The 144179-nt window shown below is 41.5% G+C and overlaps 2 pseudogenes across 5 annotated transcripts; one reads left to right on the forward strand and one right to left on the reverse strand.

Annotated features, from left to right (window-relative positions):
- The first annotated feature begins 2158 nt into the window (after positions 1 to 2158).
- On the forward strand, positions 2159 to 109062 carry LOC311524477 (heparan sulfate glucosamine 3-O-sulfotransferase 1 pseudogene; annotated as a pseudogene). Of its 4 annotated transcripts, none has more exons than XR_014714704.1 (2): positions 2159 to 3303; positions 107095 to 109062. The product of XR_014714704.1 is annotated as a heparan sulfate glucosamine 3-O-sulfotransferase 1 pseudogene (transcript). The 4 variants fall into 4 exon arrangements; XR_014714705.1 differs by having other exon boundaries at positions 2160 to 3294; positions 107095 to 109061; XR_014714706.1 differs by lacking the exon at positions 2159 to 3303 and adding an exon at positions 61948 to 62115.
- LOC311523314 (cyclin-I pseudogene) lies at positions 53976 to 55107 on the reverse strand (annotated as a pseudogene). Its single transcript has one exon. The product of its transcript is annotated as a cyclin-I pseudogene (transcript).
- Positions 109063 to 144179: the final 35117 nt, after the last annotated feature.

A 144179-nucleotide genomic window follows, 5' to 3' on the forward strand; every position in this document is an offset into this window, starting at 1 on the left:
TTATACTACTGTGAAGAAAGTTTCTTAGGTAAGTGATGAAACCTTGGGTCAATGGTCACAATAGTGTCAAAACACTTTCAACTTATTAAAAAATTATTATACACACACACACACACACAACATAACGTTTATATAAATATAACAATTAACATTTTGATATAACAAGAGTCAAAGGAAATGAATAAAAAAGAATGCAACAAATGAATCAAAAAGAATGTGTTGAAATTGACACATTCCCATGAAATATTTCAATTTTGATGAAATTGCATTTTTAGATGTGAAATTTCTCTCAAAAAAAATTTCCACCAACTCTTCTTTGAAGGCTAGGGGCATGGGCAGAGCACTACTGGTCGGTCAGGTTTAGAACTGGTCAGAAAGTTACATGAAAAATGAAATGTATGTGAAAAAGAGAACCTACAATTTCAAACAAATTATTTTCATGTTTCCTTAAAATGTTAGGTTTCAGAGTAGCATCCGTGTTAGTCTGTATTCACAAAAAGAAAAGGAGTACTTGTGGCACCTTAGAGACTAACAAATTTATTTAATTTAATTTAATAGCGCTCCTGCTGGTAATAAGCAGCAGAGGCAGCCATAAGCTGGGAAGCGAACAGTCACATCCTCACATTCCAAACTAGTCACATTGAAATAAGGTGCTATTGGGCTGTTAGGAATACAATCCTGTCCTGATAGTGCCTATCGCCTCCAGAGAAAGGGAAGTGCCTAGAAAATGTAAAAGGAAACTTAGTTTGATAGCATCCTGTCTGGCAAGAACTCACTTATCAATAGCTGGGACGTGAAATCCTCACTTCTGTATTGTCTTGTCATTATAGTTCCCACTTTGCTATTGTTTGTCTGTATAATCTCTGTCTGGTTCTGTGATTGTTCCTGTCTGCTGTATAATTAATTTTGCTGGGTGTAAACTAATTAAGGTGGTGGGATATAATTGGTTACATAATCATGTTACAATATGTTAGGATTGGTTAGTTAAATTTCAGAAAAATGATTGGTCAAGGTATAGCAAAGCAGAACTCAAGTTTTACTATATAGCCTGCAGTCAATCAGGAAGTGTGTGGGTGGCTGTGTGTGGGGAAAATGGGAACAGGGAATGTGGGTAAGGAAATTGGAATCATGTTTTGTTAAAGGGGGAAATGGGAACAGGGAATGGGGGTAAGGAAATTGGAATCATGTTTGGCTAAGGACAGGAATGGGAACAAGGACACAGGTGTAAGGCGCTGTGGTGTCAGAGCTGGGAAGGGGGACACTAAGGAAGGAAACTGGAATCATGCTTGCTGGAAGTTCACCCCAATAAACATTGAATTGTTTGCACCCTTGGACTTCGGGTATTGTTGCTCTCTGTTCATGCGAGAAGGACCAGGGAAGGAAGCGGGTGAAGGAATAAGCTCCCTAGCAGCAGGAGAGTGGGGTGGGGGAGACAAAACCTTTTGTAGTGGTAAACACCCATTTTTTCATGGTTTGTATGTATAAGAACATCTTCTGTATTTTCCACAGTATGCATCCGATGAAGTGAGCTGTAGCTCACGAAAGCTTATGCTCAAATAAATTAGTCTCTAAGGTGCCACAAGTACTCCTTTTCTTAAAATGTTAGGGAGCCAGGCTGGCAGTTTCTGAAGGCAGAAACAGAAGTAGCCCTCCATTTGAATCATCTTGGTCAAACTGAATGTTTTCCATGTAACTTTCTGACCAGTTCTAAACCTGACCCACCAGTAGTGCTCTGCCCATACCCCTGGCCTTCAAAGAAGAGTTGGTGGAAATTTTTTTGTGACAAATAATGGAATAATTGTGCGTGCTTAAAAGTTCAGAACTGGCTTTTGCCTGAGCTTATTGGAAGATTAGGGGTTAGAATTACAGCAATCCCAAACGTGAGGAAAATGGTAACATTTCAGAAAGGGAGAATTTGAAAATCTTTCTTCTGCAAAAATTAATATAAAACAAAGAAAAGGCAATTGTCCTCTGAAGTATTACGGTGCCAAACTTGTAGACTAAATTCATTCAGTCAAGTGTGAAACACCACCAGCTGCTTTAAGCACATCCAATCTCAGCTGTGGAAGAACTAGTGCTTATTCCTTTGAATGTAGCCAACACCTAAAAATCTACAGCAGAAAAAGAAAACACAAAACAACACTGTGCCATATAAATTCCCTTTTCCTCCTCTTTTGTTCTCTTTCTTCAGACTTTGTCCTCATTTGGCATGATGTGGGCTATATTCTCGTCAGTTACCAGTGTAACCCTGTTGCTCCCCAGCCACTTGATGTAACCAAGGGGCAACTTGTCTTTAGGGTCTGATTCCGCACATCCTGGGGAGACCCCTGCACCCACCTGGAGCCCCATTGCTGTCGTTGCAGGATTAGGACCCTCGTTTGTAAGTTTCTTGGAACAAGGGGCCTGTCTGTTTATTCGGCAGCAAGCAAGGCACCCTGAGTGGCAGAGGACTAACCATGGGTGGTGCCATTGAAGTCAGTGGGGTTTTCCCAGAGGCTTTGGCCGCGAGACACGATTGGCTCCAGGCTTTCCTGCGGGTTTGGTCCAACAGCTCCAAACCTCACCATTCAAACGAGCAAGCTGCTGGAACCGGCTCAGGCGGCCCCTCTGCAGCGCCCTGCCCACCGGATCCCTCTCCACGGGCGAGCCCGAACTACGGCCCCGCGGTCTAGCCCGGCTTTGCAGGAGCAGGGGCTCAGGTACTGCGCTGGATGCCCCAGCGCTACCGCCTCCCTGCCCGGGGGCTGAGCGCTCCCAGCGCCTCGGCAGTCCCCGCAGCCGGCTCCCCGCGAACGAGCGGGCAGGGCAGCGCCAGCAGCCCGCCGGAGCCCAGCCCGGAGCGGGAGCGGTACCTCCCGAGGCAGGGGAAGGAGGAGCCGGCTCGCTCCGACAGTGGGCGCCTAGTCACCTGCCCAGGCTCCTCCCCTCTCTCGGAGCCGGCGGGGAGCCAGCTCCGCGCTGAGCGCCGCCCCCCCGCTTGGTGCCTGGCTGGCCGGGAACCCATGCGTCCCTTCAGCAACTTCGGAGTGACCGTGCGAGCCGCCTGCCCAGCCCCTGCTCCGCTCCGCTCCGGTCACCCGCGCTGATAAATTAATCATGAGGGGGCTGCTGCTGGTCCTGCATTTATCCGGAGCGGACGGGGCCACCGGCTCCAGCCGCAGCACTGTGGGGTGAAGAGCGCGGGCGCCTGCCCCCTGCTCCCTCCAGCACCCGCTCCGGCTCCGAGCCTGCTCTGCTGCCAGCCTGGCAAACCCGGACGCCGAGGAAGCGTCGCTCTCTATGGCTCCGGAGGAGGTAACGAGAGTAAGGACTCGCCGTAGAAGCCAGGGACCGGCTTACTCCCTGTTTCCAGCAGCAGCCAGGAAACAGGGCTGGGTTTGGGGGGAGGGCGGCGTAAGGTTGTGCATGAGTAACAGCTGCTTTTATTGTTAGCTGTCCCTTGGTAGCCCAGGAAGAGTAGTAAACAGACAGGCAAGTAGCCTAATGTCCTTAATCCTTTCAATAGTTAAGAATCGGCACCTCCTGCATAACTGTGCATGATTCAGTCCTACTTTTACAGCTACTGATGCTATCAAAAACATTGTGACTTAAACCTCCGGACTTCCAGGTCACTTGAAAAGATATGAAATATTAAACACAGCCAGTATATTCATAATGCCCTGGTTACACCAGAGTAATGAAGACTTGCTAATTTACATACAGTACTAGGAAATTATCTTGTGGGGGGGAACCACATCCCATTGCACCTGCTCCATCGAGATTTGTCATTTGAATCTAGAGAACAACTATAACTCATGTAAAGCGGTTGCCTTAGATTATGTGTTTGAGATCTGTGGAATTATGAATCCAAGTGCTGCATTTAAATTTTCCACTAGGAAAAGACAGGGACCATTTAGAGTCAGGTCAGATCCAAAGTACCTCATTTCATTTAAAGCTAAACTGCAGTTATTTATTGTAATTCTGAAGAGCGCACTCTTGTCTTGTTCTGATACAAATACAGGTAATCCTTTTAGAGTACATAATATTGGGTAAATTGTTAAACTGATATTTCTCAGTCTCAAAAGTGGGTGACTAATATAAGGATTATGTTTTAGACTTAAATGCATCCTTTCATTTTGACACCTGTCTATGATAAAATGAGAATAATTGGGCTATGTTAAATTTCACTGTCAAAATTCTGGAGTGTAGGCATGCAAAATCACATTTTCCAATTTATATCATGGCTGAAAACGACTGGAAAAACTGCAGCTACCAGAATAATGATTCACTTTCTCTTTCTCTTTAAAAAAAGAAAATCTATGCCAAATGTATATAGACTGCCTTGATCCTCTGAATCACCCTTTTTAAATTGTAGTACTTCATTCTCTGTAAATTTTTGACTACTTCTCCAAGTGAAACACTTTTAAATAGTTTTTGGTTCATGAGAATAAATGAGATTAGCCAATATATATTTTTTCTTTTTTAAAAAGCGATTGCACGTGACTGCTATTTATAGGAATTTCTTATCAATATGGCTAATATTGGTTCACTAATTAGGCAATTTGATTATAGACTGGTATAGTTCTAGAAAATCATTTGTTTCATGTTATAGTATCTTTAAGATAAAAATTTAGATTTTTTTGTTGTGACATCAGTTAAGCTGCCTATATTTTACTAGTCATACTTGCAGATTTAAACAGATGGTTTGTGTCTGTACATATGCAAATAATATTTATATTTGGTTAATATTAACAATCTATAATATATTTAATAATGGTCATTCCTATATGTAAATCTTATGGCAGAAAACAGTAAAAGTTGCAAAAACTGCAAAAGTTTTATTCTTCCAATTGTGCAAAAATACTGATGTCCATACTAAAAAGACAAATAGTAATTCAAGTCAACTTGCAAAACATAACAATCTTCCTTTATTTGAGGCACAATGACTGAAGAAAATGAGGGGTGCTGTTGTTATAACACCAGTGGTGTATCTGGTTTGAACTTTCATAACTTGCAGGTTTAATGAAGAGAGATTGTTGTCAATTAGTGAAAGGGAGGCTCCTATTAAAATATTTGATAAGCCCAGGTATGTCAGAAGTAACAAATATGATCACAAGTGATCTTACTGCTGGACACATCTAGTCTTAAAACCAAAAATGGTTGCACTAATTGTCTCATCAGTATTCAGCACTACAACTAAAGCATGAAGGAGTCAAAAACAAACAACCAAGATGTATAAAAAGGACAAAATATAAAAAGAAAATATTGAGGAGGAAATTATATTTGTGAGTTGTGGTTTTTCTGTCAAACCCAGTCATTCAAGGATTGACAAAGCACAGCAGATAGTTCATCAAATATACTGCTGTGGGTTTTTTTTTTAAGTTTGTCAATAAGCCAATCAAAAAGGTGGGGAATCAAGTATAGATGTGCATGAAATAAGGAAACTATAGGTCAAACCACTGTAAACAATGGGGTCTTCTTTATTGGCTTCTTAGTTGGCTTGAATATCTGCAATGGCAACTGGAGGGCAGTTGTTTTTCTTTAAAAGCATAGTGTTTGTCAAATATGATTCTGCTATCACTATCAATGGCATGTTCAGAACTGTCAGTAACATTGGACCATCCAGTGTATACTTTGAACAGCCAGTGTGTTCAAAGTATACACTGAGTGGTGAGCAACTCCGAGAATAACCTTTTGGATATTTTGTTGGGGGGTAGGGGTGGTGGGAATGGGGAGGTTAGCACCATAGTTAACTTTTTTTATTTTTGGATCGATCAAAATGTCTTTCCTTATGTGTTGACTTTTTAAAAGTAAAAATATTTAGCAATAATCATTTTTCACTGATCTAGAAGCCGATTGAATTTGAATGGCGAGCCCTGAACCTGTGTAGATTGATAAGAGAAAGTAGTAGTCTGAGGTGGCAGGGACATGATGTTCTATTGCTACTTTTAGTAAGTCCTCTTGCTGTCACTCTGGCTGGTGTTCTGCCTGAATACGTCGCTGCATGTGGCATGGAAGCTCTGAAAAAGAAAGATGATACCAGAGCCACCATCGCAGTTTGAGCTTAGTATCTGTCTAAGGCTGAAATATAATATATGTTTGGCCACTGAAGCCTGGATCAAATTATGTTGGAAATCATTTGCTTCCATTTTAATCAGAATGGGAAGTCATTGGTCAGCCAGCAGCAAGGAAAGAACGTGCACGTACAGTTATCATGCTTTACTCCTCAGACTCTATTGACACTGTTGGTTGATGGCTCAGTGACTTGAGTAAGTGACAGTCCTATTTGGTTTTTCAGCTGCTGCAACAGGTTGAGCATTTTCTTAAAAGTGTAGTTTTCCACGCCTCTTGGTGACACCTGGTTTAAAAGGAGCAAGGCCGAGCAGAGTTGTCTGACCACAGCATTTACTCAGTGTGATATAAATGACCTATAGTTTACTATTTGACAACTGGTCCATATCTGTGGTAAAGTGAGCATGCCCTCCTTACTGTCTATAGCTTGTTTTTCAATCGCATGGTATTCTCTTAGCATCATAAAACTGTTTAACAGAATGTCTGGAGATACCAGAGGAATATTACCTGGGCATCAGCTGCAGGCATACATTTTAAGAGTGATTGCTATGAAATATTGAGATGGCAGCATAAGGCTAGAGAGTGCAATGCTGACAGCATAGGCCTGTATGCATGAGCAATTCAGTATCCAGTCGCTATTCTTGTTTTATACATTGTCACTTTTCTTGAACGTGTCTCGTCAACTTGTGCTCCAAAAAATGGTGGTGGTTTCAGGGTTCAAACAAGCTGTTCACTTTAGCAAAACTGGAAAGAGTTCCATAGTCTTTGAGAGTGGACTCATAGGGATGGTCAGTTACAGGCTAGCAGTGGGTGGCAGTAATCTAGGGAAATAAAACCACACTGAGAATCGGATGGCTCATACAAAGACATAGGAAATTACAAACTTGTAGTAGTTCAGTAGCTGATGAGTGTGGAATGGTAATTTTCTGATGAGCCTGTACGAGAGGCAATACCATTCCAGGCCATCAGTCTGTTTGGTAAAATTCCTAGTCTCTGCTTGAATCTCTTAATTTGAAGAAAAGAGTAAGTTTCTAGTCTTCTTCCATGCAAAGATAGCCTTGAAAATGTAAAAGGATGTGAACCAATCACTAGGGGTTAAAGCTTGGAGCTAATCTTTTCCTAAACTTCATGGGTTATTAACAGTCATCCAGGTTTAGGATTTGGTGTCCAGAAAAAAGCATAACTCCAGGTCTTTGGGGTTGTGGGTTGGTGTATCTTTGTGTGGGGAAGAGGAGTTAGAGTGGTGATGAAGACTGCATACCAAGTTTATGGTTGTAATCAGTGTCATGTAAACTATTGCTGAAGAACTAGAGCCACGACAAGCTCCCTAGTAGCTAGCTGTCTGGGTCTGAGTCAGTGTCTCTGCTGAGCACCCCGCATGACCTGTGACCACAGGGAAGGGCAACTTGGTAGTATGAAAGCCGATGTGGTCTAGTGGACTAATCAAAGGACTGAGAGCAAGGGACTAATCCCAGGCCAGCCACTGACTCTATCTATGGCCTTTGTCAAGTTACATAATTCAGGTATTTCAAACTTGTGTGCCTAAAGTTAGGTACCCAAAGATGCAGGTGGAATACCCTCGTTCACTCTCGTGTCTCCTTCTTCTCCCTCTACACATTCACTCCCTCTATCACAGTCACTAGTCATGTTAGAGCTGAATGGGAAATACATTTTGTCCCTATGAAAAAATTGATGAAAATTTTGCTTTTTATCAAGATTTTTCTTCAAAAGTTTTCAGATTTTAATTGAAAACCCCAAATAGCTTGTTAATTTTGGGCCCAAAAATTAATTGAAAACAAATTTCCAAGTTGATGAAAAAGCCATTTTTCATTTAAAAAAATTTGGAATGAAAGATTTTGACCTGCTCTGATCAGTCCCTCATACTACACCCTCCGTGCTCACCTTTGGCCCAGAGGCTGTGAGGAGAAGCAGGAACACCTGGCATTGGTCACTGTTGGAAGACAGGGTCCTGAGCTAGATGGACCTTTGGGCTGACCCAGTATGGCTGTTCTTATATTCTAACACTGGCCCACAGTTTTTTCATCAGGGGTTCCCTGCATGTATTAGTGTGGCTGCACTGCTCATAGGCTTACCATTTGCAGAGTGTCCAGAGTTTTGCACTTTACATGGATCTGACTCTGGCCTTCTACATTAGAAACTTTTACCAGTATAGCTGTGTTGGTTAAGGATACAATATATTTGTTTTTTCCTGACATAGCTGTGTCTGCAAAAGTCCTAGTATAAGTGCAGTTTTACCAGTTTGTGCCAGTAAAACTTATGTCCATTCGGCCAGGTCTACACTTAAATGTTTTGCTGGCATGTTGGTTAAGAGCGTGCAAAAAAACAACACCACCCATCCCTACCTGACAGACCTATGCCACCATAAGCCCTAGTATAAATGGAGTTGTACTGGCAAAGTCTGTTAGCTGGTGTAGCTTATTTCATTTGGGAACTGGTATAAGCTTTTCCAGTGAAAGAACTTTGTCAGTATAAGCTGTGTCTCCACTAGGAGGGTTTGCTAATAGGGTTATTCCAGCAAACCCTGTCCAGTGTAGATAGTGATACCAGCAAAGCCTTCCTCGTGTAGACCGTACCTTTGTGTGGGAGAGGATTATCATGAAGAGGTTGCTTGTTGTGAGGCTTCCTGGGGGCAGGAGGGCAGCATGACTTATGTCAGAGTTGGGGTGGTCCCGGAGGTGCTTATGTACTGACACATCCTGTTATCTGTTTTACCAGCTCAGCTGGCCAGTGGCTACTTCAGGTGACAATTCTCCTAAGGCTGACAAAAACCGTGAGACAACACTCTGTTTTTTTTAAACTGACAGGGACAGGCCCTGAAAATGAAGTAGTTGAGCTTCTAGCAAAAAACAGTCTGTCATGAAAATCTGCTACTATATAGGATACTACATTGGGAGCTCTGGGAAATTACAGCCCAGTAAGCCTTACATTTGTACCTGGTAAATTGGCTGAAACAATAATTAAAAATAGAATGATACCTAGAAAATCATGATATTATAGCAATTAACAAGCATGGCTTCTGCAAAAGAAAAATGTCCCTTAGTAATCTGTTAGAATTCCTTGAACAGATTAATAAAATAGTGGCTAAAAAAGAACCAGTTGATATTTGTTTGGACTTTTTAAAAACGCCTTTGACAAAGTCACTCGTGAGAAGCTACTAAAGAAGCAAAGTAGTCGTGAGGCAGAGGTAAAATGCTATCATGGATCAGAAACTGGTAACAGACAGAAAACAAAGAATAGGAATAAGAAGTCTGTTTTCATCATGCTAAAGGTAAACGGTGGGGTGCTTACAAGATTCTGTACCAGGATTGGTCTTATCCCATATATTTATTAATGTTTTGTGAAAGGTGGTCAGCAGTGAGATGGCAAAGTTTACAGATAACACAAAATTGTTCTTCGTACACAAGAACAACGGAGGATTCAATGAAACTGAAAGGGCAAATTCAAAGCTATAAAAGCAAATGCTTTTTCACACAATGCACAAGTAGCTTATGAAATGTATTACCCAGTGGCATCTTGTGGGATGTCTACACTGTAATAAAAGACCCATGGCTGGCCTGGGTCAGTTGACTTGGGCTTGCGGGGCTTGGGCTGCGGAGCTATGAAATTTCAGCATAGACATTTGGCCTTGGATTGGAGCACAGGCTCTGAGACCTCCCCCCCGTTGTGGGGTCTTAGAATCTGGGCTCCAGCCAAAGCCCGAATGTCTATGCTGCAATTTTATAGCGCCACAGCCAGAGCCCTGTGAGCCAAGTTAGCTGACCTGGACTCTGAGGCTCAGTGCCATGGGTTTGTTTTTTTTAATCAGAGTGTAGATGTACCCACTGAGGGTAGGACTTGATGTTTTCAGTAGTAAAAGGAGTATCCATAGTTACATAAACAAATATTAGGGAGGATAAAAAATTTACAAATTAAAAAAATTACTTACATTTATATTAAATATAGGTTTCTTTTTTAAATTTAAACTTGAAATTATGGCAGCCTATGTTAAGGCCTAAACTTATCATCAATTGTCAACAGCAGTAGCATTTTCTGCAAGGTGCAGAGAGACCATTTTCTTCCGTTTATTCAACTAGTTCAGTTCAATGACTAGTTCATTCATAGTTAAGAAGCCAAGTGAGAGTTGAAAATGCAGGAAAGCTTGTTTTCCTTTTTCTATCTATGAATGAAAACTACTTGTGAGAGGCTGAGATCTACAAGTTCTAAAATTTTGAACATAAGAACGGTCATACTAGGTTAGACCAATGATCCGTCTAGCCCAGAATCCTGTGACCAATGCTAAGTGCTTCAAAGGGAATGTACAGAACAGGCAATCAACAAGTGATCCATCCCCTGTTGTCCACTCCCAGTTTCTTACAAATAGAGGCTAGGGACATTCAGAGCATGGTGGTGCATCCCTGACCATGTTGCCTAATAACCATTGATGGACCTATCCTCCATTAACTTATCTAGTTCTTTTTGAACCCTGTTATAGTTTTGAAGGACAATGGTGGCCGAAAACAATCAATTCAGTTCACTAACCTACAGATAATTCTTCCTTTGTTTAATCAATCAGTTAGATTTAAATGCAAAGCATTTTTTGGTAAACCTTTTTTCTTATGTATCCAGCATATTTACAGTAGTTTTATTTAACTAATTTTTAAAAATGCTGGTTTTGTGCACTTTTAGTTGAATTCAAGTTTTCATCCAAAAAGAGCTTGACACAAATCGCTAGTGAGAAATGCATCAATCACCATTTTCTAACTTAATAAAAATGTAAAAATTAAGAATCTGAATAACTGTAAGGGGACTGTTGAACCCTTACTAACATTCAGTGGGGGTGTTTTGGTTAGCTAGCTCCCAGTACTAAAAGGGGAAGGGTCTATGGGAAACGAGGACCCTGAGACTGATAGTCCCCAGGAACAATGGGGAGAGGCCAATGACAGGGTGAGCAGGCTAATCAGGGAGTCAGGAAGCCAGGAAGGTCCTGTCCTCTGTGTGAGCTGGATTTGCCTGGGTCAGACAGAGTGGGGCTGAGCTAAGGAGAAAGCAGGGGCCCAAGCTAAGCTGGGGAGCAGAGCTGTGCCAGATCCAGAGGGACCAGAAAAGCAGCCCAGAGAAAGCAGACCCTGTCCTGGGAGCAGAGCTGCAGCCCCAAAGCCAGAGGCACAGCCCAGAGAGAGCAGACTTGCCCTGGGAGGAGAGCTGCAGCAACCAGAGCCAGAGGGGCCAGAAAAGCAGCCCAGGAAGCAGGTCAGTGCTGGGAGCAGAGTCACAGAAGCAGCCTGCAGAGCAGACCTGTCCTGGGAGCAGAGCTGCAGCAACCAGAGGCAGAGGGGCCAAAGAAGCAGCCCAGGGAGCTGGAGGCAGAGCAGCAGCAGTGCAGAGACAGGGTGGTGGAGCTGGGGCTGGAGCAGTCTGGAGCTGGGTGCGGGGAGCAGCTGGGGAGACGGAGGGGGACCCTGGGCAGTGGGCCCAGCACAGGGAGACGCCTCAGCCAGGAGGCTCTGCAGGCCAGACTTGTGGGGGGGATTGGTAACCCTGACAGGGCGGGGGCAACGCTGGGAAGAAGGGCCCTGCCACCTAGAGCCTGAGAGCGTGTGGCCACCACCAGAGCGAGTGTCCAGCCCACAGCATCCCTGCAGCACAGTCAGGGCCTGAGAAGAAGGCCTAGGACTTACAAGGAACAGACTGTGAACTGCCCTGACATTCCAGAGACACTGTTTGTGATGTTCCCTGCCACAGAGCGGGGTGATGTGTTTCCGTTAACTGTTCCCATTTTTCCTTATTCTTTTTAAAATTAATTGTTGATTAAATAACTTGCATTTGGTTTAACGTGTATGTGGGTCAGTGGGTCAGAGAAGTGCCCAGTGCAGAGAGAGAGTACCTCGGAGTGGGAAGACCCTAGCCCCTGTCCTAGGTGACCACAGCAGGGTTGGGGGTCGAGCCCCCCAGGAATCCCGGACCCAGCCTTTTTGGGGTTATGAGGACTCTGCCAGACAGGAGAGTGGAAGGGGAGTCCTCAAGGGCAGGGAGGCCACTGGGTAAAGGAAGTGGGAGCGAGGACTCAGATCCTTTTGCTAGCCCACTTCACCAGGGTAGTGCAGAAGCCAGGAAAGTTCCCCACAATAGCGGGACTATTCCCCCGCTTACGTAAGTGTGCTGACCACTGTCAGAGACAGGATACTGGAGTAGATTGACCGGTTGACTTATTTGGTATGGCACTGCTAGTATTTGAAGTTCACATGATAAGCTTATTATTTGTAAAAACTGAAATTGTGGTGGTCATTTATATTAATGCAGAATGGTTGTGATCGTCATGGACAGTCAGAGTTATTTTTGTTTGCTTTTTGTGAGGGATAGAATGGGAGTCAGTAATTTTGGTCAGAGGCGCCGACTTTCTAATGTGCCATGGGATGCTCGACCCCTGCTCTATCTGAGGTCCTGCCTCCACTCTATCCCTTCCCCCAATGCCCCACCCTGGCCCTGCCTCGTCCTGCCTTGCCCTCACCCTGCCTCTTCTCGCCCCCTCTCCGACCCCTCACTCACTCCTCCCCTTTCCTCCCCAGCGCCTCCTGCACATCGTGGGATGGCTGATCCTGGGAGGCGCTGGGGAGGGAAGAAAATGCTGGGGAGAGGGGGAGGAGCTGATCGAGGTGCTGTTGAGCACCCACTGTTTTTTTTTTCCCCATGGGTGCTCCAGACCCAGAGCACGCACAGTGTCGGTGCCTATGGTTTTAGTGGCTCCTGAATGGCATTAGTGTTGGATGCCATCTTTTGTATCAAACTCTAGCCAGTAGATGTTGGATAAATTAGTAGCCCAGGCACCTATCCTTCTCTCACTCCCCTGTCTGCGTATCCTGACTGTTAAAGGGAAAAGAGGAAAGATTTCTGCTACTCTTCCTTCCCCAGGCCCTTGGTTGCTGTTAAAGTAAAAGTGGTCTCTGTGACACTCACACACAGGGGCAGCCCTAGCTGTTTTGTTGGCCATGGTGGAAAATATTTTTGGCTTCCCCACCCATGAGTGGCCGAGCAAAAAAAAAAAATATCTACACAATTGAGGAGAGGGGGCTGGCCAATCAACTGATCAAAACCAGCTGCCCTCCGCTCCCCAAAAAGCTAAGCAGCACAGTGGTCCAGCACTCCCTGTAAGTGTGCATCGAAGGTGACCAACCTGGTTGCCCACCCTTAGAACTGGCCCTGCATACACGCACACTCGGTTGCTGTTTTGTCAGTTTTCCTCACCTATGTGAGAAACTCCAGGGCTGCTTGTAGCTTTCCCTAGCAAAGTGAAATTGACATACATGTTCTGCATTTCACAGCTGCCCAAAAAGTTCTGAATGAAAGTCTCCAGTTACTTTCAATGTAAAGGGGTTACATGAACAGTATGGAACTGTTAGTCTGTGGGCTCAAGAAAATCCTATCCCTTCGGTGCACATTTAGAAGGTTACCTCTATAGTCAAGAACTTATTTTCTTTAAAAATAAAGGCCTAACTTCTGTACAAAATAGAAGGATTTAGGCCTTCTATTTGGGAACACTAATAGAAAACATAAGTCATATAAAGGCTTGGATAAATGGAACTCAAATAAAAATGTCCATGCATTTAACATCTTTTTTTCAAACTTAGTATTTTTAATGTAGTTTTGAGTTTGGTTAGTACATTGTCTAGTTATTAGTGTATTTACCTTTATTTTAGTTCATGTTGACATCATAATGAGGTTTGTAAAGACTTGTCCTGGTATTGATTTGTTTCATCTTGACATTGTAACATGATTTCCATTGCACTTTTACAGTTTTGTTAGTAGCTTAACATTAGAATGTAAACATCAAGAGAACAATACAAAAACCCTGTGTGAACAACACATTGAAAAGTCAGGACAAGATGTACAGATTTTTATCCTAAGCAGCACTAGCTTACTCTGACACCAGGGGTGGGCAAACTATGACCTAGGGGCTGCATCCAGCCCTTCGGATGTTTTAATCTGGCCCTTGAGTTCCCGCTGGGGAGCAGGATCTGGGGCTTGCCCCTCTCCATGCATGCCATGGCTCCACATGGCTCCTGAAAGCAGCGGCATGCCCCTCTCCGGCTCCTACATGCTGGGGCAGCCAGGGGGTTCTGCACGCTTCCCCCGCCCCCAAGTGCCTCCCCCGCAGCTCCTATTGGCCAGGAACCATGGCCAATGAGAGCTGCAGGGGCGGCACCTGCGGACTGGGCAGGGCACAGAGGCACCTGGCCACGCCTCCACATTGGAGCCAGAGGGGGGACATGTTGCTGCTTCCTGGAGCTGCTTGAGATAAGCACCACCCACAGCCTGTACTCCTGACCCCCTCCCACCCTCCTACCCCCTGTCCCAGCCCTCATCCCCTTCCCGCTTCTGAACCCCTCCGTCCCAGCTCAGAGCATCCTCCTGCACCCCCAACCTCTTATCCCTACCCCCAGCCTGAGCCCTCCCCCCACCCTGCACCCCAACTGTCTGCTCCAGCTCAGAGCTCCCCGCCGCACTCTGAACTCCCCATTTATGGCCCCACCCCAGAGCTTGCACCCCCAGCCAGAACCCTCACCCCCAACCCCACACCCCAACCCCAAATTTCTTGAGCATTCATGGCCCACCATACAATTTCCATACCCAGATGTAGTCCTTGAGCCAAAAAGTTTGCCCACCCCTGTCTTACACATACAACATTTCCCTTGTTTAGATGGTTAAATGTAAACATATGGAACTAGACTGTTTGCTCAACACACTTCTCTGTGGGGAGAGTCGTGTGGAGCTGTCCTGCCCTATGGAAAAAACTTCTCCCTCCTTGTACAGGCAACACAATAGTGGGACATGGGGAGGCAGGAGTGCCTGCACACACATGGCCACATCATGTTCCTGAGTATAATCTGATCCCAGTCTGGCCCATACAGTACATGTGATGTGGGAAAAGTTAATGTTACTTGTGTGAAGTAAAATGTATGATCTAGATACTGCATCTGTATTGTTTTTATGTATGTAGTTTCCATTTTCGGGGGAGAAACCCTATCCAGGCTTAATGTTTAGAGTGGAGGGTATGAAATGTAAAGATCTTTGAAGTGAATGTCTTGTGGGAAGGGAAGAGCTAATGAGTCAGATCTTGGGGCATAGATGAACTGCACAATGCATAGGTCAGAGTGTGAGGGTGCAAAGATGACATAAAGCTCACATTAACTTTAACTCATTAACGACTCCTTGATACAGTTGTATGTAGGTGCCTATCTCTTTTACCATGTTAGAACAGCATAAAGGTTCTTGTCATTTACTTTGGCTCCGAATGGCCACAAGAGACTGAAAGTGCCAATGACTGCTGTGGCATGCACACCCCTGTTCTTTTGGCCATGCCCCTTTTATCTGCTATGCCAGGAGCAGAGAGCAGGAATAGCATCTGAGTACCTACGTTGGCACTACACTGGGGAGGGTGGCCTGTATGCTGCGATGATCCTCCATGCACTAGGTAACCCGGTTGAAGGGCCGGATTGCTGTGTGCCAGGAAATCTGTTTCGATATCTTGACTATTGCTTGGTTGGAGACAGATGTCTGCAAGGTTGGGTTATCAGGCCAGCAGTGCATCCATTTCCAAATGGAGAGCTGTACCTTTACAGTGGACGGGCAGGGGGGAACGTATCACTAAAATGAAAACTTAACATTTTGCAGAATCTTGCAAAATGCTGAGAAATCATAAATTGATGGGATCCACAATTTTCTCACATCCACGATTTTTTTTTCTTCTTGCCCCTGATGTGAAGACATGGGTTTATGGAGGTCTGAAGATCTATGTACTTGAGGTTTATAATTTGGTATAGTATTTCTCAGTCTGTGTAATCTCTGTATGAATATATTGTAGTGCTGCCTAAGGCCCATCAACTCACAATTCACATCCTTTAGGGTGCCCATACATGAAGTGCCTTATAGAAAAAAATAAAGGGCTTTCTCTGTATGTCAGTCAGGCCCTCTCTAGAAGGCAGAGACCTACAGAATTCTGGGAGAATGACTGAGAGGCTGTTAGCTACAAGAAACAGCTATGAGCTGAAACACTGCGAATCATATAGCAATACAATTTCCAATCTTTGGACTTTTTCTTGATTTATTTTTTCCCCTCCAAACCTGGATGCATCTTCTCATAGTTTGAGAGTAAATGACTTTGGTAAACACTGGTAAGAGTAAATGACTTTGGTTTTTAATCTGTTTCTCTTCTTGCTTTCTTAAACTAACAACATCTTGTTTAAGTGTAGTTATAATTGGGATCTGAGTAGGGTGGACAACAAAGGTGGCATAAAATAAACCCTCAAGGCTAGTAGTGTGCAGAGACTGCCAATAAGAGGGAATGACTGTATGTTTTAATGAGACGTTTGCAATTTCTCTGTTGTGAATTGTCCCAGCAGCTTGTGATCAGGAGCCTCTGTCTTGGCTGGGCAACTGAGTAAGCTAAGAAGGGAGAGCATCCAGTTCCTTCTTCACTGGTATCACAAAGGGGTGGAGAGCCTTGCACTCTGCAAAAATTTTAGTGGATAACTACAAAGTGTGCTCAGTTATGATTTTTTGATTATTTAATTTCTTTTAATTCCCCATCACCAAATTTAGCCAAAAGGTTTTATTCGTGGAGGTTAACCACTAGTTAACTTTGGAGGGTGGGCAGGATTTATTTGTATATCCTCTTTATACTATTTGGGTATCAAAAAAGTCTTTTTTCATCTTAGTGTTGAGCTCCTTTTTTGGAAAAAAAAAAATCTTTCCTCCAACTTTAAATAAAACACAAACTCACACCCTTTCCTTCTGGCATGAGGCCAACCATGGAAAGCTGTAGACCCAAAAATATTTTTTATACAGCTTTGGTTTGTAATTGAACTTTGTAGAGTGTGTAACTGAAATGGCAGCTATTACTACTGCCCAGTCGTGATATCCCAAAGCACTTTATAAAGTATAAAAAAAATGGAAGCTAGGAAGCTGTGTAGATCTTATTTAATAGCAAAACTGAAAAATACAGTCAGTTTTTCAAAGTTGAGTGCCTAAAGTTTAAGGCAATCAGAATTCTCTGAGCAGAGCTGAAGAAATATTTACTCTCTGAGGCTGAGAGAAATTGGACTAGTTATGTTCCCTGTCATAATATCTTAGCATTTATATATAGTGCTTTCTGTGTTCAAAGAACTTTGCAAACATCAATAATCCTAACATCCCTGCAAAGCATGTAGATATTATATTTGTTTTACAGATGGACAGTTTAAGGCCAACAATTTTTAGACCTGGGACTTTTAAAGTTAGGCTTGATGTCCCCATTCCTGCCACCCAATGATGATGGATTTGGTTGGTAGGCTCTGCCTCTCATACTCCCCTTATCCATGATCTCTCCCACTTTGATGGCAACCTCCTTCTCTCTATGCCAATGGCCCTGATCTGTTTTCATCCTCATCCTCATTTTCCAACCTTTCCAAAGGCACAGCTTCTGCAGCCTTCCTCAGGAAGTGAGCAATTGAGGAGGTCTGCATGACAGGGGATGATGGGGCTAGCAGTGTGATTTGGTATTCCTTTCCTTATTCTCCTCCTCTCCTACCCAAGTATTAGATGAGTCCAATAAACTTAAATTTCATTGACTCCCACTCTGTGTTCACAAGCTAAGAGTTGGTGAACAAAGGTTAGAGTTTGTTGTCTATGCTGAATGCCAAATTTTTTTTAAATGTTTCTTAATTTACAAACAGCTTGTCCAATTTAACATCAATTTCTTTTTCTATTGACAAGCCCCTCTTGTGTTCAGTTGACATATTGAAGTCCAACTCTGCAAGGAAAAGATCTACAGGTTTACATGGAAAAAATATAAAAATTTGCCTTTTAATTTGGGCATGGTATGGGGGAGTCAATGTCACACTTAAAATGGAAACTCATTTGCAGCCTTTAATTCTGATGTGGCTGTGTGGTGGGGCAGAGCCCCACCCCCTGAGAAAAAGGTCTGAACCAGGCCAGAGAGGCTGCACAGACCAGCAGCCGATCAGTGAAGGCCTGGGGAGAGCCAATCAGGACCAGGCTAGGTCCTATATAAAGGCTGCCCAGCTAGGGAGAAGGCAGGGAACAACAACAACAAAAAAGTTACAGCTAGAAAATATCAGTGATGCACAGGTTATCAAAACTAGTGCCAAAACAGAAGCCTCAGCATTTAATAATGTGGTGCAAAACCAAAGCAGTAAAAGGAGATGGCCAGCAAGGGAGATGGACTTTGCTCCTGATGAAAGGAGCAGCACCTTGGACAGAGCAGTGCTGGGCAGGCTTGGGGGAGCAGACAGGGGCTCCAGCCCATTACCTGCCAGGCTGTGGCCCTGATGCAAAGGGTTAGGAAGGTGCATAGGACCAAAGAGGAAGTGGCCCAGGGAAACTGAGCAGGCAAGAGGGGAAGGAAGAAGGGCAGAGAGAGGCTGCCACTAGAGGAGGGTCCCTGGGTCGGGGCCCAGAGTAGCGGGCAGGCCTGGGTCGTCCCCCCACCTTTCCCCCTTTGCACTGCACCTGGCCATTGAGGAGAGGGGCCGAGACAGACTGCAACTGGCCCCTGAGGTAACAGGCTAGACTATAGGGTTGCGGTTGGCCACCGAGGCAGGTGCAGACAGAAGGATTGCTCTTAACAACACCTCCCCCTCTCCCCCCAACCCCCTCCCGGAAGGGGGTGAGACTGAAGCGGTGGGCACTGCCAGCGGGAAGTGTCCTGAAGCAGATGAGGACTGTCCAAGCAGAGAGCAACGCAGGTCCCAGGGCAGCAGAGCAAATGATGGGCCCGACACCACGTGTTGAGGGCGCTCTGCAGCAATTGAGAGCTAATTCCTGGGGCGACCGGCTGGAGGCGCCCACGGTGGTGAGTCGAACCCTGTCACAGGCTGCCATCTCTTTCTATCCAGTGTCCAGTGAAGCCATCGGAAAGACTCCATAGTCTTCAGTGAGACTACTAAAAGAAAAGGAGGACTTGTGGCACCTTAGAGACTAACAAATTTATTTGAGCATAAGCTTTCGTGAGCTACAGCTCACTTCATCGGATGTTCATGAAAGCTTATGCTCAAATAAATTTGTTAGTCTCTAAGGTGCCACATGTCCTCCTTTTGTTTTTGCAAAAACAAAAGAACACGGCTGCTACTGTGAAACCAGTGAGACTACTGTCATCCTTAAATCTAAGCATGTGTTTAAGTTCTTTCCTGGATCAAGCCAGAGTGCTTGAACCTCTGCAGGATTGACCTGACTTTTCAGCCTTTTTCCAGACTCCACAAAGGTGGAATAGAAGAAAAATATTTTTAAATCTTGTTACTTGATTTTCTTATATATTCATTTATATTTACAGAATTCCATTTTTACTGCTTTGGTTTTGCACCACATTATTAAATGCTGAGGCTTCTGTTTTGGCACTAGTTTTGATAACCTGTGCATCACTGATATTTTCTAGCTGTAACTTTTTTTTGTTGTTGTTCCCTGGGATACTACAATTAATGAAGTCTCTCTGCAATGTATAGCCTCCTGTGTACTTCTAGGGTTTTCTAAGTTCAGAAACTGACAAGTGCACTGGAGAATGAAGAAAAAGAAAAGGCTTATTATTTTCATACTCTACTGCATCCTCATGGTAGCTCTAAGTTTCTGGATCTTAAAGTTAGACCCAGGTGTGTATCAAGCAGAAAACAAGAAATTGAGTCAGGATAACAGGCCAGAGGTCTGAGTTTTCACTGTGTTTCCAACTCCCTTTCCTCTCCACCTTTTAATCAAATTATAGAAGTTGAATATAGCTCGAGAAAGTTAATAGAGACATCTTCTTATGAGCTCCTGCTTTGTAGAATCTGTAAAATAATGATCGTTCAAAAAATATGTCAGTGATGCAAAATAGAAATTTTCAAACTAATTTTTTTTTTCACTTGAGGAAAAAGGATGGGGAGGAAGACTATAGTTCTGTTTTTATAGAATTTTGCTTGTAATGTGAATCTCTGCTAGATGAATAGCCAGGCATTCTAAATCTCATCAAAATATCAATAAAATCCAATCCTGATGCCCAGGTATTTAGAAAAGAGTATTGCATCTTTTTTTCATCCTTGCATGGTAATACACATAGAAAATTGTGCTTTAATACTCGAAGGAATTGTTCTACTTTGCTTCTATAATGAAGCAGTTTCCTTTAATCAAGTGAAAGCCAATGGGGATACACAAATACCTAACGTGGCTTTGTTTTGCCCACTGGGAGATATTTGGATTAGTGCTGGCTTGCACTAGAAGGAAATGCAGTAAAAGCATTTTTACCCCCTCCCCAAATAAGGAAAAATACAGTGTTGTGTCTCCCCCTTCCAGTATACTTGTTGTTGTGTTTCTAAAATGTAAGATCATATTCTATATTCCATTTTAGTGTTCAGATAATCTATTGACATTCCAGTACCAAAAATACATTCTTCTAATCCACTCATTTGTACCTACCAATGATTTTTTGCCCCCCTATTGTGTGCATGAAAAATCAGAGACTGGGAATCTGAGCTCATGAGTTCCTAGTGCCTGCTCTGCTATCAACTTGTTTTGTGGTTTTATAGAGCGCCAAAAGGGCTTGTTCTCATCTGTAAAATGGGGATTATCAGTCTTGCTTCCATCACAGGGATGTTGGGAGGATAAGTATATCAAACACTATTTAAGTTCTAAGAATGGTTATTTCTTTCAGAGATGATTTTCCTCTCTTTATAAAGTATTCCACACACAAATCAGTTCCATACAGAAACCTATATAAAAAGAACAGTTAGATTTCAAAGAGAATAAAAAAATAGGCAGGAAATGCCAGATTAAAGTTTGTCCACACAACCCCTGGTATCTTGATATGATGATGCAGTCTTTAACTTCACTGCTACATACTATATTTTCCCACAGGACTCCTACCTCTGTTGTTGTGCATATATAATAATTATAATAAATAGTTGGCTCTTATATAGCATGCTTCATATGTAGATTTTTAAAATGCTTTAGGAACTCCCATTTTACAGACAGGGGAAGCAAGCTGTGCAAGGTCTCACAGCAGATGGGAGACAAGACAGGTAACCGAACCCAAGTATAGTGCCCTATTCGCAATGAATGTGGCAGCTGTTCAGTACTTTTATCTTTACTGTTTAACGCGTGGTTGTGGGCCTCTCTACTAAACAACCCTTGCTTTATTCACTATCCAGACAGTGAAGTAAGCAGGGGTCCTTTAGGGTCAAGTATTGTATGTGACCACGTACAGTGTATTAAGGCTGAATTATAATGCATATGCATAATGAGGTAGAGCTAATGGAATGGGAGCTTCAGATTTTCAGAGCCTAAAGAAATACATATAAGAAGGCACCCTGGGATGGATTGGAAGGAGTGTGGAGGGTAATAATATCATATGGATATTGTCTCTGTGTAGACTCTCTCTCAAAAGGTTTGGATCCTGCTATTGAAAGTTTTAAATATGAAATCCAGTTTCAGAAAAGAGGAGACTAAATAATAAACTAATACTTTGTGACCTCTACATGGAAAGTACTATAGAAACACAAAGTGCTTTGCAAATGTTGATTAGTTAAGCCTCACATCACTCTGAGAGAAAAACAAATATCCTCTCTAATTTATAGATGGTGGAAAAGGATAGTGCTGAGATTGAAGGTGACCTGCATAGGAAAAACCTGTGCTTGTCCTTTTTGCTGCTTTGCGATGGATAAAGATGGCCTGGGGGTTTGTTTTGTTATTAAATTTATTTTTAATTTCTGCTAGGGCTTGGAGGTTTTTTTTTTGTTACATTAGAAATACAGGTCTTGTTGAGGCCAGTCAACTAGACTTGATGATTGGAGAACAAGTGCGATAGTGACATCATGTTAGCAAGAGAGCTGAAAGTTAATTAATTGAAGAAAAAGAGGTAGTTTTCAACTGTTTAAAACTGTTATGGTGTGTGGTGAGGAGAGGGAGCTAAACACCTGTCTAGCTCTTCAGTGATTGATGCTGAATAAAAGGAAGTCTGTTAAAGGTTCAACACGTGCATATCTTCAACTAAGTTGTTAGAGCTCTTAATAAACATGTTTTCAGACCTCACTATGATCCCACAAGAAAAACCAAGGAAGACCAGACTTGACACTCCTTTTTCTAAAGTAAGAGAATAGGGATTGGGGAAAGCTCAGGCTGTCTTTATAAATCAGAAAAAAAGAAGCAAAAAAGGGGAAAAAAGTCCAATTTTTTTTTTTAAACCTTTACAGTCACCTTTAAGTGAGTTGACCAACTTCACACTGGAATTTATGGCAGAACTAGGAATAGAATAATGATTTCAGAACTTCCAGTTCTGCTCTTTACAAGAGAGGAGGGATGATTTAGTAGTTTAAATATAATACTTTTGTTTAATTCCCATGCATTTAAATATGTAGTTACATTTTAGTAGATGTTGCATAAAGTAAATATATTGAGGGAGAATGTTCAGTGTAATAAGTTTGTAATAATATTGTACAGTTGTATTGTTTTGACATATTTCTAAGACCTGTTTTTCTTTCCTGGTTGTTTGCTGTTTTTCTGTTATTTATAGTTGCACTTTTTTCCAGCTCACCATTTTGGTGTACTTTACACACTGTCACAGCTTTTTTTTTTTTGTCCTTATTTCTTTAGTCACTTGACTCCTATTTGTGCTTTGTTTCCCTTGCTTTTCTATTTCTCTCGAAGCTTTACTGTCCATTTCTTCTTTTGATTCCCTGTTGTCATCCTTCACTATCTTCCAGTCGCCCAGCTTGCATTATACGGGAGGTCAGTCTTGATTATCACAATAGTCCCTTCTGGCTTTATAATAATCTTATAAATAGGCTCCTAAATACCTTTTAAAAATCTGATTGTTGGATTGCTTCCAGCTCTCATTTCACAGTTTAATTCCACCTGAGTTTTTCAACCAAATAAGGACAATTTTAAACTATAAAATCAATATGTTCCTGCAGTAATTTGCTGAAAACACCACCGTAGGCTTTTCCACTCTTCTGTCAGGAGACTTCAAAGTACAAAACTACTGGTATTGCAGGCCATTCCAGAAGATGCGCGCACACAGTGAAAAGCAAACAAAGAAGGTAGTTTCTTGTCCATTTTCAATGGACTTGCTGGATATGGTGGGGAGGCAGATGGGCAAAAGGTATTCAGGCGTTGCAACCCTCAGTGTTGCGATATCTAACTTTTGGGCACCTAACCACCTGGTAGAATCCACAAACCCTAAGGGGTCTAGGCTCCCTATATAACACATGGGGTGGTGGGAGAGATGTGCCTAAGAAAGGGATTCACAAAAACTAGAGTGTAGGAAGAGTGGTCACAAAAGCTAGCCAATAGCAGATGCTGAGGAAAGGAGTGTATCCTAAGCCACCCCTGCCCCCTCCCTCTGTGAGTTAGGTGACTAAACCTAGGCTGGAGGGAGGCATCTATCTCCAGTTGGGATCCACAGCAGGGAAACATCTTCAGGAGCCAGGAACCTAAGCCATTTCTTGCAAGAACTCAAGTGATTCCATACTTAACTCCATGCAAAATGGTGGAGGAAGGAGAAGTCCTTCTAACCTTCAACCCTCTTGTTAGGGCACTCAGCCAGGCTGTGGGAGACACTGGTTCAGTTCCCTCTTCAGCCTGAGAAGAAGGTGTTCTACCCCCAGGTGACTGCCCTGACTACTGGGCTACAGGGTTATTCTCACTATCTCTGCCTGGCCCAATGCGTATGTAATTATTTATCCACAGTGGAAGAGCTTCAGCAGGAGAGATTGAGGGAGATCTACATTGGACTATCCCAGAGCCAGTGGTTAGGGCACCCACCTGAGAAGTGGGAGATCCATGTTCAAATAAGGAAGCCTACTGTCTCTCTTCCCCATCCTCTCCCCCAGCCATTTTATGTGGAGTTAGGCATGCTTTGAGAACACTTACCAGATTGGGCCCTGCAGGAGAGATAGGAGCTGGAACACCTATCTTCACCTGGTTTGAAGATCCTGTTGGGGCTTAGGTGACAGAGAGATGCTTAGGTGCCTACACTGAGACATTGTGTGCCCAGTGGCAGCAGCAGAAACATAGGCACATAAGGGACTTCACTGGCCAAAATTTAGGTGCCGAGGGACTTAAGGCACCTCCAGATTTAGGGGGCAACCAAGCAGGAATTTGGAGGATCTCCATTGTGCCTGAAGTGGGAGTTAGGTGTCTTTTTGTGGATCTGGGCCTAGGTCTACTTCTTTTACAGACCAATTAATTTAACATTGACTTTCGGGACAGACTTGACAAAAGTAGAATTGGACGTTTGGAAAAGCAGTGTGAGAAGTGAGACCAGTCAAAGAAAGGTCAGACTAATTATTTGGATTGCCTGACAGTATTGCCACTGGAATAGAACAACATTTAAACATCTTGGCCTACATTTTCAGAAGTGACTACTGATTTTTTGGATGCTTCAGTTTTGGGGTGCCAACTGCCACCTTAAAGGGGCCTGGACTGCTGAAGTATTCAGCACTGGCCCTCTGCAACTCAGGTCTCTTTTAAGGTGTCTCAGGTTGGGAGCCCAAAATTATTAATATTTTTTGAAAATGTAGCCCTATATAACTATACATTTTAAATCTTTGTTTTTAAATTGATATTGGACTTTTTGCTTTTTCTAACATGTTTTCGTAGCCTGGATCAGCTAAATGTAAATAGGAGAAATTATTTTACTGGAATGCTGTACCCCAGTTCTGCCTTTCATTGAAGTAAGGCAATGCTAGTTGATTGCTTAGACCCCTCTTTACATTTATAATTGAGGTGCAATCATTGCTAATTAATAAAGCACCTGATTCCATGAGATACTTAAGCATGTGCATAATTTTAAGCATGTAAATAGGCCCATGTAAGTAAGTAGAATTATTCATGTGATTAAATTTATACGGTTCATGGAACTGATGCCAAAACTGTATTAAACAAAATTTGATGAGTTTCCTATAAAGGTTTAGGTGGAAAATGTAAACCTGTGGAAAAATAAAAGGATGGCACATCAAATTAAAAAAGCTTAGTGGCAGAAAATCAGCATCTCCAAAATCTTTTCAGGCTGGGAACAATCTATCATTCTTTTAATAACTTTTCAATGAAGTTTGGATTGTAGAATTCAAAGAAATTAGGAGGAACAATGTGGTCACATTTTGAACAAAAGATTTTAGACCAGTTAAATATACAGGCTAAGAGCTGTCAGATGCAGATATGGAATAGAATGACTCTTGGGTCAAAGATTAAAAATATCTAAATGGAAAACACTGGAGCATACTAAACAGAAGAAGGATGTGAAGGCTCAGTAGAAAAATCCCTAATGTATTAAGTATTATTTTACTACAGCTCAATAGTGATGGGGGCAGAGAAATGCCTAGAAGAATATGTTGGAAGTGATAAGTGGCTATTACGGTGATAGCCAGGGCATGTCTACATGGGGATGCTAAGGAAAGGTTCACCAAATTTACTGAAAGTGTGAATTCACAGCTAATGAAACACCCTGTGTGGACTCTCACACATTCAGAAATAAAGTGGCTGTAGTTCACTTCAGCTTAATTTACAAAGTGGCCACTTCACTTCTGAATTAGAGCATCTGCACATGGATTTAATGCACTTTAATTATTGCACCTCAACTTAACTTTCCTGAGTGTCCCTATGTAGACAGGCTCTCAGACCTTACCTAGCCCCCTACAGTGCTAGAAACTCTGTACTATTATGTGTTTGAGTAGTTAGTTAATTTAGATGTTAAGTCACTCAATTCAATTCACCGCTGATGCAAGAGGAGATAACTTAGTGGGACTGTAACCCCTTAACCCAAAGGTGAATTTGGTCCATTGTGTGGAATTCCTTTTCAAGAGGTGAGATGGAGAGTAAATCAAATAATACATATAATACAAAAAGTGTACTGGTCTCTCTGGTAGGTGAAGCCTTCTCTGCTATTTCACAGCAAAAGATGTAGAACAAATCATCCTCCATCTTCCTGGGTTAAGTTTTGGTGTTTTAATAGTGTCTAGCTAACATGAGTGACAAGAGTTAACCCAAAATGTCTAGTTATGTATGTTCCGACCCTGCTCTGTCCAAAGTAATAAGCACACTGCGCTTGATTTTTCTGTAGCAATCCAGCTGCTTTGCCCAACGAAGAGGGCCTTTGGGTATGTCTGCATGGCAGGTGGGGGAGTGATGCTCAGACCCACTAGTGGGGCTTGACCTAGCGTGCTAAGAATAGCAGTTTGGAAGTTGCGGCTTGGGTGGTAGCTTGCATTCTCAAGCCCACCTGACCCCCAAGGTCTGAGCTCAGGTGGGTAGCCTGAGTGTGTGCTGGAGCTGCAACGTCAGCACTGCTAATATTTTTGCGAGCTAGCTCAAGCTTCTCTAGCGGAAGTCTGCTTACTGGGCTGGGAGGCTTCCAATCAATGAAGTGGAGACATATCCTCTGTGGCTGGCACAGAGCAGGCATAAGGGCCCGGCATCTGTCCCCCTGACAGCCCCCAGGCTAGGAGGAGTGGCCAGAGCACACTGCACTCTTTCTCTTCTAAGGTACTCATGGCCTCCTTTGCTCTCCCCACATTTCTGTGCACAGAAATGAAACAATTGAGAATCAGGGCCTCGGCACTGAGAGAAACTCACTTTCTCTGAGGCCTGGCTTTACTGGTAACTCAAATGAAAACACACGCCCCAGACTTGGCAGGTTCTTTGGAAAGAACCTTCTGCCTAAAGGCCTGCTCCCAGCTCTTCCATATGGTGAGCTAATGAGCTACATCTTCCATATTGAGTAATTAGGAATTAGCTGGCAGTTTTATGCAGGATTCCATCACAGCATGGGTCAACAGAAGAGCCTTGCCATCCTGTTACAGAAAGATGCAATGTTTTATCATCAATATAATTAAACTGGGCAGAATTTGATACTTTGTAAAATTTCAGTGGATAATATCAATATTTATCTTAAGTAATATTTTTATTTCTATTGATTTTTAAATTTTCACAGTTGTACAAAATTATGGGTTTTAAACATTTTTTATTCAATTTTTATCAAATTTTCACAGTTGTGGGAAATTATAGGGGGTCACACAATAATTATTTAATGACAGTAGATGCTGAGATTCAAAAAGGTAGTTTTATAACTGTTAAAACACAAATTGTCAACATTACATGTCAAAGTATATAAAATTTATATATCAAATCAAACTCTAAGAAGTTCTCAAGCAGCATCTTTCTTTTCCTATCTGTATATTTTGATTATTATGAATGGCAATATTTTTGTTGCTCTGTGTGTGTGTGTGTGTGTGTGTACACACAGTGAAACCTATGTTTACTGATGTTTACTCATCTAATTCTTCCATGCCTCTATATAATACTTGATTGCTGAAATCAGAGTCTGAAGTCATACATCTGCAAATAGCCATAGTTAGGACTAGTTCAATAATTGCAGAAGCAAAGCAGGGTCAGGCATGGACAATACTTGGATTGGACATGCTGGACAGGAAGGCAGCATGCAGGAGTGTAGTGGTGGTGATGATGATGGATTATCTCTGCCTGACTCATTACTGAACGAATGCCTTAGCAGAATGTTTGAGGTCAATGTGCTGTTGGGGTTCCATAGCTCAAGTGTTAACCCCAGTGCCCTGGCTAAGTTTTGGTTTAGGTAACTATGTTCTGCCTACCTAAACTACTGTGTGTTTCTGTATTTAGTTAAACTGAGTAAAAGGAGAAAGGAAATTGCCAACTGCACAGGGCGCACACAAGCAATTCTACCTCAGTATTATTACTACTACTAATAAGAACAAAACCTAAAGCAATAAAGTTGATCCTGCTTCATTTATGCACTAATTTTTTTTTTAACCACTAGAATTGGTTTTTAGAGTTTTATGGTAGATTCTCTCATCAGAGCTTACTGATGTTATTGTTTGTCCCCTTTGTCTCTCCTCTGTGCTTGTTGGTATCTTGAATAATTTCTGTATTTAGCACTCTCTAATGCTGGTTAGGGGAAACAACATATCTCTGTGGCCTTGAAGCTCCTGTTCTTTGTTTTTCAAATGAAGCAACTAAACCCCAGCAAAGGAAAAACTGCACTTCTTCAAAAGCTAATAGTGAAGAGGAAAAAAACAGTTTCACAAAATGAATGGCATCAACTTTTCACTGTATGCGCTTCAGCAGTAAAAGGCCAAAACTGACAGTCATTTATGTCACCAACCACTACAGTAGTATTGGGTGCTCACATATTGTGGTGATGGAGGGCGAAATAAGTAGCTAGATGGATAGACGGGTGGTATTTTCATTTATTCTCCTTACTGTAGTCATCAAGGCTGTAAATTGTTTAAAGTTTTAATGGGGTGAAGTACTGAGTAAAAATCTTTTTTTTTTATTTTTTTTTCAAGTGCTAAGATAGACAGGCACAGTGATATTCACTCTAATTAATGAAAATCTAATTGTAACAGAATCTTGATCCATTATTTTCCTAGTATTTTCTTCCTTGAGACTTTGTAATTTTGCTGTGTATGGCCTTCATTAAACCAGTATGCAATCTGGTTCACATCTCAATGATACTAAAAAGTATCTTAAACAAGGGATGATATTTCATAGCTATGGTGAATCTTTCTGATAAATAGATTTCTCTCTCCCACTAGATTGAGTTAAAGATACAGCAGTTCTTGAATGAATCCAAACTTTTATGTTGGGGGATTTGCAGACCCAGTATGTGAGCAAGTTCATGTGGGTGGGGAAGATCCAAAATTGTAGATGGGCTGGAGAAAATAACAAGTACCAGCTTTTTCATGCTACAATAAGCAAGATGATAACTGAAGAAACAAGTTCAGAGCTGGAACATTTCAAAGAGGTGAGGATCTAAGCAATTGCCTCTTGAGAACCTACAAAGAACATTTTAGGAGGCGTCCTTAGGGCCCAAGGACAACTTTAGCTTATTGGGAGGAAAGTTATGTTAAAACTTGTCACAGCAATGTTAGTAGTCTTTGAAGGACCTGTTCCCATTGAAATCAATGGGAGTCTAGCCATGCACTTGAATGGGAGCAGGACTCCCTTGCACCTGATTTGTTGCCACACACTGGCTCAGCAGGATTATAACCAGCCAAGGAAACATGTTGAACTGTTAAGAAATGACTTTTTCCATACTGGATGCCACTTTGATTCATGCACAGAACACATGCCAGATAGCTATGATGAGGGCATAGAGGGAATGGATATTAGTTGATCTTGGTAACAAGTGAGAGATTTTCAAATCTGTTCTGTAGGTGGTATGCATAATAATAATAATGTGTAGCAACAAACCTGTGTTGTGATCCATGCCACTTTCATTCTGCTTTCTGTACATGTGGGTGGGTAAAATTAGTTTTAAAATTAGCCTGAAAAAGCACCTCATCTTGTCTTTTTCTTCTCCAGTTGTATTAATTTCCTTTTCCCTGCACCCAAACAATTATTTTAGGAATATATGTTAATTTCAAGATCCCCGGGTTTACATATGTTAAAACTTGTTCCCAGTGCATCTCATAGCTTTAGTTTCTTGATGAACAATTCTCGTAAACAAAACTTTTCACAACATAACTCCAAAAGGGCTTATTCAGATTTAATTAATTTCTGAGGAATAGAATGTTCAGAAGAAATATTTCTATCCTGGCTTATTGATGAGCAAGCATCAATACCAGGAACTCCTCTGTCACTAATAGCAGGAAGCCTGATTAAGACCATAGACATTTAAGTACTCTAACTCTCTTACAAAAAAGGCACATTTCACCCTTGCATTTTTTTTGCGGTTCTGACACTGTAAAGACCGTAAAACTCTGCATTTAACCCTCTTTGCTTTAGTGTCTCTGGGTGCACACATTTTGTTTGAAGAACTACTTTGCTAGTTCCCAAAAATCTAGGACAGAAAGTGTGTGCCAAATCCAGGACTGATGTAAGTGGCTATAATAACTCTATTGAATGTATTAGATTTCCACATTTTTACTCTAAGGACTGAATTTGGGCCAATATTTTGTTAGCTCCTCCTGGACTCTGTAATGAAATCGTACAGCAGCAAATGTTGTTTTGGGTGGAATATGAACTGTTTTATAGAAGCTTTGCAATGGCTGGTCCAAACTAAGAGATTGTTCTCTTTCACAAACTATTACTTAGCTTAACTATGGGTCCTTTAGAATATTCTTCCTGCTGGCTTTCATTTACATCTACATGAAAATAGTATGTAGTTGCAGCATGAAATAGCTTCTCATTTTATTTGGAAGTTGCTTTCAATCATGGAGTTTACTTTTTGATAGCACAGTGTGATCATATGCATAAGGGCACCACGGTGTATACAGTATAATTCAGCACCAGGAAAGGACCAAATGGAGCCAGCATTTGAATTACTGTCCATTCAATTAAGTTTGCTAGTAGCTAATAAGCTCCTTCATATTGTATCCGCCATAATTTTTGAAGAAAAGTCTAAAAGAAAATAATAAAATTGTGGGGGGTTTTAGAAGAAAATTGGCTTACCTAATTCAAGAGTTATTCACACAATATGTGGGGGATGTATACAGGCAGCTTCCTCTCACAAGTAGAGGAGACTAGACCACAGTTGATTTAGCTTCACTTTATGAAGATAAATTTTCCAAACCATGCTATTTGAATAGTAGATTCCTTGCTCCAGTAACAGTAGATTCCTTACTCTGAGTTCATGTATAAAGTGCTAATGATCAGCTGCAGTTTGCCTCTAATGTAAAACAAGTCTCAAATATCAATAATACTTATATTTTTCTTGGAGAAGGGTAAGTGAGAACAGATAAAGCAGTTTCTTAATGGCCATTACACTACCACAAAAAAGATCTGTGTTCTAAGTGACTTACTATAGTGAGAGAGTTCTAGAATCACAGAGAATATATTGTATACAATATAAAGCCCTGAAAAAGAGCTCTATGTAAGCTCAAAAGCTTGTGTCTCTCTCACCAATAGAATTCTGTCTAATCAGTGGCAGATTAGCCACTGGGTTAATAGGGCTGGGGCCCAGTGGCCACAGCCAATTGAGGGACCCCAGAAAAATGGCCCCTACCTTCTCTGTTCCACTCCGCTCCTGGCGCTCTTGCTAAGGAGTGGGATCAGGGCGCTGGGGCTTGTCCCGCTCCACCTGTCCAGCACTCTGGCCGGGGAGCGAGGTCAGGGAATAGGGGCTTGCCCCACTCCGTCTAGCACTCTGCCAAGGAACGGGGTCGAGGTGTGGGGGCTTGCTCTGCTCTGCCTGCCCGGTGCTTCTGCCGGGGAGCAGGGCGAGCCCCCCGCACCCTGACCCCCACTCTCCAGCAGGAACACCGGGCAGGTGGAGCAAGGCAAGCCTCCACGCCCTGACCTCGCTCTCTGGAGCTTGCCCCTGCGTTCCGACCCTGCTCCCCGGCAAGATCACCGGGGGTTGGGGGAATGGCAGGTGGAAAGGGTGGGGAGAGCCCAGGGCCCCACAAAACTGGCCACTTGCTCTGGCCCAGCAAAACTGTAATCTGCCTCTGGGTCCAATAAAAGATACTACCTCACCCACCTTGTCTCTCTTGTATACAAAGAAGCAGTCACAAATTTAGCTTAGTGGGGAAAGTCCTTTTCCACTGACGCAGTTTCACTTGTTTTCACAATAACCGGAAAACAGTTTTGACTAGTGAAAGTGCTGTCATCTTCCCCATATGGAGGTGTTGTAATATGTTGAAAGCATAAAACCAATTGACCTATCAAATCACAATAGAGTTGCCAACACTCTAATTGCTGAAAACTGGAGACCCCTGCTTCCCCCCGGAGAGCTGGGCTGGGAGGAGCTGATGCGGAGCCTGCCTGCACAATCAGGGTACAGCGGTTGGGCTCTGGCTCAGAAAAGGTCAGTCCCCAGAATGAGGGGCCAGGGGCAGTTGGGGCAGAGGGAGGTATGGGACTTCAGAGTGAGGGGCCGGGGGAAATCAAGGCACTGCGGGGCAGAGAGGGGGTGTCGGTCCACAGAGCGCGGGGCCAGTATGGGGTTGGTCCCTGGAGTAAGGGGCTGGGAAGGGCAATCAGGGCACAGTGGGGCGGATGGTCCCTGGAGGCTGAAGCCACAGGTCTGGGAGCCAGTTCTCTCTGCCAGCAGCTGAGCAGCTCCTCCAGGCAGCAGCTGCTGCTTTCCGTATCCTCTCGGAGGGTAGGCTGATTGCAGTTACTCTGGTAACTGGACTTTTAGTGTCCAGTCAGCATACTGACCGGACACAGCCAGGTCCCTTTTTTGACTGGATTTTCCAGTTGAAAACCAGATGCCTGGCAACCCTAACCCACACATCCGTTTTAGGAAAATCAGCAGTTTACACAACGAAGAACAAGTACAAGACTCTTATAAAAAGTCTTGTCTTGGAAGTGGTGTTTTCTGCTTGTTTTTTTGTTTAATTTATATGCTCATCATAAACAGTGGGGCTGTGTGTGACATTCCACCAACCACTTGTGCTTTGCAGTTCAGAATACAGGTGCCTCAATATGCAATCTGTTTGGCTTCCATCTTCTATTTTAGAGCAACCTTTACTTAGTAACAACCAATGTGTCAGCTTTTTGTACCTCATAGATTTTGCTGCAAAGCTGTGAGGTCTTTCTGCAGTTTGACTTAATAAAAGATGACATGCTGCAAAATGACATAAAATCCAACCCAATGATAGTACAGTGCTGAAAATGTTTATATTGTGACTTTGAGTCAAAACAAATCTTGTGTATAGTACAAGAAAACTCTTTGCAAGTCTCAACAGAAAAAAATGGGATATTTACAATACGTGAAATATGAGCTCAAGTAGGAATGATTTCTAGCTGATATAGGCCATGTCTATACTTACACGCTTACAGCAGCACAGTTGTACCAATACAGCTGTGCCACTGTCAGAGCGCTTGTGCAGCTGTGTTATGCTGAAGGGAGAGAGCGTTCCCGTCGATATAATAAAACCAGCTCAACAAGTGATGCTAGCTATGTTTGCGGGAAGATGTTTCCAGCGAGGTAGCACTGTGCACATGGACACTTATGCCAGCAAAACTTATAGCGCTCTGGGGTGTGGTTTTTTTCACGTCCTTGAGTGACAAAAGTTTTTGCCAACGTAAGTGCTAGTGTAGACTTGGCCCTAGACTTGAATTTTTGTCTGTAAATATAAAATGCCAGTGTCTAAAATTATGGAATCAGTCAGTCAGTAGGAGGGTACCCCTTGAATAAATATCTATTCTGAAAGAAACAAAGGAAACGTTATCTTTTCAGAGGGGTGAGTCCCTTAGCCCTCGCATCATTGAAATCTTTGGGGGTTTTGCCACTGATTTCAAAGGGGCCAAGATTTTGCCTATAAGCTAAACAATGAATGTCATCTAGCACTGATATATATTATGGCTTTCCCAGATGTCAAAGAAATGTGATACAGGTGAATGTACCCTGACTGAATGGTACCTAAATCAATGTTGGAAGTGTTATGTTGTTTCAGTTATTCATTCATACTGAAGGCCATTTACTCACTATCTGCATGTATCCAGAATAACAAGAATAAAAGGCCTTGATTCTGCATTTCCTCTTACTTGTGCGAGTAAATCTATTTACTTCTAGATTTCACTGGATGTGTGACTCATAATGCATTATTTCTTTTTCTTTTCTTTTCTTTTAATTCAAATTATTTAAAAATGTGAAACATGGCTTCTGTAGAACCATTTTTGGCTATGATTTTAGATAAGGTTCATAATTTTTAAAAGTAACCAGGGAAGATAACAAATTTAAAGTTGTTAATCTTCCCTTATTCAGTTTTCATTATAAAGTATCCTTTCAGTTATAACCTAGTTGCAGTTTCTAAACACATATGGATAAAACCTTATTAGAATGATATTACAGAAAAGTCAATCTACTCAATAGAATGCTTATAAACAGCCAGTTTTCGAAAAATTTTGAAGTCCGTGTGAACCTGGCAGCCCAGAAAATTCAGTCCTCCTACAAAACAAATCTGTAGTCTGGAATACAAGATAAGTAGAATTATAGATTAATTGCCAACACAGCAGTAGTAAAAGGAAGCAATCGATTTCTACAATATTTGTAGGCTTTAATTTTTTTGGTCATATTTTGTATATTTAAGGTACTAGTCATAATTCATGGGAATAACAAAATCAAGATATTTTTTCTTCCTTCACTCTGAGTGAAACCACTCTTGTATTGTATTGTATGGTATTCCAATACACCGAATCCCAAATTCCCCAATGTTTTGGGTAATTCCTGACTTCTAAGTCAGTTCTTTCAGTCGCATTTCAAGATGGGCAGGATTCTTGTATGTTCCTTGTCCTCTTTTGTATACTCTTAGATGAGACTATTTTGATGCTCTTGCTGACTGACTACTACTTCTCCTTTATTCATTGCTGATCTCTCATTTATGTGGAGGCAAGGGGCCAAGTGTTGGGAAGGAAGGCATAGGATAAATTGACTTGAAGTTGGAGGTTGCTGTGGGGAATTTTGAGGGGGATGAATAGCGGAGAATGGATTGGAGAAGTTAGCCACACCAACAACATAAACAAACAAACCTATAACTAAGATGTGTTTTTGTTGTCACCCTGATCTCTGTCCATCTATCTGGCAAGTTATGCCTATGTCTACACTGCAGTTAAAAACTCCTGGCTGGCCCATGTCAGCTGACTTGGGCTCGGGCTAAGGGGCTCTTTAATTGTGGTGTAGACATGTGGACTTAGGCTGGAGCCCAGGCTCTGAGACCCTGCGAAGGGGAAAGGGTCCTAGAGCTCGGGCTCCAGCCCAAGGCTGAACATGTACTCCACAATTAAACAGCTCCTAAGCCTGAGCCCCATGAGACTGAGTCAGCTGACATGAGCCAGCAGCAGATGTTTAATTTCAGTGTAGACATACCCTATGTGGCTCTCATCATTTGCTTGTAGGCTGTATTTATTTTGTCCCAGTCCTTGTCTGCCTTTGCTGTTTTAGAATGTAGACTGGAACCATGACTGAGTTTGGGCAGATCTGGTGCACTGTGGAGCATTACTGCAATCTAAATAATAATGATCTTGTGAACAGAAACTTTTAATCTTCAGTTAGCTTTAGAAATATTGGCTGATTTAATCATCATACCCCCTATAATAGAGTCAAATAAGTGCTAATCCCATTCTCAATATTAGAAAATGGAGGCAGAGTGTTCAGGACTAATTCAAGGCCACAAAGGGAATTATGGTATACTGAATAATCTTTTAAAGGTGTAGGTTGTCACTTTAAATTTCAGTGTCTTTTTGTGGTCCTGCTTGCAGATTAGGGAGCCCTGTAGGGAAGTGTGCAATTCTGGGCCTACCAGCAGTCAGTTTGCAGATAGCAAGCTTACACTAAGGTGGGGGTGAGTTGTGCCTCTGTTTTACGGAGCAGTCTGCTTTGTCTCTTGCTATTTCAGGGTTTTGTGGTGTTCTGGATTTTAAGAAATAAAATGGTGCTACATTGCAACCTTCCAGAATGTGCGTTCTGTGTTCAAGATAGTAACAATGAATATGAACAACAAAATCAAGATCTTTTCTCTTACTTCACTCTAAGAGCATGGCTTTACTCTTAGAGTACTTTATTTTAGTAGGTTAGTACAGGATCCCAAAGTCCTCCCCCACTCCCAAGTATATGCTGTGGAGATAATAAGAATCCACGTCAGAACTGGGACATGACCTTAGTAATTCCTGTCATGTAGGCCCCCTCCTTACTCTAGTCATTGACAGAATATAGTTACTGAAACGTAAGATGAGAGCCCTGTCGAAATCCTTTGCTTACATATAATATAGGAAACACTAGTATTGCTGTTTAGCATGAATGATGACATCCCACAATTTTAATTAGGAATTGGCATTTTTTTCCAGCTGATGCCAATTGCTGTGTGGATGTGTCACGGTTCCTCCCCCACTCTGAACTCTAGGGTACAGATGTGGGGACCTGCATGAAAAACCTCCTAAGCTTATCTTTACCAGCTTAGGTCAAAACTTCCCCAAGGTACAAAATTTTACACCTTGGACTGGCCGCTACCACCACCAAACTAATACTGGTTACTGGGGAAGAGCTGTTTGGACGCGTCCTTCCCCCCAAAATACTTCCCAAAACCTTGCACCCCACTTCCTGGACAAGGTTTGGTAAAAAGCCTCACCAATTTGCCTAGGTGACTACAGACCCAGACCCTTGGATCTTAAGAACAATGAACAATCCTCCCAACACTTGCACCCCCCCTTTCCTGGGAAATGTTGGATAAAAAGCCTCACCAATTTGCATAGGTGACCACAGACCCAAACCCTTGGATCTGAGAACAATGAAAAAGCATTCAGTGTTTTACAAGAAGACTTTTAATAAAAAATAGAAGTAAATAGAAATAAAGAAATCCCCCCTGTAAAATCAGGATGGTAGATATCTTACAGGGTAATTAGATTCAAAAACATAGAGAACCCCTCTAGGCAAAACCTTAAGTTACAAAAAAGATACACAGACAGAAATAGTTATTCTATTCAGCACAATTCTTTTCTCAGCCATTTAAAGAAATCATAATCTAACACATACCTAGCTAGATTACTTACTAAAAGTTCTAAGACTCCATTCCTGGTCTATCCCCGGCCAAGACGACTACAGACAGACACAGACCCTTTGTTTCTCTCCCTCCTCCCAGCTTTTGAAAGTATCTTGTCTCCTCATTGGTCATTTTGGTCAGGTGCCAGCGAGGTTACCTTTAGCTTCTTAACCCTTTACAGGTGAGAGGAGCTTTCCCCTGGCCAGGAGGGATTTCAAAGGGGTTTACCCTTCCCTTTATATTTATGACACGCCCCCCAAATCTCAGCTAGGGTGAAACACTGGCTGGGATTTCTTCCTGGAGCTCTAGGAAAACAGAGTTAATAAGACACATGCATCTCTAAATATACTACCAAGTACATAAAGACTAACAATATTTTCCACATCTCAAGGACGATTTTAACCAGTTGATTCTGGGAAACTTTCACGGGAGAGTGCATCAGCCACTTTGTTAGAAGCTCCTGAGATGTGTTGGATGTCGAAATCAAAATCTTGGAGAGCTAAACTCCACCGAAGAAGTTTTTTGTTAGTTTCTTTGACGGTGTGAAGCCACTTTAGTGCAGCATGGTCGGTTTGCAGGTGGAAACGCCGTCCCCAAACATGGGCGTAGCTTTTCCAGAGCGTAGACAATGGCATAACATTCTTTTTCAGTGACTGACCAGTTGCTTTCCCTCTCAGACAGTTTTTTGCTGAGAAACACTACAGGGTGGAATTCTTGATCAGGTCCTTTCTGCATTAAAACTGCTCCCACACCACACTCGGATGCATCTGTGGTTACTAGGAACGGTTTGTCAAAGTCTGGGGCCCTTAGTACAGGGTCAGACATGAGTGTCGCTTTAAGCTTGTTAAAGGCCTTCTGACACTTTCCGGTCCACTGAACAGCATTTGGCTGTTTCTTTTTGGTTAGGTCTGTCAGTGGGGCAGCGATTTGGCTGTAGTGCGGTACAAATCGTCTGTAATAACCGGCCAAGCCTAAGAAGGATTGAACCTGTTTCTTTGACTTTGGGACAGGCCACTTTTGGCTAGCATCCACTTTGGCCTGTAGGGGGCTGATAGTTCCTTGACCCACCTGGTGTCCAAGGTAAGTCACTCTGTTTAGGCCTATTTGACACTTCTTAGCCTTAACAGTTAGTCCTGCCTCCCTTATGCGCTCAAGGACTTTTTGTAGATGTTCCAGGTGGTCTGCCCAGGAATCCGAAAATATGGCCACATCGTCAAGGTAGGCGACTGCATATTCTCCTAATCCCGCTAGGAGACCATCTACAAGTCTTTGGAAAGTGGCGGGTGCATTTCGCAGCCCGAAAGGGAGAACATTAAATTCATACAGCCCGAGATGTGTGATGAAGGCTGACCTTTCCTTGGCAGATTCATCTAGCGGTACCTGCCAGTACCCCTTGGTTAAGTCCAAGGTAGAGATGAACTGGGCCCGTCCCAGTTTCTCTAATAGTTCATCTGTGCGTGGCATGGGATAGTTGTCTGGGCGAGTTACAGCATTTAGCTTACGGTAGTCCACGCAAAAACGTATTTCCCCATCTGGTTTGGGAACTAGAACCACTGGAGATGCCCATGCACTTTCAGAGGGGCGGATTACACCCATCTGTAACATATCCTGGATCTCCTGTTCTATAGCAGTTTTAGCTTGAGGAGACACCCGGTAAGGGTGGACCCTAATTGGGTGAGCATTACCTGTGTCAATGGAGTGGTATGCCCGTTCAGTCAGTCCTGGGGTGGCTGAGAACGTTGGTGCGTAGCTAGTGCACAGCTCCTGGATCTGCTGTCGCTGCATACGCCCAAGGGTCATGGAGAGGTTCACCTCTTCCACACCACCAGCACATTTCCCTTCGTAGTAGACACCTTCAGGCCACTCAGCGTCGTCTCCTCCCTGGGCTGTAAACTGACAAACCTTTAATTCTCTGGAATAAAAGGGCTTTAGAGAATTAATATGATACACCTTAGGCTTTCGGTTGGAGGTGGGGAATGCTATGAGATAATTAACAGCTCCCAGGCGCTCCTGGACCACGAATGGCCCTTCCCACGATGCTTCCATTTTATGGGCCTGGAGCGCCTTTAAGACCATGACCTGGTCTCCTACTTTGAAGGAACGCTCTCTGGCATGTTTATCATACCAGGCTTTTTGCTCTTTTTGAGCATCCTGTAAGTTTTCTCTAGCAAGGGCTAAAGAGGTTCGGAGGGTGTTTTGTAGGTTGGTTACAAAGTCCAGAATGTTAGTTCCTGGAGACGGTGTAAATCCCTCCCATTGCTGCTTCACCAACTGCAATGGCCCCTTAACCTCACGGCCATATACAAGTTCAAATGGGGAAAACCCTAAACTGGGATGTGGTACAGCTCTGTAGGCAAAAAGCAACTGCTGCAATACTAGGTCCCAATCACTGGAGTGCTCATTTACGAATTTACGTATCATGGCCCCCAAAGTTCCATTAAACTTCTCCACCATGCCATTTGTTTGATGGTGGTAAGGAGTGGCAACCAAGTGATTTACCCCATGAGCTTCCCAAAGGTTTTTCATAGTTCCTGCCAGGAAATTAGTCCCTGCATCTGTGAGGATGTCGGAGGGCCAACCTACCCTGGCAAAAATGTCTGCTAGTGCCTGACACACACTTTTAGCCCTGGTGTTGCTTAGAGCTACTGCTTCCGGCCATCGGGTGGCAAAATCCATGAAAGTCAGTATGTACTGCTTTCCTCTGGGTGTCTTTTTCGGAAAAGGACCCAGAATATCCACAGCTACTCGCTGAAATGGAACTTCAATGATGGGGAGTGGTTGTAGAGGGGCTTTGACCTGGTCTTGGGGTTTTCCCACTCTTTGGCACACCTCACAAGACTGGACATAGGTAGACACATCCTTGCCCATTCCCTCCCAGTGGAATGATCCCCCCAAACGGTCTTTGGTCCTGTTCACCCCAGCATGGCCACTAGGGTGATCATGGGCTAAGCTCAAGAGCTTGGCCCGGTATTTAGTTGGAACTACCAACTGTCTCTGAGGATGCCAGTCTTCCTGGTGTCCACCAGAAAGAGTTTCCTTGTATAAAAGTCATCTTTCTACAACCAACCTGGATCGATTAGAAGAGCTGAGAGGCGGTGGGTTGCTCCGTGCCACCGTCCAAGCTCTCTGGAGGCTTTCATCTGCTTCCTGTTCAGTCTGGAACTGTTCCCTTGATGCTGGAGACATCAGTTCCTCATGGGATTGTGGACCTAGGCTTGGTCCCTCTGGAAGCGATATAGGGGATGGAGCTGTTTCTGTTGACTGTGAACCGCTCTCCGCTGGTGCACTATGTTGGGATTCAGGCTCCGGCTGAGCCTCTTGTGTAGGGTTATCGGCTGCTGCCAGTTCAGGTTCGGTGGGGCCCTCTGGTGTTGAGGTTGCAAGTACTGGATTCAGTGCTGGCACGGGGTCTGGTGTTGGTTGTTTGGCTGGTTCCGGTTCTGGGACTGGTTCCGTCTGGGTCTCTGGGACTGGATCCACTACTGCTGTTGCAGACATTGGCCTGGGGTCTGGGTCCATCACCTCTGACCGGGCCCTGATAGAAGTTTCCGGAACAGAGCTAGGCCCCACGGCTTGTTTAGCCTGGCTGCGGGTGACCGTTCCCACCCTCTTGGCCTGCTTCACGTGATTGGCCAAGTCTTCCCCCAACAGCATGGGGATGGGATAATCATCATAGACTGCAAAAGTCCACATTCCTGACCAGCCCTTGTACTGGACAGGCAACTTGGCTGTAGGCAAATTGAAAGAGTTGGACTTGAAGGGTTGAATCGTCACTTGGATCTCTGGGTTGATTAAACTGGGGTCCACTAAGGAAGCATGGATAGCTGACACTTGTGCTCCGGTGTCCCTCCACGCGGTGACCTTCTTCCCGCCCACACTCACAGTTTCCCTCCGCTCCAAGGGTATCTGGGAGGTATCTGGGCCTGTGGACCTCTGGTGTGATTCCGGTGCAATGAACTGTAATCTGTTGGGGTTCTTGGGGCAGTTGGCCTTTACATGCCCCAGCTCGTTACATTTAAAACATTGTCCAGCTGACGGGTCACCGGGGCGAGGTGGGTTGCTGGAGAACGGGGTGGTGGGACGATAAGGGGTCTGGAGGGTTCTTTGGGAGGTAGGTGGGGCTTTGGGCAGCCCCCGGTAATAGGGTGTGGTCTGGGGTGGTCCCTTCTGGTCTCCGCTCCAACTGCGACCAGTTTTCTTCTTCTCTGCCACCTCCACCCATCTGGCTCCAATCTCTCCTGCCTCGATTACAGTTTTGGGTTTCCCATCTAGGATGTATCTTTCTATTTCCTCAGGAACACCCTCTAAGAATTGTTCCATTTGCATTAGGAAGGGCAAATTTACTGGAGATTCAACACTTGCTCCTGATATCCAGGCATCCCAATGTTTCACAATGTGGTAGGCATGTCGGGTAAATGACATGTCTGGTTTCCATCTTAGGGCTCGGAACCTCCGACGAGACTGCTCGGGTGTTATCCCCATTCTGACTCTCGCCTTGGATTTAAACAGTTCATACTTGTTCATATGTTCTTTAGGCATTTCAGCTGCCACCTCAGCTAAGGGTCCACTGAGCTGCGGCCTCAGCTCTACCATGTATTGGTCAGTAGAGATGTTGTACCCAAGGCAGGCCCTTTCGAAGTTTTCTAAGAAGGCCTCAGTATCATCACCTGCCTTGTAGGTGGGGAACTTTCTGGGATGGGAAGTGGTACCTGGAGAAGGATTGCTAGGGTTTGTTGGTATATTCTGCTGGGCCTTTATCCTCTCCATCTCCTCCACATGCTTCCTTGCCTCCATTTCCCTCTTGTGGGCAGCCTCCTGTACCTCCTTCTCCAGCCGCATGAGTTCTATCTGTCTTTCATGTTCCCTTTGTTTTTCCTCAGCCTGAAATTTGGCTAATTCCAGCTGTAGTCGAGCCGAGGATTTGGCCATTCTAACCTCTCTGTTTTTAACTAACTTTACACCCGAGGTTTAGAAATAAACAAACAAAACTTGGCTGTAAAATTTTGCTGTGCTGGAATAGAATACCTATTCTCTGATAGTGATTGTCAGCCTACAGAAAAAGACAATTCCCTTGTCTCTGCTCTGGGCCCAAATTAAAGCAAAAAACCTCCAACTACTTGGAAACCTGCTTACCCAGCCCAAAGGAAAAAAAAAATTCTTTTCAAACCTGTGCTCCTTGTAAAACAAAAAAAAATCAAAATCCTAAAAAAAACCCTGCCACTTTTGTCTCCAGGCAAATGGGTAGAGCACACACCCCCTATTTACTTTTAGGAAGAAAAGAAAAAAAAAACCTCTGGGTTGGAAGACTGTGAATTTCCCTGCAGGAGTTAAGTACCCTGCCTCCAGGCAAAGAAAACCTGCAATTCACAAGATAATCCCCTTTTGTCTCTGCTTGGCCACAAAGCAGAGAGAAACCAAGCTGCTTTCAGTTTCAAAGCTGCTTCTGGACTTCCTAAAAATTCCTTTTTAAAATCTGTATTTCTAGTTCAAAAAATCTCAACTGGATCTCAAAATGATTTCAGGTTAATCCCACCACTGTGCCACCATGTCACGGTTCCTCCCCCACTCTGAACTCTAGGGTACAGATGTGGGGACCTGCATGAAAAACCTCCTAAGCTTATCTTTACCAGCTTAGGTCAAAACTTCCCCAAGGTACAAAATTTTACACCTTGGACTGGCCGCTACCACCACCAAACTAATACTGGTTACTGGGGAAGAGCTGTTTGGACGCGTCCTTCCCCCCAAAATACTTCCCAAAACCTTGCACCCCACTTCCTGGACAAGGTTTGGTAAAAAGCCTCACCAATTTGCCTAGGTGACTACAGACCCAGACCCTTGGATCTTAAGAACAATGAACAATCCTCCCAACACTTGCACCCCCCCTTTCCTGGGAAATGTTGGATAAAAAGCCTCACCAATTTGCATAGGTGACCACAGACCCAAACCCTTGGATCTGAGAACAATGAAAAAGCATTCAGTGTTTTACAAGAAGACTTTTAATAAAAAATAGAAGTAAATAGAAATAAAGAAATCCCCCCTGTAAAATCAGGATGGTAGATATCTTACAGGGTAATTAGATTCAAAAACATAGAGAACCCCTCTAGGCAAAACCTTAAGTTACAAAAAAGATACACAGACAGAAATAGTTATTCTATTCAGCACAATTCTTTTCTCAGCCATTTAAAGAAATCATAATCTAACACATACCTAGCTAGATTACTTACTAAAAGTTCTAAGACTCCATTCCTGGTCTATCCCTGGCCAAGACGACTACAGACAGACACAGACCCTTTGTTTCTCTCCCTCCTCCCAGCTTTTGAAAGTATCTTGTCTCCTCATTGGTCATTTTGGTCAGGTGCCAGCGAGGTTACCTTTAGCTTCTTAACCCTTTACAGGTGAGAGGAGCTTTCCCCTGGCCAGGAGGGATTTCAAAGGGGTTTACCCTTCCCTTTATATTTATGACAGGATGACTTGAGGTGCCCCTTCCTCCTCTGACGTCAAAATGGAAGTTGGTAGTTCGGGCTGTTTGCAAGGCTCCTGGATTGTTTTGATTTGTCGGATGGGATACCCTTATTGAATCCCAGCTGAAGGAAAAAATCTCTTACACAGCAGGGTAAGAACAAGGTGGCAGTCCTGACTCATTTGTAAATTATCAGCACAGACCAGGTTCTTCAAAGTACTTGGGATGTCCCCAAGTTCCCTGGACATCCTCAGTTTGGTCAGTTATGACTTCCTTGGCCAAAATTCCATTGAGAAGATGAAGTGGAGCAACAGCTCTCAATCTAAAGCAAGGATATAGGAAGCAGTCTACTCTCAAGCATAGGAAAAAAGAACAAAAACTCATAGTTACTAGCTCCAAGGAGCATCCACTGCATCTTCCTGAGGTAGGAGAAAGTCATCTCCACAGAGCCCTGTCAGAGAGAAGCAGTTTTCAGTTTCAGGCTTCCATATTACCTATTTAGCCATCACAGCCTTTCAAGGCACACTTTCTTGCAGACAGGCTTGGAGCCTCATTCTGTTACCAAAAATGAGTCATGGGATAGTTATGAGAGGCTCCATTAAGCATAAACAAACTAGATCTCTTTTCAGTCAGGAAAGTTCACAACTTCTTGATATCTCAGGACACAAAGATGTTAGCACTCTACTCTTTTATTCGCTGTAGGAGGGAGGGAATCAGACTGGCTGACAATCTGATTGTAAAGAAGCATCCCTCAGATCAGAGTCTTCCACAGACTATCTGTAGGGATCCCCATAAGAGAGAGAGTTGTTTAATTTCTTTAAAAAACAACAATCCTAAAAAGAAAACCTAAAAAAATTTCTGAGATTCCTGTGCAAAACGGTTGTAGCGAGAGATGTCTTCTCAAGCCACTGAGCATGCCCTCAATGCCTGAGTATCACTTCTCCCCTTGGGCAGGTGTTAGCAAATGTAATCAAGAGTCATTCAGCGTGAAGCCTTCTGATCTTACCCCAGTTCCTGTCAAGTCATGGTTCAGCTCAGTTCTACAATTATTGATAGATTTCTGCATAGTCTTGAGCAAAACTAGGCATCACTACCCAGATGCAGGGGGAAAACTCTGCATTGAAGGATTTTCTGATGATAGCACGTATGCTATTGGGGATTCCTTACAAAATACAGGGTTTTGAGAACAAAATGTCAGACTCCTTTAAATTTGCAAAATATGCCTCCAGTATATCATTCAGTGGGGTTTATAGGGACTTTGTTTTGTGGGCATAGTCAAAGCCAGGCAATAAAAAATTCCCTTTCAGAAGTTAAGCTTATAATCCTTGATTACTTGGCAAGCAAGGTGGCAGATGGTTAATCTACTGCCACCATTAAGAATTATATCTCTGCTCTGGCTTTTGTTTTCCTTTAGGGTGAAAAGGACCAGACAATTTGGAATGCTAGTCAGATCTCCCTCCCTATCCAAAATAATGTAATGCCCAGTATGAATAAGCGTGTTTGTAGGCACTAAAGAAAACAATAATATCTGTTTGCAGATTTCATCATCTAGATCAGGGTCAAATCACAATTTCCACCAAATAAGTAGCATATACTTCACAATCCTGTACAAAATGGAGCCAGTTACGCTGAAAGGACCAGAGATTAAATAATTTTTTTTCAAAAAGTGCCTAAATGACATTGTCTTGAAAGTCAGTGGGACTTGAAAGAGACAAGATGGATAAGCAATCACTTTACATCTAACCTGTTGGTCCTCATCTTTAAAGGAAACCTGCACAACACTTTCAAAAGACAAGCCTGGGAGCATTCGTAACTTTGCTAGACACTAAAAATCATGGACTGATTCGCGACACTGGATTTATGGCTTATTACAACAATCTATAACTAATAATACCCCACCTCTCTCCTTCCTTTCTCCTCTATGACTGGGTGGATAAGGGGCCATCTTTCCTTGAATGGTCCCTCAAAATATGTGTTAACTACTTATGCTAAACAGTCTGTTCCACCTTGGTTTTAAGCTGTGACACTCTGAGTATATTTCCCAGACCTGAAGAAGAGCTCTGTGTAAGCTCGAAAGCTTGTCTCTCTCCCCAACAGAAGTTGGTCCAATAAAAGATATTGCCTCACCCACCTTGTCTCTCTAATATCCTGGGACCAACAGCGACAACAAAGGGACCCCAGAGTCATTTAACTAAAATGTTACTGTTGGCCTCCAACAAGTATAATATAACTGCTAAACTGGCTTTTCTCTTAGCCTTACTTGGGTCCACCAGGGTATGTGAACTGCCTCTACTAAAAACAAGTAATCCCTAGCTAAAGAAAAATCTGGTAGAGTACAAACACTTCATCTCTGGGAGAACTAAAAAAATCAGCAAAATTGTAACCCTGCTTTGCTTTGTCTTGTCATAGATGATCAGATAGAGTCTGTGTTCCCTTGTATCTTCAGAAATACATTGATCTGAGCTGTGAGTGCAGCCTGAAGTGTATATACAGTAATTCCACATGTGAAACACGGGGTTAGACCTGTGCATCTGTGGTACTAGAAAGTGGTATCTCCCATCAGTGGAAAAATAGGATCACTTCCTGAGGTATAAAAATAGACGACATTTTTCATTTTTAGCAGCAGTTGTTTAGGACAAGGTAAGTTTCCATTATTCTTTTCTTACCCGAGAGGCATGAATCCAATGTGACAGTCCTATCTTAATAAGACACAATATGATGGCGCTTGCTGAACATTTGCTTTGGGACTTGACATTTCAAATCCTTATTTCCCTTGTAGTCAGATGTGTTGACTGAGGCAACACCGTTTACCTCAATGTTGTTATACAGGTACATCATGACTAGATCTGGTCTGTTGTATCTGACAGTGTCCCTGATCTGTCATTTTCTTACATGCATCTGGTTCATAATTGGCTATGAGTGAACTTTTAGCCCTCACCCAATATCTTAAAGGGCTAAGAGTAAAATTTTCTAGTGTCTCAGTGACTTAGCACCCTGAGTCCCATTTTTCACAAGCACATCTGTCACTTAGAGTCTGTGTTCCGCTGACAGTCAATGGGACTTAGGCTCCTAAATCCCATACACATTTTAGAAAATTTTACTCTAGGTGATTGCCTTTCAGAGAAATATATCTTTCCCTTCTAATTAACCAAATTACTGTTGTAACAATCAAATTTAATCTTTTTCTACTATTAGTTTGTTATGCATTTGCCCCAGTTTTAGACAACTAAAACAGATGAGTGAACATTTTTTTTTTTCTGGTTCTTGTACAGTATCAAAATGGTGTCATGTTTGGATAGCACATGTTACTGGGAATGTTTCTTCTGTTCCCTTTCCCCACTTTAAAAATAAAATTATTTCACTTTTTTCTTTTTTAATTATAGGGTCCCTTTATCTCTTAAATTTTGTTTTTACAAAAATAGCTTAGACTTTTTAGTCTAAGCTATTTTAATTTAAAATTTTACATCTTCAAGCTAATCATTTGGACATAATGTGCTCCATTAACATTGGCTATGCTCACTGGAATGCCTCCTTTTCTACAGAAAGCCAACTGACACATTCTCTATAGATTTGGTTTTTTTAATCTGCTCCTCCGTTTTTTTCCGATTAACATTTTGGTATTCTGGGTTTTGCTTCAGGAAGCATCTTACCAGTACTGTATTAGCAAGTTGCTAACAAAAAACAAAACAGAGAATGCAATCTATTTGTTAAAATGAACATCAGGAAGGAGTATGTAGAGACATAGGCATAAGGATACTTACAGCTGTATACTGTATCTGTTGTGTCTCTGCAGATGTGCTTGAGTTTAACAAGTTGGAGGGTGCTATATTATGTATAACTCTAATATACTTCCCTTTTCCCCCCCTGCATCTCCCTGCAGAGGGTTGGACTAGATGACCTTCTGGGGTCCCTTCCAACCCTGATATTCTATGATTCTATGATCTCTGCCTACTTCTCTGCTGAAGCACAGGCCAGAGCTCAGTTTTTACAGGATTTAAGTGTAAAAAAAAAAAAAAAAATATGAAGGGTTAAAGCACCAAGAGAGCATGCCACACAATTTCTGAAGGAATAACATTTAATATAGATAAACATCCGCAACCAGGATTTTGAATACTTATGGCATAATAGTTGTGAAAAATGCTCACAACTACTAGTGTTTTCCCCAGGGAGACAATGTGGGTGAGGTAATATCTTTTATTGGACCAACTTCTCTTGGGGAGAGAGACAAGCTTTCGAGATTACACAGAGCTTTTCTTCAGGACTGGGAAATGAAGGGCTTGTCTACACTACCGTTTAAGTTGATGTAACTTATGTTGCTCAGGGATGTGAAAAAACCACCCCCCTGAGCAATGTAAGTTACATTGACTTAAAGCACTGTCTAAACTGCGCTGTTGGCAGCAGATGCTCTCCCGCCAACATAGCTTCTGCCTCTCATTGAGGTGAAGTAATTACGTTGATGGGAGAGTGCTCTCCGGTTGACATAGCGCGTCTTCACCAGACGCGCTACATCGGCACAGCTGCATCAACGCAGCTACGCTGATGTAGTACGGTAGTAAAGGCAAGCCCTGAGTGTCACAGCTAAGTACGAGGTGAAACAGATTGTTTAGCATAAGTAGCTGACATGTTTCATGGGACCATTCAAGTGAAGTGGTCTGTTAACAGTCATAGGGAGGAAAGGAAGAGAGTGGGAGAGGAAAAAGCAGCGGGGAGGTGAGGGGGGGAGGAGCTGTTGTTGAGACCCACATGACTATAATAACACTGCAAACAGTGTTTTCCCTACACAGATTTCTCCACTTTGTTGCTGTTGTATGCATTTTCAGTGCAAGGTATTCCGTGGTATATACCCATGCTTAGACGCTCCCCGTGAGTCTTCTCAGGATATGTCTCTGCTACAAACGCTACCATGGCACAACCCCAGCGCTTCAGCTGTGCTGCGATAGTGTTGGCACTTGGTCTTGTGACAGAAGGGGTTCTTCCACCGCTGTAGTCCCTCAAGAGGGGGTAGCTAGGTTGATGTCAGTCTACTTGTCTAGTGGTGTCTACACCAGGGCCTACATTGCCTTAACTATGTCTCTGAGGGAAGTACATTTTTCACACTTTTGAGTGGCATGGTTAGATCAACCTACGTTTTAGGTGTAGACCAGGCCTCGAACACTGCAGTGTGGCATGAGGTGACGTGTCACCTGGACTCCACAAAGCCAGAGAAAATAGCAGCCCCACAGTTACTCTTCAAATTCTACAGAATCTCTTCAACAAAAGCAGTCTGAATAGCCTCACAGCAAGCAGCAGTTTTAGTCCCAGAGCCAATAGCTGGCTGTATCCTCAGGTTCCAGTGAGATAGGGAGCCTGCAGTGTGGATCCAGAGGCACAGGCTGTGGGACGTAGTCCTAATAGCAGACATGTCTTAGTCCTGTATTTGTTCAGCCCCTGAGTCCACAGGACTGTCTTCAGCTCTTCCTATTTGTAACCTTTATCCTAATGAGCTCCAGTTGGCTCAGTTCTCTGATGGTGGGTGTGTGGAACCTGCTAGACTGCTTGCCCTTAAAGGAAATCCTCTGCACTGCTTCAGAGACAGCTACTGAACAAAGCTGTAACTACCTCATTCAGATACCTCTGGGTCCTTCTAAGCGCCCTACCCTCCTTTCCTCTCTGCATCTGTGCAGAGACAAGATGATTAATTAAAAATCCATGTCTTCTCCCAACTGCATTTCTCCCCTCTTTAGAGTAAAGAAAATCAATCTGTGCAGTACTACAAGAATGTGAGTTACATGAGCAGATGGTGTTGAAAACTGACATGACATATTGAGATCCATTACTGTGATAACGAGTCCTGTGCTCCTTGCTAGTGACTAACGTAGACATTGATAGAGACTCGTTTGAAATGAAGAGCTCTGGCAGTAACTGTGACAGCCAATAATCCTTACCTGCTATTCATCCAAGTAAAGAACAGGAAAAAATGCAAGTTTCCTGGGGTGACCTTTTGAAAAGCTAAAATATAGTACGTGTTAAGAGGGGTTTTTTTGGTGATAACTCCAGAATTTAAGTATCTATGCAAGAGAAATCTTGCTGCTAGAAGACTTCAGATAAACTTTCAAGCAAACCTGGTGATTTGTTGCCTTGCATTAAAAACATCAGAGTATCACCTATTTTTCTCTAATTTTCACCTAGTATATATTAAAATCTCATCAGGTATTTTCATATTTTTATCACTTATTTATAAAGATTTATTTATCACTTAATTACAGGCCTTTTGTGCTGACCTGTTTACCCTGTGCTGCTTATATTAATTATATGATTTGAATGATGACATTCAAAGGCAGTAGCATTCATAAACCCAAGCAAATGAGTAATTTTGATTACAAAGTTTTGCTTCTAAAATGATTCACTAATATTAAGGATGGTAAAGGATAAGATTTAGGTCAATAAACCTAATAGCTAGACTCTAGATAGTACATAGCAATTTTATTTATATATACATCCATACTTAAAAGCTTTCAAATTAAATTATAGTATCCTAGATAAAGCTAGATGAATGTATCACTTCTGGATTACAGTAACTTATTTTGTGAAGGTTCAGTGTAGGATAAGGTAGGAAAATATAACTTTTTGACATGAAATTATAAAAAACTTACCTGATTGTATATGCTCATCCGGACCGGCTCTGGGCACCAGCAAAGCAAGCACATGTTTGGTACGGCACAATTTCAGGGGCGGCATTCCGGCCACCCTTTTTTTTTTTTTTTTTTTGCTTGGGGAGGCAAAAAACCTAGAGTTGGCCCTGATGCTTGTTTCTTGGTTTCCATGTACTCTCAAGTTATCTTTTTGTCTCATCTAGCCTGTAATTATGTATACGGTTATTGCTAGGGTGTGAAAGTGTTCTTGAGAGACTTAGCTAGAATCCCACACAGAAAACCAGGCACAACTGTAAGGATACACTAACTCACAACTGTAACTCTGGTAGACAGACAAGGTGGGGTGAGGTAATATCTTTTATTGGACCAACATCTGTTGGTGAAAGAGATAAGCTTGAAAGAGACTAACAGTAGTTGGTCTCACTCACCTGGTGTCTCTCATCGTCTGGGACCAAAATTGCATATGATTCTCTTGTAATTTTGAAACCTTACAAAATATACGTATCTGTATACTGTATCAATGATAGATGGGTTATCCCTAATACAGTAATCTATAAGGTTAGCAATTTTTTATTTTAAATTTAAAGACTTTTTAATTCAGTACAATGATATGAATAGTGTATACAACAAGTGTCTTGTTAAAAGCTGCTCTGAGAAATCTCTGATGTTTTAACCTCTTCTCATAACTTTGATCTCTGAAACTAACGAATATTAACAATTGTTTTCTGAATTTCTTGCTGCTTTATAATTCTTCCCAAGCAGAAGTATCAAAGGCTGAAAGGAAATCAGTATTCATATAACCTTATGAAAATACTGTTAGTTTCATTGCAGAATACTAAATGTACCATCCATTATGAAGCTATGCTTGTGAAACAGAACTTAATAGACAGCACAAAAAATCAGTTCAAATAATACAAAGGACCTAAGCCAAACCTGCAAAAGCACTGAATTTCCAAATGGAAGTCTGAACTCCAATCTATCTATAGTATTTTGCCAAAGTCTCTCAACAGCGAGTTTTTTTCCATGCTTTCCTCCCCAACTTGCCTTTCACTCCAACCAGAAAATATTCACAATGTTCATGGATAATTTTTGCAATATTAGACCTCAGTCCTGGAATAGATGCGGGTGGAAGATTCCTGTGTCTACATGGAGCCCTACTGTGTGGGTGCCGGATTTGGGCCTTCATGCTACTGCACTTCTGCACAATTTTGCTAAATTCTCAGTTTGCAAATAATGCACCAGGTATCCTTTATAAATATAGTTTGTCTTTAGTGGGGGCCCTGCGTGGTTTTTATTATTATTCATATTTATTACAGTAGTGCCTCCGGCCCAATCAAGAATGGGGCCTTATTGTGCTAGGCACTGTACAGAGTAGTTGACACTCCCTGACCTGAAGAGCTTACAGTCTATTTGACAAGACTGACACAGTGGGGGAAGGGATAGAATGCAAAGCAGAGTGAACAATGTGGTGGCAGCAAACATATTAGTTGCACAGTTTTTTGGGGGTGGGTTTAGTTAGGAAGGGATCAGCTATATGGAAAAAACAGAAGGGAACAGGGTAGGGGAGAACAAGGTAACAAAGCCAGGTGTAGAGTGAAGCAGATGTGAAGAGACAATGAGGGAGGGGGACAGTTGGATGGCACAGGAATTCATCTGCATTCAGCTTACCGCGTGAGTAAGTCTTAATAGTGCAAAATTTCTCCATGAACATTGCAATATTTTTTATTATGTATTTGAAGAAGAGGGTGGATTGGAGGCATGATAAATCCCACCTTCTGCTTTAAGACTCCTGTAACACCTGGGTGAATTAGAGTAGGGTGTGGGGAGGTCTGACATTGTTGAATCTAAATATACAAAATGAAGACGGGCAAATACTGCAAACCCCCCCCCCCCAAAACTGTGATTTGCTGAAATTTTTAAATGATGTGCTTCTTTTGTGCTCCTTGCCTCTTGTGTGTTCACTTTCTGTGAATTACTCCACATAGTAGGCACTACTCTAATAGTGGTCTCATTTCTCTCCTGCTTCTTTGCTCCACAGGGGAGGGAAGAGAGCTTGAGCAAGGGAGGATTCTGTGTCGGTTCTGTTCTACCCCAACCTGACCCACCCCTTACATCGTGTGGGAGGTGGTAGCTGGTGAAGGAGACACCTCTACTGGGATTACACCTACAGAATACTTCTCCCTCTGCAAAGCGAATTCTCCACTGGCCCTTAATGGCCAAAATCCAACCCCTTTGCACCCCTGGATCACACTAGAGAATCTGGTCCAGTGCATGTTGACAGGGTTAGAAAGAGAGAGGTGTTTCGCTTCATTACAAATAGATTGTACCTTATGCTGATAGAAGGTTGCAATTTTCTGAAAACATAGATGTGGAGTAGAAATGTAATTCCATGACTAAATAGCCTCTCCAAAGACCATAGTGATTGAGAACTTGACAGAGACTGTTTCTGCATTTACTGCAGGTAATGAATCTGATGTTTAAAGAAAACATCTTTATTTACAGGCACACAACTACACGTGCTTCTCTCTTCTAACACAGCAGTAGACAAATTTTTCACTTTTTGAATGCTTCTAGGAATATTTTATAGGCAAATAAATACCAACGGTGTACAGTGACTTCACTGTGGGTGGGAAAGTGGCAAATAAACATTAAGCTTGGCGATAAGTATTGAAGATGAACTGTGCACAGTAAAAAATACTTTTCGATAAAGATCTTGTCCATCTAAATATATTCAATAGCTGTGTCCACTTAACTGCTCTAAAATAGCCCACATTGCACAGCTGGTGCCTTAGTAAGGAAAGTTCTTGGTAGTTGGACCTGGATCACATGGGAATTAGACAATCTGAAAATTGTAAAGGCGCCTGCATCTCCTCTTTCAAAGGAAGTAAAAGTGCAGAAAGAAAAGAGTACATGCTTTTGATTTCAGTGTTTCTCTTGCTATTCCTGCAAATAGCTCTGCTTTTAAATTTAGTTTTATGTTATAAATTTCTCATTTTAAGTGAAAATCACTTCTATGCCAAGAACTGGATACCACTCAAGTCCTCACCAATAGGTGCAATTTTGTGCTCTCAGATGAAATTTGCCTTTTATGTGTCAGTTTTAAAAACAAAGGTACATAAAAACTATGAAAACTGCAGTTCATAGATGGCTTTCCTGTGGTCTTCCTGTTATATATTTTTTGCTTGTTTTCTATAGAGCCCACAATGTGCTAGGCACTGTACAAATATTAAAAGTGACAGACCCTTTTGCAAAGAACTCACTGTCTGTATGTTCTTTCTTCATTCTGTGTGAGTGTAGTATTTATTACACATGTGAAAAACTAGTGTTTATGCAAAATTGCTATAAAACTTGCCACCTTATATTAATATTTGTCCATGGTATAGTGTAGATTGGTCTTTTCAGAACAACTCTCTGAAATGCCCAAAGATAGAATGTGTAGCTTGACATACCATTCAGGGAAGTTCCCATTAAGCCTATCACCCCAAATACTTTAATGAGGGAATTATCCCAGCCATGTCGAGATATGAGTGACTCCCCAGGATTGCAAACATGCAGTAGTGCCACTGGGACATGGGTCTTTAAATAGGGGAGGGTTAAATTAGACAGTGAAGTGGAGCTGTACCCAGGTTTCAGGGTCACCTTGCCTTGACCCGAACTCTGCGTTCCAGACACTTCTGCTTGCAGGTAGTGGAAGAATGGACTTAGCCAATGGGGTGAGAGGGCCTGTGCACAGGGGCCCCAGAAAAATGGGTGTCCCTGTGCCCTGATGCTGTTACCTGGCATAAACACTAGGGGGGTAAGCCCCAGGGCCTAGACCCCTTCTGCGGCCCTAGGACTGGAGGACCTCTAGCTTCCTGCTGGGCCTCAGGTTGGAGGAGCTCTCACTCTCCACTGCAGCCATGGTGACAGGACAAAGCTTCTCTGGTCTGGGGCCACAGTGGGGGAGTGTGGGCAGAAAGGAGCAAACAGGTTGCAGGCCACAGTGGGGGGGATGGAATGGGGCGGGAATGTGAGTGGAACAGGGGCGGGGCTGCGGGGGGAAGGGGCTGAACAGGTTGCGGCCATGGGCAGGGCTGCAGGCAGAAGGGGCAGGAATCCAGGTAGAAGGGATGGGGAGGGGCCCCACACTTGCTCTGGCCCAGGGCCTCACAAAACCTTAATCTGTCTCTGGATGAGCCCTACTCTCTCCTTTCCTCTCTAAAAATATCTACCCACATCACATTTGAGGACACTCAGTGCAGCTCAACTATAGAGGGCACTACTTGAATAGAAGGGAACTTCTTCTGCCACAGAAGTCCAGAAGTAAAGGGGGCCTCCAGATCCAAAACTTTCTCTTCATGTGCAGATGACACCATTCCTAGTGCAGCCACTTCAGAACAAATCTTGGGATAGGACAACATGATGTTTGATTAGAGAAGAACAAAGACTAAAGTCCTTGGAGAATTCTAGCCCTGGGACAGAGGAGGGGTTGAATCTGAATGCTCCTCTGTTACAGGTCACAAGGGTACGCTTGAGGGGACTGTAGACGTATACAGAATTGGGTGGCAGAGCAGACTGCAGAGTGGAAAGGTGACGGGCCACAAGCTCCCGACAGTGGATCAGCTGGGAGCTGTCCATCTGTGCTTTCTGGAGCAATTCAATGATGAGCGAGAGCCAATCAGGAATCAGCTTTTCCAGTTCCAGACTGATGATGGCCAGTGCCAGCATGGAGCCCTTGAACTGCAGCAGCTGGTAACAGGCCATACAATGCAGTAACTGCTTGGTGAGAACAGCCACATGCTGAGATGGGTTCATCTTGGGCAGGACGGTCAGTAACTGAGGCCTGGTTGACACAGCAACTGCATGGAAAATGTGAAGGAAATCCAGTGGCGTAGCCATGTGAAGATCCCAGTACAGTTTATCCAGAATAATCTTTTCCATTCTGCGAATTTCAGCTGGAGAACAGCCGCAAAAACTGTCTCTGGCCAACACCTTCAGTACTGGAACCCTCTCATCTTCCTCAACGGTTTTGGCAGCAAGGAAGAAGCAGCTGATCGCAATACAATTCAAGTATTTTGGACGGGCCTTTACCGTGGCTAAAAACCGGTCCAAGAGACTGACGGCCAGGGCGAGTGTTTCTGGATAAAGGTGGAACTGGTACTTGAGTTTGGCCAGCCACTGAATCACCTCATCCCACTGCGCTGGAGAAATGGCTACATCCTGATTGGGCTGAATTTTGGGCATATGCACTTTCCACATCTGAGCTTCTCTAGAGATTGCTGTCTCCAAGAGGAGAGACAATCTCTGGCTCTCCAGGGACCCCGAAAACTTCATGATAATCCTTGGATCCGCCTACCACCCAACTGGATGCAGCTACCTCCCCCGCGGAGCTGTCGGGTTCCCGGTCGGGGCGGGCCAGCCTCCGGCCCATCAGAACCCCATGCCGGCGGTGCGGGCGCTGCACGCGGCTAGTTTCCCGCCCGGGCCATCTCGGCGGCGGCCGGCAGCGGCGGCGCGGGGCTCACGTCTCCATGGCGGGCGGCTCGCTGTGTGGGGTGAGCGGGAGGGGAGCCCGGCCGGCCGGCCCGCCTGCTGCTGCCGCTGCCGCCGCCGCCGCCCCCGGCGTGCGACACGCGTCGTGCTGGGGAGGGGTGGGAACAAGGCGGGGAGTGACTAAAGAAAAAACAGGAAAATGGGGTGTGATTTTGTGACGGGGAAGAGGATAACAAATAGCTGAAAATAAAGGGTAAGAGCACAGAAGAGGAGAAGCAGAGACAGACAATCTATATTGTAAGAAATATTTGTCAGTGGTGGGCATGAAAATAGTGCTTCCAGAAAAGCCAATTAAGGTATTGTGAAATGGCTGGTCTAGGGAAAAGTAGGTTGGGGGGGATTTAAAAATTACTGTGGTGAAAAGTAAGGGTAACATAATTAAAGTTAAAGCTGTGCAAACCTGTTTGTGTTATCTCTATGTTGGTTGTGAGTTTCAGTGGTTTGTTTTGGGTCAGAACTGAATTCACAGGCTCTAAGGTTTCAACCAGGTTTTCCAATACCCTAATCGGATTGCAAACCCATAGGCAAGGCTGGTGGTAGAGGAGTTTGCTTTACTCATGTGGGTTTGCTAGAAGTGGGAATAGGTCTCAGCTTTGATTCAGACAGGAAAGTCTGGTGTTAGTGAAAACTAGCTTCCTCCGTGATTTTATTATGCAAGTCAAAATTTAATAATGACAGTTCCTGCTTAACTGGGAGAATTAAAGAAAGTTTTTATGTTCTAGGCAACTACTTGTTACATTTTGGTAGATCCTCCTCCAAACTGGGATCAGTTATAATGCATTCCTCCCTATATCTGTCCTATTATTTTTGAGAAATCAAATTAAAATGGCTTCTGCTGAGTGGACCTTCTTGTTCCTATGGGGCAGTCTTTTTGGCAGACCGGGATACTGAAGGAATACCATGTGCTATTCCTGAAGATGTGTGCTTTAGCACAAAATTCACCAAATCCAACACAGTCAAAAGTCCAGCAGTTCACAGATAGATAATCAGACACTGCAAGCAGTTTCACAAAAAGCTCTGGATAATTTTGTGGGCTAAAACAAATGTTCTACAGCCTTATTTTTAGGCCTTCAATGATTGTAAGTCAAATATTTAGCATAGTAATATTAGAAATGCTTCCAACATGAATTTAAATTTCAGACTTTTTCAGGGGGCTCCCAAAACCCTCCATTCCACACCTACCTCTGGGACTTGAACTTCCAAAAAATTCAGATCTTCCACTGATGTCTCTTCTTTCCCCCTCTCCTGAGTAAATAAACAATGTTTATTACTCCCTTTCCCTGATGATAGTGTGTGTGAACTGACTCCTATCAACAAATGAACTCTAGGGCAAACTTTTCCTTGGTCCAGGCGATCTTGTTAGCAGGAACTATTGACCAAAAGTCCAGAATGAAATGAAATGAATGAATGAATGAATTTTTCTTTTAAAATGCCAAGTATCAATTATTTTTGCTAAAACTGTAGTATACTAGCAGTTTTCCCTAGATCTTTATAATTTTGTTAGTTAAATACATACTATGTTTCTGGTATTAACTGTGTTCATGCAGTATAAATACAAATAGTTAAGAGCATATAATAGTTTTTGTTTCATTTATGTTCATTTGTTTTAATACACATTCTATGGAAGATAACAGTCATAATCAACCAAATATGCATAATTGCTGTAAGCAATCATGGGATGTAACAAATGCAGCATATAAAATTAACTAAATACTTTTCAGAGACAGAATGGCATATTTATCATTTTTGTGACACTTGTTCTTGATTAATCATACTTTACTAAAGAAACTAATTAGCTAACTACAGTATGTGACATGATGTCCCACATGCCCTAAATTTCCAGCTTGATAATTAAGCAGGAAACATACTAGAATGTGGAACTCGTTGAATGCAAATGATGTTTGAACTTTACCATCTTCATGATTTATCACATACTCATTTTAAAAAAATCCCTCCAAATCTACATATTAAAAGTCATGAAGGTTTTGGTTGGAAAAAAGATACTGTGCATACACAATGGTAAGTATTTAAAGCCCAATATCCATTGAACAATCATTGTTTGTTTGAGATTATTTTTGAAGAAAAAACAAAGTAAAGTTTTGCTAAAACCACCTAGCTTCAATTGGTTTCATATTGAAACTGAGATTTTCACATTACTTCCAGTTCCATTCTCCACTTCAGAGATGCAGTCTCCTGATTCACTTCCAATTATGGTTTATCAGGGAACCAAACCTCCTGTTGATTGATTACCTGCCCTGGGGGTACCTGCTAAGTTGCAACAAAAATAAATTTTACAGCTTAACTTACCCATCATGTCCCTGGCCTGCTGAGAGGAAAGTTTAAAAACCCACCTCACCCTGGCCAGTCTGGCAGTGAGGAAAAATTCCTTCCTAGCCCCAACAGGCAACGAGCATGATACCCACTTTATAATGGGACCCCCAAACCTGGTCCCATTATAAATGCAAGGGGGGAGCTTTTATTCCTGTGCAGAATGGCCCCCAGGCTTTGGGGAAGGTATTACAAACTCTCCCACTAAGTGCAGAGGGAGCCGATAGACTTTGCTACAGCTTTGTGGCCTACCTATCAGCTCAGAGTCTTGCTCTTTGCCTCATCAAGACCATGAGGGAGGCTGAATGCCCAAAAAGACGTGTGTGTGGGGTGTACTCCTTTAAAAGGACCCTAGTGTTTTCTTTTCCCTGATGGTGCAGACCTCTGTGGCCATGGGGCAGAGGCTTCCAGTGATTTCAGTACCCATTGCTATGACTGACCATTTATACAGCATTTTGATTGTTTTATTCCTGAAAGAAAAGAGTTTTAGTTTCCACGTTCAGATTTTGCCTTGTGTTACAAATGTTTGGGGGTATTGCCTCGGGAATTAGTGAGGCAACTGTCTGAGAATTTCAGAGTAACAGCCGTGTTAGTCTGTATTCGCAAAAAGAAAAGGAGTACTTGTGGCACCTTAGAGACTAACCAATTTATTTGAGCATAAGCTTTTGTGAGCTACAGCTCACTTCATCGGATGCGCATCCGATGAAGTGAGCTGTAGCTCACGAAAGCTTATGCTCAAATAAATTGGTTAGTCTCTAAGGTGCCACAAGTACTCCTTTTCTTTCTCTCTGAGAATGTTTCAAGTCTGTGCACTTTCCTTGTACTAGGCCATTGTGGCAGGTGAAGACTGCAGTTTCTTTCTATATGCCAGTCACTGGCTGCATGCCATCAATGTTCCAGGTCAATTAATGTTTTATTAATCGTAAATATTCACAGAGGCTCAGCCAGGTACATTTTAAAAAATAACAATGGCATGAATTATATATCTGTGTTTAAGAATTTCAAAGCAATAGTTCACAATGGATATATTAAATCTAGTAGAACCAAAGCAGATGCGCTTTTGTGGCTCTCTTTGGTTAGTTTTACCAGATGAAACTTTTTAATGCACTATAACTCATTTTGCAAGACTTGTCATGCCAGGTCTTGACTGCCTTTTTAATCATGCGATCTGGATATAATTCTTCATTTAAATATATTCCATGGCCTCTCCAGACATTTTTTTGCAGTTTAACCTCATATACAGTTTTTTTTTTTAAAATAATAATAAGCCCAAAGGGTAAGGAAAGAACTAAATTTAAAATTAAATCATTCATATTTTTTCCTAATTATCTTCTTGCTATATAGTCTGTCAAGTGGATCTTTAGTTTGTTACTAATAGAGAAATTCTATTCAAGCTTTAAGATAAAATATTTTAAAGAATTTCTTTATTTCAAAAGCAGGCTTACAATAAATATTTTCCCACCAGAATTGTACCATAAAACACTCTAGGAATTGTAAATTTTAATACCAGCTGATGACATCTGAACAGAAAAGCTAAAAAATTATCTTGCCATCTCTAGTATTCAAACTAAAATCAAGACTAATTAAGCCAGTGTGGTGTTGTAAAGCAGTTGTTTTCTTAAAACAATCTACTGCAGTAAGTCAAGTTATGTTTGCTATTCACTGACTTGCTATTTGATAACACTTCCTTGGTTTTGGTATATACCCCTTATTCACTTATAGCAAATGGCTGCTGCTCTCATTATTACCATATTTGCATTAATACAGCTTAGACCCAGAGTGCGTAGGGAGAGACGGTCAGGAACCTGCTGCTTCCACTGTCCCCACTCTATATCTCCAGTGTTGCTGGAGTCAATCCTTATTTTATTCAGGTTTTTATATCATTCTCATCACCACAGTATCTGAGCACCGTTCAGCAGTGCATTAAGCAACATGACTCATATCAGTTGCAGTGAAACCCACTCTTGTGGTGGTGTTTTTTATCTCACTATATTTGTTGTTTTTCTTAAAGCCTTAGCTCCTGGAATCTTATGATTATGTAAAAAATTTCAGCTTTCATTTAGGAAAACTAAATAAAGTTTCAAGTACTTGTTGCAGAGAAAAGTTTAAAATTTTGAACCCAAGCATTAAAAACTGGAAGGCATACAAAAAGAACCTAAAATGCTGAGTGAGAGTGTGTGTGTGTGTGTGTGTGTGTGTGTGTGTGTGTGTGTGTGTGTGTGTAAAAATAATTATTTGTTTATTTTGATCTCACGATTACTATTGGGCCTGATTTGTGAACATAGTGGACAAGCGTGTTTTTTGAAGGCCTCTTTTTCTGTCAACCTCCAAGTCCCGTGTCGTTCCCTCCCTCCCCCCCGGGATGATGCCAAGCTGTTTCTGGGGAATCCTTCCCTGTGAGGAATGGGGTTGGCGTTAAATAAGTAGCCGCCTTACAATTGTCTGTAGTATTGCTACAGCTTAACCAGCCTTTCCTGAAAAGGGTTCTGCTAATAGTTTGTATTATTATTGTATTATTATTATTATTATTTGTTGTATTATTAATAGTATTGTAAACATTGTAAGGAGAGTGGTCACTTTAGATAAGCTATTACCAGCAGGAGAGTGGGGTGGGAGGAGGTATTTTTTCATGCTTTGTGTGTATATAATGTCTTCTGCAATTTCCACAGTATGCATCCGATGAGGTGAGCTGTAGCTCACGAAAGCTCATGCTCAAATAAATTGGTTAGTCTCTAAGGTGCCACAAGTCCTCCTTTTCTTTTTGCTAATAGTTTAATCTTCAGGTTACCTTCACAAATGAAACAAATGATCCTTGCTCAGCTGTCAAATACTGCAGACTCCTGGCTCATACAACCTTGGATATTACGTTTCAATTGGGATTCATTGGGAATGGCTTTTGTTTCTGTTTCTTTATGTGAATAGCACTGACTGTATAAAACCTACAGTAGTTGATTGTTTGTATTAGCTCTCACCTGGGAGCCTCAGTCAGGGACCAAGACCCCTTTGTGCAAGGTGCTGTATAAATAAATAACAAAAAGACAGTTTCTGCCCCAGAGAGTTTACAACCTAAGTATAAGCCAAGAGACGACACATTCATATAGACAAACAAAGGAGTATAAGGAAACACTGAGACAATATTGGTCAGCATGATAGGCAGGGCTCTAACCAGGCTGGGGCGAGTGGGGCAGCCACCCAGGACACAAAGCCGCAGGGGTGGAAAAAGGGGGCCAGAGATGACAGGGGGGGACGGGTATGGGGGGGTATCACATTATGCCCCCCTTCCGGTTTTTTTTGGTTGCGTCCCTAACCCAGACAGGGTGGGTGGCCTGCTGAGGTAAGTCAGGGGGTGGAGGTGGCACTCCCTTCCTGAGCCCCACTGTGTGGGGCTGGCTGGATCAAGCCTCCCTAAACATTACTCAGGGGTACATCCCACAGTTGGAAAACCTCTGTGGGGTGGTCACATGCCCCCGTACATGTGCCCCAACCCACTATCAACAGTTATGTGTCGCTTCTGAACAGGGCAGAAAAATTATGGGGAAAAAACAGTATGGGGTGCAATTATGCTTGCTCGCTGCAGGCGCTAAAATGCCTAGTTGCGGCTTTGATGATAGGCAGGGATCTTAGCATATCCACAGCTTATCTGCTGTCAAGTTTTTTGTAGGCATCACAACAAAGGAGAGTTTTAAGGAGAGTTTTGAAGCAGGATAATAAGGTTGCTTGGCGGATATTTATGGGGAGCTCCTCCCAAGCATGAGGGGCAGCACGAGAGAAACATGAAGTGCTTATTTGAAAACTTACTAAATGAGCAGTGGAGGCTGGTATCATGGGCGGCAAGAGTCAACATTTCAATAGTGAACGTGAGATGATAGGGCAGGGATAGGCTTTCAAGGGTCTTGAAAGTGAAGACAAGCAAGGAAAGACAGAGCAGGCCTTTGGCTAAAAGTTGTGTTTGATAAGTTCAAAGATTTTGAAGCTTTCTTTCTTTAAAGAATTGACTGTGTTAACACTAAAGTTCCAGGAGAAAAAACTCCTTCCTTGTACTATGTTACAGTTCAGCAAAAAAAGTCATCCAGTGTGTGCATTAAGCTGTTACAGACTCTTTTAAGTTGCAGGTTTCAGAGTAACAGCCGTGTTAGTCTGTATTCGCAAAAAGAAAAGGAGTACTTGTGGCACCTTAGAGACTAACCAATTTATTTGAGCATGAGCTTTCATGAGCTACAGCTCACCGATGAAGTGAGCTGTAGCTCACGAAAGCTCATGCTCAAATAAATTGGTTAGTCTCTAAGGTGCCACAAGTACTCCTTTTCTTTTTAAGTTGCAGTGACTATAGAATCCAAACAGTCTATTTACAGATTGGAGCCTTCAGAGGGTACATCTGATATTTTTTTCTCTTTTGTGGATAGAGTTGAAATTCACCTTGAATGGCTACTGCCATGCTTAATTAACAAGCACCTCATGAGAGAAACTGCTTCTCCACCAACTGTGACCAGCAGGTATCGACAAGAAAGCCATGCAAACTCTACAAACGTTAGCTAGTGTGCTTAAAACAGCAGGAAAAAATGTGCTTAGCGTCCCAGAGTTATTCAGCTTTATTTACTGGACAGCAGCTTTTACTGGAGATGTGGGTACAGGACTGGTGAGTGTGCTAAACTCTATTGCTAATGCTCTAGCTGTTTTTTACAAGAAAATCGTATCAGCGCTGTATAGTCAATACTTAATTAAATTAAAAATAATTTATTGGAAAGAACCCTAAAAATGTAAAGAAGTGTCATTTAAACATTTTTCAAAAGGTTTTCTGATCATCTGGCAATTTTTCACCTCTTTTTCGGGCATTAGCACTGAAGCCTTGGAACAATCACTTTCCCATAACAGCAAGGTTCTTTGCAGCCTACCACTATTAACATTTTAACTGGCCTGTTAAAACTTTCTCAGAGACAAAAAAAAAAAAAATCTTGTTTCTTATGGTAGAAGCACTAGAATCCAATAGTGATTAAATAGAATGAACTGTGCCTGTAAATAAACTTCGGCTGATAACTGTAAAATTATGCTGATTTTTATATGGTTTGTACAGACTATAATCTACGTACTAATGACAGACAAAAAGCAACACATCTTATATTTCCAAACTGTGTTTATTAAGATAGAGTCTTTTCTGTACCTGCTTAAATCCTAACTATGTTGGAGACAAAATTCTGTGAGTGATGAGGCTGCAGAACTGTAGCAGAGTGTGGGCCTGATTTGAAGAAATAGGCAGTAGGTGTCTCCAGTTTGGTCCTTATAAAAAGAGGCAGCCAAAATTATTCGATATTTGTGAAAAAATTGGCCTAAATTTCCATCCTGTCAGAGTCTTGAAATCTAATTCAAAGGTATTTCTAAATGCTCTTAAAGAAGACTATGTATGATCTTGATCCTTCATGGTACTGAGCACTCTAGCTCATCAAGCAAGCATTTAAACATGTGCTTTACTTTAAGCATATGAGTAATTCCACTAAATTCATTGTACTACCAGCACATGTAAAGTTAAGCATGAGTCTGGAGTGCTTAGAACTTGCAGGATCCAGCCCCAAATGTCAAACATAACTTTTTCTAAGCCAAAATATTCTAATCCTTGATTTCAGAAGATTTACAATCCTAAGAAGAGATGTTAGGAAATACATTCTGATGTAGAAATACTTTTGTAAAATTTTTTCATATGACAGCTTGTTAACGGATTAATTTTACTGTAACAAAATAATGTCCCAATTCAGGAAAGCATTTTAGGACTTAAGTACTTGCTTCTTACCTCAATAGAACTTAAGCGTGTGCTTAAGAGCTGTCCTCCTGAATTTCTGCCTAAATGTGGTTCAGAGCTAGGTAGAAACAGAAATATGGATCTAAAAAATGAGAGGAGTGTGCTTTTTTAAAATTGCTTTAGATTACTATCTCGAAACAGCAGTATTCAGGGACATGTGTTCGAGATTTTTGTTATTCATTGTAGTCTTTTTTTTATTTTATTTTATTTTATTTTATTACCACCTCATACTATTGGGGGGTAAATATTCATGCTGAATAACATATTCAGTTCAGCACCCTCTTCTACATTCTTAGCATCAGCACCCTGCAAGAGAATATTATAGTCTAGTTTTAAACAGCATGAACAATCCCATAAGCAGTATGATGTTCTTTATAAAGATGCAAACTACTGACATTTTAATACTGTCAAACAAAGACTACACTCCGACATTTTAGGAGGAAAGCTATTGAATACTTTTATTGTTTCTACCTATTAAAGTACATTGAATCTTTTATTAGTATTATTTATTATTAGAGATGGTCTTCATTTTTAGGCAAGCTTTATTTTTATGATAGACTACTATATTTAATAGCTTGTTTCTCTAGTTGTATTTGTTTGGTGCATCTCAATCTTTTAAAGTTGGAAAATTTTAGTCAAATCTACCAATGAACCATGTTCAGTAATTTACTGCTAATTAGATGCAAAATGTGAATGGCATTACTTGAAATAATACAATAGTTTAATTTAGGGAACTGTGTAATCCTGTTTAATTAACAGCAAGTGAACTTTAATTAGGGGTTGTTTTTTTCAATGCAGGTGAGGATTTCTTGCATAGGGTAAGTGAAGAAGCAATCTACAAAGATTTGTTTTTCTTAATGTTAATTATAGTGTGAATAAAAGTTGAACCTTCCACGTGTCCCATTTATATTTGGCAGAAATGTTGAGCAGGTTTAAAGAGATTGTCTGAGTTTGGGAAGGAGGATTACAGAAATCCCTGTGGGGATTTATTATACAATTTCCCAGAAGATGTTTGAAGACATGATATTTAATCCTTTCCCCCTCGCCTGCAACCAGGAAAACCCAGTTACTGAATTAGAGTAAATCTGCTTCCAACTATACAGCTGGTGTAGCAAAAAGTATAGTATACCCCTGGGAGGCTAAAGAAAATTACACTTACAGTTGTTTTCTGTAGTATTTATCTTCAGGTCTTTATGATTTGTGATTCAGAATCCAGAGATTGGTTTCAATATGCTTATGCTAATATACAGTCAGTTTCAGCTTTATGAAAAGCAAGGTTCACTATCTGAAAAGCCCTGTACAAGAAACATTATAGAATTCATACAGAAACAAAATGATCAGAACATAAATTCGTAAAGTATCTTACATTACTGGGAACATTATACAAAAGTTCTGAGTAAGACTGAAACATCAAACCAGGGGCTGAATATAAGGAAAGCTCTATACCCTGGATGAGTAGAGGATAGAAGCAAAATTCCCTTTGTTAAATATTAACATTCAAATCCTCTATAGTGAGCCGAATCCTGAGGTGAAATCCTGGCCTCAATGAAGTCAATGGCAAAGCTTCCATTAATTTCAGTGGGGCTAGGATTTCACTTCTGTTGTATTGACTGCATTGTTCAAAAACACAAGCAGTGTGAAGCAAAGTTCGTTGGTGTCTGGGGAGCACAGGAGAGGATAAAACCCTCTCCCTGCTCTGGGATAGTTGTTGCAGCCTTGGGCATCAAGAGACTGCATAACTAGATCACTACTTCTCATAGGGGCTGGCTAGTGAAGCCTGTGAGTCAGGGGAGTCAACCATGCGGAACGTGAACTGGATCTGGCTCACTTGGTACATTTATTTGGCCCACCAAGAATATTTTGATGTTCCTAGCCCTCATGGTTGAGAACAATACCTTTCACATATGAACCGAGAGTAAACTGATACTGTGATGTTTCCAGAGTCTGTGGACAGCTTCAAACAGTGGCAGAGGTGTGAGCTCTTCTGTACCCTGTTAATCTCATTGCAGTGTTAACTCAATGATGACACTTCATTGTGTCTGTTAGAGCTGAGCTGAAAACAGAATTTCCCTCCCATGAAAAATTAATATTTTTTGGTAACATTTTCATTGCAAAATGGGACAAAAGTCAAAAATTTAAAATTTTTCACCAGAGGAAACATTCTAAAAAATTCTCTTTCAGGTGAACAAAAACAGAATTGTTGGGCTTGCTCCTGGCCCCAGGACTTCCCAGGCTGCCTGACTCCCCAGGCTGCCTTACTCCCAATGAGGTGTCTGTCAAAAGTGTCAAATCTGCATTTTTTTGGAGCTGAAATTTTGCATGCTGCATGTGTGTCTCCAGCTGAGCTGTTTGGAAAGATTCTGCTAAAAGTGGTTCAGCTGTTTCCAAGAATGAGGTTAGGAAAAAGGTAGCTCATGTTAAAAAAATTCAATTCAGAAGCTCTACCCTCCATGCTTTTGAAGGGGCTATGGGAGGTGAAGGCAGTGGTGCCCCAAAGAAACATAGAGACTGAGGACTCCTCCTGGGTTCAATTCCAGGATCTGTAGGGGGTATGCGTAGAGGTTTGCTGAGGTCTAATTCTTAACCCCAACCTGAACTTGACTAGACCACAGCCAATCCGAATCTGACCTGAGCCCGATAGTGTTGAGAAAAATCATGCCTGACATGATCCCTCCAAACCCAACACTTGTAATCGGGTCCCATGGGGCTCTGCCTGGTTGAAGGTTCTAGTCAGAGTACTTGTCGCTGTACTGTAGTGGTGGGGTTTATTAATCTAATGTCAGAAACTTTTAGGCCCTGCTCCAGAGCATATGGAACTCAATGGAAAGAGGCTCGTTGAGTTCAATGGGCTTTGCATCAGGCCCTTTTTGCGCAAATACTACTTAAATCTCAACAAGAGCCTAACTTTTCAGTCTGTGGCACCTGTCAGGCATAGCAGCAGTTAAATGGAACCACTTTGCTCATCTTTCACCATGAAATCCTTTAAGATGGAAGAGACCCCTAGGGAATTATGCCAGTCCATTTCTCTGTATTTCAGAGGGACTGATTTCATTAGTTCTGAAATATCCCTAATAGATGGCTGTTTCAGCAAGTCTTGAATACCTCTAATGATGATGATCTTCCTTAAACAGCTTGTAAATTTCAGCCAGAAGCTCCACTGCTTTGATAAACAAGAGGGCTGCAACCAACCTGTATAGGGAAATACAACTGGTTTTCCTACAAACCTGTTGAATTAACTAACAACCTCCTTATGTTTTGTAACCACCTCCCTATGTTTGTTTTCCTCCCAGACAGGCTGGGTCAGTATAAAGAAGGTGAATCTCTCTTCTAGAGCCAGGCTCTTCTCCTTTACTTTACATGAGCCCAGCCACTTGTTCTGCCGATCAGCTATTGTTTAGTTATACCATGGGTTTAATTAATGGTGCAGAAAAGTTATGGGCCTTGCAAAATGAGGGATAGAAAACACTGATATTCCTTTCCAGCTTTCATCTATGGAATGTGCCAGAAATGTATGGCAGAGGGAAAAGGTTGCTGAAATAGATTTCATTCTAGAAAACCTGAAAGTGTTGATAGATGTAAATAATCGTTTATCTCTTTAATGCTCAACAGTATATCTAGTACGTCTGAGAAACTTGCTCCTGAAGTGCAGTTAGCATCTCAAGTTAATGAATGTTCTGTTGAAAACTACTGCTAAGGAACTTGTATGTTTCAACTGATGTGAGAGTATCTAAAAAGTCCCTCTTGAAATGCTTTGAAATTAATACTTCTATTTAGGTGAATGGAAGCCATTACTGCTACCATCTATTTTTATGACTGATCATGTTTTAATTTATTCCCTGTATCTTTTCACACGATTGTTTTCTGTAGTTTGTCAAATATCAGCTGCTGTCATTTGTTGTTAAATTTTATGAAATATTTTGGAATGCAGTTTGTATAAGACTATAAAGAAGAGTTGTATTGTACGTATCACTGTTTGACTTACTGGGACAATGCTGCTCTGGCTACTATGGAGAAGTCTACTTGGACAGCAGGAATAACTACAAATAGGGCTGGTCAAAACATTTTCATCAACTGCATAATGACAAAAAAAATTGGGCTTTCAACTAAATGAAAAGTGTCGAATTTAATTTTTTTGATGAATATCAGAATTCTTCATGGAAAGCATTTTGCTCAAAAAATTAAACCTCAGTTTTCAATATTTTGATGAAAAGTCAGAATTTTCCATGGAAGCAAAACTCCATTTTTCTGACCAGTTCTAATTACCCATGGGTTTTGTTTTCTTTAAATGAAGACTTTGTTTGTTTTTCATATAACATCATATTTTTTAATCAAATGCAGAAAGGACCCATATTCCGGGATGCATGATTTACTTATCTTATTTCCCACTGGCCTTGATATTAAGGTCTTGGTTTCTTTAAAGGGCATGCAATACTTTAACTTTCTCCATTAATTTGCTGCTACTTTATACCTTCTGTCTCCTCACTACATCTTTAGTCTGTGAACCACAGTTGCCACGGCAGGCTCTTTTAGTGTCCTTTTGAGGCCTTCTAAAAGTCAGTAGAGCTTGCTTGTGCTTTCACCATAAATCATGAATTATATGTTTTAACGGTAAAGTTTCAGGTCTTCTCAATATTTATGACTGGTTAATGAAATACGAAAAGCTTTGCTCTGAGTAGTGATATGAAAGCTCTGCTAAGCTGTTCAGAAACAGAGACCCCTGAGAAGACCATAAGGAACAAATAAACCTTAACTTATTAAGAAATTCATGCATTAGTTGCTGATATCTTTATTTAAATAAAATAGCACTGAATTCAGAGATTTGTAATGAGAGGGTATTGAGCCACAGACGGAAAATTAATGTTCATATACGCCATTCCCAAGTATTGTGATCAGAGAAATATGGTCTTACACATTCAATTCAATTTCACTTTAACTTCTTATAAATCTACTTCATTTTTATACTTGCTTATTTAAGGAAATTTTTACTTTCTTGTATTTCAAAATCCTTTACTGCCTTATCTGTTACTGGGATTTTTGTTTGTTTGTTTTTTCCAGCTTTGGTGTGTTTTTGTGTTTTGGTTTTGGTTTTTTTTTTTTGCTTTTGGATAAATCCTCAATGATATTCTGTGACAATAAGTTCCACAAATTAATTGAGCATCACTAAAGGAGCATTTCATTTTATTAGTTTTTAATTTTGTTACCTTTCCATTCCACTTGTTCAGGACTTGTGAGAGGGTAATAGGTGTACCAATTTTCTCTCACTAACATAGATTATTTTGTGTCTCTTTTCTAAACTAAGCAGTACCAGTCTTTTGAATCTCTCCTGGAATGAAAATGTCTCCTATGCCTGTAATCTTTGTCATCTACTTCTGAACCTCTTCTATTTCTACTATATCTTCTTGAGATAAATTAGCCAGAACTGAGCACAGTATTCTCAGTCAGTCTGGACCGTTAACTTACAAACTTACATAATAGCTCTGCTATTTTCTGTCCCATTGCTTTTGCATACTAATGATTTGTTTGCCTTTTGACCACCAAAGTGCATTGAGCTGAATTTTTCATTGAACTTTCCACAAAGAAACTTTTATCGTTAGGACTCTAAGAAGCGAAAGGGAATTAGGTGCCATCTCCTAAATTCACATTCAGTAGGAAGTAGGTACAGAAACTCCATTAGGGGTAGGTCTCCATTTCAAAAGAACACCCATGACAGCAAGTTTCAGAGCCCAGGTCAGCTGACTTGGGCTCATAAGCTCACACTAAGGGACTTAAAAATAGCAGTATAGACATTAAGGCTCAGGCTGGACCTGAGCTTGGGACCCACTCCTGTCTCCAGGTTTCGGAGCCTGGGTTCTGAAACCCAGCGAAGGGAGTGGGTCTTGAGCCTGGGCTCCAGCCTGAGCCAACAAAGCTATTTTCAGTACTGTAGTGCAAGCCCAAGTCAGATGGCCAAGGCTCTGAGACCTGCTGCTGCGGGTCTTTCTTTGCAATGTAGACGTACAATTAGGATCTTTTGCGAATATCAGCCTTTGTCTTTTCCTGATCAGTTACAATTAATTTAGAACCTAGTAGTGCGTATGCTGAAGATTTACTATCCATTCCTACTCTCTGTTCTCAATATTTTAGCCAGTTTTCTAATCCATGATGGAATTTTTCTTCTTACCCCGAAACTGGTTAGTTTCTTCTCTTGTAAAAGACTTTGTCAGATGCTGTTTGAAAGGCCCAAATAAGTTATGCCAGCTGGTTTTGTTCTCTCTGTTTTGCTGACGTGCTCAATGAATTATAATAGATTTAGAGAGGTACAGTACACAATGTGCCTGTCAGATTATCCAGTGGTGGTGGTGGGCATATCAATAGGTAGAGTTGACCTTATGGCATGTCTGGCTAAGTGATATATAATTCTGTTAGTTCAACCAATTTACCTGATTCTAAGGATCACTCTTAATGCTTTTCATAAAGATAGGTATGTTTGCCACCTTCCAGTACAGTGCATATTTGTGACATGCAGCTTATTTTTTAGAGTAGCCTCTGTGTTAGTCTGTATCCGCAAAAAGAAAAGGAGGACTTGTGGCACTTTAGAGACTAATCCATTTTGTTTGTGAACTCCTTCAGAACTTGTGTATCTGTACTCAGTTGGTCTTGGTGATTTATCATTTTCCGTATAGTTCTGCTGTAGCAATGCATGTCAGTACTGCCTATCTTTCTTCCCCTCACCCTGTCTCCCCCTGGCCCCACTCACACACAGTACACCTGTAACATCTGGACACTTTCCAGATAGTTATGGTTTTATCCCCACGACACCCTTTTGGAGTTAGGAAGTGTTATTATCCTGCAGACAGGGAGCTGAGTCAGAGAGATTAGAAGTGGGAATTTCAGAAGTGCTCAGCATTGGCCTAATTCTGCTCTCTGTGAAGCCAGTGGTAGAGCCTTGTCTTTAGTGGGAGCAGAGCTAGGCACTTAAGCAATTTGCAAAAGTGCCCACAGTAAGAGGAATTTAACGCAGATCTCTTCAATCCCAGTTCCACTGAATATACAGTTAGCTATTTGCAACACAACTTCATAATCTGCATTTATCAGCATCAACTACATATGCTCAGGAACTCAAGTAACTTAATTCCGGTGAGTCTAACTACATTATTCTCTGTCCTTCCCTACTTTGTGAAATCCAAAGATTGGCATCACGCCGGGGGATTTATTCAAATATAAAATCTGATGCTATTCATCATGGTGATTAGTCACTTAGCTTCAGCTGGAAATGCATAGCTAGCAGATGCAGCAATGTATTCTATGCAGGTGAGTGTGAGCCCAGTGCACTGGTGCCTGAGACCTTTGCCTAGCAGTACCTGAAGGGGTGGCACTCATGCCCTACAGCCCTGGCTCTTCCATTGGCCATAAGGGTGGCACCACCCAAGCCCCCCCCAGTTCTTTCTCACTGTCCGTGGCTAGAGTTGGAGTTCTGTGTGGTGTCTTTTCACCTTGTGCTTTTGGTCTTTGTTTCTGAGAAATGATTCTTGTGTATATAGTCGTACTTGAGGTTAAGTTTAGGATTAGTAAAATATTAGGCAGGGTAGGTGGATGCCTGGCATGATGTCCTCACCAGGGTACAAGCATTGTCCATTGTGTGGGGGGGGGCTATCCGCAACAGCAACTCCCACACAAGGTGGTGGTGTGCCTCGGTGAAGGGCACCCCAAAGAGAGGTGTTCCATCTGCAAATTGTTCACAAAGACAACTCTGGTGGTGAGAGACTTACAGCTGAAGCAGCACCGGCTGGAGCAGACCATGAGACCCCATTCAGCACTGAGGCACTCGTCTCATTGGTGGATATGGCATTTGTCCCAAGAGGCAGAGGGGTCATTCTTCCTCATCTGGAATGGTGAGAAAGGGGTCCCATAAAATGAATCAGGATCATTTCAGGGTTTGGGAAGACTTCTTGTCCTCTAAGAGGGGTGCTGACTGGCACTGTATTCCCTCTGTCACACAGGATGGAGCAGGCCCATCTAACTGCTCCCTAGTACTCTGCCAACAGCAAAGAAAGCCCTTATTATTGACTCCAGTTCTGGCCACGGGGCATCCATTGAGTCCAATATCAATGACATCAGCACCAACTGTCCCCATCCTGGCAACGTACTAGACGGTATCAGACCTGCTTTGCCTCGGAGTCCTGGACTCTCCACTTGTTCAAGAGTTTGCTGGTGCCATGGCTTCTGCTGCTATATCCTTCATTGTGCCCTTGAGATTTCCTGGCCATGTTGCAGAGCTACCGGGTTCACCAGCACCACAGCTCATGCCACCCAGGCTTCAGGCCATGGAGGTAAGGCCTACACTGGCATCAAAGGTCCTCTTGATGTTGGTGCATCCTTCCACACTGTCACCTTGGTGGCAGATACCTTCACCAAGCTTGGTACTGCCTTTAGCCTTGGTCAGGGGTGGGCAAACTATAGCCCGGGGGCCGCATCTGGCACTTCAGATGTTTTTAATCTGGGCCTCAAGCTCCTGTTGGGGTGTGGGGTCTGAGGCTTGCCCTGTTCCGGCGCTCCAGCCGAGGAGCAGGGTCGGAGGCTTGCCCCGCTCCCTGCATGCCACAGTTCCTGGAAGCAGCAGCATGTCCCCCTTCCAGCTCTTACATGGAGGGGCAGCCAGGGGGCTCCCCTCACTGCTCCCGCAGCTCCCATTGGCCGGCAACCATGGCAAATGGGAGCTACAGGGGTGGCGCCTGTGTCCCAGCGTGGAGCACCCTCCTGCACCCGCCATACAATTTCCATACCCAGATGTGACCCTTGGGCCAAAAAGTTTGCCTGCGCCTGGCCTAGGTACTGGTGCCTCTACAGGTACTGGGTGGGAGTGTCTCCCTTTGGTGCTGCAGGTGTTAATCCCCCATTCCTCTTCAGTACTGATGCTGCCCCCATATTGTGTTTCAGACAAATCTGACCATTTGTTTGCCCCATTGGTTTTGCTCCCCCACAGTCACCAGAGAACCTCTGGTACACCTCAAGTTCCAGGTCAGGGTCACCCTCATCCTCAGATAGGCATCAGAATTGCCCTCACATCACCATCAGTACTGGGATCGGTCCTGCAGTCAGAGCGGGGGCTCTTGGCCCAGTGCCTACTGGCCACCAGTGCCTTATCCATATGTCCAGTATCCACCTTAGAATCCTTGGGATGCTCCTCAGTCCCTGAGGTCCTGCTCTTTGATTTGCTCAGAGTGAGACTACCAGTCCCAATGGTGGCTCCCACTCCAAAACCATCTTAACTGCAAGCAATTACTGAGCCCATTCCCCCTGGACCTCCAGGCTATTCCAACCATACCCAGTGGTACAAGAACAGGACCCATAGTCAGTGCAACAAATTGCTTCCTCATCCTCCTCAGATGACTCTCTAATGCCAGAATCTTCCTGTCCCTTTGCGCCAGAGGACTTTAAGGTATATCAGGACGTCCTGAGGCATATGGTCACTACCTTGAGTATCCAGACTGAATTCTTGCCAGAGAATACACATAAATTGCTGTATATTCTTCAGTCATCACTGCTGGGAGAGTAGCCCTCCTGATAAATGATACTGTCTTGGAGCCTACAGAGGCTCTCTAGAATACTCTAGCTTTGTTTCCCCACATGGCAAAGCATTTGCAGAAGTGGTATTTTGTCCTTAATGCAGGGTTTTTGAGGGTTTTTACTCCCACCTTGCCCCTAACTCCCTGGTGGTGACTGCAGCAAATGACAGGACTTCGTAGGGCAGGTGTAAGTCCATCCCTAAGGACAAAGAGTACAAAAGAATGGACTTAATGGGGAGGAAGTTTTATACCTCCTCTTCTCTATAAATGTGCGTCACGAACTAGCAGGCATTGCTCTTTCTACAAATGAATTTGTCAATTGAATGACCAAGTCTAAGTTGGCAGACAAATTGCCAGAACCCTTTAGGGAAAAGTTTACGGTATTCACTGTGGAAAGTTATATGGTGGCCAAGACTTCAGCTGTGGACATGCGGGGATGCCATGACCAGAATTATGGTGCCTCCTATGACCATGAGGAGGACCTCATGACTGCACAATTTGGGTATTTTTCCTGATATGCGGCAAACCTAGGGGTGACAGTGGACGAGAAGCTGGATATGAGTCAGCAGTGTGCCCTTGTTGCCAAGAAGGCCAATGGCATTTTGGGATGTATAAGTAGGGGCATAGCGAGCAGATCGAGGGACATGATCGTCCCCCTCTATTCGACACTGGTGAGGCCTCATCTGGAGTACTGTGTTCAGTTTTGGGCCCCACACTACAAGAAGGATGTGGATAAATTGGAGAGAGTCCAGCGAAGGGCAACAAAAATGATTAGGGGTCTGGAACACATGACTTATGAGGAGAGGCTGAGGGAACTGGGATTGTTTAGTCTGCAGAAGAGAAGAATGAGGGGGGATTTGATAGCTGCTTTCAACTACCTGATAGGTGGGTTCCAGAGAGGATGGTTCTAGACTATTCTCAGTGGTAGAAGAGGACAGGACAAGGAGTAATGGTCTCAAGTTGCAGTGGGGGAGGTTTAGGTTGGATATTAGGAAAAACTTTTTCACTAGGAGGGTGGTGAAACACTGGAATGTGTTACCTAGGGAGGTGGTAGAATCTCCTTCCTTAGAAGTTTTTAAGGTCAGGCTTGACAAAGCCCTGGCTGGGATGATTTAATTGGGGATTGGTCCTGCTATGAGCAGGGGGTTGAACTAGATGACCTCCTGAGGTCCCTTCCAACCCTGATATTCTATGATTCTATGAAACCATTGAGGATTTACTGTTTTGATGGCCAGGTTTTTTTTTTTCAGAAGATGAAATACTGCACTCTTTTAAAGACTCCTGAGCTACTTTACATTCTTTGGGAGAATATACTCTGGCCACGAAGAGATGCCACTCTAACACTCAGTAGCAACACAGCAATACCGCTCTCAGCATTTTTTTAGACAGTCCTCCCTTCCTTTAAGGTAGCAGGACTACTCCTGGAAGGGCCATAGATCCAAAAGGAGGAGATCCTCCAGTTCTGGGGTTAGCCAGCCACATCATCTTCCCCCCACCCACACATACATACACGCCGGCATCCAGCAAGTGCCAGTATTGACTTGTGTGTCCAGGACAATGACCCAGTGGTAACCTCCTCTTTGTCCTCTCTGTTTGGGGACAGGCTGGCTTGTTTTTATAATGTTTGAGACTTTGATTAGCACAGACAGCTGGGTCCTGAGCATTTTCAAGTCAGGTTATGCCATTCAGTTCATCTCCATCCTTCCTCCCCACCCTGCCCCGCTTCAGGGGCCCCCCTCATAGGAGCCCCTGCTCCTTGAGCAGGTTCAGTCTCTGCTGGCTTTGGCGGCTGTAGAGGAGGTCACCCTGCAGCATCTGGGACAGGAATTCTACTCCCAGTATTTCCTAGTTCCCAAGGCCAAGGGAGGGATGAGACCTATCCTCAACCTCTGTAATCTCAACAAATGCATCAGCTATGTGGAATTCCGTATCGTCCCCCTAGCAACTAAGGAGTTTGTAGGTGTGACAAGTATTTTCCAAGAATATTGATGTCAGACTTTCCCCCTTGACAGAAAAATTCTGAAGGAAATTTAACCTGTTCTAACATTAAAGTTGCTTTAACATTTAAAGTTGCTAGCTGAAACATTTAAATTTATATTGATAGAAACCCAAAGAAATAAGTAGCACATGAGCATGAAAATATTTTAGGTGAAAAAACATAATGCTAGGCTATGTGTCTAAGATGAAAATACAGCATTAGAAAATGTAAAGTATAGATTTACGGTTTCTAGATAAAATACTGTCCTCTCTCAAGAGGAAAAGCTATTACCATTTTTTCAAGAGAAAAGTGCTAGCATCAGAAATTGATAGCTTACATACTCAAAAAAAAAAAAAAAAAGCAATGAAAGTGTATGTTATAAACAGAAATAACTCTTCCATATTTGTATAATTCCCAATTAAATTTCAAATCTAGATTTATTGTCCCCTGGGATACATTTCTTAGGTAAAAGAACTGAACATATATAATCAATAATTCAGAAAAGGTTATTATTTGTAGCTGCAAAACTAAACATGACATCACTATAATGAGTAAACGCTTTTCTCACTGGACTGGACTGAAATGTTGAAATAGTATTCTGCGGTGTTTATAAAGCACTCTGTGTATAAATGACTAAACAGTGAAGGACTAAAAACTCATTGAAAGTAAGAAGAGCAGACACGATATAATCAATGATACTAGGATTTCAGTGCAGACACTTTTTTACCTAAATAGATTTCACATTTATCTTTCCAAACAAGTGAATATTTTCCTTGTTGTCTCAAAATATAAATAAGGCTCTCACAGAGCACAGCAATATTTCAAAATATGTCACCAGCTGCAAAAAATTAGTCCTCAATTTTTTTTGCATACAGCCTCAGTGCACTGATGGAGAAGTGTTGGTAAGTGTGAGAACTGCACTGGTGAGTTGGTCTCCAACTATAAAGACAAGGTGGGTGAGGTAACATCTTTTATTGGAACAACTTATTTTGTTGAGGGGAGGGGGAAGCTTTTGAGCCACAAGGAGCGATTCTTGCGGTCTGGGAAGGTATTCTAAGCATCACAGCTAAATGCAAGATGGAAGAGATTGTTTAGCACAATCAGTAGTTGGCAAATATTGTAAGGGACCATTCAAGGTACAGTGGTGTGTTAATACCTATGCACTCATAGGACAAAAAGGGGGGTTAGTGGATTACAGACTGTTTGTTTATAATAAGCCAGAAATTCAATGTGTCTGTTCAGTCCCTGATTTTTAGTGTCTAGCAGAGTTGTGAATTTAAGCTCCCAGGCTCATCTTTGGAAAGTGTTGTGCAGGTTTCCTTTAAGGATGGGGACTGATAGTTCAGGCATAGAATGATCACTTGTGAAAAGTGTTCACCCACAGGTGATGTGGTGTTTCTGTCTTTTATCATCTTCCTGTGTGAGTTCATTAGAAGAGAGTAGTGATTGTGTGTCTGGTTTCACTCACACCATTGTTACTGGGGCAGTTACTGCACTGGATGTGGTACACCACTTGTTGTGATAGGCATGTGTAAAATCCATGGATCTTGAAAGGTGTGTTGTGGAGAATGTTGGATCATTGTAGCAGTGGAGATATGTCTGTAGTTTTGCATCTGTTTTGGCAGGGTCTGGTGTCGCTTTGAGTTGGTGTGTACTTCGTCTGTGGGGAGCTTGCTTCTGAGAATGAGCTTGGTAAGATTGGAGGGTTGTTTGACAGCCAGAAGTGGGGGTTCAGGAAAGACTTAGTTCAGGATGGGGTACCTACTGAGCATGGGTTGTAGTTGTTTGACAATACCCCATATGGGTTCCAGTGTGGGGTGGTAGATGACAACTAGGGGTGTGCAGTTGGAAGTAATTTTATTTCTGTATTAAAGCAGGTTCTCTCTGGGTATTTGGGTGGCCTGTTCCATGATGTGATCCACTTAACTGCTGGAGTGTCCTTGTTTGGTGAAAGTGGTTTTAAGAGTGCTAAGGTTCATATCCTGGACTTTCTCCTCAGGGCATATCTTGTGTCTCTCAACAACAGAAGTTGGTCCAGTAAAAGATATTACCTCACCCACCTTGTCTCTCTAATATCCTGGGATCCACACAGCTATAACTTTGCTGCATCCAACTATAAGAACACCCTGCATGCAGTAAGGCTTTTGGCCATCCAAAGGTATGCAGAAGCACATCCATTGCTAAATTACTTCAGTTTGATTTTTTTTTTAAGCAAATTTGTATATGGAATGTCATCTCTCTGAATTTAAAACAAAACCATCCATGAACTTCTCCTGGGAGGTGGCAGAAAGACCAGTGTCCCTGGCAGGGATTAGGTAGGAGCTAAGTGAATTTACCGGAGGTAATAAGACTGTGGTTTGTTACAAGGATTCATGTATTCCCAAAACATACATAAATCAAGTACACTTACCCTTCTCCTTTTTTGCTTTTATATTTGTCACTTTGCTACATAGACTTTTCTAGTCTTATTTATTTATTTGCTTGCTTGCTTGCTTTTTATTTAACTCCTTAACTGACCCCATTATTTTTCTAGCAAATATCTCTGTGATGTTAACCTATCCACTCCTCCAGTTCAGCTTTGATTAGTCCTGCCTTTTAACAGATATAATATTGCTTTTGGCTAACTGGCAGATGTCTTTGACCTGACTGCTCTCCTCCACTTGTCAGCTTTCCCCCTAGCTCCTATATTAAATAGTTGATCTAACACTTGTTAATTTTTTCTTCTGGCAGTCTGCTCCCACTTTAGTTAAGGTGGAGCTCATCCCTTCCATATAGATTCTCCTTTCCCAATGCTGAATGAACTTCAACCCTTCTTCTTTATACTGCCTTTTGCATCCATGCATTGAGAGCCCCCAGGTTTCTCCTGTCTAGCTGGCCTGAGTGTAGAATTAGGAGCTTTTCAGAGAATACGAGGCCCTTGCCTTAAATCCTTTTCCTGACCCTCTAAATTTAACTTCCAGGACCCCTCTCCCTTGTGCCTTCCATTGTTACCATTTGGTACAATTTGTACCACGACATTCAGCTCCTCTGTAGTACTCGTTAGAAATGCGCCAAGATATCTTGTGAGATCTGCCACTTTGCTAGAGTGGGGAAAGAATCTTTGGGTCAGCTGAGACTCTGTTGGAGAAGAGGAAATGTTAGCATTTTACAATGTCCCACCCACACCCTGGCTGTGGTGAAGTAGTAAGTACTTCTTAAAATGTAACTGGAGAGCAGTTTCAGAGCTAGATCCAATTCACAAACTGAAACAGTGACTGCTGAGCAGGCATCTAAAAATATATTGCTATAAAGCTTCTGAAGTAATGATGCTTTGTAAGGTAAAACTCTATTTGTAATGACCTTTAAGAAATAGTCATATGGGAGCAGTCATTGGTTTATAACCTGTTTCTGTCTACTCATGGCCACAGTATCTGAGCACTTCACAAACAATGAATTTAGCCTTTCATCGTTCCTGACAGGTAGGGAAATAGTATTATTCCCATTTTACAGGTGGGTAACTGAGGCACAAAGATGATTAAGTGACTTTTCCAAGGTCATACAGGAAATTTGTGGTAGAGTTAAGAAACAAGCCCATGTCTCTCAATTCCCAATCCAGTGACTTACTAACAGGACCATACTTCCTCCCATTGAGAGGGGGAATCTGCAGCACCAATTAATAAAATAAGTTTTTAAAAAATATATCTTTGTTTTGTAAATTGAATTTCAGCTCAACTCAAACAAAGAATATTCAGATATAGAGCAAAGCAAAAAATGAAAAGCTAAATTTTGCTTTATTATCTCTGAAAGAGCAGAACCCAGCAGAATTTTCTGAAATATTGGGTGGCTGTCTTAGATTAAAAGATGTGGTGCAGTTGCTGCTTATAGGGAATATTCTTTTCAGTGCATGGACATTCCTCCTTAGTCATTAATGGGAGTCGATGCTGATCAAGAGGATAATATTATGCAAAGCAAAAAACGATCAAATCTACAGAGGGTTTGACTGATCACCTGTTCACAGGATTGCACCTGGGGTGCAGAGATGTGCTCAGTGTCTCATGCAAAATGCTCAGCACCCTTAGCTCCCTGAGCCCCTCATGGAATTTGGGCCCTGCGTTTTGGATGGTGCTTTTAGAACCCATCCAAAGGAAAATGTGTGTGTTGGAAATTATTTAAAAGTTCGTCATACTGCCTGTATGGGAAAGCACTTCGCAATAATGAGTTAGCTACCAGCAATAGGGAATTTAGATGCAATAATTGTGCAGACAAATGCAGCAGCTCACCCTCAGCAAGTAGCTCACATGACAGCCGAGATATTCGAACCTGTTTTAATGAAGGAGGGAATATGAACTGGGAGGAAACCGGGGTTATCTAATCCTTTTGAAACTGATACAACTTCAACCTGGTCTGGATAGCCACCAGAGACAGAAAGAAGGGAGCTCCCTTTAATAGCTTTAATAGCAGGGAACTGCACTTGTAGCAGACCACTGCCCCCTCCTGGTGGTACATTGCAAAGTCCAATACTGGTGTGTACTCAGTCCTTGAATCCATATTTAAGAGGTCCAAAACCAGAAGTAAACACATTATTTCAGGTTCAACATTGATAGAAATACTCCCCACCAGTTGACAGTCTGATTTCTCTTACACTGATAGGTAGCCTTCTCAGGGTTGGGATATTTTTTAATCTAACAACTATAAACCACTTGATTTTTTTCAATACTTGAAAATTCTGTTTTCTCAAGAATTACCTGAACAGGAATTATATAGTAGTTCTTTGACCTCTGCCATTTGCTATAGGTTAATGTTTCCACTGATAACGTTTCCCACAGAAATCTTTACTTACCAACACTGCATGCTGGTATGGGTGAGCTTTTCCCAGTGACCAGGTATTGCTGCTAATCCCAGCAACCATAACTGTTTAACAAAGAGTTACCTAAACCTAGTGGAACTCTGACTTTTTTCAAAGGAATTTCCCCAAGAGTCAAATTGAATACACTTGTTTGAAATGGTCAGTGTAAAGATTGGGTCACTATTTTCAAATGAGGATGCCTAAAGTCAGGCAGCTACCTTCATATTTAGGCCATCAGAGCTGCAGGTGCTCAGCATCTATAAAAGCCAGACCACTTTTATACAGGAGCTTTTAAATATGGACTAGCTTCTGCCATTCTTACCTAACTCCATTTTCTTTAATGGGACTACTTCTGGAATAAGGCACTACTCAGCGTGAATTTCTCCTTATTGATTTAAGTGCCCAAGTCTGAAAATGTTGGCCTTATGCTTTTATCTCTGTCTCACCAAGCTTTGAAATTAACTGCCATTCACCTGTAGGCCTTTGCTCTTTTTAAGTCTGAAAGTAACTATTAGGCAGGTGATGAAGAGTGACACCACAAACATGCTGAAAATAGCTCTGCCGAGCCAACCCTGCAGGAAAATTCAGATTGCTTTGAGAACATGAGGAAAATGACCTGCTCAAAGGTAACATGCAGAATGAGATGGCACACTACAAGGATGGCATTAACATGGGGCATGTTATTGTGATTATGTGGTTGGAAGGATAAGGAGTGAGAGGTGCAGGAAGGTTGTACATTTAAAACCAGGACCTTTTTTCCATTTCACATGACAAGGCTTCAATAGTGAAGAGAAAAAATGGCTAAAAAGAGAAGCAGGGGCTGATCTTCAAAATAGATCTTTTAATTTTCTTGTCCTTGATCAACCTAAAAAAGGGACCAAACGGGGGAGGAAATGCTTGGCTTGAGATCCATACAATAAGAAAAATTGGAGTTCCATCCCTTATTAAATACTGAATGAAAGATAGAAAGAATGATTGATCACAAGCCTACACTTCAGCTTTTTCTAATAGTTTATATTCCATTGTATTTGAAAACTCAGGGGGGAAAGTAGGGGAGATACTGGATTAGAAGGATAGGACCAAAATAGAACAGCACTTTCAAGTGTGCTTTCCTCTCTCTTCTCCCTCAGCCCCAGAGATTGTTACATATAATACCAGTCATGGAGAGCAACAGTCTTTTGTTAGCTTGAAACAGAAATAAAACATTTTAGTGCTTTGATTTTTTTGTTCGTTTTGTTTTTGCTTTGACAGTTTTGCCAACTCTGTTACTTCACTATGAAAAAAAATATGCTATAAAATTCTGTGTTACCTAAGAAGCATGAATACATTTCTAATATTACATCATGTCTGAGGTTTGTTATTTGGGCATTTTCTGGATGTCCCATCAATATGATGCCTGTCTAATGTTTTATTATGGTACCATTTTGTAGTTGTTGAACGTGTGCATGAAAACTCTTAAGTTTTCTGTGGGTTCAAGTAGAGATTTATGTACTGTGTAAACTGCTGGTAACAGAGCAACAAATATGACAGCCACTTTTTTTGCAGATTAATTAGAGTGGTATTTATCAAACCATGTTCACCCATGACCAGTCCAAACCACTCATTTCCCTCCCCCGCCCCCCGTTAATCAAGTCTATAATATCTGAGCACCTGGTCTCCCAGAATACTTCGCATTGTTTAAAGAAAACTAATGAGCTAAAGTTCATTGTGCCATGTATAGCCAAAGTAGCATGTAATTTCACATTTGAAACAAGAAGTATAATATGAAATTGTTTGTGAAAGGCACATTCCCCTATATCATATTCAGTAGGTATTTACTGCAGTTGTTTCAATGCAGAAGGTTATCTTGCTGTGCCCAGATCTCCCCATCGGCTATGCCTCCTCACTTTCTTTCTTGACATCCTCAGCTACTATTGCCAGCTCTTGTGACTTTTATTGGATCTCACCATATTTGAGGTTTTTCTGAAAGCCCTAGCTTCTGCATTCATGTGCTTAGGGGAGAATCCCAGATTTAATTTTTTAAAAAATTGTTCCTATTCCTCATGGTTGCAGAGGAAAGTTTAAAATCTCAGCCCAAAATGCACCCCTAAACCTCAAAAACCAGAAGACTTTTTTTTGTCTCATCATTTTTGAATGCTTGGGCTTGGCAATACTGGATCCCTTCTCACAGCCCACACAAAGAGGCTCATAAATCATAGTCTGTGATTGAAAAGATCATGTGCCCAGGTCCTCAGCTAGTATAAATGACATAACTCCATTGACGTGATGATTTACACTAGTTGAGAATTTGGCCCCATTTGTCCACTTGCTCACATAGATACGAAATTTTTCCCAGGTAAGAATGCTGGGAGGCAAGCTCAGGCTCTTCTGGAGAATAGAGATGGCCAGGAAGCTTCCAACCAAGTGGGGCTTCTTGGAAAATGCCAATTCGTCTAATTAGAAATGTTTTTCAGAAGTCTATTTGACTCAAACTTCTGACAAACCATAGGCAGGTTCCCACTTTCCTGGCAAGCTGCTGGGAACTCCAGGCTTCCCAGGTTCTGCAGCTCCAGGACAGACAACCCCAAGGTTGGGGACTCCTGGACTTCCCAGAACTGGAAGCTCTGGGAGCCCCAGCTGTAGATAGGGATCAGCTCCTGGCTCCACAACATTGGGCGTGGAAGCTCTGAAAACCCTGCTTGGGGTCTTTCCATGGATCTGGGAGCCTGATCTCCCAAGCTTATGCTCCTGGCTCAGCCATGGCTCCCAGGGCTTCTAGGCACCCGGTTCCCCTCAATGCAATGGGTTCTGCTAATCTGTCCACTAGGGCTGATGAGGACCTGGGAGTCTAATATCCCTATGAGCCATGGCTGATCTGGGAGTCTTGGAACTTGGGCTCCCAGGCTCTATTTCTTTTCAAAATTTGAATTGAAACATTTTGATTCAAAACAAAAAAAATTGGCTTTCTTCTTCCATAGGAAACTTTGAAAATTCTATTTTTTGTTCCAGAGTGGTGTGAAAGTGTGTTTGAGAATTTCCTGTGGAGCTGAAGTTCTGACACTCAACCTGCTCCCGTGGAGAAGACAAGAGTGGAGCAACCCTAGTACTGTTACTTCTTGAACAGGGGAGAAGTGGGGAAACAGGGCAGAGAGCGATTCAAGTGTCCACTAGTTCTTTTTTGATGAAGTGAGAAGGGGAGCAGAGTACTGGAGTCTGCTACATTTCTCACAGAATGGGAAAGAGGAATAGGATTGCCTCTGAAAAGCTGTTCCTTTAAGATCAGGGGTACAGGGACTTAAAAGCAAAGTGCTAAGGTGAAGAGGAGGAGCTGGCCAAAGGCCTCAAACTTACCCAAAAGAGCAATGAAAAAAAAGGCTTAAGGAAGAGGAACCTTTCTAAAAAGTAGAGGGAGAGCAACTGATTGGAGTTGCAGCATTAGTTGATTTGGAGGGAAGCAGCACTAAATACATTTGGAGGGGCAGACTATATTTGGGGATGGATTTGAGCTGTAAACAGAAATGATTTTTATCTGTTAAGGCAGAAATGATTTACAGAGGAAAGTGAAGATGTGCTAAAGGAAATTAAACATACTGTTGGGCTTTGCAGGTATGATGCTGGAATCCTTTCGTCTGTGAGAGATGGTGGGAATTGCAGCCTATGATGTAGATAGTCTGCAATGTCTCATGTGACTGAATAGACCAATCCAAGATTTGCATGATCTTTGGCAGTTATTGCAAAGGATGTACCTTGGTCGGGAGCTGCTTGCTTTCTATGGGCTCTTTTCTCCTCAAGCTGTTGGAGTGAGCTCTTGCCATGGACTGTGATACCCTGATGGAGACAATCACACCACTTGTTACGATCACTTGCCAAGATTTCCCATTGGTCAGGATCAACTCCAAATTCCTTCATATCTCAATTGCATGTGTCTTTATGGGATATCCTATTGGGATATCCTGTTGTTCTTGTTCCCTTTGATAACACCCCACATAGCATGTCCTTGGGTATCTGTCTATCTTCCAACCTACTCAGATGGCCCAGCCAGCGCAGTCGTCTTTGCTTGAGCCGGGCTGTAACAGTTGGTAAATTTGCCCTTTGAAGAACCTCTGCGTTGGTGACTTTATCTTTCCATTTGGTGTTGTGTATGCAGTGTAAACAACATAAATGGAAACTGTTCAACCTTTTGTCCTGATGAGCATTAGTTGTTTCCCCACCACACATGAGAGTGCTGAAGAGGCAAGCTTGGTACACTAGCATTTTGGTCTTCATGGTAAGCTTTGAGTTGTTCCATGCTCTTTTAGTTAGTCTTCTAAAGGTGGTGGCAGCCTTTCCAATGCAAACATATAGTTCTTCATCCAGTGAGAGGTTGGTGGTCACTATAGAACCTAAATAGCTGAACTATAGGACTACTTCTAGTTGATTTGCATTTAAGGTAATTGAAGGACCTTGTGGAACCCAAAATACAACTGTTTTCTTGATGCTAATGGGGAGAGCAAATGCCTGACAGGTACTTGAAAGGCAGTCCGTGAGTTCTTGCAATAGATCTTCATTGTGAGCTATAAGGGTACCATCATCACCAAATAGAAGTTCCCTGATTAGCACCTTTTTGACTTTTTGGTCTTTGACTTAAATCGGGACAGGTTGAAGATTTTCCCATCTGATCTTGTGTGGAGATACACTCCATCTTTCATGTCCTTAAACACACAATTCAAGAGTACTGAGAAGAAGATTCCAAATAGTGTAGGGGCAAGAACACATCCTTGCTTCACTCTGCTTTGCATCTCAAAGCTGTCTGAAGTGGACTCATCAAATTGGACAGTTGCTCTCATGTTGTTGTGGAATGAATGTATAAGACTTAACAGGGGTAGTGGACATCCTATCTTTTCTAGGATTGCAAATAGACCTGATCTGCTGACTCTGTCAAATGCTTTGGTTAGGTCCACAAAGGCGATGTACAATGGTCGGTTTTGCTCTCTGCACTTTTCTTGGAGTTGATGCAGAGAACATATCATGTCTGTAGTTGATCTTTCAGCCCTGAATTTGCACTGTGATTCACGGTAGACACAATTCGTCAGCTGTTGTAGGCGCATTAAGACGACTTTTGCAAAAGCTTTTCCTGCTACGCTTACTAGCAAGATACCCCTGTAGTTGTTGCAATCGCCCTTTCGCCTTTATTTTTATACAAAATAATGATGTTTGCATCACACATCTCTTGTGGTACCTTACCCCCTTTCCAGCACGTAAGTAGCAGCTGATGAAGATATGGTAATAGGCTGTCTCTCCCACCCTTGAGGGTTTCCGCTGGGACGCCGTCTTTTCCAGGAGCCTGGCCACTTGATAGCAAATCAACGGCCTTGCTTCGCTCTTCTACCGTGGGCTCCACATCTAGCTCTGGCGTGACCTGTAGAGTTGGTATTTGGTCCGGTGATGTTTCTTGTGCGTATAGCTCTAAATAGTGTTCAACACAACTCGACAACTGCTTGGTTTTATCTGTAATGGTTTCACCGCTGTGCGATTTGAGAGGGGCAACCTTGTTGACAGTGGGACCTAGAGTTTTCTTCAGGCCGTCATCCATGACTTTGAGGTTTCCTGTGTCTGAAGCGATCTGTGTGTCTTCACAGAGCTTGATCCCGTAATGATTTGCACAGCGTCTGCTTGCTTGCTGTATCTCGGTTTTTGCATGTCGAAGTCTCTTTGAGGTGTTCTCTGTTGGCTTCTTGTTGTGTTCCAGATAGGCTGTGTTCTTAATGTTGATGAGACATAATAGTTCCGCTTCATTTTCTTCAAACCAGTCCTTTTTTTGATGGTCTCTTTCCTCAAAATGCAGCTGTTTCAGGGATTGTTGTTCTTAAATCTGCCCAGAATTCCTCTGCCTTCTCTGGTAATGACTTCCCATGCATGCTAAATTCAAAAGCCTTCATAAACTCCCGGCATTTCCTCTGGTTTTTGGTGTTAATAGCATTGATTTTTGGGCTTGCTCCTAGGTTTTGCTCTATGTAGTTTCTTGGTTGTAATCTTCATTTTGCTAATAATCAAGGAGTGGTCAGTGTCACAATCAGCGCTGTGGAACATGCGAGTGTTCTGCACTAAGGGTAGGTCTTTCCTCCTGTTGATAACAAAGTGTAATTGGTGCCAGTGGCCTGATCATGGATGTCGCCATGACACTTTGTGGTGATTTTTTCCTGTAAAGTGTGAATTGGCAATGCACATTTGATTTTGGGCTCAGAATTCAAGAAGTCATTGGCCATTCTCATTCATCTTGCCAATGCCAAAATGTCCTAGGCAACCTGGCCAGGAGTTGTTGGCTGCACTGACTCTTGCATTAAAGTCACCAAGGAGGAAAAGTTGCTCAGCTGATGGTATTCTTTTGACAACTTGATTCAAAGTCATAAAATGTATCCTTCTCCTTGGGGCTAGATTTGAGTGTTGGTGCATAGGCACTCATGATGTTCACAGAACCGATGGTCATTTGAAGTTTAAGTGAGATGATACTCTCTGACTTCCCAATGGATGTTTCTAGGAGCTTTACCCACTTATTTCTAACAGCAAAACCAACACCATGCAGATGATCTTCTTATCTGCTTTTACCTTGCCAAAAGAAGGTGTAATTGGCCTCTTGGACAGAACCAGCATCAACATCTTGTTTCCTGAAGTGCTGCCTTATCAACATTGAGTTTGTACAATTCACAGTCTATCAAAGCTGACTTCTGTATGCTGCTTGTTTATTGTAGTTCGTCATAGTCTGTCAGTCACGGACACATGGTCCTGATATTCCAGCTGTCAAGCCGGAAAGTTCTTGGTTTCTTATTTTTGCCAGGTGCAAGGTTTCCGTCTGCCATTCAACTGTTGGTGTAGCCAAACGTATCCCCATGAGGTGAGCAGACTGTGGCGGGCCAGCACCAAACTGTCTAGGGGCTGTCCGGCTTTGTGGTGGGTGGTGTCTGACCAATGGAATGCAGTGATTCCTCCCACTGTCAAAGGTGACCTGTGGTGCCCTCCTCTACTCCAATCAAGTGACAGCTTTTAACCCATAACTGCCACATTCCATGTTGTCTCCATGTTGCCAGCAAGAATGGAGCCTCCTTTCCATGTGATGTGGCTGCAATAGCCTGGGCAGTTGATATGGAGGCGCTGCTTTGCCCATGTGTCAGCATCCCCCTCTTGACTTTACTGGTTTGGACCAAAGGAAGGATGGAAGTTGATACATTTGGAACCAGCTATGCTGCAGGAGTTGCCAGAGCAAAGGAGATCTTCCATCTGCCTGCCTTTCGGGGCTCCACTCCTAGATTGGTTATCAGCCACAGCTGAAGGACCCAATCTGTCCTGTGTGGCTGTCACTGGCAAAAACACTGAGTGAATTTGCTCATCCGCCTTTTGATGGCATTTCCTCCATCAAGAATTCAACTACCCGCCTCGGGCGCTCATCAGCCCGAAGCCATTGGCGCTTCCTGAGGTTTCTGGGTTAATTAACTGCCACCCAGCACTCGGCATTGACCAATACAGGTTGTACCGCTTAAGGTCATAGCGATAGCAGGTTTTCAATCCTGACCTGACTTGACCAGGCATGACCAGGTGCAGGTAATTTTCACCTAAAGAAGCTTAGGCCCAGATCCCCAAAGATATTTATGCCCCTAACATCCATTGATTTCAATGGACTTCAGGTGCCTAAATACTTATTACCCCTTTTCACCCCGAGCAATTAGTCAAAGGTGCGTTGTTCCAGTTGGTGTTGAAATTGACGATGGAATACTTTTTTTGTATGCAATCTTGTTTATTTATCAGAAATGTACAAGGTTCTGTTCCTCTGAACACTGTAGGAATCAAATAGTAGGAGACTGTTGCTTTGTTCACCAGTACAAGCCTGTCTTTCCAGCCAACACTCTACACTCCCAAAAGCTTTTTCTCTTTCCTTTGTCACAGGCCCATGTTACTATGCTTCTAGACTGCCTGCCTGGCTGTGTCTCTGTTTCTGTCTCTGATTATATGTGTGTATGCATACAGACAATATGGAGCACAAAGTCCAAATTCTTGTATAGGGTCATATACCCTCTTTGCTGAAGTGGGTCTGTTTAGCTTGTTCTCACTGTTTGGTTTAAGAAGGGTGGAGGTCAACAGTTTAGATGAGGTCTAACCCAACCCACTTCACATACCTTTCAGGATCTGGGCCTTAGTGCTCATAAATTATAGAATACATATTACACACTTAGTGTTCAGCTATTGAGAAACCTTCAGTTTACGCACATAAATATGTTTGGCACAAGGCAAAATGTACTAGTAACACCCAATACATCATTTTGTTTATAAACCCCCAGTATTGGCAGGAAGTTAGTGATAGACAGTAGCACACTTCAGAGGCTACTTCCAGATTTTAGTGACCTCCAAGCATATGCAGAGTATTAATTAGCAAGGTCACCATCCCTGGCTCTCAAGTTATCAAAAAACCAACCAACAAAAAAACAAACAAAAAACCACCGAGGAAAAATTAAGCTCTGACAGTTACCTGCTTTCTTCCTAGGACTCAGTTCATTATTTTGTCTTACAAGAGAATACCTTGGCTCTTCTGGGCATAGTCCAGAGGACTTTAGGGTGGGATTTTTAAAGGAACCTAAGTGAGTTATACACCCAATTGCCATTGAAAGTAAATTCGACTCGGGTTCCTACCTCCCTCAGACTCTCTTGAAAATCCCAGTTTAAAATCTTTGATTTATTTTTAAAGGAAAGTTTGCTCACTATGTGTTGAGTCTGCAAACATTTTTGTACATGCTTAATTTAAGCATGTGTGCATATCACTGACTTCAGTGGTCTAAGCTTATATGCTTATGTTTATATGCTTATATGCTTAAAGTTAAGCATGTACTTAAATATTTCCAGGATCTGAGCCCAGAAAGAGTTTTCCTAAATTCTATTTTTTTCCTTCACAGAAATGTATAAAACATTTCCCATCACATTTTTCTGCCCTACGCAAGGTGCGGTCAATTTATCATTCAAAAGGACCCAGGGATGGAGCTATGTTTTAGATCACCTGGATATCAAACATGAATTCTTTGCCATTTATAGGTATAGGTGTATTCTTTGCCATTTTTGATTCACATTGGGGTGAAGGGAACCATTCCTCTCTATATATGCATGTACCTCAAGTGGGAAACTAAAAGCATCATTGGATAATTTGGAGGTTTCTCATCAAATGTGCTTTGGTTTACTCTTAATCCTGTTTAACACTATAACATTTTTTTTAAAAAAAGTCAAATGTAATCCACAGGAAAAACAGTTAATTCTGATTTAATTCTGTTTTTAGCTTGCAGAGCATACAATTCTATCTTTAAGCTCTTATTTAAATGTAAAAGGGGAGGGATAGCTCAGTGGTTTGAGCATTGGCCTGCTAAACCAGGGTTGTGAGTTCAATCCTTGAGGGGGCCATTTAGGGATCTATGGCAAAAAATGGGGATTGGTCCTGCTTTGAGCAGGGGGGGTTGACTAGATGACCTCCTGAGGTCCCTTCCAACCCTGATATTCTATGATTCTGTGATTACATACACGTGCTTAACCCCCATCAAATTCAATAACCAGCAAAACAACTGACTGAACCCTAATGATGCGATAGAGAAATTTCTCCTAAATAACAAGCCTTAGATGTAGTGTGAAGCTAAGGGTATTCGTGCTCTCTTACCTAATTCACAGTTTAATACCATACTCTCCCCCTCCCCACCCCCTAGAAGTTGAGAAGTAAGAGTCAGCAGAAAGGTTTGTCAAAGCCCACACTTTACAAGCTCTAATTATGTGGCATCCAGCAGTGTTGCTACAGCTACTCGTCTGTCAATGTCTCCATTAATACAACTGGGCTTTGGAGGGGTTTGGAATGCCGATATTTTAATTCAAACTTGGCTGAACTTTGGCACGTAAAGTAGCTCAGATGCCGATTGTGTTAAACAAAATTTAAAATTCTAAATGCAGCAACATACTTTGGTGGGTTTAGATCCTGACGTCCTTTCCTCAAATTTAAAACTCTGACTTCTGTCTAAATTTCCTTCCTTCCATCCTTTTTTTTTCTTTTTTACTTCATGTTGTTTCTGCAATTACTAAAACTGTAAGATAAGAGAGAAATGTATTTTTAAATGTGTTTCCTTTATGCATTTGACAATGCTTGATATATACTTGGGCCCACTGTTTCTCCTGAGAAAAAGATCAGTCATCTTCCTCTGTTGTGTGGGTTTAAAAAAATAAATAAATAGGAAAATGTGATTGTAATACCACAATATTTAGCGGGGATTCAGAGACGGAAATAGTACCTGTTTAGAGTGTAATTCTCCAGATCAAGTTGATGATATCCTTTTGAAATAAAACTATTTTTTTCAAGTAATTCCAGAGATCATTTACTATTCTGATCATTTTATATTATCTAATTTAAGACTACAAGCTACATCTGGCTTGCATGGTAGTTGGTTAACTTTTATTACCTTAGATACTTACTTACCTGCGCCTCAGACATTATAGCAACTGAGCACCTCACAACACCCAGTGCTATTATCCCTGTTTTACAGATGGGAAATGGAGGCACTGAGAGACTAAGTGATTTGCCCAAAACCACACAGGAAGTATGTGGTGAAGCAGGCAATCTGTCTCCCCCAAGTCCTAGGCTATCACGCTGGTCCCATCCTTCAATACATGCTGCAAATCAAACTGTACATCTACACTGGAATTAAAGATCTGAGGCACATGTATCAGCTGACTCGGGGTCATGGGGCTTGAGCTGTGAGATTAAAGATTGATATGTTGACCTGCAGGCTCAGACTGGAGCCTGGGCTCCCCTCTCACGGAATCCCAGAGCCCAAAAATCTACACTGCAATTTTACACCCCACAGTCCAAGGCCCGTGAGCCCAAGACCACTAACCCAAGCCAGCTGCAGGGGTTTAATTGCTGTGTAGATGTACCCAAAGGGGAAACCCTGCTTCCCCAAACATGTGTGCCAAAGTCCCTGTAGTTAAAGTGCATGATGAGGAGGTAAGCATGGAGCTGGCTGCAACCTCTGTCACAGAGCGTGGTAGAATAGGAATTTAAGCAGGCACGCCTAACACCAAATGAATTAATTGGGCTCTTATTAGTTCTATTGAGTGATGGTTAATGCTCCCCCTCCACCATTTCAGTGTAAATGCTAGATTGGTAACCTTACTGTAATAATCTGGTTTGATAAAGCAACAAAAGCAAATACATTTCAAGTTAAGGAAAAAAAAATCTGTTTTCCCTGTTCAGAACCATAGAGCTACATCCTTTAGCCTCAAGATAATATGTCCATGGAACGATGGTGCTTTATCCTGTTTTGTGGTAGGGGCCCTGTGGGAAAAAACATTTAAAAAAATGTGATCATGTAATTAAAGACTATCTCATAAATACTCTCATACGGGGTATGGGTTAAGGTTGCACAGGCAACCTTAATTTTGGCATTTCCTAACTTTTGAGTCATTGACCTTGCAACCTTAAAATTCTCTTACCATTTCTTTAATGCAAATTTCTTACTTTTCTACGAAAACTGAAAAAATAGAAATTCCACCATGTTGAATCATATACTGACCACTAGCTTGGGTCATCAGCAGGGTTTGGACCTCTAGATCCAAGGCACAGACCTCTGCAACTTGAGAGAGTGGAGTAGTCTGAGTATGTGGATACTAGTAGTAGCAGGCTGAGTATGTGGAGCAGAGGAGTATCAGACATACACTTTGTTAGCTGTTTTCTCACAGAGGAATGTTGACACTCAGGAGTAAGACTCCTACGTTTAATTCCAGGATCTGGAGGGGAGTTTGTCAAGTGTCAAGTCTAACCCCTTGCCCCCTCCAGGCCTCTCTCTGCCCCCAACATCCTTGCTCCTGCCTCATTCCTTCCTCTGCTCCTATTAAACCTCCCTGCCAAGTCTTTCTCCCCCTCTGCTGCCACCACTACTGTCACCCACTGTTTTCCTTTTGCTCGTATCTCCTCTGGCTCTCTCCCTGTCCTTCTCACTGCCTTGCATTCTAAATCAGGCTGCAGTTATTTTCTCCTCGCTGCCCGGGCATCAGCAGAGAGAGCATTGAGAACATGAGAGAGAGAGAGTCTCCCTGCCCTCAGTTCTGGTGCCTGGAGCCACAGCAGCTCAGAGTAATTACAGGGGAAAATCCTGCCCAGTCCCAAGATGGAACATGCGAGTCACTGTGTGGGGATGGGACATGAGCAGTGCAGTCACATGTAGGAGCTCTGGAGGGGCATACCCTGTGCAGACAGAATTTCTCTGCCAAAACCTAGCAACTCCCTACTGAGCGTGCATGATCTGTGAGAGTTCCAAGGCTCTCATAATTTGGCCATATGGAGAGAGTATTTCACAGGGATGGCAATCCCTGACCCCAGCGCAACCCCCTTGCCAAATTTCAGGTCCCTGTGCCAAACCAGAGAGGTTCTAGAGCTTCTAAATAATAATACCACCACCAATTCATCAACATGGGCAAAACCGATATGTTTCTTTAGTCTTCTTCTGAAAAACTACTAAACTATTTTTGCTTAAACTTACCCAAAAACTGAGCCTGAAGCAGACACCGAGCATGGAAAACTTCAGCATGAACAGTTCAAGTTTGGCAAAGTTATAAGCAACTGAAAACATGGTCTTATAATAGGAAGTGTCAGGCAGCCTGCATTATTTGTGTCACTACATATGCTGCCTAAAATAACGTATGAACCTGTGTGTACATACTTCAAGAATACCTGAAGTAGCCAATATACTTAAAGGTGTTGCAGGATTTACGATTTTTAGTGCCTTAAAGCCTGTGAAATAATTTGTACGAAGATACCTTGCTAACCCAAAGATGCAGGGTGGGTGAAATACCACAGTATTAGGAGTTAAAAAGGGGGCAGATAGCTCCCAAACAGAGTGGAGGTGAAGAGCATCAAGGCATCCAGCAATCCCCTAAGACGATAACTAAAGATGAGTCTGTGTGTGTGAGAGAGGGAGGTATTGTGTTGGCACTGGGATGCTTGGAACCTGTCGAAAGGATGAGATAGTTTGTGTGAAGGGAAGAAAGAGTCAGCCTGGCCTGACCGACTTCTTTTCCTGGGGATCTTCATGCCCCTCGTGGAGCACTGGGTAATCTTTGCTCCCACAGTCCTTAGGGAAGGGAGCTTCCAGGGAAAGGAGGCCAGGGAAGAGAGATGGTCCAGCCAATGTCAGCTCAGATGGGAACTGCTGGCTGGGCTGAGCCCAGGCAGAACTAGGAGTGCTATCAGCTGTTTCTATCTGCTGCTCTTGGATACTACTCACATAATATGAGCCAAACTTATTCTGAAGTACTTGGTTCAGTTAATATGACTGATTCATATTCAGTTAACGTGTTAAATCATTTGATTTGACCCTTCCTACTCTCAACACTAGGTTTTGGTTGCAGTACTGGAATTAGGCCAGCAGGACTGGGTAAGTTGGGATCAATATTGGATGGAAAGGAAAGGAAAACAATTGTCCTGAGACTGTGATTTCAGCTATAAGTCTCTAAATTAGCTTTTTATTTCTGAAGGCACATGGCATACAAAGTCAAGGGGTAGAAACATTAGCAAACAATTATTTCCTTACAAGTTTCTGCCCAATTATTTTTTTAATTGCCCTAGTAGAAGTGTTTATCCCTTTCTACCCAGCCCTGCCTACAGCCAACTCCTCCCCATTCCTGGAGAGTCCAGGACCTCCCTTCCAGAAACATCTCTGAACCTTTGCCCAATAATGTCACCGGATTCCCAGCAGTTTGGAGCACTGAAAGTTTGTGCTCCACTCTTCTTTCCTTGGGAGCTGAGGCCTTTTCAAAGGACTCTGTGGGAAACCTTGGAGGTCTTCAGTTTCATAGATTTGGGGAGGAGGTCCATTGGGTTCTTGGTGTCCTGTAGTCCTGTGGAGCCCAGCTGGCCTCTTCTTGTAAGCCATCAGTGACTGACACCCTCTTGTGATTCTAATAATTATTTATACTTTGATTTTCAGAGTATGTCACGTGATTCCTACACAACAAATCTTTTTTTCTCCCCAAAAATTGGGGATTGTCAAAGTGCCCTTTGTATTCATTCAGAATGATGGTGGATGAATATAATTAATCATGCCACTGGTAGAATGACCTGATCCTGCAATCTTTACTCAGTGGGAGGTTGCCTGAGTGAGAACTGCAGGACTGGGCCTAAAACCACAGCCTGTGGGAAACTGAACATCGTCACATCTTGCACTTGATGTGTACTACTATTTTGCTTAAAGCATTGCCTGTCATGTTTTATTGCTTAATTAAAGCATTTGTCCTGAAGTATAATTGACAGTTACAGGTGTAATCTTAAACAAGAGTATAATTCTATTTGAAATATGCCCATGCTGGTTTAGACCAACATTTCAAACTGACCTTGTCAGTTTGTATTAGTCTGACCACAGGCTATAGCATATTAAGAGATTTTTTTTTTTATCCCCACTTAGAGGCAATGAAGACATGTTTTGTACTTGCATGGTTATGTGGAATTAAGCACATTAAGGGAATTTACCAAGACTAGAATACAACAATACATACATGGAAGATTTTATTTTTCATCTTCAAAATATCATAGTGATATAAAAATGATTAGGTTATAAAAGATACACTTAGCCCAGAAATCTATTGCAGTGTGAATGAATATAAATAATTGGCAGTTATAATAGCATCAGGCAATTTTGCATCTTAAATTATCAGAAAAAATAATTAGAAGAAGGTAATTCTAGTCTCAGGGAAGTAAACTTTTTTAAAAACTCCAATCTGCTGACATCACCTGCCAGGTATTTAATGTATTTATAGTTTATGCTAACCTTCCATAGCTTTTTTTTTTTTTTAGTTCATTATAGTCTGTGTACCTGGTAAGAGGGAAGCCTGCAGCCAATTGCAATTACTTTGCGGCTCCTATCTGTAGCCACGAAATAGCTATTTTCTTTTTTATTTCTGGAAGTTGGTGATTGTGGGATGTTATGGAAATGCGGTTTCGTTAACAAAAGATCCAACCAAATAAATTTACTGCTAATGTTAGAACTTGTAAATGGTTTACTTCTTCACCCTGCTCTGGGTTAAATATATACTGTGTCTAGTAATTTGAGTTTAAATATGTACCTTTTGACTTTTTTTCATTCTCAGGAGATGTCTTAAGATGGCTTATGGCTCCTGATAAGCATTTCAGTGGGTTCTTTTATACCATATTTATAGGAAATGCATCATTTAAGAAAATGTTTTATTAATGCTTCCCCTCCCCATCACCCCTTAATTTAAGTACACACATTTTAATTTAAGTAAAATGAAATAGATGATGTGCAGTTGTAGTTAAGATTATTAACATCCATTGGCAACGGTATACCCTGCTATCTCTGTCTGTTACTCTGAATATCACAGGGATCTGCAGTTCTTAGTACTCCCCTTGTCCTGTATTCCTTGCATAACCCAAACTGAGTGGGAGTTTTGTGGATGTTCAGGAAAGCAGCTTCAGGTCGAAAGTTAGAGCATTACTCCCTTTGGCAAGTAGTATGTGTCCTTTTTTCCTGGTCAGTGCTTTCATACTTTCACAACTGACATCAATACTGAGGGAACAGGAGTTCCAAAATTCTTGCATACAAGGCTTTTTCCCATCCACTTCTATCTGACTAGTTTTTGAATGCACATGGAAACAAGAATAACCTCAGAATTATGATAAATCTCAACCATGGCATAGTTGGGAAAAAAACAATGAAATCTATGATAGAAAGTATCGTACTTGTAGCATACAAATGCTTTTTCCTTTTTGGGTCTGATTCTCCAGGGTCCATGTTGATGGGAGTTAAGGACTTGAGTCTGTACCATTTCAGATCAATTGGTTTTCCCATTGAATTGAATGGAAGTAGCATTGTGATTAAGATGGTGGTGGAGTATTGAGAAAACACATGGGATTATAGGCCTAGATCCATAGAAGTATTAAGGCACCTAACTCTCATTGATTTCAGTGGAAGTTAGGTGCCTAAATACCTTTGAGGATCTTGGCCATAGTTACCAGTTCTTTCATGCTCAGAAAGATTTGCTGGTGTGAGTACTCTGTCCCAATTTTTAGCTTCATGGAATAGTTGGGTTTAAAAAGTTATTAATATTGACCATTTTCTCATTTCCATGTGGTGTTCTTCCAAAGAAATTATTCTCTGCTTAAAATGTTGCAGCACTGACTTCAGTTTCACCTGTCTAGCTCCTTCATGTTCCCTACTGTAACTCTGATTTAAGTCTCTCTTTAGAGCTTCCATGCTATTCTTTTATTTTACCAGTCCACTTCCTGTCACTGCTCAAATTACTCTGTGGCATTTATTGCTCTGTCCTGCTCCTTACCCTTTTTCATTCCTCTTCTATGACTGGACATCTCTGAGCTATGCACATAAGGGTAGCTGAATTTAAGAATGGAAGGAATCAAGCAAAGATAGGCACTCTTTGCTGTAACAATTGCACATATGCTGAGTATTTAAGAAGTTTCTCAAATTATTCTACAGAGGGAGATAAAGGCATTGCAATGATGACTTTTGATGGTCCCATTACTTTTATGTCTCATTGCTAAGAATTAAAAGATTTATTCTTCCCTTTATTGGATTTGAATAAATTCATATTTAGTTATACTAAGCAACGGGTTTTATGCATTGGATTATTGGGTTGCCTGTTTTGTTGAAATGGATAAAAAATATTAAGTGAAAACAGATTTGCATGTATTACCTAATGTGACTAGCTCCACTTTCACCACCTAGCATACCAGCATCTATGATAACTTGTGCAATCTAGGTTTGTCCACTTCAGTTTTATCAAACAGCTGTGTTGTGTCTTGTGTTGTGGTTTTTAATTTAAAGACAAGGACATGTTTTGGTTAATTTCCCCCTAAGAACTAGGTTCTCTACCTTGCCAGTGATATCAGACGTTACTGGCCACTTTTCCTGCAAACACCTTTGCACTTTCTCCAAAACCAACCCTTAGGCATTAGAGGAGCCCCTATAAAAATCTGCAAAGCTAATACATTATCTTGCTTCAGATCTCTCCAAAGCTCACTTCTACCACGATGTTTATGAAACGCTTGGCAATGGCTAGACATCTGATGTGCTGTGACCACTGCCTGTTAGACTAATCATAATTGTCTCACTGTCCCCTTGTGCCCGCAATAGGGTTGCCAACTTTCTGACTGCAGAAAACCAAATGCCCCAGCCCTATCTCTGCCCCGCCCATGCCCCAAGGTCCTATCCCTGCCCTGCCTCTTCTCCAAGGTTCTGTCCCTACTCACTCCATCTCCCCTCCCTCCATCGCTTGCTCTCCCCCACCCTCACTCACTCATTTTCACCTGGCAGGGGGTTGGGGTTCAGGGGGTGAGGACTCTGGCTGGGGGTGCAGACTATGAGGTGGGGCTAGGGATAAGGGGCTTGGGGTTCAGGAGGGGGCTCAGGACAGGGGGCTGGAGTGTGGGAGGCGAGCTCCGAGAGGGGGCTCAGGCCTGGGGTAGGGGATTGGGGCACGAGAGAGGTCTCGGGGTGCGGGCTCCAAGCGGCACTTACCTCCGGCATCTCCCAGAAGCAGCCAGCATGTCCCTGCAGTTCCTCAGTGGAGGAGCCAGGTGGTTCCGCACGCTGCCACGCCTGCAGGCACCGCCCCCACAGCTCCCAATGGTCGCTGTTCCCCAGGGGCCACAGGAACACGTCGCTGCTTCCGGGAGTTGCATGGAGCCAGGGCAGGCAGGGAGTCTGCCTTAGCCCCACTGTGCCACCGACTGGACTTTAAACAGCCTGGTCAGCAGCGCTTACTGGAGCCTCCAGTATCACTTTTCGACCGGGCGTTCTGGTCAAAAACCGGACACGTGGCAACCCTAGCCCACAGGTCTGTTTGTTGTGTCCAACAGCTGTCTCATGTGACATACTTAGATTGCAAGTTCCTTAGGGCAGGGACTGGTTTTTGGTTGTGGGGTTCCTGGCACAGTGGGGTTTTAATCTTCATTGGAGCCTCTAGGTGCTTGGCAAAAGGAGTTCACCAGTTCAAATCCAGACCAGGTAAGGCCTTGTCTATGCAGTTTTTATATCGACATAACTGTTTCAATTAGGGGAGTGATTTTTTTACTGAAATAGTTATACTACAACCTGTAGTGTGAAAGCAGTTATGGTGGTATATCTTACTCGCCTTCCATACCTAGGTATAAGCAATACCGGTATAAGGAACTTTGATACCCATATAAATGCATCCATACTAGAAAGGTTGTACCACTTGAACTATACCAGTATAGCTAAAGTGAAACAATTTGTGTGTGTGTAGACAAGCCCTTAGTAATGTCTGAAAGCTATCATCTTGAGGTTGCTTGGTGGCCTGTGTTGGAATGAGCTGGTATCCTTAGTGTAACGGAATTTCACAGTGAAATAACATTTGTTCACTTCCAAAAACGGCTTTTGATTTACAAGAAAATTGTTAAGGGAAGAACAAAGTATAGTTTGCTTCCTCTGGTCCCAGTCCAACCCCCACGAAAATGTTTGGTTTTGCTGCTGCTTTTTTTGCCAGATTCCCCAGTGAAGGGACTATTTTTGCAGAGCTGTATTACAGACTGTGAAAGCTTGAAGCCAAATTTTACTATTTTTTTGCATCTCCAACTAAAATACTTAGCCAAATGTTGTAGAAGAATTGGCTGTTACCCTGAGATACTGAGTCTTTTCTCTCAAGTTCAACATAAATCTTCTGTTGCCATGAGAGGGGGAGCAATTGTCATGTAACAGCATGAAAGTAGAAATCAGAAGCCCTGGGTTCTGTTCTGGTTCTGCTACAGACTTGCTATACAGCCTGGGACAGGTCACATAAGCCCTGATTCATCAAAGCATTTAAGCATGTGCTTCAATTTCCTTGTGTAAAATGGGAATTCTATACCTACTGCACTTCACTGGCGTGCAGTGAGTTAATTCATGCATGTCAAGTGCTTTGAAATCCTCATGCAGAAAGCACTACAGAAGTGGCAAATAGTGTTATTAATTATAATGTTATTACTATGGTTAAATTGACCCTATAGTGCTTTATTTAAGACTGAAGCAAGATAAATTATGAACTCCCTCAGAAATAGATTTTATAAGAGTTCAAATAAACCCTTAACTGCTCCACACTCAACTAAATTAAAATGATTTTCAGCCAATTTATTAGACCCTTTAATAAATGTCATCACTAAGATTTTCAAAAATTAAAAGAATACCCAGGTTTTCTCTGCAGCATTAATTTCCTTCTAACTCTCACTTCTGTCGAATGTATACCAAGTCTACTGATGTTACTAAGCAACGCCAACATTACCAAATAATAGAAAACATAACATATAATGACGGTATAATTTTGACTCTGTATCATGGGGTTAATTTTTTAATTATGTACCATAAAGCTAATAGGAATGTGCTGAGATTCAGGAAGTGCATGATGCTGCAATTTAAAATCTATTGTTTTCATTATACAAAACAGCTCATATTGTCTTCTAAAAATGTGCATTTAATTGCATAAAGACAGCAAAATACAAAAATTATTGAAATAATGTATTCCAATTTAAATCCTTTAAATCCTGTTTAAATCCTTTTTACATTTATGTAGCAATTATAGCCTAACCACAGGATCTAACATCATAGAGCTTCATCAAAATCAATCAAATTTCTTAGACTGAACCTGGAATGTTGTTCTGATGGAATTGCTCCCAAAGGCAATTTTGATCTATTTAGACATCAGTTTTACAGCATATTCTGAATTAGATTATCCCTGGTAATATTTTCAAGGTAATGTTTTATTCTGGCAATAAATCTAAGAAATTTCCATCATGTAAAATAATAAATGAATTGTAAACTAGCTAAACTGAAGTATTTGTACTCAAAAACATTATTAATACTGTTAGAAAGTGCAGAACCAGTTTTGTTTGAGTATGTAATTGTAACAACTCTTGATCTCAAACAATAGGCAAACCAGACCCTGAGAATCCCTTGGTGTGGACCTGCTAAAAGGGGTACAAGCTTTCTATACTACTGATCATTTATTTGTCTTTCAATTTCTGGACTCCCTTGAATCACAATACATGTGACTGAACCTATGAGTGAATGAAACCAGATCTGTCACTTACTCATGGGATAAAGAAGTAACTAGATTAAATAAATAAATAAATAAAACATTGAGTGGGGACAATTTGGGCTTCTCTGTGCCTGTGGCCAGAGCTGGGGTGAACCTAACCAGGATTCAGATTCTAATGATCACTTGATGATTACCTGTTCTGTTCATTCCCTCTGGGGCACCTGGCATTGAGCACTATCAGAAGACAGAAAGAAAAGGAGTACTTGTGGCACCTTAGAGACTAACCAATTTATTTGAGCATAAGCTTTCGTGAGCTACACTCACTTGTGAGCTGTAGCTCACGAAAGCTTATGCTCAAATAAATTGGTTAGTTTCTAAGGTGCCACGAGTACTCCTTTTCTTTTTGCAAATACAGACTAACACGGCTGCTACTCTGAAACCTATCAGAAGACAGGATACTAGACTAGATGGACCTTTGGTCTGACCCAGTATGACCGTTCTTATGATCTGTCTACATTACAAAACTATCTCCAATCTGAAACACTTTTCTAGGTTCTTAGAAACAGACTGGAACCAAGCAGCAAAACTAGGTCAAATGAGAAAAACTTTCAAAAAGTTGTTTAGTGCTCTAACTTAGCTGGTCTCAAGGGCCATTTCTAGAAAAGTTTCTAAAACATGTTGCCCAGCCACACAAGACGCTGGTTGAACCATGTTACCTGACATAATTTTTAGGAACCAATCTGTTAACTGTTTCAAAAAAAAAAATCCCCATCGCATCCGATGAAGTGAGCTGTAGCTCACGAAAGCTTATGCTCAAATAAATTGGTTAGTCTCTAAGGTGCCACAAGTACTCCTTTTCTTTTTGCGAATACAGACTAACACGGCTGTTACTCTGAAACCTAGCTATGAAGGATGCTTGTCCCACCTAACAACATTTAAACCAAAGGTGGCAGATGGACATGCAGGTAGAAAATATGGCAGTTAATTGCAAAACTGTCACAAGAAATAGATTCCCTAAGTACAGCAGCTGTGAAATCACAGAATTCAAAGGGCCTTGTGCATAATACTACACTGCAAAGAATGGAACCTGTTTGTGCTCAGCTTAATGATTGAAGTACAGGGTCCTATATGACTATTGTGACTAGAAATGCTATGACAGATGTACAACACAGATTGTTGCCTGATTGTAGTAGAAGACTTCGGGCCAGACTCTGAGCTCTGTTACACTGGTTTAAATCCAAAGTAACGCCATTGAAGTCATAGTTATTCCAGACTTACTCCCATGTAGCTGAGATCATTAGCTAGCCATTTTTTTGCAAAACCTTTTCCCTGTTTCTGATGTTTTTTAAACAGCTTACAGTTTTCTCCACAAATGAAAATACACAAATGTTACAAATGAAAATACAGATTGTGGATGCAGTACAGCAGAATTAAGCTTTAGGTGTTCTCACCTGAGTTTGCTGGAAAAACCTGTGTATCAAAACAGATGTAATAACTCTGAACTCTGTTCCATTTAAACATTAAATATTTCATATAAAAATAAGCACTGCCCTGAGTATTATCTATTTGCAGATGTCACTTGGGACTTTATTTTCTGGTAGCATTTATGTAATAAATGAGCGATCATCATTAGTAAAAAGAAAATGTAGATATGTTTGAATGTTTCCCAAAATTTGTTTTAGAACTCTCAGCATGTGACTAAAATAGCCCAGATTTCAATTTACTCTGAATTTTTCTGGAATGGCAAATCCAGATATTCAACTGTTTTCTCTTTTGTAATGATTTGCCTTTACATAGTGTTAATAAGCACTTTGTGAACCTATCTGCGTGCTTTTCTCCATGTTTTCTTTTAAAGTCAACTCCGTGAATGAAAATGCAAAATATTTGGGATATTTTGGCCTTTTAAAAAAAAGATCCACTTATTCCCATTTCAAAGTTTGGTTGGCTTGTTTGTTTGTTTTTCCTTTTTTAACATAAACTTCATGCAGCATACCGTGATGATTCTCTCCATGACAGCATGGCATTCTCTGTGCACTCTTGTTCATGTGATTGGAACCTAGTCAGCTCTTACCTATTGCTGTCTTATCATTTGTCTCACACCTTCAGAGGTACAGTTTCAACCTGACCTGCTGAAATTGAAAATGTAACCTTCCCAAAATAACAGATGAGGGATACTTTGAGCTGACATTTTGACATTTGGGCCTCAGTCTGGGAATCTGTGACCTAAAGCATGAGAAACATCTAAACTACCAGCTTACTATACTTATGGCTGCTGTAGCCTCCTAAGAGGCTTGAACTTCACAGTATATGTTAACTCTAATGATCATAGAGGTTGTAAGTAATAGGACAAATGAACAACAGACTGCACCTAACTGTCCTTAATGTGACTCCTTGACAGTTTAACCTCATTTTTAGGTTTGTTTCCACATTTTGAATCAAAATAACTGCAAGACCAAACAAAACAAATCTCTCAGGGCTTGGGCACAATAAATAAACAGCCTGTGTAATAGTTCATCTGCAGTGTTTTGTTCTTATATCTACAAAATGTAAAGAGCTAAGTAAGTGTTCATTATGTGTTGGTTCCATGCCTAGCTCAGTGGTTTCCCAATCTTGGCCAAAGCTTTTGGGAACACCGTAATATAAAGAAATAATATATAGTAGGCAGACTCTGTTTTAAATCAAGGCTGGGATTTTTCAGTGGAGCCTTTGAGAGATAGAAGGACAACTCTCATTGTAATTGTAATTGAAAACCCCGTCCTATGGACCCTAGTTCTGCATCTGAATATGTGTGCAGAGAAGTTCACTTGTGCATGTCTATTTGCAGAATCGGGATTCTAGATGTTACAGCATGAACCATAGCATTCATGTTTTAATTCACCAAAGTTGGTGGGGATTTGAGCAATTTAAAAAAAAAAACCCAATTTGTTGTTTCTATGTTGCTGTATATCAGTATAATTTTTCTTGATAAGTAAATTTTCACTTTTCCAGCTTATTTCATTCTTCATAAGGTTTACCCAAAAAAGAAAAATATATTAAGTGCATTTCAATAACAGATTAAATATCCTAACAATGTTTTTGTAAAGAATATCAGAAAACAATAATTTTATACCATTAATTATTCAAAGAGGTAATCGACTGATTATGCAAACTAAGAGACTACCACTGATAAACCTCTTAAATTGCCTTTCTTTGCTGACATACGAGTGGAAATCTTTTCCACTGGAGCTAAATGAAAAGCATAACAAAACCTCTCCGAATTTGGGGGTCTCAAATAAAAAGGTCAGATGTAAGCAAGAGCATAGGATAATTTAAATTTGAGCTTAATTTTTCATGAGAAGCATTATTCTCACTGGCGAAAAATATATATAGAAATATCCACTGTCCTAATCAGTAAGTGTCCTTATGAGTCTCAGATCCCTTCCTTACTTGGATAAAGAGTTCTGATCTGTTTTCTGATGAATGCCTTCAGCCTTATCATATCAGGCACATCCAGGCTGTAAGTCTTCTAACTCAGAATGTGGTGGAAGTAGTGAAAACAGCCTGATATTTTGGTGAATGACTGCCCAGTTCATGGATGCACAGGCCATGACTCCTCCCCTGGCTTGTTAACAAAGCCCACCTGGGTTCTGATGGACTCATGGAGTAACTAAATTCCACAGTACACTGGGTGTTTGTGGAGTCTCTCTGTAGACCAACCTCCTCCTGTGCAGTTGAGTATGGGATTTCTGCTACACTCCTTGCCTGCAGTGCCTGTAGGCAGGAAGTCAGAAGAAAGCAGTATTTCATCTTTTATACCTAATTCTAAAGGCAAGATTAGGCCTAGCTATTACAGGGTGGATTTGCATTCTAATCACATTTTCATTTATAATTACTGTAATTCTTTTAATGTGTTCTTGTTCCCACTACATCTTTAAACAAAAAATGGTATTTAAGGTTTATTGACTTCATGGTGCTTCTGTGTTTGCGGTGGTTTTCATAAAAAGGGGATTTTTTAAAATACTTTTTTTATAATTGTCCTTAAATCTGATTCATAACACTGTGCAAACCATTTAGAAATATCAAGAGCCACAGAGGTAGAACTGTGTTGGAAATTCTTAGACTGTAGCATCTGACTTGCATTCAAATCCTATGGCCAAAATTTTCACAGAGCGCCACTGTTTTTAGGTACCTCAATTTTGGGAGCTCTACATAGGGTACTTTCAGCCGGCTTTTCAAAAGACCTGTGCACCTGCCACTTCCATTGCAGTTTTAGGTGCTCAGCACATCTGAATATTAGGTCCAAGGTTTCTCAAGATGGACACCCAAAAAATAGTAGCCATTTTTGAATATGTGGCTGCAAATTACTGCTGGTGTGAATATATACATTCTGCCATAGTGTCCTAATATAAAAACTTGCATTTGGTGTCCCTTGTGTTGTTTTTGAGAATTTAAAATAAATCTTGAAAGAAAAAATCATAATAAAATGGTGATGTGTATGAACCCTTTAAATAGAAGTTTTCTCTCAACTGGTAAAACTATAACAATATTTAGTCTAGCTGTGATTAGAGAGGCATTCTGCTTTGGACTTTTTTCTTGGGTTTGATTTGGCTTAAAATTTCAGACTGGGTTTAAAGATTGGATTTTTCTAGTATTTAAGTATGTCCACATGTGCATATATTTGTGTATCTATTGCTCCTTTTGAATAGGCTGCTGCCCCTGGGGTCTTCCTCCGGGAGCTCTGGGGCATGCTTTAATGTGGATAGTCTTGAGTGAAGTTAGTTCCACAACAGGAGGCACTGTTTATAAGTAAAATTAAAGTTTTAGATATACTCAGTCAGTTCAAAAATCTTGCTGATGAATGCTGCCTATAATTTAGAGCCTGATCAAATTCCCATTAGAGTCAATGGGAGTCTTTCCATTGACTTCCGAGGCAGTTGGATTTGGCCCTTTAATTATTAGATTTAGAACTGTCATTTAGTAAATCTACTGCTTTACTTATACAGTATTAGAATCTACCATAAAATTTTGACAATATTACTGTGATAACTTAAGCCTGTAAGCTGCCAATAACTCAGACTAAACAATTACCAAAAGGAATATAATAGAGGGAAGCTGTGAATCCTCTTCAGAGCCATGACTAATAGAAAATGTCTGCTTTCTTTGAGGTACTATGTAAGAGAGGTTATTAATGAACTAATGTGATGAATGTTCAGAAAAAGCACAGCAAATCACTGAAACTAGAATTTGAAAAAGGAGCGATAGTTGCAATAACTGAGACCATTTTAAAAATCGAAGAATGAGATAGAGGTTTAAAATAGAATCTAAATAGGTAGTTCTTGTTTTAAGTGACTATTGCTTCATTTGTATAAGATAACTTCACCATTTCTAGCCAGAGCTTGTCAAATGAACTAGTTTTCACACTCCATTTTATTAGGATTAAAAATAAATCATGTTAAGAAAAATATGGTGTATATAATATACATGCTTATTACCAATTAAAATCTTCTAGCTGCCCAGAAATAGGGCAAAATCCTGAAGTGCTTCCCAAGGAAATTTTGCCTGAGTAAGGACTTAAGGGATTGGAACATCCAGTCCAGTGCGCTCAAGCATAGTTATCCTGGTGCAGATGTTGTATTTTTCTAAATTATTTTTTATCAGTGGTTCTGTGATGCCAGCTCTGTTATAGCTAAGTTTCCAAATAGTATATAGAGGGGCCTCACACAAAGTCCATTTTAAATATTAGTAAAACCATATAAATTTATCTATATTCTGTATATATCCCTTTCCAATTCCCAGGAGTCCTGTTCCATCTAGCTGGGACCTGCATCCCATTTAGCAATCTGGGAGGGTGGGATAGTTGCGACTGTCAGATTAAGAACCCCTGCTCTCTTTTAATATCTGGTTTTCTTCTGTTTGAGGATGAATTAATAGTAAATAGAGCCCAGACCATCCAAACTTGCCCCCTGCTCCCACCTCCCAGATAAAAACTTTTAGAATCCCCTGAATTGTATTCTAGGTATCTCTTGGAGACAACCTTTAGCCTCTCCTTGGAGAGACTAATGTTCTCTGCTCTAATTCTAAAGCTCTGACCTTGCAGCAACTACCCCAGCTACACGTGTGTGCATGCACACACCACAGGTCTTTGAGCTTCTGCAACTAATCCACCCAGACTAGTTTATCCTCTCACTCCACATTCAGTTGATGCAGACTCCATTTCTCTTGCTCTGATGCATTGTTGTGTCTGTCTGTCTCCTTACTGATTGGATCCCAAGGATTTTGCCTTATTTCACTCTGCTCTTGCTAGACACATCCTTTCTGTGCTACAAGTCAAGGCTCTCAACCCATAGCCCATTGGAGACAGAATTAAAGCATCAACTAAATGACACTTGCTAGTTAGATTCTAGCAGTGAATTTGGGGAGATGAATTGATACTCCAAAATGTCATGGAATCATTATTAATGGCTAGGGCTGTCGATTAATTGCAGTTACCCCAAAAAAGTTAATGGCTATTAATTGCAGTTTTAATTGCACTATTAAACAATAGAATACCAATTGAAAATTATTAAATATTTTGGGTTTTTTTTACATTTTCAAATATATTGATTTCATTTACAACACAGAATACAAAGTGTATAGTACTCACTTTATATTATTTTTATTACAAATATTTGCACTGTAAAAATGATAAACAAAAGAAATAGTATTTTTCAATTCACCTCCTATAAGTACTATAGTGCAAGCTCTTTATCATGAAAGCACAACTTACAAATGTAGATTGTTTTGTTTTTGAGTGCAGTTATGTAAAAAATATAATGTAAAACTTTAGAGCCTACAAGTCCACTCAGTCCAACTTCTTGTTCAGCCAATCACTAAGAGAAACAAGTTTGTTTACATTTACAGGAGGTAATGCTGCCTGCTTCTTATTTACAATGTCACCTGAAAGTGAGAACAGATGTTTGCTTGGCAGTTTTGTAGCCAGCAATGCAAGGTATTTACGTGCCAGATATGCTATACATTTGTATGGCCCTTCATGCTTCAGCCACCTTCCAGAGGACATGCTTCATTTTTTTAATCGTGGGATTAATCACAATTAATTTATTTAATTGCTTGACAGCCCTATTAATGGCGTGTCCTAAATAGCAAGAAGTAAAAGGAAGGAAATGATAACAAGGAAAATAGAACCAGGTAGAGCCTCCTCTTCTTTCTTCGTAGCCTAGTCCAGCGTTTTGAGTAGGCAAATGTTCTCACTGATGTAGTATCCACCATTAATTACAGCACTGAACAAGAAAATGTCAATTCACCATTTTACTCTCCTGGCACAGAGTGGCGGGGGTGTGGGGGGAGAGGAAGTAAACTGCTTTAGATAACTTTTTTGCATGGTACTAATTACAGAGAAGAAGTCAGACTTCATCTATGATGCATTCATGCATATACACAGAGATAATTATTAGTCTTATTTTATTTTGCAGATGCTTCAGAAAGTTGTTCGCTCGCCCCCAGTTCTGTCAACCAGCTCCTCGAGAGGGGAATCGCCTATTATTTCACCAGCCAAGCTTAACGGCATTTTGAACTAATTATTCTCCACATGGCCTTCCTCCTGGTGTCAGCTTATCTTTTGCTGACTCACACTCAGGGTGCTCCTGTTGAGAATGGGGCACTGCTGGAGACACTGAAGTCGCAAGTAGGATTTTTCAATAATAAAAGTGAACACTACTCTGCACAGGTGAGACCTCCTGGCACAAACCGACGAATACCTCAGACGATCATTGTAGGAGTTCGAAAAGGAGGGACCAGGGCCTTATTGGAAATGTTGGATATTCATCCTAATATTGTGGTAGCAACTACAGAAGTCCACTTCTTTGACTGGGATGAGAATTATGTAAAAGGAATAGACTGGTATAGGAGTCTGATGCCATTTTCTTATGAAAATCAAATTACTATTGAGAAAACACCAGGCTATTTTACCTCACCACAGGCTCCAGAAAGAATTCATGACATGAATAGCTCTATTAAATTGCTTCTCATTCTAAGAGACCCCACTGAGAGAGTAATATCTGATTATACCCAAGTATATTACAACAGACTAGAAAGCCACAAGCGTGTTCAGCCCTTTGAAGAAATTGTTATTAAAAATGGAGCACTTAATACCAAATATAAAGCTATTCAGAGAAGTCTCTATGATATCCATATGGAAAAGTGGCTTAAGCATTTCAACTTAGATCAGATTCACATAGTGGATGGCAATACTTTAATCAAGGACCCTCTTCCTGAGTTACAAAAAGTAGAAACATTTCTTAATCTTCCTTCCAGAATTATGTCTTCAAATTTTTATTTTAACCAAACCAAGGGGTTCTATTGCATTAGAAGTGATGGAAGAGAGAGATGTTTACATGAATCCAAAGGGCGCCCCCACCCTGTTGTCAACAACACTGTTTTAGAGCAACTTTACTCTTACTTCAGAGAGCACAATGCAAAATTTTACAGAATGGTTAATCATTCGTTTGACTGGCATTAATACATTTGGAATAAATGTTTCTTAAAATGTCCTGAAATAAACTATTTTCAAAGTTACCTTTGTAAACTCTCTGGGGTTGCTCAGACTGAAAACGTCAGAAGTGGTTATATTGAAAACATAGCCTCCATTGGGGATTGTTGTCCATTAGCAGCACCCTTTAAACATGGGAGAAATAAGTTTGATATATTTATGTATAACTACTGTGGGCCAGAATTTTATCTCAGTTTCACTGCTGCAAATCCATTAATTTCAGTGTAGTAACTTCAGATTTACACCTGTATGACTGAGATCAGAGTTGAGTCTCTTTGGAAAAATGAGACTGCTTTAAGCAGTATACAAAATGTAGATAGTTGAAATGGTATCATTCGAACTGTTCTGTAATTTTTGTTGGTAGTATTTTTTATATCATGCACCATGATAATGGCATTGATTTCTAGAACTTTCATACAGTAGAATAATGACATATGTTAATACAGGGGACTCCAAAAGTGCTTCCTTTAAACAATTTAAAATCTGTGAAATTAGCTATTATTATAAAGTACTTCCTACTTAAATAACTAACATATAATAAAGGGGCTCCAGTCCAACTATGGTTTTGAATACCTACCAGCTTGCTCTGTGTTGAAGCTCCTTCTATATAGAATGTTAGTATTAACACTTATTAATTGCACGCAAAATCTTCAAACTGGTGGAGAAAATTAACTATTTGGAGAAACTTAAAATTTTGGGGTTCAGGATGCAAATAGACAAGCATCCAAAACACTCTTGGTTTACATAGCAATATTGATATGCTTAATAAAAAGTAAATCTGTAAACAGTCATTAGATGTCAGCAATTGTACAAATGTTTATTTAATTACATAAATTGTCACTTTCCTCTTGAATGGAAAACAATTTTTCATCAATACTGACTTATTGTTTGTATTTCTGTGATTAATTGTTCTACTGCTCTCTTAGATTTAGTTTATGTATCTAATTTGACACATTGTTTACTGAAAAAATATTAATTGCCTGCTCTCCAAAGCATGGAATACCATTTTTTTGTAATTTCTATTTGCAGATCATTAGATGTACTCAGAGTTGAAAGTAATTTCATGTAACATGTATATAATATTGTATATCAGTCACAAGTTATATTCAAGATATCAAGTATGATTTACTCAGATTTTCTATAAAATCATGTCAATCCATATTCATGCATTAGGAATTGTTTGTTCATTATAATTTTAACAGCATCATGCTGGTCTTTTTTAGGTTCTAACCCTTCTCATGTGTATCAATACTGAAAAAGAAAACTTACTTTAATCATTCTGGCAGGAGTTATTTTTGCCAGTTACAGTTAGTCTGAGAAATGTACTAGCAGTTGCATTTGGTCTTAATGATCATAGTATGAAAAGTCTCTCTTAAGAATCATCCACCAGTGTACAAATAAGATCCTAGCGTGGGATTTTTAAAATACTTTCTATATTCATCAACAGGCTTGACTCCAGACAGGCAGGAGAGAAGAAGAAAATATAGTCTTCATGATCAGCTGGAATGTTGCTACTCAGGAACTCCAGTTTCACAATGATAGGTGGTGATTCAGCCACACAGGCAGAGGTGAAAGTAAGCCGGTACGGTATGGCATACCGGTAAGAAAGCCGGTACACAGCCAACTGTACCAGCAGGGTCGCTGATGGGGGGGAGGAGGAGAGGAGGAGGGTGCAAAAGGGGCACCTTCCCCAGGGCCCAGCAATTTAAAAGGGCCCAGGGCTCCCGGCAGCAGCTGGAGCCCCTGGCCCTTTAAATCGTTACTGGAGCCCTGGGGCTCCCGGCCACCGCTACCCTGAGGCTCTGGCAGCAATTTAAAGGGGTTCCTGGCCGTTGCTGTTGCTGCCAGTTCCCCCACTTCCGCCCAAGGCCCCACCTCTTCTGGGGGCCCAGAGCCACGCCCTCCCCTCCCCACACACACGCCTTGCCCAGGATCGCAGCCGCCCTGCATACCAGTAAATCCATCCATCAAGTTACTTTCACCCCTACACACAGGTCACTTTGGTGTGAATGGGAGTTTTCCTACTCATCCAGTATTACTTTGAAATGTTATCCCTTAGTTGTTCCTAGTACTGTTAGTTTGTACCACACTGCAGCCTGTTCCCTAGCAATCACAAACCTCCACTCTATGAGAGACGTTGACTCAATAACAGCGGATGCCTTTCTGGAAGACATAGTTTAGTTATGATAGGTCTCAGAATAGCAGCCATGTTAGTCTGTATTCGCAAAAAGAAAAGGAGGACTTGTGGCACCTTAGAGACTAACAAATGTATTTGAGCATGAGCTTTCGTGAGCTACAGCTCACTTCATCGATGAAATGAGCTGTAGCTCACGAAAGCTTATGCTCAGATACATTTGTTAGTCTCTAAGGTGCCACAAGTCCTCCTTTTCTTTTTAGTTATGATGAAATTCTATGGTCTGTTATACAGCAGGTCAGAGTAGATGATCTTATAGTCACTTCTGGCCCTAACATCAAGGAATCTAGTGCTTTTTGCACTGAGATTGTGTGTACTTTGAAATCCAACTGAAGTACATGGGAACTGAAGTTATTCAATCTTTCTACAGTTGGTTAGTGTTTTCTTTACATCCATAACAACTCCTCTTGAGGTTAAATAGAATCCTCCCCAGACAAAGTTAAAGGGAAATATATTCTTTGTCAAAACCTCTCCAATATAAAAGCAGAAGGTTAAAAATTGTGCAGAGCAGCTTGTATTTTCAGACTAATATTTAAATTACCTACTTTTGCTATTTGTGTGTGTGTGTGTGTGTGTGTGTATATATATATATATATATAATTTCTGTATTAAGAGCCAATCACTCTTTCATCATTCAATGAACTTTTTCAATTATTTTAGTTTTCTGGAGTATCAATCATTATTTAGTAAATCTCTGATTTGTAAAAGTGGGTAAGTACATCTGAAATGTACTTACAGAGGAATAAATAATTATGGTCCAACTTTTTTTTTACCAAAGTCAGAGTTGTATCTTTTTCTAATGAAAGGCCTCACTGGAATAAGGGTCTGCTTAGCGTGTCCCACTGAAGTCAAACCAGAAGTGAAAACCATATTCCAGAAGAGGACATACCATTAACTTATAGCATTCATTTTTCCCCAGTATTATTTTCCATTACTTATGCATTCTAACACTTTAGTTGTACCATTTTTCACACTTTGTTTTGGCAAGGTTTTGACTGAGGTTAGTGCTATTTAATTGTATCAAGCAAGTGTAATGGTTTTCCTTGGTGAAAGATGTAAGTTGAAGACAAAGGCTTTTTTATAGTAGTTGCCAATAACAGACGATTTCACAAGTCTGCATCAAATTCCTTTAGGCTTCTGAAAGAAAGCAAATATCTTTCTATATATTTGCCTGCAGGCATCAATACAGGTTTGGGGGAAGGGAGGTTCATTTTTTTTTCTCTGAGGTTTACAGATAATCTGTACGTGACTAGTATGTAGGAACATCAGTTGGCAGAAACCTGTGTGCATCTGTGAAAATGTTAGTGTCTGTTTCTGAAATTTACATTTCAAGGAGTGCTGATCTATATGGATTAGTGATGCATAAATCTACCTGATTTGTGAGCAAAGTCTTCATCCATTTCTGTTCAGCAGTTCTGGGAAAAACAGCTAAGGGAATTAATTCAATGAACTCCTTACAATTTACTAATAGCAGGAGAAATATATTATGCATAGTTGAACTTTGTTGATCAACTTTTTTCATTTACCTAAACCCCTCTGAAGTTTGGATTTGGGAATCCATTTTAAAAGATCCAGTTTAACCTTTGCATTACAGCCTTTTCTGCCCAGTGAATACTGAAGCGAAGATTGCAACCATAATTTCAATTACAGACCCCATTTCAGTCTCTGAAACATTCTCCTGTAGGGCTGAAATTTTCCATACATGGTCTCAGTTGAAAGGTGACCTTTTCCCCCATATGTATAATAGAAAATTCATGCAGCCATCTTTTAGCTACATGAAACTAAACATAATAATTTTCCCTGATAAGGTAATATAATTTTTTTAATATACACAATTCAAAAATGGTTGAATGTTGAAACCTGCTAATTAAATAATACTCATTGAGGAGTATATGCACCATCAAGGTGGAGAAACTATTATCCAAGGAATTTTTGAAGGTCAGGAGGGACAAATATCACTCCTGTTTCCTCCTCTTCTCCCCCTCCCCCTCCCCCCCCCAACTTTTGGGTCATCCAAATGCTCATTCTTCTGACATGGCCTGCCAGCCAGAGGAACTGCTTCAGAGACCATTTTCACAAGGGAGATTGGTTTGGAAGATTGTGTGGAGATTGTTTTAAGCCCTGCCACTAACATCAGAAACAAAAATACTGTATTGCAAAGACTGAGGATTTCAGAAGCTCTATAGCATTCTGCAACATCCTGTACATTTTAAGTTTTCACTTTAAATATAGTTTCCCTCCTTTTTCAGTTGGCAAGATGCAGCTGTCAAAATATAGACAGCTGTGCTGTTGCCTTTTTTAAACGCAGCCTTGCAGAGAACGGTCAACCAAACAGCAGCAGCCACAACAGTGTGAATTCTTTTTCCCTTGTCCCCATCTGTACCCCCATTCACCTCAAATGAAAGCTTTTACTTTCCAGCCTAACACTGAAAGGTCCCAATATTATTCAGCTGAGGTGCACTTGGTCTCTCACACACAGTAATAATTTTCCAATTGATTTTCATTATTATTATGGGCTGGATAGTGTCCTCCTGGGTACAACCCACTCACTGATAGCATGGCTTTGATGGAGCCACACGAGTGGGCTTCCCCCATCATCTCCCTTAAGATTCCCAGCATAGAAAGGCTCTCTGTGGAAATCTCTAGGATTTCCATGTGAATCTTCAGACACCCAAATCCTAGAGGACGCATATCATGTCACCCTCCCATCCCCACAAAATACTACCCATCTTTCCGCTTCCCACCCCAACATGGATCTCAAACCCATGCAGCTCCCAAAACAGGGTCCTGGGAAATGGTTACAATTAGGCTGAACCATCCTTGCAAGTGAAGGAGGGAGGAACATTCACATATTTCAGGGGCATGCACAAACAAAGAAAAAATGCAAAAATTAAGAAGGTTCCCACAGCAGCCTTAACTCATCATTGCCCCCTTCCCCTGACCATCATCACCACTCCACAGGATCTTTTCCACTTGATGCATAAAAGTTTGAGTAGCATCATGATGCTCCATTGTATCTTGTTCAAAATACTGTATCTGCTTTGCCTGTCTATTCCAGTTAACAAACTCAGAAAAACCACATATGGCTTACATGTTTCTGCTGTGAGAGGCACAGACTAAAAGATGAACTGATTTGGGTGGGGGCAGGGACTGCCTGTAGTCTAGCCTTCAAAACAATAATTCAACTATTTTACAAAATGTGTTACGGTCATGGATGAAACATAAGGCTGGACGTGACCTCGCAAAAGCATCAAGTCCAGGCCCCTGTGTAACGCCGACAGACCCCAGTCGTCGGCGAGCGGGCTCAAACTGGGGACTTCTGCTGCTTAGAGCATGAGCCTCTACAGCATGAGCTAAAAGACAGCTGCCTGTTATCTGAGGCTGTAGAGCAGACTCATTTTTCTCTCTCTCTCCCAGTGGTCTTGGTGCCACTAGATGGGTCAGAACACCACACCCAAGAGGTATGTGGGTTACACCTGCACTGTGGCAAGATCAAGTAAACCTCCACCATCCCTGACAGATATTTGACCAACATGTTTTCTTTAAAAATCTTCCAGTGATGGTGAGTCCACAACCGCCCTTGGAGGTTAACTACCCTTTTAGTTAGAAATGTTTTCCTAAAAATCTAGATGCAGGCACAGAGAGTCCAGCCTTTACTCAATTACACTTTAAAAATATAACAAAAGAGAAACTGTAAACCAAACACTGAGAATTTTTAAAAATATGACTAGTGTGCAGGGAACTAGACTTTTAAATTATGAAGATGAAGTTTAGATTTTTTTTCCTGCAGTTGTAAAGTTGATCCCTGAGTCCAAGAGTTTGCATTGCAACAGGGGGGGAAAAATGCAGACACATTGGAATTAAAATCAGTCGTAACTAGCCTAGTAAATCAATCACTACCAATAGTTAATGACCAATGTTTGTTTCTGGCCAAATACTTTGCCCCCTGGTTAGCTGGGCTTTTATTGCAAGTGACATTAAATTTCAGTTACTATTTCATAAACCAAATGCCAATGTAATCTTAAGTAGTGGCTAAAAATGTGTCTGCACTAGCCTATAGTGGTTGCGCTGGGCGTTGTTAATTTCTTCGAGTTTAATGTCCTGGGACCCAACTCATCACAATTCCTGAAAAATTAATGGAAAGAAAGAAAAGAGTTGGATTCAGGACTATGAATTTCATGCTAGTGCCTTACTTAAATCTTCTGTGATTGCTGTCACTAATATACCATACAGATAAAAATAGCACATTGTATTCTGAACATACTGTATTCCTTTAAGCTCGTGTCATGTCAAATTTATAATATCTAGTAAAATAACAGCTGTGTAGCAAATATCATTTAGTACATTTTTGTGTTATACTTTTGATGTGTTTGACTTGCACTTTTATCCTCTATGTCCTTTTATTCTTAGTATAAATAATGCCCACCAGCTTTCTGAAGGGAAAAAAAGGTCTTACCGCACGCTCTTTAGCAGAAATGCAGACGTGTTTGTGGCAGAAGAGAATGAACAGTTTTTCTTAGAGGCAGTTCAAATGTTGCTACAATGGAGCAGAAGGACATGAAACATGCTGGGATTAAACGGCAGGAATTGCGATGTCCATGAAGTTGGTTCCCAAAGCCGTCTCTTTAGCCATGGATTGAAAGTAGTTTTAGAATAGAAATTGCCTCATTTTTCTTTCTCTACTCAGAAATACAGCTACGTAATCAAGTATTTTTGTCCTGCACAGGAATATATTGCTGTAAACTTTTCGTGAAGCATAGATCACTGGCTTGAAATGAAATAGGGGAGGGTGCGAGGGAAGCACAGTGACCTTAGACTCTGTTGCACTGTGCTACCACTAGCCTGGGGCAACATGCTCTAAGTCTGTGTCAGGCAGAAAATCTGAGTTGCGTGAGCTGAGACGTAAAACATCTTCATACTGAAGTGTTTCTTTTTATCCCTTCTGAAAAACCATGTCCTGTAAACACTAAAATGCCCTCTTTCATATATATCTATATATATCAGGGGGTAGCCGTGTTAGTCTGAATCCACAAAAACAACAAGGAGTCTGGTGGCACCTTAAAGATGAACAGATTGATTTGGGCATAAGCTTTTGTGGGCGAGAATCCACTTCATCGGCTGCATGGAGTGAAAATTACAGATGCAGGCATTATTGTACTGACACATGAAGAGAAGGGAGTTACCTCATAAGACGAGAACCAGTGTTGACAGGGCCAATTCAGTCAGGGTGAATGTAGTCCACTCCCAATAATACACACACACAAGGACAAGGTGCATTAATGCAACACAAGGCTAGTCACACACACACACACAGAATATTACAAAGTGATGGGGGGTGAATTTTTGCCTTGATTGGTTCGTAAGACAAGTGAAAAAATATTGAAGATTCAAAAAAGGTATGCTATAGCTGTGCAAAAAAAATCATCTCGCACCGTTTGGAAAATACCCTGCTCCAATACAAAACAAGATTGTATCCAAAGCTCTGCCCTAAAATGATATCCTATTGAGGGTGTACTGTAGCATGGGCAGCTATTGGAATGTTTGGAATGTAATTTACTGTTACATTCACATAACTCAGTCATTCCAGGACCATGTGCCAGTGATTTCCTCATGAGCGAACACCTTTCATTCCCTCCTGATGAATCTTTCCTAGTGTGACATTCTATAGCTTGGGGGAGCCATCCTGGAACCCCCATAGTCCTCATTTTTGTATAATCGTGGTCTTACATATAAAGCATGCCTTGTATCAGGGGAAAGGTTATGATCTGCTGAAAGCCATTGTTCTATCTAAATATGTGTATCATCAACGCATACGAAGTTATGAGAATTGCGTTGTATGGTTGTCACTAAAATATGCTGTGGGCTTGGGCGGCACCCAGCTACTGACTCTACAGCAACAATGACAAAGGAGGTAACCAACACCCGGGTGGGTGCTGGTGAACAGAAATCACCAGCCATTGTCCCGCAAGGGAGCTACAATTCAATGACTCACCTGTATGAGGCCACACCAAGGGAATTGCTCAACCTTGCTTAGGGACTCAGCAATGCCCCCAGACATGCCTGGACTTGCATTCTCCAAGCACATGGGACAGAGGGTGTGAAAGAGACCACAGGGGCCCCATGCTTGGCCCTTCTCCTGCCACCACCTACGCTACAAGCAACCAAGACACTGAGACGAAGACAAGACTCCAAGTTTAAGGTACAAAGCTGTTTTTTAAGGACTGCAATATCCAGTGGGGTGAGAAAAACTGCTTAATCTTGTTGCTGCCCAATCTATTAGGATTGAGACTGTGCGCTTATATTTTATTTCTTAGGCAAAAAGTCAGTTAGTTACCAATCACTTAAAATCTACCTTTTATAGTCAATAAATTTGTTTATCTTTACCAGCAAGTTTGTATGAAGTGTGGGGCAAATCTGCTCAGGTTTGACAAAGGCTGGTGTATGTCCACGTTCCATTGTTGAAGTGGTGAGCCAATTAATAAATTTGCACTGCCCATCTTGAGCCATGCAAGATGGTATATTCCTGAGGTACAGTGCTGGGAGCTGGGGAGATTTGGCTCTGGTGTCTTTCCCTGTGTGAGTAATGAGTGGCTCTGGGAGCATTCATGCAATCTAGCTGGGTGTGGGACTTCCACATGCAGTTGTGCTGAGTGATCCCAGTGGCTGGAGGGGCTTGCTGCTGGTCACGAGCAAGGGATTGTGAGAGACAGCCCAGGCTGAAGAGAGTTAAGGGGGCACAGCGGTCCCTCAGTCTCAGGCTGCACCCCAGGGGGAATCCCATCACAATGGTGCAGAGAGCAGCGTGAAACACACAGCTTGTTGTGCTGAGCAAGATTTGCACTTCATACACTGGTGTAAAGATTTTAAGTGAGGCTTTAAGTGTGGTGTCTAAGGACAGTCAGGAGGAGGCTTTTGGTTTGTTATTTTCTGTTTGCTTATTTCGGGAAAGGGCAGTAGGAACAGAAAAGCAGGAAAATGACTGGAAGCAGTGGCGATTGCAAAGTTGGAGCTTTTGAGGCTGCAAGTTGCAGAAAAGGAGAGAGAACACCAGAGACTATTGCAAGTGAAAGAACTGGAGATAAAGGAGAAGCGGGGAGAAAGAGAGTGAAAACACAAACTGGACCTGCTAGAGAAGCAGAACTAGAACCCACCAACCTCAGCAATTCTCATTGTGCCAAAAATTCACACTTGGGACCATTTATATCCTGCATACAAGGAGACAGATGATATTGCTGAACATCTGACTACCTTTGAAAGGCTGTGTGCAGTGTATGAGAACCCTGATGCCAAGAAAGTTCCTACCCTGATTATAAAATAAACTGGTAAAGCTCTAAGTGTATTCAATGAAATGCCCTTTGAAGAGGGAGGAGAGAGGGATAGCTCAGTGGTTTGAGCATTGGCTTGCTAAACTCAGGGTTGTAAATTCAATCCTTGAGGGGGCCATTTAGGGATTTGGGGCTTGGTCCTGCTTTGAGCAGGGGGTTAGACTAGATGACCTCCTGAGATTCCCTTCCAACCCTGATATTCTATGATGCTTTAGACTATTGTAAATTCAAAAGTACAACGGTTTCAGATTGCCCCTGAAACACAGAGAGTTAAATTTAGGAATCTTAATAGGGATACTGGTATGAGTAATGGGGAATATGTGACAAATTGAAAGATTTGATGGGAACGTGAGTGAGGGGCAAAGGTGTTACAAGCTTTGAGTGAATGTTTGAGCTTGTAGCTCAAGAGCATTTCCTAGGCATATGTAAGGCTGATGTAAAGCAGAGTCTATGGGACAAACATGTAAAGTCTGTGGATGGAGATGGCGTCTCTTGCTGATGCCTTCGAACAGACCCAGGCATCTATTGAAAACAAACCACTGGAAGAGGTGTTTAAAGCTGGTGAGAAGGGGAGATCCCATTTTAGCCCTAGCAAGAGGGTGGGAGGCTGGGTATTCACCTCCCCAAAACCATTCCTCTAACCCTCATCCCAAATATCCTGTAAAAGCAGAAGAGCCCAAAGTGTGTTATCAGTGTAATTCCACTGATCGCCTGAGGAATAAATGCCTGAGCTAGGAGGAAGTAGACAACTAATAGCTCATGTTAGCCACTGACTGAATTAAACAATGTGAGGCAAATACTAAGCTCTCCGCCAGCTGATACCTTCCACTCTTAGGTGGTGCATTGAGGGGAGTGGGGGAAGGGGTATCAGACATATTAGGAAAACCATAGCAATGTATGATCATAGACCTCTGGAGATCATCTAGTCCAACCCCCTGCTCAAAGCAGGACCAACCCCAACTTGATTGTTGTCAATCAAGCTCTGAAATGCATATAAGTTGAATCAATCTATTCTCTACAGATGGAGGGTTTCAAAAGCACCTCTGTGACTTCAAAAATCGCACCCTCTGCTTCCAGGGCATGTGAAGTGTGGCACAAAAGGATTAGAGGTAAAGTTTTGAAAAGCCATCTTAGGGCTAAATTCACAAAGGGGACCTGGGTCTCTTTCTGGACTGTGGAAGTCACAGCCCCCAAGCTGGACTCTCAGGTGCCTCATACAATGACGAGGGAGGGTTAGGTGTCTCAAAGAAAGTGCTTCACAGAAGTCAGCAAGTGAAGTAAGGCACTGCCTAAGCTAGCCTGCAGGTGATGCAGAAGAACAACAGGTGCTTAGGGCCCCGCTCTTAAGGGTGCTTAACTCCCCTTGGATGCCTGACTGACACATGGGTGGGAGGCACCCTATCTCCTATACTGATTCTCAGCTGTGAACCCTGAGTTCAGTGCCTAAGCCAGAGCAACCCTTTCTCACCAAAACAAATAAGAATGAGAGCATTTATTATCCCATGGTTAGGAGGGCACTCATCTGGGATGCAGTGCTTCATCAACTTAAATCATCACACTGACTGAGTGGAGTAGGGACTTGAACCCAAGTCTCCAAGCAGCTTCGATGTGAGTAGTGGAGCAGTTTTAAGACTTCAGTGGCTTTGTGCATATTCAATGGCAGAAACTTAGGCAGCAGCTGAGTTGTGGTTTTATGACCAACCGTGGCACTTAAATGTTGGACTTAGTCATGTAAGGGTACAGCAGTTAAACACCCATGGCTGGCCTGCATCCGCTGACACAGGGCTGTAAAACTGAAAGGGGGAAGCGGTCCCACAGCCTGGGCTCCAGCCCAAGCCCAAAGCTAGATGCTGCAATTAAATAGCCCGAGCCAGCTAACACAGGCCAGGCTCAGGTGTTTAATCACAGTGTAGCCAAAGAATTTTCTGTAGTATCTGGCTGATGAGTCTTGCCCATATGCTCAGGGTTTAGCTGATCGCCATATTTGGGGGTCAGGAAGGAATTTTTCTCCAGGGCAGATTGGAAGAGGCCCTGGAGGTTTTTCGCCTTCCTCTGTAGCATGGGGCACTGGTCACTTGCTGGAGGATTCTCTGCTCCTTGAAGTCTTTAAACTATGATTTGAGGACTTCAATAGCACAGATATAGGTGTGAGGGTTTTTTTTGTAGGAGTGGTGGGTGAAATTCTGTGGCCTGCATTGTGCAGGTCAGACTAGACGATCATAATGGTCCCTTCTGACCTAAATATCTATGAATCTATATCCTAAGTGCCTTTGTGGAGCTAGCCCTAGGTGCCTATGTTTCTACCAGTAGGACTCAGAGCTGATGAGCTGTTTGGAGTCCTAGCCCTGGTGGCAATTCCCAAACTCCGAGTTTACAAGCGGGGGTCTGATTCTATAGAGCCCTAATGGCAGGGCTATAGCATCACACATTGTTACTCTCTAGCCTAACGACTATTGGCCACCCCAAATAGTCTGCTGGTTAGGGCACTCAACTGTGCTGTGGGAGACCTGGATTGACATCCCTGTTCCAAATGAGCAGAGAGCCCTTTTGTTGCAGGGTTCATGGAGTTGGCCAATCTCTCTGCCCTGTCCCCCCTCCCCCCCACCACCCGGTCATTTCATGTCTGGAACTGCACCTACATATTATGCTGGATGAGGCAGCAAGTTTTTACTTTATTCTCTGCTAGGACATTTTCCTTCTATTGGAGTAATTATTGCACACATAAGAAGGATGTAATTTGTGATTCCCCTTGGGCTGTGAGTGTTGTGGGATGGATGTTTTGGTGAACTGTAACTGCTTTACACCCTACTAATTCTTTGCTACAGGCTCTTAACTCATGATACTTCCTTCCATCCATCAATGGCCTGTATAACAATTACCTACCTTTTCAGATCATAAACTGGCAAATCCAAGCTTAAATCGCTTAGGACTAGATTCACAAAGGCACTTAGATATTGCAGTGCCTCGCCCCTAGGCACCCTGCGGCCTTGCATTAGCCGCCCAGGCTCCCCATGCATTATAGGGGGAGAGTTCTGTAGCTAACACCTGTAAACCTTTCCTACTGACTAGTTTAGGTGGCTGTCTGCTCAGCCTGCTAGTATTTGGGAATCCCATTCTCAGGTGCCTAACTCTCCCCAGCCATTGCAGCGGGAGCCTGGGCATCTAACTCAGGATCCTGGATTCCACTAGGCAGCAGGGCACCTGAAGTCAGGCTCAGAATTGCACTGCCTAAATCCCCTTTGAGGATCTAGCCCCGAATGTCTCATCAGCTTTCTGCAGCTTCTCGTTTCAATAGGCCAGCAGCTGTGGAGGCGCATCTTACCGTGATAAGGCCCTCCGTGCATTCGTCTTTTTTTTAAACAAATAAGAACTGGGTATTGTCTCAGTCCCACATGTTCTAGTTTTTATGAACCCCTCTCTTGATTACCTGTATATTATGATCATAGGGAGGAGGAATACATTACCCAGGTTTAAAACTGAAGCCCAAGGTGTTTATTTTACATAAGCCCATCTTCACCATCACTCACAAACTGTCTTTGATTTCCCTTTCTTTTTGTAGATTTTTCTCTGTGTTTTTAAATTTTGAATGAATCCTGACTTTACTAATTCATAGAATAAATAATTTTGACCTTAAATTCCACCTCCCTGGGCTGAGAGAAGTAAAACCAGAAACATTTCCCTTTTCGGTGGCTTTCACAACTAAACAGCTTTATAGCTATGTTGCATTAGTGTCTCAGGAGACCAGACATGTGAACCTGAAAACAATACCAACATACCCTTTCCTAACAGTCATATCAAACAAAGTGATTGGGTTGCTATTTTTAAAACAGTAGAAAAGCCAATTAATCTTCAATTGAAAATATATATATTTAGCAAATTACATAGCGACAGAACTTCAGCTGTTGACATTGGTATAGCTTCTCTATCTTCAGTGGATGTTCCCCAAATATTTATTATAGCTCTGGCAGATATTTTATGGAATGAAGAGCTATGTTTCAATCACTGATACATCAGTGTGTGCAAAAAAATGTTCTTTTAGTCTTTGGTGGCTGATAAGCCAGCTAGAATGACTGTACTTTCTAAAATACAAATACAGTATCTCTTAATGTATGAATTAAACATATGATTGCAATGTTAATAATAATATGTAAGCCATTTCTCTCTCAATTTAATTTATCAGTAGAACCACCATTCAGTAAATTAATGAATGACAAGCAATAAACTGGTTTCAGAGTAGCAGCCGTGTTAGTCTGTATTCACAAAAAGAAAAGGAGTACTTGTGGCACCTTAGAGACTAACTTATTTGAGCATAAGCTTTCATGAGCTCCAGCCCACTTCATCGGATGCATGCAGTGGAAAATACAGTGCGGAGATTTTATATGTTTTCTAACTTCATATATAAATAAATATATTTACTGCTAGGAGTGGGGGGAAAGTTTCCTTTATTTGCATCCCTGGCCTCATTCTGTCAACATATCACACAGATTGCTGGATACACACAGAGATGCACTCTGGCAATGCTAAGGAGGGACCTCCTTTTCCTGCTGTCTGTTTCAACTTATTAATAATAGGATGATGCTTCTGGCACATGTAAAATAAATTAATATTGGATTAATTTAATTCAAACAAGATTTCAGGAAAACACATAGCAGATTCATTCATCACAGACTTGAGATCAATCCATTTAAAAAAGAATAAGAATGTCATTATGTTTACATATATAATTGCCTAAAGCGGATCTAAATGATAGAATATATTCTAACACTCTCCAACATGCCTTCAAAGATGATAAGACACCACTTTATAAAATAGAAATATAGTATTTGCAACACTAGCAGTCACACTGAGGAATTCTTTTAAATAGCTATTTAGTTTTACTTTAGATAACATGTTATCTGAGCTATCAAAGTAACTTATTGTAGCTGTTGTTTCAAAATTATGCTCGGTGGCAATTCCTTTGTTGCTTAAGGGTGATAATTTACTTTTAATATAAAGATCATAGGACTGAAAATCTAGTATCATTTTTGCAAATGCTACTGCAATGAACTCAGCAACAGCGTGTTTGCCAAATTTAACACAATTCATTTTAAGTGTAGTGTTCTTTACTTCCTTTATTTGCTTGTTTGCAGAACTTTACGTATGAGAAGCTTATAGCCAAATAATCTGTACGTATTAAATTCTATCCCATGCTTTTGATGTTAAAAATACAGAATGCCTGAATAAATATTGTAACCTTTACAGTATGAATCCTGTTGATGGGTAGATCGAAATAGACAGTACAAACTAAATGACTGGTTTCAGAGTAGCATCCGTGTTCGTCTGTATTCGCAAAAAGAAGAGGAGTACTTGTGGCATCTTAGAGATTAAAAAATTTATTTGAGCATATGACTGATTCTGGAGCCCCTAAAACTCCTACTGAATGTAATGGGTGTTCTGCCTGAGCTAAGGGCTTGTCTACATGCTGCATAAGTGCATACCGAAGAGGGTGTAAATTCTAGTTTGTCCCAGTGGGTCATGCACTAACTGTCTGTGAAACAGGTCTAAGTCAGTACACAGTAGAGAATTTTTAGTGAGCACCAACGGGGTTCACACAATTAGTGTGCAACACACAGGTGCGCATTTCAATCAGACCCTATCTAGAAACAATTAAACAAAACAATTACTGTACAGGGGCTCTCACATTTCTGAATGCTGGTGCATAGACCTCTTAAAAATACCGAATGTAGGATTGTTCTCAGCTCTGTGAGGAAAGCATTCCCACAGACCTAGAGCTCCACAGGCAAAGTACAACCTTCGTTTAGTCCATCACTCAGGTCAAAAAGTTGTCTTTCCCTCCAACCTTTGAGGCTGGAATGGAATACAGGTCATCAGAAGCTCAGAAAGACACTTGGGATAGAATCCATTTGGAGCTTTAAATATTAAAATTAACCCTGATACTTGGGCTAACAGGCAGCTGAGCAACTTGGCAAAACAGTGAGCAGTCAGACTAACCTCTGTTAATCTCCCCCTGCAACAATCAGACTGCTGTATTCTGAACTAGCTGCAGGCAGCAGATCTCTTACTAAGGTTTCTCAGTATATAGCACATTACAGTAATCCTACCACCAATTCACAAAGATATAGATCATGATTACCACCAGGGAATACCACAGTCTGGGAGGCATTCTTAACATCATAAAGTAACTGCCCTTACCATAGTTGGCTCCAGATGTCCTCAACTCAGCTCTAGGTCAATGACCACACTGTGCTGGTCCAGAGATGCAGTTCCTCATTACAATTCAGAAAGCCTAGGGCAATGACACTTTCTTCACATCTCCTGCCTGAACCAATCCGCATAATCTCAGTTATACAGGGGTTCAATTTTAGCCAATCTCTGGTCAGTAAATTAAATTGATCAGACACTGCACGTCCCCTTACAACAAAAACACACAGCAGTGTATCTCCTATATATGGTAGTTCAGGCCATCCTTCTGAGAATCCTCTTGAAAAGACAGACTATAGCTACATGCATTCGTGCCAAAACCAATCTGGGGGGATACACCACACATGAGCCTAGAATTCTCCTGTCATGGGCTAGGAATGTTCTTTCAGGTATGCATGAAACCACTGCTGTACCAGTGAGACCATACCAAATCTGCCTCTATTGCCCCCAATACTGCATTTGCATCCAGCTATACCAAAAATGTAAAGCTTCCTGTAGGTTTAGATTGTCTTGCCCCAAATGCATGGGCCTACACCAGTACTGTTTACATTGTGTAGAACAAAATCAAACTAGGGCAAGAATGGAATTAACACAGTAGTTAGTACATTATTATAAACATCCACTGCTCTTTTAGCATCCTTGTGATGGAAAGGTACAGATTACTTTCCCTTAGTATCTTCCTAGAATGTCTTGCATCCGGTAAATGCTTTGGCTGAAAATATGTCACTTTGTCATAGGAGGGTTAGAGAATGAAATGCCCGGTGCTGAAATACAGAGCATAAACTAAAACTCTAGTGCCAAGACGCAAACCTGATTCATGTCTAATTCCCAACAGTTTACTGTGGGCCAAAGCCTAAGGTCCTAACACAGGCGAGATTGCCCTAATCCCCATGAGAAAAAAATGGGAAAAGCCCTGGGAGTGTGGTGGGCGGAAGGGGGGTGGGATGCTGAGGGTCTATACAGATGTTTACTCCTGGATTATGAAGCTGGGAAAGGACAGGCCAGGAATGTCTCTTCCCACTGCAGAATAAGAAAATGATACACAGCTCCAAGGATACACAGTATTGAATATGGCAGAGGCACAGAGCCATCTGTGCAGAGACCTTGTGCCTCTGAGCTCAACTCCACGACTCCTGCCCATTCCCCTTTCAGACCCTGGCAAACTGACAGCATGACTCTTCTCTCTCTCTCCTCCCCCGCCCCGGAGAAGAATAGAAAAATAACTGACACCCTGTTACTGTCTGCAGATTTAATGCTGGTCATGGGGGGGGCGTTTCACTGACCTTGTCACTGCTGAACTCAGCTCCTTTACTTTCTTATACATGTAGAGGGTCCTCCACTGAGTTCAGGGCATGTGGGGACATGGTTTTGTAGAGGCAACTGCTATCTCCTCCCAGTTCTTCCTCATTTTCTACCACTCAAGTGCAGAGAAAGGACACTCCATGTGGTTCCTGAGGGACTGAAACTCTTCCCCTAAACTGTAGGCATTCCCCTAAAAAACCGACTAAAGGACCTCCTCAAGATTTAGCCCACTGATCACAATTCTATTTTGCCTCCTTTCATGTTAAATACCACTGTCATAAATATAAAGGGAAGGGTAAACCCCTTTGAAATCCCTCCTGGCCAGGGGAAAGCTCCTCTCACCTGTAAAGGGTTAAGAAGCTAAAGGTAACCTCGCTGGCACCTGACCAAAATGACCAATGAGGAGACAAGATACTTTCAAAAGCTGGGAGGAGGGAGAGAAACAAAGGGTCTGTAGTCTGTCTGTAGTCGTCTTGGCCAGGGACAGAACAGGAATGGAGTCTTAGAACTTTTAGTAAGTAATCTAGCTAGGTATGTGTTAGATTATGATTTCTTTAAATGGCTGAGAAAAGAATTGTGCTGAATAGAATAACTATTTCTGTCTGTGTATCTTTTTTGTAACTTAAGGTTTTGCCTAGAAGGGTTCTCTATGTTTTTGAATCTAATTACCCTGTAAGATATCTACCATCCTGATTTTACAGGGGGGATTTCTTTATTTCTATTTACTTCTATTTTTTTATTAAAAGTCTTCTTGTAAAACACTGAATGCTTTTTCATTGTTCTCAGATCCAAGGGTTTGGGTTTGTGGTCACCTATGTAAATTGGTGAGGCTTTTTATCCAACATTTCCCAGGAAAGGGGGGGTGCAAGTGTTGGGAGGATTGTTCATTGTTCTTAAGATCCAAGGGTCTGGGTCTGTAGTCACCTAGACAAATTGGTGAGGCTTTTTACCAAACCTTGTCCAGGAAGTGGGGTGCAAGGTTTTGGGAAGTATTTTGGGGGGAAGGACGCGTCCAAACAGCTCTTCCCCAGTAACCAGTATTAGTTTGGTGGTGGTAGCGGCCATTCCAAGGATAACGGGGGTAATATTTTGTACCTTGGGGAAGTTTTGACCTAAGCTGGTAAAGATAAGCTTAGGAGGTTTTTCATGCAGGTCCCTACATCTGTACCCTAGAGTTCAGAGTGGGGGAGGAACCTTGACAACCACCTAACTCTAAATCAACGCATACACACACAACCTTTCTGCTAATGCAGTCCATGTGAACATTAATCTAGCTGCATTCATATGAAGGTGTATGCAGCGTTGGTATAGCCAGGTTGGTCCCAGGGTATTAGGGAGACACTGTGGCTGAGGTAATATCTTTTATTGACCCAACTTCTGTTGGTGAGAGAGACACACTTTTGAGCTTACACAGAGCTCTTCTACTACTCCTGACAGTAAACAAATTTCCCCAAAGCATCAAGACTAGTTTAAAAAATAATGAGATTTTAAAAAACAAATACATTTGGGTCTTTTTATTTGCTTTCTGGTTTTTAAGCCTTTATGGTACACTCGGATTATATTTTCACACGTTTCGCTAACAATGAGGTCTATATATTTTCATTAAAAACAAAAAACATAAGCTGAGATGCTCATGTATTCACCAATTCCAGCAACTTGGACTTTAAGAGCGATTATCTTGAGACCTGCACTTAAAACACAAGAGCTGACAACACCGCTAGTCTTCACCACAGAGAACGTTGGGAGTATGTATCACAAACCTATTCTTTTTCTGTTCATTAAGATGGGGGACTGTCTGAGACTGAAGTATCCAGGAGGTGATGCAACAAAACGATAAACTAAACACAACAAGTCACCAAATTATATTCATCCAAGCGTTCTGAAGGCATTTAAGTGTATAAGACCTGATCCAAAGCCGTCAGAAGGCAATAGGAAGGCTCCCACTGACTTCAGCTGTGTTTGGCTCGGGCCAGAAGTGTGGAATGGTCAGATCAAATGTTTACAGCTATTATTTGTGATGTTTGGTATAAATTATTTTGTTGACAACAGGTAGCTACTTTGTTAATAAGAAATTTTAATGACTCTGGGAGATCATTGTATTTTGCTATTCATTCACCAAGGAAACATTTCCACATAATTTTGTACAAAGGAGTGGTTATGCCCTTATGTAAATAGCTTGCAATGTGGCACCAATTTGGCATTAAGCACCAAATTACTAATCTCTTGGAAGGCTTATTCTAAATTCAGTACATGTGCACTTTCTTGATAAACACTCTCAATCATTATTCCCAAAAGAATGTAAATTCTATTACCTTTGCCTGTAAGTGCTGGTACTTAAAAATGCTTGTGCAAATGTTTGTGTGTGCATTTACTGAGTCAAATATTTAACCCATGGGGTTGGAAGAAGGGACTCTGAAATTATATCTGGAATTACAAGTGTGTATCAGGAGCACTTCTTTTGTCTCCCCTGAATGGGGGAAGTCTTAAGAATTGTGATCAAAGTTCAGCTGAACAGAGGGAAGCTATTGTACCTCTGTAGGCTTTTCATATATATCTATATCTATATATTTCAAATGCATATTTGTGTGTGTGTGTGTGTGTTAGTGTTTCACTATATGTAGTAGTGTTCCTCTAAATGTTCAAACTCTTCATAAGGATTCTCTCATTCAGATCACCTTTCAGTTTTCAATTTACTTTATTAAAAATTTCAATAAATCATCATATTGCCAACTTCTTTAACTGAAACTCATTAAAATATCAGAAGATAATTTATCTGTCACATCTTATATATTGCTTTTCATATATCAATTTGTCATTTTTCTGCCTTCATTCTCCTTTGTAGAAACTAAGGAATTCTTATTTTATTTCAAATTTGTATTAATGAGGACCTCGGTGTATATTTTAACTGTTTTAACTCATCCAAAAGCTTAAATTAACTAAGTTAAAATGTGCCCAGTTTTTTTTTACCTTTTTCATTTGATGAATTATCTTGTCTACACTGTGTTAAATCTTTTTAATAATCTTTGTTGTAATGGCAACGGTAGTAATGAAATGCATCTGGTCAAATTTTTACATAAATATTTTTATGTATTGTATTTTTGTGTGATATGAAACTCTTCATAAAAAGGGGTAAGCTTAAGCCTCTCCTACACTAGCAAAATTTCTCAAAAAAATTTCAAGAATCATAGGATTGGAAAGGACCTCAGGAGGTCTTCTGGTCCAGTCCCCTGCACTCAAGGCAGGACTAAGTATTATCTAGACCATCCCGACAGGTGTTTGTTTAACCTGCTCTTAAAAATCTGCAGTAACAGAGATTCTGCAACCTCCCTAGGCAATTTATTCCAGTGCTTTTAACAACCCTCATGGGAAGTTTTTCCTGATGTCCAACCTAAATCACGCTTGCTGCAATTTAAGCCCTCTGTTTTTTTATCCTATTCTCAGAGGTTAATGAGAACATTTTTTTAAACAACCTTTTATGTACTAGAAAACTGTTATCATGTCCCCCCATAGTCTTCTCTTCTCCAGACTAAACAAATCCAATTTTTTCAATCTTTCCTCAAAAGTCATGTTTTCTAGCACTTTAATCATTTTTGTTGCTCTTCACTGGACTTTCTCCAATTTGTCCACATCTTTCCTGAAATGTGGCACCCAGAACTGGACACAATACTCCAGTTGAGGCCTAATCAGAACAGAGTAGAGCAGAAGAATTCATTCTTGTGGCTTGCTTGCTAATACATTCCAGAACACTTGTTTTCTTTGCAACAGTGTTACACTGTTGACTCATATTTAGCTTGTGAGCCATTGTGACCCCAGATCCATTTCACAGGGGTGTGGTGAGGGTAAATATATTAAAGATTGTGAGGTGCTCAGATACATACCAAACCTAACATTAGACAGATAAGCAGCTGCCAGTGTTTTAAGCACTGTGTCATCTAATCCTGCTCAGAATAGGTCTGACCAACTTGGTCCTTAAAATGCCATTGGCAGCTCGCAGCCTGTCCACATTAAGGCCCAGATTCTCATTTTCACTAAAGCTTCTTTATACCACTCTGGCAGCATAAGTAGTAAATTACCCTGGGAGGTGGGAGGTTTCCAGAGCCCGAATGTCTACACCACAACGAAATAGCCCCCTTGACTGGACACTGGTTATAGCAGAATCCGTTTGAGAGGTTCCTTTATGCATCTGCTCTGCAACAGAATAGGAGGTGCATCTGACCAAGTGCATCTGACCTAGCCTGTGCTTCCTATTGAGCATAATAAAAGCCATGTGACTCTGAAACAGGGATGTCCTCAGGCAAGAGTGTAGCGGAACAGCCAACGGGCTGATTGTAGGACAGAAATCAAAGATCAGATTAGGAGCAGCTTTTCTTGTTAGAGTGGCCTTGTCTACACTGTATTAAAAAAAAAAAAAGTTGTGTTCTTAACTCAAATTAGCTAATGAGTTAACTACTCAGGGTAAAATCCTCATGAAGACAAGGCAATTTGTAGTTTTCACACAAATTAGTAGGTTGACATCAAGCTTATGGGGGATCATTGGCTTTGACTCAGCCGGCTAACTCATGAAAACTACAAACTGCATTGTCTTCACTAGGATGTTACCTCAAAGTAGCTAATTTAAATTAAGGACACACACCTCTCTCTCTCAACAAAGACAAAGCCAATGAAATGTTAGCTGGAGTTTCTGCAAGTGGAATTCTTTGTATGTAGTTTTGCTGTTGTTTCCATTTCTGGTCAGAGTAAACACGAATTGTGTGCATCTTCTGAATAAAAATAGATTATGAGAAAATACCCCAAGAGTCTGTTTCACAGCTTTCTCCTCTAATAAGAAACAGACCCACTGCAAAGCACCCAAAATCTACTCTGAAAGGACATTTGTCACCTTTTTCACTGAAAATTGGTTCTTGTCCATGGTCATTAGGTGTTTCCTGTGTCTCTGTTGTCCACAGGCCTGTAAGAAAGACACATAATGGGTGAGGATGCCCTACTCTATTCTCTTTTGACCAAGAATCCAGATCAGAAGAGGTTGTAGATAATCTTTTAACTACCTCTCCTTAGGGCCTGATTAAAAAAACAAAAAAACGTATTGGACAATGGCTGCTGTTGAAGTTCTTCTGAGCACATTTTGAGCTGCAAGCATGGGCAAGGACAATCATATTCAGCACCATTTTAGGCATTCAAGCAATAAATAATTGCGGGTGCAGAAAGAGAATCCAGTTTCTAAAAAATCTTGCCCTTTATTTAACTTCTTTCTTATACTTTATACCTTGCCTTGCTCATATTGGTGGTCCTTGTTTCTTAAACTATATTTGGCCTACTCAAAGATGTTCTACAGGCTACCTCAGAGAAACAAGGGGACAGTTAACGGGTGCTTCTTCAGGACATGAACCTCAACAACCAGCTTCAATTCCAGCAGATACCTTGATTCCAGCAGATGAGATTAGCCTCTTTTAGAACAAAACATAAGATCATAAAAGTTTCCGCACTGGATCAGACAAATTGTAGTTCTATCTAAGCCAATGTTTTCTTCCCAGCTAGCAGCCAATATAGAATTATTCAGTAGATGATGAAAATGCTATAATTCCACCTAACTAATTTATTCAGTGCTATTCGGGGGCAGGAAGGGGTAGAGCAGAGATTTTTAAAGCCAACCACAGACTTATTTGTCTCAATGACCTCTGCAGCAGTAAATGCCACAGAATGATTATACTCTCAGGGATGGGGGGAATCCCTATATTTGTTAAAATGTCATGTGCTTTAATTTCATCTTGTACTCTTCGTTTTTTATTTTAAGATAGGGTTAAAAGGAAGATACTAAGTAGTTCTTACTAAGCCCTTTATAATCTTCTCACCTCAATCAAAGCCTTCTGATTCACCTTTCACACTAAATTATCCCAGTCTTTTCAATCATTCTGTGTTCCTATGGATATTCTGCCACACCACTAACCATTTTCTGTACCCTTCTCTGGACTCTTTCAGTCTCAGCTCTATCTTTCTTGTGCAGCTGTTAGAAACCACTGGGATCATATTCGCTTGGGGAAATTGTTCATAAAGATGGAAATACAAATGACAGTGCTTCACAATAGGTCTCTCAGCATACTTATGAGAATGACCAAGTAAGTGCAAAATCCTTGAATTTAAACCCAATGTGTTAATTTATATGCTCTGTACATACTCTTCTTTTTTATAGGTTTTATGCAAGGTGGAATCTGTGAAAGTTTCAGATGACAACACAACCCAAACTTGCAGCCTGTTGTAAATATATTGCAGGTGCAGGAACCTATAGACACAGAGGCAAAGTATTTTTCACAGCAAATACTTTCCAATTTCATGGACATGCTGTGGGAAAATATTGTGAACTGCATGGTAACGATGTGGGCCTGCCAGGAGGGGGAGCCAGGGTCAAAGAAAAGTAGCCACAGGAGGATGGCCCAGTGGGAGAGATCAGGGAGGGAAAACCAAGAGCCCAGGTTTCAGAGTAACAGCCGTGTTAGTCTGTATTTGCAAAAAGGAAAGGAGTACTTGTGGCACCTTAGAGACTAACCAATTTATTTGAGCATAAGCTTTCGTGAGCTACAGCTCACTTCATCGGATGTGCTGAGCCCAGGAAAGCCAATCTAATGGGAAGGAGCCTGAGGAGGTAGTAACAAGGAATAGGTCCAGCAGGAAGTAGGGAAGGGTGGTAGGCGATAGCCACTCCAGCAGGAACCGGTGTTTCCAGGGGTTTTGCAGGTCAGAAATATTTGAACTAGATATAGCTGGAATTCAGCCAAAGAGTGAAGAGAAATGACAGCATTTTTGCACCATCCATATAAAATACACAGCCTTAGTCACTGCCACATTGAAGGTTCCTTCAAGTTTCATCAGTCTAGTCCCTGTGAAGTTTGACACAAGAGACAGAATTCTTGAAATCATATTTCCTTCACAAAATAAAGTAGACAATGATCAAATAAAACATTTGACTCCTTTACTAGAGCTTAAGCCATGCTGTATCAATGAGTAAATATTAAAGAGCTCCCTTTCCTCTAAAGGAATTAGTCCTGATTCATTTTCATTCCACAGTTCTGAGTTGTATATTTTGTGCAGAATTGCTTTTGTCTTGCCTTTCTCCTGCACTACGCTGGATCATGGATGGATTTGATAAAAGCATCAGACACACATATACAAACAGAAGGCTGTTTGTAGAACTGCCAGTGGTGAACACAGCTTTCGTTCAGCTGAGATTCTCATGCCCTCCACTGACATCCACTTTTTAGGACTTGTCTACAGACATAAATTGGACTGCTTTAACTATCCTGGCACAGTTATAATCCCCCAAGTGTGAGTACAGTTATATCTGTACAAAGATGCTTTAGAACAGTATAGCTATTCCCATACTGGAAGGGAAATTAGCGGTACCAATATAAGGCAGCTTTATACCAGCATAACTGGATACACATGAGGTGTTGTACTGGTATAACTATTTTGGGCAGGGGAAATCACCCTATGTCAGTGGTTTTCAAACTTTTTGAGCTGAGTCTCCCACTTTGAATTACAAATTTTTGGTTACACCCCCTTCCTCTCCCCCACCTCCACACCCAGACAAAAATAGACACATGCAAAAGTATGCTTGACAGCCTACTCGTAGACTTAACACAACTTTAATTAAATTACCTCAAATTAAATTAAATTACCTCAGCAGCTGGCTGCTTTAGCCTTGCTGACAGGCTGCACCCTTAGGGCAGAGCCAATACCTACCCCTCCCCTCTTGGGTTTTCAAGGTGGGGAAAGGTGTGTACGATGGAGGTGGAGCCTGCACTGGGCACGGAGGCTGCCAAGAGCAGAAATCGGACACTCACCCTTGCTGAGGTGAGTCAGGGGTGGAGGGGATGGTCCCTCCCTGAATCCCATTTCATGGGGCTGGCCTAAACTGCTTGGCATTGTCACTCGCCCACTCAACTGTTCCTTGAGGGAGGGCAGGGGTGCCCCACAATTTGAAAACCTCTGCACTATGTGATAGAGTCTGTCAGCCTTCTCTTTCCCCTACTGGGGCACCCTGACACCTCCCTGCTACTCAAGGAAAAGCCACTCCTACCGCTACCAAAGAGACAGTCTTTCGGGGGCTGGAGGAAACACTGACCAGTCAGGAGCTACCAGGCATGCCTGTGTCTTTGCAGGGGCAGTGCAGGGTGAGGCTGGGTTAGAGGAGGAGCAGCTCAATGCCAGCCCAGAACCCCAGGGCCAGGTCAGGGCCTTGCCTGAAGTGTTGCAACTGTGCACGTGCCTTTGAGGTTTGTCAGGATGCATGTGCCTTTAAACACACAAACTCTGAGTTTTGTTAGCCACCCTGCCGCAAGGAGGCAGCCATGACTTGGGGACTAAGGCAGGGAGTGCCTGCAGCACCACACTTGGCTCCACAGGAACAGCCCCACCTGGGACATACTGGTACAAAAAAAAGGTGTGTCTCCTTTCTAAAAGGGCACGGTAGGTAGCAACATGGAACTCATCCTTTTATAAAGGCCTCAGGAAATGCCCACAGGTATGCTTTGATGACCTTTATTTCATTAACAACCAGTGATAATGGACAACAAAATTATCCTGCTCTAGAGCTGGGTTAAATTCATTTTTGCTCCGGTATTCATAGTTGTTCAGTGTTCCAGAATCAGGATTAGCCTAAAAAGTTCCCTTTTTTCTTTCAGGATTAGAGAAGATTTCAATCCCTTTTCAGACTGATTCACAATGAGTGAACCATGCTCAGCAGTAGAGGTGAGGGCATATTTTCTGCTAGTCAGTATCTGTCAGCAAAACTGAAACTTTTGCTGACACAAATCTCTGGTCCAGAGGGAATTTTTTTCTGCTTTCTTAAGAACTGCAGAAAAATAGAGTTAAATTCCCATTTAAGGGTCTGTGTAAAGTTTTGATATTGAAAGAAAAAAAACAAACTGCAAAGTCAACATAACTCAGATAAATGATCTTACAAGTAAAACCAACGGTCAAACATTTTAAAAAACTTCCCATGTGTTTTCATGTACAATATTGAGAAAGACTTTGAGTCAAATTAATCTCTATGTAACTCCATTGAAATGAATGCAGTCACACCAAGGATGAATATGGTTCAATTTCTTGTCAAATTTGCAGCTCTCTGTTTCAGTCAAGGAGGAAGAGAAATCAGCTTAAGTATTCTGTCAGAAAATTTCTTTAAACAGATGATGCATGACCCTAGGAAAAAAAAAAACTTAGCAAAGTTTTGTAGAGAACTGAAGAAAAAACCCTGAAGAATAAAAATGTGTCAAACTCTCTGGACTTGTTATGTCTAAATCACTTTCTTTAAGAGACAAGGTTTTATAAATGCCTTTTAGCTTAATTTTGCAGCTCCTGGATGACACCAAGTGGTTACTCACGCCAATTACTCTATTTTTTTCTGTGAACAGTCATAACAGTCCTGTTAGTCTGTATCTGCAAAAAGAAAAGGGGGACTTGTGGCACCTTAGAGACTAACACATTTATTAGAGCATAAACTTTTGTGGGCTACAGCCCACTTCATCGGATGCATAAGATCTTCTCTAGTAAGCTATTCAAATATGTTAAAGGGATAATTCATTGCTTATGCAGCTTCTGTTCCTCTGTTTTAAACTCAGTTTTGACTAAAGTGTCAGTTTCAATACTCTTTTGGAAGAACATCCTCTCTCTACCCATTCCTCCCACCCCCAAAAAAGTCACCTTAAGAACATAACATTTGCTTAGGTCCTTGCAAGTCTATTGTAGAATGTTGTCCTTAATGTATCTTTCATGTAGTTTTCAAAAACAACCTAAAACACTGGAGATTCTTTTTGACCCTGCGGGACCCTGTCTTAACTTGATACAGATTAGCTCTTGTGGAAGGTCAGCATAAAGGCAGAGACACACACAATTTGATAAAGAAATTCAGTCAGACAAATCTCCTAGGCATGATTATATGTGAACAACTGATGTAGCACTCTGGTTACAGGAGTAATCTCCTTAAGTATTATAGCAAGCAAGCCTATGAAATTGAAAACTCTTTAGCACATTGCAGTTTTCTCTCTTCACTGTTGTTTGAAAGAGATAAACGAAAATCATCACTACACACAGTATTTATTAAGCAGTATGTTTCCATGATTTTACACCACGTATTGTACATGCAGCTATGTGTTTAATGGCAAGGAAGATCACCACCACCAAAAAAACAAAACAAAAAACACTTTTCTGAGAACTCAAAGATGGATGTAAGGTTATATATACATTAAGGAAATATAATGCTCTGAAAACAATCTCTCACTTCTGGAATTCATTTATAGTTTGCTTTGAACTGCATTGGATCATTGAACATTACACTAATTTGAAGAATTAGACTTAGCTCTTCAAATTTTCATTGGCAGGAGAGAAATATTTCTCTGATACGAACATACTGTAGAAGAGTCTTGTTGGTACATAATCAAAATTATAGCAGCTAAAAGAACTCCCATACCGTGGATTTTACAGGCAATAAGGCAGCAGAGGCTCTTACTGAAGAAGGCAAGAAGAAAGTTGAACTGAAGCTTGATCTTGGAAAAAAGTCCCAGAAATGTGGTAGCTAGCTTGGAAATGTTTAAATGACTGGGCAGGAAAACATGTTGTCAACTAGCTTTCACCTTTAGAAATAGTCTAATTTATTGAAGTTTATATTTCTCAAAATTATATGGAGGTAAAATTTCTCTTTCAAGGACTCTCCATTTATCTCCAAATACAAAACAGTAAAAATTGCAATCTGGAGATGAATTTTGGGACAACTCAGGAGAGCATTACTACTGTTTGCAAGATCTGATTTGTGGGCCAGTTCTCCTCTAATTTGCACACTTTGTAATCTCATTGATTGCAGCTTCCTCTCCCCAGCTCCCCCACACACACACACACACGATGACAGTGAAGACTATAGACCTATATGATTCCACCTTTCTCTAATTCTGTATTATTAATCACAGCAAAGCGTCTTAGAGTAAAAAGAAGCAATGTCATATGCCTGATATTAATTTTTCAGGCCTTCTGGCAAAAATTTTCAAATCTAATGCTCGGCTCCTAAATCCATATGTAGGCATCTAAAGAGCCTATTTTTCAAAAAGTGCTGAACACCCAGCTGCTCTCATTAATTTTTGAAAATACTGCCCTTGACCTAAAGCCTTAATGTTAATAGATTCTACAACATCAGTATGGAAAATAATATGGGTCATGGCCCTGCCAGTTGCATCCATACCTTCCCTTGCTTCCCCAAGGTAAAGTCCCATATAAGTGCATTGGATGCTAAATGTTTACATTGTGAATACCTCTTTCCCCCATCCACAGCCTAAATATCCTACAAAAGGTTAAGCAGCCTGAAGATGCCTCATAAAACTTACTAACAGGATTGCTTCCAAGACCTGCCTTGGTAGCAGATTCTACCCTGTGTGCTTGTCAAATAATATCTTCAGTAGAATAATCAGATAACATGAAGCTGTCACTCTCTATCAAGAAATGCACTAAGATATCTTGATTTGAAAGTTCTGATCAGAAAGATGTTTACATTAGCTACAAAGCTTGCAAAGGCACATTTGTGACTAATACCTCGAGAAGTTTGGTAAGGCCCTAAGTATGATACTCTTCTAGATTCTCTAAGGAACTAGGCTGCCCTTCAAAGGTTGATAATCACCCTCATGCCCCAAGCGATTTTTCTAACAAGACAGTCACCTTGCTTTTCCTGAGCTCTAGGGTTTCAGTGCTGAACCTGATTCGGAATGACAAGGACCCTGGAATTAATGAATGTCATCTAGATGGTAGGCATGAAACCCTGCTTCATTTAAGTCTGTGATATTAACAGTATTAAGGAGACACATGAAAATTGTATTATATCCCAATTTGTTGTAATGTTTTCAATCCAACCACTTGTTCACATAGGAAGTAGTGTTACAACTATTTAGATGACATATTATTTGGCATTAATCGGGGATGAATTTAGCTCAGGGTCTTAAAATAATCGATACAATACAGCAGCTGTGAAAAATTGGGACACTTTTTTTTCGGGAGGGGAGGGGGACTATAGTTTTGTATACAAGACAAACCCCTAATATCAGGATGGTCCTAATAATATTGGGACATCTGGTCACCCTAAATACAACACAATTCTACATATGACATGTTAGAGCATTATTAGCAATAAATATCAATAAAGACAGAGAATTAATTACAAGTGAAAGGCCTGAGCCGGGTCCCACTGAAATCCAGAGCAAAACCCCATTGATTTCAATAGGAGAAGTAGTAAAGATTTTACACTGTTCATTATTTCCTTTCAGAATAAGGAAATACCCTAATAACAGGCAACTGTGAGCTATGGTGGGCCCCTTATTCCTTTGAAGGAAGTCAAGTCATAGCTAATGTCCCAATCCTGCAAGGTTCCACGTACCTCCAATGAATAAATTCACTGATTCCTTTCATTCCAAAGTATCCTAGTTCTTGTCTCATTCTTGGTAGTTCCACCACCTTCCTTGCTTTCATCATTGCCAGTGCAGCTCTTCCTTGACAGTCTATTGTCTCTTCCTTCATTATCTTCAGAATAGCTTTGCCCGTCTATTGTTGGGACAAGGTCCTGGGTGAATTGCACAATTCCAAGGTGTGATTGTCTATCTTCATGATGCATGAGTGAGACATCACCCCTTTTTTAACGGACTGGAAGAAAAAAACAAAAAATGAAGTACAGCATGGAGGCACCTGACCAATAGTAACATAGGGCAGGAAGATGAAGGCAAAGGAAGTGCATCCAAAGCAGTGTGTACATTAAATGTGTACATCAGACACTCATTTCCCTAAAATTATAATAATAACACTGTCACCCAGAAAACCTGAACAATAAAGAGTCTTGACATTTAAATACTGCTGTCTTAAGAATGGTCCCATGTTAGCAATTTCATTGTATGACTATATAACTAAAATAATAATAATGAAAAATATATTACCAAACAGAGTTAAGGTCGAATGGAGCAAACAATCATTCTTATTTTGAGCTGGCTTTCATCCGCAGCATTACTGTAGAAAAGCATCCCTTCCACACTAGTGCTCTGGCTACAGAACTTTGTATGTGCAGTCAGTGTTGCAATTCATCTAGTACCTTTCAGTCTTAAATGCAGAAAGCGTATCCTAATAGGATAGTACAATAATCCTATGTCTTTCTTAACAGTAGTGCATACAAACACACTGGCCTTCTGTTCCACCTTTGGCTTGGTGTAGTTAACCTGAGCTATGCTGCGTAGTGTGCAGTTAAAGAAATATCATAAAATCTTTCATTGTGCCATCTTATGACATTTCACTGTTGCTAAAACAAAAACAAAAACTTTTGTATTGTTGTGTTTGCAAACTCAACTTGAGTGGATCTGAAGAACATTGGAGACCAGAAATTAAATACAGCAGCATGGATAAAAAAAATAATCTTACTATTAAAATCACATTGTATTCATGGCAAATAAACATTTTGTCCTCCTCCAAATCATACAGCAAAATGTACTTTTTTCATGATACATTTCGATGATACTCCAGCAAAGAAAGCCATATGGTTTTGCTTGCTTGTTTGTTTTAAGAGTGTGCTATATTAAGGCTGACTTCTGCTGGGTGTTTAGGAGTCAGAAATAGATCATCTAAAATAGGCCCTGATCCTGTCACTGTATCTACCTAAGTAGACCCTTGTACCTACATCAGTATTATCAAAACCAAGGGCTGGGAAATTATGACTCAAGCCCCCCCCAGAATCATAAGATTTAAAAATACTTCTTGGGTTCTTTTTAATTGCCTTTTGGCTTTTGAAGCATTTGTAAGCTTTCCTCTACAACGAAGAGGGTTACAGTTTTCCTTTTTGTATTTGTATTTTAAATGAAAGCTGAGATTCTCACACAAGTACAGGAGCTGGAGCTCTAAGAAAAGTACCAAATATCATGAGAGTTGGCAACACTGTAATGGATTCATCTGAATGTAAGCTCTGGGGGCGGGCGGGGAGAGGGTCATGTCTCTCTGATCCGTTCTGCACTGATTTCACCATAGATAATCAAACATAAAACAGCTGGGTCACACTGCCTCCTCTACTTCAGTGAGTGGGATGAAAATGTCCCTTTCTGCCCCATCCTGTTCCCATGGCCCCCTCCCTTCATCGCTGCACCATGCACAAGCTTCTCTGCAGGATATTTTGGTGGTGGGGAGAGGTAGAAAGGGGGAGTGGCTGAACTCCACACCACTGTCCCAAGCAGAGCACTTTGAATAGATGCCCTAGCTGAAGCTGTACTCAGTTAACAGCAGCGAGGCTCCTTCTGGAGCTTTGCTCCCCAGTGGAGCTCAGCACAGCCCCCTATTCAGGAGGAGTCCTTACTGTATGGAGCCGGATGTACCATAGTCATCTCTACCAGGTTGGGAAGTCTGATCTTTCATTAGTTATTCACACAGCTTTCCAATTTCACTTTTGTACAACGAATTTGCACAGAAACTGCTACAAGCTATTTCCCAAGGGGATAAGCCATGAAGAATAAGCCCTTCTATGTCTACCCTTGATGACTCAGCTTGCAGACTTTACCTTGTGAGCTCAATATCCTTTGTCTATTCGTGTCACACTGCAGATTAAATTTAGACCGCTTCCTAAGATCGCCTAGGCTTCACTATTAACAGTTACCGTACACATTTGCCAAAACTCACACCACTGGGAAATTCAAACCACCCCAAGTACAGAAGCCAAAGGAGCTGCTGAATCAGAGTGTAGTGTTCAAAAATGGAGTCATTACACTCTAATCTCTTCCCAAATTCCAAAGGGATTTGCCCCCCATGCCTTTGCTTGAGCACCAGGAACACTAAGAAAGAGGGAGTGTGATCTGAGTACCGAAGCGCACATCTCAGTGCCTTCTTTTTCTTGAACATCTGGAAGGTCCCTCCATGAGCAGTCAAAAAGAAGAAATATATTAGAGAGACTCAAAGTGGGAATAACACTTGCTTACAGTCCCGTATGGGAAAATGAAACAAAATTTTAGTAGATATCAAATAATGTTACAAATATTTGGGGGATATTAAAATCATACTTAAATATTACAAAATAGAAACCTTTATAATACTTAAAATATAAAGGACTATTATTAAAAAAATTTCTATGGAACCATGTATTTTGTACAATAAATCCATAGTACAGTATTTACATATTAACCTGATGTAAAAATATACAGATATCATGTTTTTCCAGAATATAGAATCCATGCTAAAAATTATAAAGTTAACGTTCCTTCAGTTACATATGAACATATATCTTATAAAATAAGATTCTTATAATGATATTAAACATTCATTATATAAGTTTTATAAAAACTTATATCACCATGTTGAAATGCTGGTTGTTCTTCCAACAGCTCCTCCCCCACAAAAGTGGCATCTCATATGGCACCTTTTTTATTCTGTCAGGAGTATTAGGGATGTTTCCCATAGTGTTGGTATAAATAATTTAAGAAGTGTGTTGGGAGGAGAAGAGTTACTTTATCCTGTTAGATACTATTCAACTGCTTGCACCACCAATGAATTTCCCTACTGTGTCTTTCCCCTCGACACTCCTAGAACACCTTATTTTGAATGACCACACCCCTTTTCCACCGAGACTCTCTCTTATCTGATGTATAATTAAAGGCGTGGCTACACAGTTTTTAAATTACTGGTCTGGTTTAAAAACTACATTTACAGTGATAAGCTTTATGGAGATATGCACCTTCATACTGGTGTAACTGTATCTACCCTTCAGAGATGTTGTACCGTTTTAACTATATTTCTAACTATGTTTCTAAACAGATTAAATCAGAATAACTCTCAAGACTAAGATCAAGGTGCATGTCTTGGTAAAGCTTATTCCTGTAAATGTGTGAGTTTCTCAACCAATACAGTCAGAGTGGTACAAAAACCTGTTTGTAGGCTGGCCCTAAGAGGAATGATGCTCCTTTTGTACTACTAATGAATTCCAAATTGATTGAAGTTAGATTCCTTTGAGACTTAGATTTTTAAAGAAATACCCTCGCAGTATGCAAGTTAGAAACTGGATGTATCAGGAAGGGAGTAGGCAGAAGCACTGCTGTGAAGCAGAGAGAAATGCAGAGTAGCTTTAGGGGTAATATTGTTTTCCTTATTTTAATGAAGTTCCTTCTTCAATGTTAGAAGAAAGCAACTCTTTGCTACATGGTACATCTGGTGAGTAATTTACATCACTGAGGATTTCAGCCCAATTTAATGTCCTAGGGTGCTTGGGAGAAATTGCTGTAACAATTAAGAACCACAAAAATTCCTTCATATGTTCACATTTTAGTCAGATTGAGCTCAAATCTGTTTGGTGATTAAGATTAATTATTTCAAAGAGAAAAAATTAATGTGATGAGAATTCTGTCTGACTGGTGGAACTTTTATTGAACTGTTAATATTTGAGTGGAAATATTGCCTCTGACACCATATTATTATGCTTGTAGCAAAGTTGCCGCCCCAATACATCCCCTTGTGGTCAGATGTGCACCCACGCACTCACACGCACAGTCTGTCAGCCTACTCCTGCCACAGGGGTGTCCTGGCCTTCCGGTCAGGCTGCTTTACAGAGTCCTTTATCAGAGTCCTAATGTAATGTATACATAACCAAACCTTCGGCATGGCTGGACTCAGCGGGCAGCCATGTCACTCAGGCATGCCTCTTGTCAAGGTTCCTCCCCCACTCTGAACTCTAGGGTACAGATGTGGGGACCTGCATGAAAAACCTCCTAAGCTTATCTTTACCAGCTTAGGTCAAAACTTCCCCAAGGTACAAAATATTACCCCTTGGACAGGCCGCTACCACCACCAAACTAATACTGGTTACTGGGGAAGAGCTGTTTGGACGCGTCCTTCCCCCCCAAAATACTTCCCAAAACCTTGCACCCCACTTCCTGGACAAGGTTTGGTAAAAAGCCTCACCAATTTGCCTAGGTGACTACAGACCCAGACCCTTGGATCTTAAGAACAATGAACAATCCTCCCAACACTTGCACCCCCCCTTTTCTGGGAAATGTTGGATAAAAAGCCTCACCAATTTGCATAGGTGACCACAGACCCAAACCCTTGGATCTGAGAACAATGAAAAAGCATTCAGTGTTTTACAAGAAGACTTTTAATAAAAAATAGAAGTAAATAGAAATAAAGAAATCCCCCCTGTAAAATCAGGATGGTAGATATCTTACAGGGTAATTAGATTCAAAAACATAGAGAACCCCTCTAGGCAAAACCTTGTTACAAAAAAGATACACAGACAGAAATAGTTATTCTATTCAGCACAATTCTTTTCTCAGCCATTTAAAGAAATCATAATCTAACACATACCTAGCTAGATTACTTACTAAAAGTTCTAAGACTCCATTCCTGTTCTGTCCCCGGCCAAAACGACTACAGACAGACACACAAACCCTTTGTTTCTCTCCCTCCTCCCAGCTTTTGAAAGTATCTTGTCTCCTCATTGGTCATTTTGGTCAGGTGCCAGCGAGGTTACCTTTAGCTTCTTAAACCTTTACAGGTGAGAGGAGCTTTCCCCTGGCCAGGAGGGATTTCAAAGGGGTTTACCCTTCCCTTTATATTTATGACACGCCCCCCAAATCTCAGCTAGGGTGAAACACTGGCTGGGATTTCTTCCTGGAGCTCTAGGAAAACAGAGTTAATAAGACACATGCATCTCTAAATATACTACCAAGTACATAAAGACTAACAATATTTTCCACATCTCAAGGACGATTTTAACCAGTTGATTCTGGGAAACTTTCACGGGAGAGTGCATCAGCCACTTTGTTAGAAGCTCCTGAGATGTGTTGGATGTCGAAATCAAAATCTTGGAGAGCTAAACTCCACCGAAGAAGTTTTCTGTTAGTTTCTTTGACGGTGTGAAGCCACTTTAGTGCAGCATGGTCGGTTTGCAGGTGGAAACGCCGTCCCCAAACATATGGGCGTAGCTTTTCCAGAGCGTAGACAATGGCATAACATTCTTTTTCAGTGACTGACCAGTTGCTTTCCCTCTCAGACAGTTTTTTGCTGAGAAACACTACAGGGTGGAATTCTTGATCAGGTCCTTTCTGCATTAAAACTGCTCCCACACCACGCTCGGATGCATCTGTGGTTACTAGGAACGGTTTGTCAAAGTCTGGGGCCCTTAGTACAGGGTCAGACATGAGTGTCGCTTTAAGCTTGTTAAAGGCCTTCTGACACTTTCCGGTCCACTGAACAGCATTTGGCTGTTTCTTTTTGGTTAGGTCTGTCAGTGGGGCAGCGATTTGGCTGTAGTGCGGTACAAATCGTCTGTAATAACCGGCCAAGCCTAAGAAGGATTGAACCTGTTTCTTTGACTTTGGGACAGGCCACTTTTGGATAGCATCCACTTTGGCCTGTAGGGGGCTGATAGTTCCTTGACCCACCTGGTGTCCAAGGTAAGTCACTCTGTTTAGGCCTATTTGACACTTCTTAGCCTTAACAGTTAGTCCTGCCTCCCTTATGCGCTCAAGGACTTTTTGTAGATGTTCCAGGTGGTCTGCCCAGGAATCCGAAAATATGGCCACATCGTCAAGGTAGGCGACTGCATATTCTCCTAATCCCGCTAGGAGCCCATCTACAAGTCTTTGGAAAGTGGCGGGTGCATTTCGCAGCCCGAAAGGGAGTACATTAAATTCATACAGCCCGAGATGTGTGATGAAGGCTGACCTTTCCTTGGCAGATTCATCTAGCGGTACCTGCCAGTACCCCTTGGTTAAGTCCAAGGTAGAGATGAACTGGGCCCTTCCCAGTTTCTCTAATAGTTCATCTGTGCGTGGCATGGGATAGTTGTCTGGGCGAGTTACAGCATTTAGCTTACGGTAGTCCACGCAAAAACGTATTTCCCCATCTGGTTTGGGAACTAGAACCACTGGAGATGCCCATGCACTTTCAGAGGGGCGGATTACACCCATCTGTAACATATCCTGGATCTCCCGTTCTATAGCAGTT

The sequence above is a fragment of the Lepidochelys olivacea genome (assembly GCF_965140295.1).
Source record: "Lepidochelys olivacea isolate rLepOli2 genome assembly, chromosome: 7".
Lineage (NCBI taxonomy): Eukaryota > Metazoa > Chordata > Testudines > Cheloniidae > Lepidochelys > Lepidochelys olivacea.